General features: G+C 44.0%; 1 protein-coding gene and 1 long non-coding RNA gene across 7 annotated transcripts; both read right to left on the reverse strand.

The window, feature by feature from the left end:
- Positions 1 to 10,724: 10,724 nt before the first annotated feature.
- LOC122693842 lies at positions 10,725 to 69,504 on the reverse strand. Of its 6 annotated transcripts, none has more exons than XR_006341034.1 (7): positions 69,465 to 69,504; positions 49,443 to 49,550; positions 42,559 to 42,625; positions 38,415 to 38,457; positions 20,595 to 20,772; positions 20,130 to 20,257; positions 10,725 to 11,187 (listed from the first exon to the last, which is right to left on the reverse strand). It is a non-coding gene; the product is annotated as an uncharacterized LOC122693842 (long non-coding RNA). The 6 variants fall into 6 exon arrangements; XR_006341033.1 differs by having other exon boundaries at positions 10,725 to 11,412; XR_006341030.1 differs by lacking the exon at positions 10,725 to 11,187 and adding an exon at positions 59,010 to 59,066 and having other exon boundaries at positions 15,110 to 20,257; positions 69,465 to 69,497.
- Positions 69,505 to 90,917: 21,413 nt separating this feature from the next.
- LOC122693844 (plasminogen activator inhibitor 1 RNA-binding protein-like) lies at positions 90,918 to 92,505 on the reverse strand. Its single transcript, XM_043901736.1, has one exon. The coding sequence runs from the start codon at positions 92,420 to 92,422 to the stop codon at positions 91,262 to 91,264; it is 1,161 nt and encodes a 386-aa protein (XP_043757671.1). The 5' UTR covers positions 92,423 to 92,505; the 3' UTR covers positions 90,918 to 91,261.
- Between the last annotated feature and the right edge of the window lie 51,674 nt (positions 92,506 to 144,179).

The following is a 144,179-nucleotide window of genomic DNA, read 5'->3' on the forward strand; positions in this document are numbered from 1 at the left end:
CATTGCATTTAGGGCTCCCGTAAATCCAGAGGAATTCCATTCTGGGATTCTTACTTACACTAGAAAAAATCTTATTTCTACATAAAATCTTATTCACAGGTTCTTAATGCACATGTCTTTTGGGAGGCACTATTCACCTCAGCAGAGACATCACTTTGCCAACAAAGATCTGTCTAGTCAAGGCTATGGTTTTTCCATTAGTTCTGTATGGATGTGAGAGTTGGACCATAAAGAAGGCTGAGCACTAAAGAACTGATGCTTTCAAATTGTGGTGCTAGAGAAGATTCTTGAAAGTCCCTTGGACAGCAAGGAGATAAAACCTGTCAATCATAAAGGGAATCAACCCTGAATATTCACTGGAAGGCCTGATGCTAAAGCTGAAGCTCCAATACTTTGGCCACCTGATGCGAAGAGCTGACTCATTGGAAAAGACCCTGATGCTAGGAAAGATCGAAGGCAAAAGGAGAAGGGGTTGGTAAAAGATAAGATGGTTAGATAGCATCACTGACTCAGTGAACATGAATCTGAGCAAACTCTGGGCCATAGTAAAGAACAGGAAAGCCTGGCCAGCTACACTCCATGACGTTGCAAAGAGCAGTCATGACTTAGTGACTAAACAATAACATTCACCCCCACTACAACCACATCCTCTGCATCCTTGGGTATGTTCCTTACCCAACGCTGAGCCTTAGCAGTGACCTCATTTGGAACTCGTGGTCACTCATAGAAGCTCAATTCGGAAAATAAGATAATGCACATAACACTCTCTGCACCAAGCCTAGCATGCTCAGTGCACACACATGAAAGGGCGGGGCTGTTATCCGCAGTAGCAGGAATGATATCAGTGTCGCTGTCTCTCAGCCAGGAGCTCTGACATACGGAGGGTGGGGCAGTGCAACCTCAAACATCTGGACAACAAGACCATGGTGCTTTCCAGCTCGGGCTGTTTGGCATCCTGTAGACCCCAGAAGCAGATGACAGAATGTCAAGATGATTGACTACCCTCTTCCCTTTCCCCCAGACACTGGCGGGTTGACTGAGCCTAAACGTCATGGATGTTTTCCACTGAAGACACACACGCTTGTTTTCCCAGTCAGATGCCAGTGGTTCCCATGGGCCGTAGGATTCAGCGGCTGTCCCAGAATGGTGTCAGATCATACACAGTCTAGAGGTCCATCAAAGTCTATTACTCAGATGGAATGAGTGAGAAGTGTCACAAACTTCAGAGGTCACACAGTACTGTGGGTTCGAATCTCAGCAGAGCTACCTGGGAGCTGAGTGATATTGAACAAATTATTTTCTGCCTTTGAGCCTCACCTTCCTCACCCTTCAACTGGAATCAGTCCCAAAGTGATTCTGATGATTAACTAAAATCACATGTATAATTTCTATACACTGCAAGAGCCCATTAAAGCTTGCCATTTTTTACTGTTATCATTATTCATAATAAATCATAAAGTGTATTAGTTCAGATGACTCACATGAAAGGATCATTGATTCAGTATCACCCCGACAATGTTTTGCTTGGCAAGTGAATTCGATGATTCCAGATCACTCATTCTTGGAAAATACAGGCTCAGATCCTAATCCCTTCTCTTTCCACTTAAGTGACTTCCTGTCTTTGGAGTCTTGGTTACTGCTTTTACAGAAGGGCAATGTTCTTTATGAATAACAATGTTCTTGTTATGAAACAGGGTTACTCTGGAGGTGCAAACAAAAGCCTAGGTGCTTATTTGTTGAGTCAGAAATTATTTATTGAGTCTTGACAATGTTTCAGGCTATGGAAAGGCACGGGCGATATGACGGTGAACAAGACACAAATTGTTCTTGCTTTCAAGAAGCTTAGTAGAAGAGAGTATGAGTAATCATGAAATGTACAAATGTAACAGCATCTTATTCTCATTGATCATTATTATGCCTTTCCCTCTCACAGTTGATACATGTTGGTGGAATAAATTTAGCAAAGTTTACTCAAATTTGTCAATTTTGGGATGTCAGTCCTTGTGTTCCACAGGATGATGTGGTAGGTTGATACATTCTTCTGCATCCTAGACCTCTTTGCCCACCATCTCTCATCCAATGGCAGTGTTTGTGGGGCATTTTACAGATGCTATAAAATAGTTTTTGAACCCAGAACTTTTGCTTTGTAGGGTTTCTGGCTTTCAAAAATCTAATCCCTCTGAATGGCACACTTAGAAAATGGTTAAAATAGTTAAATGTTGAGGCATGTACCAGAATTTCATTTATTTTTATGGCTGAATAATACTCCATTATGTGTATATACCACATTTTCTTTATCCAATCAACTTTTGATGGACACTTAGGTTATCACCACCTTTTGACTACTTCAAATAATGCCTCAGTGGACATTAGTTCATAAGTATCTGTTGGAGTCTCTATTTTCAGTTCTTCTGGCTGTGGGATGGTGCGGAAGTACCCAGTCATATGCTAATTCTATATTTAGCTTTTTGAGGAACTGGAAAGCTGTTTTCCATAGCACCTGCACTAGTTTGTATTGCCACCAGCAATGTGCAAGGGTTCCAATTTCTCCACATCCTCTCTAACACTTGTTATTCTCCTGGTATTTGTTTTTTTGGCAAGATTATAACCATTCTGGTAGGTGTGAAGTGGTATCTCATTGTGGTTTTGATTTGCTTTCCCCTTGGGCCACAGCTACTGAACCAGCACACTCTACAGCCCACAGGCTGCAACAAGAGCAGCTCAGGCATTGTAACTAGAGAGTAGCCCCTGCTCACCACAACTAGAGAAAGCCTGCATAGTGACAAAACCCAGCACAGCCAAAAACAAACAAATAATAGAAATGCATGAAAACTAAATAAGAATTCTCTCAATCTTGGGGTTGTGCAGACAAGAAGATGAGAATTAGTATCTGAGAGTGAGCTTCTCCTTTAATTTTTCACCCTAGGTGCCTCTTGTCTCTTCCTCAGTGGAGCCCAGGCAGGTGGCAAGTCCCCTGCAGGGACCCGAAGCTGAGAAGTCTAACTGGGCTGCCTTGACTAATGGGCCCAAGATAAGAGTCTGATGAAGCTGAGCCTGGGGAGTGCCAACGCCCTCTCATGGTCTCAGGAGTGGAATGGAAGTAACTAAGGAAGGTGGCAGGGCTCAGGTAAGCCCTGAAAATGGAACTATGCAGAAGTGATTTTTAGGGGCTGGTCCAGAAGACAAGCACCGAGAACACGGGCTAGGGTGGAGAATGGCAATGGGGCTGAGGAGCCAGCGTGGCCCCACAACCAGATCTTGGCCCAAAGAACCTGCAGATCCTAGCCATCATCCAAGAGAACTATAGGGGTGCAGAGGATCCATGTAGCCTAAGAAAACCCTGAATTGACTAAAATTGGCCTCAGCGAACTGACAAAGCTCTTGTGATCCAGTGGGATCTACATTAAGTTCCACTGTAGACAAAGAAAGAACCACTGTGGTGTGAGATTCACACCATTACCAAAGATGATCTCCATATGTGAACAGAACACAGGAAGGTGATATGTTTTACCTCAATTTCATCTCATATTCCATGTCACTCATCTCCCCAGGAAGAGAGAACTGCTTTCCAGCCTATGTTTCCATTTCAGGGCAACCCTAGGCAAGCAAAACAGTGATGAAGAGGCAGAAGTCTCTACAGTGGTGGTTTCTCCCTGGGGATGATTTTTATCAGATTGGGGGGGACATTTGACAATGTCTGAAGATGGCTTTTGGTTGTCAGAACTGGGGATGGGGCACTTCTGGCATCTAGGGGTAGGGACCAGGGACGCTGCAAAGCATCCTGTAAGATGCAGGGCAGCCCTCTGTGATGAAATCCATCCCCAGTGTCAATAGTGGAGAGGTGGAGCAGCCCTGGTGTACTGTGATGTATGTCACGCTGCCTATGCAGACAGAATGTAACACCTCATCACGCTTTTCCTGCAGCACATCATCAGCTTGCAGAAAGAGGACCAGGCTGTGAGAAGTTAGGCTCGATGTCTCTGACTAGCTAGAAGCCTTGGGTAGACCCCTCCAACACCAAGAGAGATTCACTTCCACGTTGTAAAATGTGCATTGTGAGTCCTGTCCTGCCTTCCTCTCAGAGGTGGAAATGAAAACTGCAAACTGCAAAATTCCAAAAAGCATCTTTATAATAGATAGCAATGGTGAGAATGAGCTAGCTGTTGAAAAAAACTGGAAAATTCTCCAAATTCTTCCAAACACTCCAGCAGGAGTCTAAATCCCAGCCCAGACTGACTTTCTTCCAGATGTTTATGTACTTCAAGAAGTGTAACACCAGCCGCTATAACAAATAGCACCAAATGTTAGTGACTCAACACCATAGCAGTTTATATCTTGTTGACGCAATAATCCAACTTGATTGGGTAGCTCTCCTAGATGACTTTTCATGAGTAAGAACTCAGAGCCTCAAGAGCCCATTTGCCTTCCTTTTTTCCATTCTTTCTTTACATTTTCCATCTCAAGATTCATGAAGACCTTGCTTCTACTTTCACAGATGGTGAGAGAGAGTATGGAGGTTCATCGGGGAAATTTTCTTGGGGGGCAGACCTAGAGGTGGCAGGCATCACTTCCTCCTGTTTTCCACTGGCCAGACCTGAAGTCACATGAACCCAATTGACCAAACAGGAGGCTGGGAAATGTATTCAAACTACATCTCTGCTGAGGACAAAAGGACAATGGATTTGGTGAGCACAGAGTACCTTCTGCCTTAGCATCTTCCTTTTTTCCTCCCCACCAACACAATATATCAAAAGTGAAAGTGAAGTCGCTTAGTCGTGTCTGACTCTTTGTGACCCCATGGACTGTAGCCCACCAGGCTCCTCCATCCATGGGATTCTCCAGGCAAGAATACTGCAGTGGATTGCCATTTCCTTCTCCAGGGGATCTTCCCCACCTAGGGATCGAACCCAGGTCTCCCGCATTGCAGGCAGATGCTTTAACCTCTGAGCCACCAGGGAAGCCCAACAAACATATGCAAATTCAGTCTGGATAGGGTTCTGAATCATGGAGATGTGGGAGTTTATCTTCCATAAGCAACATATACTCCTTTTGAGGATGTTACACCCCCGCCCCCCAAGTCTGAGTATAAAGAGCATCAAGCCTGGATCTTGCTTTGCCTGAGTGCAATCCTCTTCTTTCATTCAGCAAGGGTATGTAGTCCATGCTGTGTGCCAGAACCAATGCTAGATGCTGTGAACACAACGGTGAGCAGGCAAGGGGAAAACAATCCTGTCTTTATGGCACTTGCCACCAAAAAAAAAAAAATCCTGTCTTTATGGCACTTGCAGTTCCCAGGTGATGCAGTGGTAAAAAATCTATACGCCAATGCAGGAAACGCAGGTTCAGTCCCTGGGTGGGGAAGATCTCCTGGAGAAGGGAATGGCAACCCACTCCAGTATTCTTGTCTGGAAAATCCCATGGACAGACGAGTCTCGTGGGCCACAGTCCATGGGGTTGCAAAGAGCTGGGCATGACTGAGTGACTGAGCACTCAGGCACGCATGGCATGGCACCTGCATCCTAATTGGGGGGGACAGTGAACAAGCAATCAGTGGACTGTTCTTAAATGCATTCAGTAGATATCAGCCTGCCTTTGTTTTAAGAGGGTTTGGACCAAGTATCCTTGCCTAAACCAACTGAGCAGGGCCAGTCGGATTTTTCTCTTGGGAATTTGAAGTGGGAATTAAGAAATGCTAAAATGTTGACAGTTCTGGAGGCCAGAAATCCAATGTCAAGGTGTCAATGGGCTCGGTTTCCTCTGAGGACTCTCCATTAGCATGCCCAGCACCATTCTCCTGTTGTGTCTTCAAATGGTCATCTCCTCACACACATGTATCTCTGGGGTCCTTTTCTCTTCTTGGAAGGACACCAGTCAAACTGGACTAGGGCCCTATCTTAAGAGTCTTAACTTAATTACTTCTTTCAAGGTCTTATTCCCAAATATTGTGACATTCTGAGGTATTGGGGGCTGGGACTTCGATATCTGATTTTGAGGAGAGGGGACACATTTCAGTCCATAATATCTGGCCAGGGCCAGATTTTTTGTCCTCCCGTTCTGTAAGAACACTTTTTTCATTACACCAAGTCTTTGCTTTTTTTTTAGATTTTTTTTTTTATGGGTACCATTTTTAAAGTCTTTATTGAATTTGTTACAATATTGCTTCTATTTTATGGGTTTTTTTTTGTTTGTTTTTTGTTTTTTTTTGCCCTGAGGCATGTGGGACCTTAGCTCTCCAACCAAGGATTGAACTTGTACCCTTGCTTTGGAAGGCGAAGTCCTAACCACTGGGCCACCAGGGAAGTCCCAGGTCTTCGTATTTGGTTCCTCTCTGCTCCTTTCAGTTGCAAAATCCCTGCCTGTTTCTACCTCTGCCTGTCTTGTACTCATCATTCATTTATTCTACCACAAACATGCCTGGTCATATACTTTGGGACACACCCAGGGACACAACAATGAACAGAGAACTTGGTTGATGTTCTCAAAGAGTTGGTGCTGCAAGCTTCTGTCAACTGCAATCTCAGAATTTCCAGTAAGAATTAATTTTGATGGCTTAGGCATATATGGTCTTAGACCATATCATCTGCTAACTTGGTCTCCCCAGAAAGTGTTTCTCTTGACTTAGGAACAGATACCATGGCACTGGGCAAGTCTATGGTTTGTTCACCGAGTAAGAATCACATACACATAGAGTTTGGAAAGGTGCAATTTCACAAAGACAGATTTCAGTTTGCTATGTACAGTCGTGGGGTTGCAAAGAGACAGACACTACTGAATGACTGAGCATGCACACTATGCTCATATTAAATTAATGAGCCTTGTGCTGCCTAACCTTTACCCTAACATGCATTATTACTTCTATATTAGGAGGCCGGTCTAACTATAAAATCACAGATCTCAAACAGACAAATCAGAGGCATGATGAAATAGTCAACTTCCCCAGCAACAAAATGAAAACAAAGCAATGACTTATCATGTTTCACCTAGCAAAGTAGCAATTTTTGTTTCTTTGTTTTTAACGAATTAAAATATCCAGTTTGGGGCCGGAGTTTGGGAAAATGGACCACATGATAAGCTGTGATGGAAGGAGAATATTGCTCAACCTTTAATTTACCCGATGAATCCAGCTTTGCAAGAGCTTCAAAGCGGCAAATTTACTGCAAGGAATTTTCTTAAAGATAGAACACAAAAGTTCAACTATGAAGATGTCTATTGCCTTAACATTTGCCTCTGATTTGTTTGTAAAAATGGGAAAAGCCAAATGTCTAATTCAATCCTAACTACTGAGTACATTTTGGTATCTCCAGAAAGTGGAATGTTCAACCGTCACTGACTGATGCTGTAAAGGGCTCTTTAATGACATGGAATATGTTCAGATGCATATTTGAGTGAGGAAATGAGATCATACTGCATGATAGAGAGTATGATCCCATTCTGGGGGATAAAAATGAACGCATAGAAAAAACATGCAAAGAATGGACACTAAAATAGAAACAGTGATTATTGTCAGGTGGCAGGCATATAATTGGTTTTCGTTTTATTCTTTTGTACTTCAGTGAGATAATGTATCATGCTTAGCACCGTCTGACATGGAAAAAAATCACTAAATAGATGATTACTTTTGATATTATTATTCATACGATGACTTGAGTAAATATCAACTTCTCAGGTTTGCTGTTAGATGTGAGCAAGATTGGAAAGCACCTGGTACACAGTTGGCCTTCAATAGATTTTTTTTTTTCTGGGAGAGAGGGTTTTGTACCACAGTTCAGTTCAGTTCAGTCACTCAGTCGTGTCTGACTCTTTGCGACCCCGTGAATCGCAGCACACCAAGCCTCCCTGTCCATCACCAACTCCCAGAGTTTACCCAAACTCATGTCCATTGAGTCAGTGATGCCAACCATCTTAGCCTCTGTCATCCCCTTCTCCTCCTGCCCTCAATCTTTCTGAGCATCAAGGTCTTTTCAAATGAGTCAGCTCTTTGCATCAGGTGGCCAAAGTATTGGAGTTTCAGCTTCAACATCAGTCCTTCCAATGAACACCCAGGATTGATCTCCTTTAGGATGGACTGGTTGGATCTCCTTGCAGTCCAAGGGACTCTCAGAGTCTTCTCCAACACCACAGTTCAAAAGCATCAATTCTTTGATGCTCAGCTTTCTTTATAGTCCAACTCTCCCATCCATACATGACCACTGGAAAAACCATAGCCTTAACTAGATGGACCTTGTTTCCCTAATAGCTCAGTTGGTAAAGAATCTGCCTGTAATGCAGGAGACCCCAGTTTGTACCACAGGAGTTGAGAATAAGGATTCTTTAGGCAGGTGGACTTAGATTCAAATCCCCCTCTTTGGCCCTTTTTAAAGCTGATCAAAAATGTAGGTGAATTAATTATGTCTTCTGAGCCTCAGTTTCTCCATTTGAAGACAGACAGTTTCTCCATTTGAAGACAGTTTCTCCATCTATAGCCCAGGGGTCCCCCCAACCTCCGGGATCTAATGCCTGATGATCTGAGGTGCAGCTGATGTAATAATACTAGCAATCAAGTGTACAATAGATGTAATGTGCTTGAACCATCCTGAAACCATCCCTCCACCCCCACATCTATGGAAAAACTGTCTTCCATGAGACTGGTCCCTGGTGCCCAAAACCAGCCCCTGGCCCTGGAGACCACTGCTATAGACTAAGATTATTGTGAGCCTGAAAGATTATGGACAAACATCATGTAGTCCACAGGCAGTTTAGTCTCTGACTTCTACCATATCGTGTGAAATAATAAGCATTCGATCTGTCAAACCAAAAAGTGCAATTTTAAACATAAGAAATACATAGATCTTGAAGCACTAGACCTTTTGCCTACATCTTGTTGGTTTTCAGTACAGTGAAAATGCATTTGGCAAAGAGCTAGGACATCACCAGTTTCAGGAAAGGAAAAGAGTGTCGAAAGAGCTTATGAGAGCCAAGAGGTGATTTCGGGAGAGAGAAAGAAGGGAAGAAACTCTTGTGACCTGAAAGGAGTCTAGCTCGAAGCTTCTCCTCCACCCCGACCCCACAAGGCTTCCTTTAAGGTAGATAGGAAAGGTGTTGGACACACAAGTCTCACCAAGTTTACTAGAATCATCTGCTTTCGATATTGCACAAATTCCCTGTGAGCTCCAAAACAAGGTCAGCTCAATTAGCAAGCTACCTTCATTTGACTTGTAAAGAAGTGATTTGCAAGCAAAATGCACAGATAAAGATATATTGGTAAGATGGGCATCATATATTATGTGTACACATACATGTGTATCTCCAAACTATCATCATTCCTTTTTCCCCTACTTAATTGGTTTATCTTTCAGCTTTATAGGGATATAAATGGCATATAACATTGTGTAAGTTTAAAGTATACAATGTGATGATTTCATAAACATATATATTGCAAAGTGATTACCACAATATTAGTTAACACATCCATTATCTCAAATAGTTAAAATGCTTTTTTAAAATCTTTTTTTAACTTGTTACTTTGTAGAGTATAGCTGATTAACAGTGTTGTGATAGTTTCAGGTGGATAGCAAAGGGACTCAGCTATGCATACACAGGTATCCATTCTCCCCCAAACTCCCCTCGCATCCAGGCTGCCATATAACACTAAGCCAAGTTCCCTGTGCTATACAGTAGGACCTTGTTGGTTAGTCATTTTACTTTTTTAACATAGCAGGGTGTATAAGTTGATCCCAAACTCCCTAACTATCCCTTCCTACCATCCTTCCCCCAGAAACCATAAGTTCATTCTTTAAGTCTGTGAGTCTGTTAAAACGCTTTTTTAAAAAAAAAATGAGACCTTTTAAGATCTACTCTCTTGTTGAGTCGCTCAGTTGTGTCCAACATTTTTGCGACCTCATGGGCTGTAGCCTGCAGGCTTCTCTGTCCATGGGATTTCCCAGGCAAGAATACCAGAGTGGGTTGTCATTTCCTTCTCCAGGGGATCTTCGTGACTCGGGGATCAAATCCGAATCTCCTAAAGTAGCAGGCAGATACTTTACCACTGAGCCACCAGGGAAGCCCTTCTGCTCCGCACTGGGAGCACAGTCTTAGCCACTGGACAACCAGGCTAGTCCCTACGACTCCTCTCCTGCCGTGGGGTAAATGTGGGCTGATACCACCAGTGTGCTCCAGAGTAGGCGCACGACCTAGTCCCAGCCAATCAAAGTATTCCCTCCTCCTGGTTAGTGATTGGCTCAGGAATGAGCATGTGACTCTAATTAGACCAATGGGCGTCATTCCTGGGAAGGATTACTCTTGCTACTCTCTTAGCAACTTTCACAGTTACCAGGTTGTATGTTAGATTCCTCAGAACTTATTCATTTAGTAACTGTAAGTTTTTATCTTTTGACAACCTTTACCCATTCCCTGCCTTATCCCCCTGTCCCTGGCAACCACCAATCTATTCCCTTTTTCTAAGAGTCAGGATTTTTTAAATTCCAGGTATAAATGCCATCTTCAGTATCTGTCTTTCTCTGTCTGATTTATTTCACTTAGCATAATACCCTTAAGTTTCATCCATGTTGTACCAAATGTCCTTCTTTTTATGGCTGAATATTTCATTACACATAATTATATTAATTATATATAATAATATGTTATATATAATAATTAGCAACATGTCACATTCCAGCACATTTATATACATATGTATATAAACAATATACATGTGTATACACTCTGTAATGTAACATAGATACTATATAAAGTATTTTTTCTTTTCTTTTCTTTATCCATTTATCTGCTGGCAGACATAGGTTGTTTCTACATCATAGACACTGTGAATAATGCTGTAGCTCCTACACTAACCCTAAAGCTTGGGGAAGTGAAAAGGTAGAGACCCACAGCAGCTGACTTTGACCCAGACGAACCCAGGAGAATGCCAGAGGAGGGCAGACTTCCCAAAATGAGGACATTTATTATTTAAACATTGATTGTTCTGTTTAAGTCGCAGAGATGGAAAAGGCTTTCCATTTGTAAAAGTCATTTTTTAATGGCAGATCAAAGTTGGCCGACATTTTGCTGGACCATGAGTGCTTAGGGATGCCAAAGAGGTGTGTGTCCAGCCTGCCAGAGTAGGATTGCTAAGAACAGCGCTGAACCCCACTTACCCATCTGGCCAGGAGATATAACATGCTTCATCAGCTCCTTGTTTCAGTCAGGGTCCTGCCAGGAAAATAAAAACCGTTCTAGATCTTTAGCATGGAGAGAATTTAATACAGAGAATGAATTACCGAGGTAACAGAAGAGTGCAGAAGCCAAACCGTCCATGGCAAAGCGACCGACCAGCAACAGAATGAGATGCTAGCATCCCGAGGCTGGAGGCACAACTGAAAGAGTCAGTGCTGGCTGGCAGGAACTCAGTACGTGGCAAGGGCTGCTCTGCGAGAACTGGAACCAAGAAGAGACACTTGGTCAAAGTACGTCACAGGGCTCAAACTCAAGGGAAAGAGACACAGACTCCACCTCTTGACTTGTGGAGTGGTATTCACATATAAGGAAAGAAGGAATTGATAGTGTCCATCTTTAGGGACTGTACCACAATAGGCATTTTGGATTTTTATGCTGTCTTGATGAACTGACATTTTTGATCCTTTTATCATCAGCTCCAGGTGGCTCAGATGGTAAAGTATCTGCCTGCAATGCAGGAGACCTGGTTTGCTCCCGGGGTTAGGAAGATCCCCTGGAGAATGGCATGGCAACCCACTCCAGTATTCTTGCCTGGAGAATCCCATGGACAGAGAAGCCTGGTGGGCTATAGGTAATGGGATCACAAAGAGTAGGACATGACTGAGCGACTAACACTTTTCTTTACTAGGTACTCCCCATGTCTTGAATTCTACCTCACCTGATATTAATATAGCCACCCTAGCTTTTTCATGGTACATGCATGGTATATCTTTTCCACCTTTTTAATCTATCTGTGACTACATTTATGGTATATCCCTTATAACACAATATAGTTGGTTCTTGATTTTTCAGCCAATCAAATGTTCTCTGTCTTATAATCAGAGCATTTAATTCATTTATCTTCAATACAAATATTCATAGCTGGATTTGTCTACGATCTTGGTTCTTTTTTTTTTTTCTATTTATCCTAGCTCTTTATCCCCTTTTTTCCTATATTCTTTTGTACTAACTGAATATTTTTAGCACAGCATTTTAATTTCTTCTATTGTATTTTTAGCACATGCGTTGAAGATTATAATATGCTTCCCTAACACAGTGTAATCTGAATTAATATTTTACTTATCACCATATAACCTGAATTAATTTTATACCACTCATTTTATACAATACACTTGAATTTATCTCTGCTGTCCTTTACACTATTGGTATTATTTATTTTACTTATATAAAGTTTATAAGCCCCACAACATATTACTTTACAACTTATTAGTATGTTTTGCTGTAATCAATTGTCTCCTAAAGAAATTAAGAAATATATATTTTTAAAGTCGTTTGTATTTACCCATATATTTACCATGTCTGGCATGCTTAATTCTTTTGTGTTGATCTAATTTTCTGTCTAAAGAACTTCCTTTACCATTTCTTGCAGACAGGGTTGCTGGTGATGAATTCTTTCAATTTGTTTATCTTTATCTTTACTTTGAAAAATTCTGTGCAGCAAAGTGATTGACTTTGATCTTCTCATATGTATTTACTTACTTTTACCTGAAGGTACTGCCCAAAAAATATAAAAGGGAGGATGAGAAAGCTGGCAAAATCAAGGAGAGAAGAATTCAGGTGGCATAAATGTCTACTAATGAATCCATTTGTATCTGACACATACAATCAAATCTCTGACTCCCTATTGGGGTAATCCTAGCTTACATTTACCTCTTTGCTGGGTTCCTATCTCAAAACAGGGTTATAAAATTCAATAGGGCAAATTTGATGTTTAGAGTCATCAGAAGCCACCGCCTGCTTTCTCATTGGTCCTGCATAAGCCCTTTTTATGGTCATATTTTTCCTCACAATGTACAAAATCAGGGTGAAGTCCCCACAGTCTTAATCCTGAACAACTTTCCTTGAGTAACAAGCCAGGGTTTGCTGTTAAGCTCTAAGCCTCCTAACCTGTTACTTGTTTTCTTGTCTTGATCCTCCTTGACCTTTTTCTTAGGTTCCCTTCCTTATACCAATTCAGTCTTCCTCTGTCAGTGTCCTGTCAAGAAACTCTATTAATCTCCCAGTGGAACGCTGCCTTTTGGTATAGCGTTAACCAACACATTCTAATCACAGCATAAACTCTCAGACAGTAGGTTTCCATTTCTCTCTACCCCCTTTCCACTTTGTCTCAGATCTATAAGTAAGATACAGCTCATTTCCTTCAGTGAGGCAAGAGAATACTCTGATTAAAACCATGGGTTTCAGAGTTAGAGCTGGATTTAAATCTTGGCTCTGAAATTTTTGTAGATGAGTGATCTTGTCTAATAAACCTCACTTCTCTCAGCCTCAGCTCTGAATCTGAAAGGTGGGGAAATAAACTCTTATGAGGATTAAATGAGATATGAAATATAAAACATCTTAGTCAGGACAAAGTCAATGTTGTCAATCTTTAAAAACTCTTCCTGGGACTTCCCTGGTGATCCAGTGGCTCAGACTCCGTGCTGACAATGCAGGGGGCATAGGTTTGATCCCTGGTCAGGGAAGTAAGATCCCACATGCTGCACTGTGTGGCCTAATGATAATAATAGTAATAAAGTAACTAAAAAACAACCCTTCTCCTTCCTTTTGCATCTTCAGTGTGAGAATAACAATGTTGGGAAGGTCAAGTACACACTGCCATATTCAAAATGGATAACCAACAAGGACCTGTTGTATAGCACATAGAACTCTACTCAATGTTATGTACCAGCCTGGATGGGAGTGGGGTTTGGGGGGAGAATGGATACGTGTATATGTATGGCTGAATCCCTTTGTTGTTGACCTGAAACTACCACAACATTGTTAACTGGCTATACTGCAATATCAAAAAAAAAAAAAAGAAAAGTTTAAAGTTTGAAAGAAAATAAAATCCAAAGTCTTAAAATAAAGCAATGTTAGCTGCACCTTTTGCTTAGTTAGATTTTGGGGATTTTTCATCACTATTGAGAAAATCTAGACATGGTATCTCTGTTAGTTCATCCACTGTCCAAACAAATGGCTTATTACTGAATTTCTCTCATTTAAGTTTCTTAAGACCTCACTCCCTCCCCTTAGGTCTCTAATTCCAGTTGGTAGGAGTCAAAATGAACCACAAAAAGAACAGAATCCTTTTCCAGGATTGCTCAATAAAATCCGGTTATACCCAAGGCCCCGGGCAGTGTCACTGATGCAGCAGACATGAAACATATCTTCTTCGAGGGGAGGATGATTTACAGGAATTCTCTGGATCTTTCTGGTTGCTTTCATGAAATGGCTCCCTTAATCCACTATCCTCTAGATGAATTGCCAACATTTCCAAAACCACCTCCCATAAATTATCTATATGGTAGAGAGTTAGCATTCATCAGGGATAAGATTCATGCCAGACATTGGACAAAGTCCCTCAGGTAGATTATCTCTCTTTGACTCTTCAGTCCTATAAGGTTTGTCCTTAGCTTCATTTTACAGATGAGAAAACTGATATTCAGAAAATGTAGATTATTTGCCCAAGGTCAACTGTTAGTAAGTAGGTGGGTCGAACCAGATTCAAACCCAGTTCTGTTTGTTTCAACCCAACTCTGCTGTCTCCTTGCAGAAACCTTCAACTTCCAAATCCTTGTTGCATCAGGAACAAATCTATCATGTTGTAATATTTTTATGTTTTAAGTGTTAGTTTTCCTAGCATCTTCCCCCATCCTACCCACTACATTCATTCTATTATAAAACATTCAATACCTGCAGCCTTTGAAAGGAGAAAAGAACCTGAAAGCTCCAGTGGAATGAAAATGCTAAGGCTTCTTCAAACTTAAGTAGCATTAGAAGCAATTACATTTGTGCAAATGTAGAAAAGCCTGTTGCTATTTCTGATCACCCCACACCCCAAGGCAGTAAACTAGGAGGAAAGCTGTTAACCATTTCAGATCACAGAGTTCTAGCAGCAAAGACCCAGTGCTTTATTTTTCCACCCTCTACTGCCAGTATAATAGGATGGTACCTCCTTTTTTTTTTTTTTTTGAAGTGAAACCAGTATCTGCTTACTCAAATAAATTAATGTTTTTATTTTTCCTGAGAATAGTTCTACATGGCAATTCTGGTGCACGTCTATATGACTCATCTGTTGGAAACAAGACACACTCATAAAACATAACCTTAAATCTTTGCATTTAGTGATAGTTTTTATACCTTTTCCTTTATTTTTCTTTCATAATGTCATCTATGGACCTAAACACAAACATAGTATTGTTTTTCCAAACACGAGTGTACGTCTAAAAGGAGAATCAAAGAGGATGATGAAAAATGAGGCAAAGCCAAATGTATTTAAAAATGTATGAAGATATAAATAATGTCACTTGAAATGTGCAAAGATGTAAGACTTGCAAAGACATGGACTGTTAAGTCTGAGGGAGAGAGGAAAAAAATTCTGCCCAGTTGAGTTCAGAACAGGAACAGTTGCTCTTAGTTATCTATTGTTGTGTTACAAACCACTCCAAAATGGAGGAGCTTTAAAAGGACAGTTTATTTTTGCTGACAGCTCTGCCATCTGGGCTGGGCTCAGCTGTGCAGTTCTTCTGCTCCATGTCTGCTCCAGTCTGCTGCGGCTGGAATGTCTAAGACAGATGTGAAAACTTGAACAACTGGGGCTTTGGCAGGAATGGGTAGAATAGCTGGGGTCTATGTAGCCATCATGCTCTCTCCCCACATGGCCTTTCTTTTGAGGTCCTCAGGCTTTCTCACAGCATGGTGAGCTTGAGATCACTGGACTTCAGAAAGGTAGAAGCTGCCTGGACTCAGAAGCCCCAGGACTCCATTTTTTCTGTTCTATCCATCAAGCTAAGTCAAAAAGGCCAATAGAGGTTGAAGGGGAGGAAAAAACACCCCACCTTTGGAGGAGATGACCAACCCATAGAGACAGGGAGGATTCATTCAATAGTGATCATTGTTGGAGACATTCTACCACTTAGGAGCTAGCAGGCTGCTTGATAACAACTCTGTCAAATACAAGTTAAGATTAGTGGAATATGCTATAGCAATGAAAATGAATAAATTGTAGCTACATGCAAATGCACCAGCAAATCTTCCAAACCTCACCACCCTACCAAAAAAAAAAAAAAATGCATAACCTATGATTCATTTTATGAATTTTAAAAGCAAGCATAGTAAACTACGTTGTTCAATGATGCATATATAGGTGGCAAAACTGTGAAGAAAAGCAAGAGAAAAATATCATAAAAGATAGATTCATGGTCAATTCTAGATAGACTGTAGGTAGTTATAATCAGGACGTGACATTGGAGGCTTCTGGGTGCTAGCAATAGTTTTTTTCCTTGCCCTGGGTGATGGTCATATGCGTATTTGATTTCATTGTTAAATTGATCATGTATGCATATTTTCTGTGTGTATGTTATACTTCTAAATTTTTTTAAAAAAGCAAAAAGTCAAATTTTGGCTAAAACATAAATTTGTCAGATGTACATTTGCTGTGTGCAGCTCAAAATTCTGACTAGCATAGAGTGTGATAAAACAGAGAAATGAGTGTGGACCTGCATCTCTGCTTAAAACCTCAGGTTCACTCATGAGAATGACAGCTGATGATTTTGGAAGTGGTGATATGTCCCAGGTTATCATTAGGTGCTTTTTGTTGCTGTTGTGTTCATTCATTCATCTGTTCTTTATTTTTAAAACTTTTTATTTTGTATTAGGGTATAGCTGGTAAAAAATGTTGTGATAGTTTCAGGAGAACAGTGAAGGTACTCAGCCATTCCTATACAACTATCCATTCTCCCTCAATCCCCTCTCCTGTCCAGGCTGCCTCATAACATTGAGTAGAGTTCCCTGTGCTATACAGTAGGTCCTTGTTGGTTATCCACTTTAAATATAGCAGTGTGTACACGTCCATCCCAAACTCCCTAACTATCCCTTCCCCTTGGACTAGGTGCTTTAATACACTATTGTACATAAGCCAGAGAAAACCCCAAGTGGGTATGATGTCCATTTTCCAGAGAAATACAATGGCTGGTTAAGTGCAGCTCCAAGATCACACAACATCTGAGCCCAGTCTGTTTGACTTTGAACTTCCTCCACAGAAAAGCCCTTGGCACGGGGATCCTGAACATCAACAGGTTTACCCATCTCCTGGGCTCTGGCTGCTCAGATCCAGAATGGGCAGAACCCAGGTCACCACCAGCACAAAAGCGTCATTGTCCAGGCCTCGTTCTCACTGGGGAAGTGCCCATCGCAACCACTGGGGGACTTGGATAGGTGTCAGGCCCTGATGGAAGGCTCTTGGCTTGGCTGCTGGCTGTTGACAGGCTGAGTGGCTGCCTTGGCTGTGCCAGGCTGTAATAAAGCTGCCCGGCACCCCAGATCTGCCGACCATGGGAGTGCAAGGGCAGTGGAGACTGCCTCCAAATCCCAGGAATCCCAGGGTGTTTATTCTGAGGCCAGCCTCCCATCACCCACTGCACTGGACGCCGCTGCTGTCTGCAAGGGCCGAGTCTGGACAGAATCCTGATTAAATAATAGTGTAATAAGGAGCAGGTCTCTGTTTGGAGTTTTGCAGATTAGGCCATTTCAAAGGGACAAGAGGGAAGTTTTAGGACCCTTATTGGGGTCTATTATACCACGACCTACTAAAATGTACTGGAGAAAAACCTCTTGTTGAAAAAGAAAGGGGAGGAGGTTCTGCAATGTTTCTTTTGAGAAATTATTTAGCCTTATAATGGTACTTATTTTTTCTGGGTACTAGAAAAACAGAATACTATGTTGTCATTAGTAACTTTGGGGGGTGGGGAACAAAGGGGGATGTTCTCAGTAATGACAATGCTTACATTGTCAAAACTCTTTCAAATCCATTACTGTCTTCCAACTGCTCTGCAAGGGAAGTGGGTCAGATATCATTATATTAAATTAAAAGATGAAACTAGGCATTAAAGGGGATCTTTTCTAGCATTCATGTTTAAAAAGTAAGTTATTTTTTCCTTGCTTCACATTCAAAATTGAGGAAGAACTTTTTAGGGAATCATGATTATGGTAAAACTAACTTGTATACCACTGATACTAACATTAAGATGATGAAGATAGAGAACGGGAAAGGGACAGGGAGAGAGAGAGAAAGAGGAGAAGGAGGAGGAGGAGGAGAAGGTTGGGGGGAGAGTGAGGATAAATAACTGTGTGTCTTAAGCATCAACTATCCCATGGACAGAGGAGCCTGGCAGCCTACAGTCCATGGGGTTGCAAGAGTTCGACATGACTTATCAACTAAACCACCACCAACAACAACATGCATGATTTATTATTCAAGGCTCTTTCTTACCTACTCTTCTTTGGAGGAGTTGCCCTCCACAGTTCCAGAAGGGAATGCCATATCATATATTGGCATATGCTGGCAAGGTGATTATATATTGGACACCCAGCCCAGGTTGAGTCAGTCTAACTTCTCTGTCCTAGGAATTTGGAATTGGGGACTCAGAGATAACTGACTTGGCTCTGCTGAAACTTGAAAGCTAAGACTAGGACTGCCACACTGGGGGAGACTGTTAAAAGCAAAGAATAGCCCTCTACAAAGAGAGAAAAGAAAGTAAGAGTTGTGATTGGAGATGTCCTGAGTACCCAGAGGAAAGGATAATGGAAATCAGGCCTTTGTGAGTCCAAATTATATTACTATGTGCAATTTGAGGGCTTCCTAGATCCTTCTCTTTTCTCTTCAGTTAATTTCAACGGTTTCTACTTCTTGTAACCAAATGATCATGGTATCACCCCGAGCCTTTCACCACCTTATCCAAGTTTTACTAGTTGATGGAAAAAGTACCTGAAGCACAGACTGGGCAAACTATTTGCTCAGCCACATCATCAGTACTGCAAAACTGAGGCAAGAATCAAGGTCCCCTACAGCCTGAAATCTTTTCCTTACTAAAGGTGTAGCTGAGGAAATCCACAGGCATTTGTGCTCATATCCTTATTATTTGGCCACTCTATTCAGAACTCCTTTGGTTGCCAAAAAAAAAAAAAAAAAAAAATCCTATTCAGGGTCATGTGCAAATTTTTTAAGGAACATTTTCTCATATAAACTAAGAAACCTATTAGTTCCAGCCATGATTGCATCCATAGGAATAAGCCATGTTGGCTGAATCTATTTGTCTCCCTCTCAGCTCTACTTCCTGCTAGCTGGCTTCATTCTGAAATAGACTGTCTTCACTGTGAGACAGATGGCTGCATATAAGCTCCAGGTTTCTATCTTTCCAATTTATCAATTCAGGCTGGACCAAGAAAGAGACTTTGCTCATTCTTCCAGCACTCCTCCCAGGAATGACTCTCACTGGTCTAATCTGAGTCACATGTCCATTCCTGAGCCTATCACTAACCAAGAGGAGGGCATGCTTTGATTGGCTGGGACTAGGTCATGCCCCTACTGGAGAATACAGTGGTGGTAGTCAGCCCACATTTACCATACAACAGGAGAGGGGTGATAGGGACTACCCTGGTTGTCCAGTGGCTAAGACTCTGCACTCCCACTGCAGGGGACCCAGGTTCAATCCCTAATCAGGGAATTAGATCCCACATGCTGCAACTAAAGATTCTGCATGCCACAAGGAAGGCCGGGAGCAGACAAATAAATAGATATTTAAAAAGAGAGAGAGAGAGATGATAAGAGAAAAAATGCTGGGTCTTGTTATGCAAAGAAAGGAGAATGGATAGTGAGTGGATCAAAATGATAGACATCTAATACCTATGTGTTCAATTAGTCCTGTGGTGGACCTATCATTATACAACATTATCTGAAATTGTCCTTTGGATCAGTTGGGTTTGGAGGGGGATTTTAGGAATTAGGCAATGGTAGATGTTTTGATGTTTTGAAATAGGTTAGCTCATAGTTGTCATTTTACAGCTAAGAAGTGAAGAGACCTGCCCCAGGCACACATCTGTTGGGAAAGAGGCAGGCTTGTCCCTGATACCCAGGCTGGGACACCAACTTGGCCTCATACCCTGGCGTCTTCCTTCCCGGGGCCGCTTTGGCTCACCCAGCAGCAAAGCATCTGGCAGTTTCAAGATTTCTCACCATTTCCCAGCACGACTTCTGGCAGTGCCTTGACCAAAAAGGATATTCCAGACACTATAACGAGATGATATCAGAAATCTAAATGCAAAACAGGCATTCTCATGTTCCCATTAGTCAATGTGACTGCATGTTACAAATCACTGTTTTCACATTTCACTGTTACCAACTAGTTCTCTTTAAAAAAAAAAAAACGTGCGAAGAAGGGAAGGGACAGATGTAGTATCAATGAAACCGTTCTTTTGGATGTTAGAGGAAGAGAAATCACCTGGATGTGTCATCAAATGAAATCTTGAAATTTTTTCTAAAGACCTTTGGAAAAAATCAACTATTATTTGCTTTTGATGGTTGAATCTTAGATGAGACAAAGATCTAGGGACAGAAAACCACGTACATTTAGTAACATTGGCAGGAACCGGGCAGTGGGTCCACCTTTTCTGACAAGAAATAGTTGGTGTATTTTTCCAGTTTCTACCTCTCCCTTCTTCATCATTACTCAGCTGAGTCTTAGTAGTCACGAATCATTACACATGTACTCTCAAAATCCAGAGACATTCATCATGGTGATATCCCTGTACAAAGAGGTAAAACAAAACATTGTATATGTATGACTGAGCCCCTTTGCTGTCCATCTGAAGCTACCACAACATGGTTAACTGACTATACTTCAATTTGAAATAAAAAGTTTTTTAAAAAAATAAAAGTAAAAAGGTCATATAAAAAAATTAAACATTGTCTCAAATTGTTGCATGTTTTATGAAAAAATGATAGAGCGCATAATTTCACTATGAAATACAGTGAAGAATGTTTTTTCTAAGTTGAATAGGCAGACCTATAGTCTTTTATCACTCACTGTATTTGAGGAAGGTAAGTTCATGATCCAGTGATGACGTTCTCAAGGCTGAGGTGAGAAAACTGAGGCTCAGGGACTTCGCGAGACTTGATCAAGATTGTACAGTAAGCTAGTGTCGGCCACGAATGGGGACCTGGGGTTATCAACCCTGGGTGCCAAGAGCTTCATTATCTGGCAGTATGGGCCCTCATCCGGGAGATTTCCTATCAGATCAAAATTAATGGCACCCTTTGTAATGAACATTCTGTAACCTCCCTTTACTAGGCTGGGATGAAAATGATAGATTATAAAAACTACGTATATAATTTAGAGATAACATAACCTACCTACACACATAATTCATACATGCACAGACATAGCTGCAGTATAAATGAGAAATAGGACACCGAGGATGAATGACAAATAATCCCGGATGTAGAATTGCCGTGAATGCAGCAGCTACTGTTGCTGATTGCTGAGTGTGTGGTGCAGGCAACTCAAATCCTATTAATGGCATTTCCATCTTGTCCTGAACGCAGCCAAGTTCAGATTTTCCTTGGATTACATGGTAGTGGCAAGTTTGGAAAATGCATGATACATCGAAATGGAGGAAAAAAAAGATATGCGATTATATTTATAAAACAGAGTTAGGTTCTGGGCTCAGATAATTATGCACGTGTTTTCACCTATGAAAATGTCTAGTGGTGGATTTGAAAGTTCTGTGAGATACAGGGTAATCTTTTATAGGGTTCTGTTTATTGCAGAACATCTCAAATCCCTGACCCTTGCCCATTAAATGCCAGTAGTGTACCCCACAATCACTGAGACAGTTAAAGAATGCCCCCACAAATTTCCGACACTCTACTTAATTGGTAACATTACTATCATTGGAGACCACTGTTGCAAGCCTTTCTCAGCTTCATTCTGGACCACTTGGTTGGATCTATACAGCTGGAGGGCCTTCCCAGGTGGCACAGCAGTAAAGAGCCCACCTGCCAATGCAGGAGACTCAGGTTCAATCCCTGGGTCAGGAAGATCCCCTGGAGAAGGAAATGGTAACCCCCTCCAGTATTCTTGCCTGGGAAATCCCATAGACAGAGGAGCCTGGCAGGCTACAGTCCATGGGGTCGCAAAAGAATCAGACATGACTTGGCGACTAAACCACCACCACCATACAGCTGGAGAGATGCCCCAAAGGATCATGAGATATTTTGAATCACTGGAAGCTATACCTAATGACCCCAGTTCCTGGGGATTTGCCCAATCTGTTCAAATAAGGAGCATCCTTCAGAGATTACTTGGGAATGGATTCAGAGGAAATTCTGGGACGACCTGAGAATAATATTCCAAATGCCCACATATGTACTCTCAAGCAAAAGGAAACCTCCCAATGGAAACCAGTAAGAATGGGTGGGAATTGGGGGCCAGCCCTCAAAACCTTTAGCATGATGAGAAAGATGATTCTAGAGGAATGCCAGGTCCCCAGAAACAGGTAAAATAGAGCAGAAGTCCTGTGCAACCAGAAGACAGCCAGGAAGCTGGGCCAGAGGCTATTGTTATGCAAATGAATGCACAGAAAAACCCCAAGCTCCAAGTATTCCCTTGAACAGTGGCTTAAGAGAGCCCTCAAAGATGTTTTTACCACATGTGCAAGAAATTAAAATTAGGCTTAAACTCATCTGAAGAGCCACTTTGACATTGCCATATGGTGGGAGCAGAGCTGCGTTTTGGATTTAGCAAACATCTTAAACTATTTTTCAAATGATTTAGGTTCAGCAAGACCCAAAATGTATTTTTTTTCCTTCCAGTACCTTTCCCCCTCATTTTAAACCCTAGGGTATTTTGAAGAAAATTCAAGCCACATGGTTTTGTTTCATTTACACTTAACTCATCAACATATTGTTTTGCAGGAGTCATTTGATGTCCAAAAGGACTTTGTAAAATATATGCTAAATGTATGTGTACACACACACACTTAACAATACTCTCCCGAGGAATAAGGAACTACGTTTTGCCAAGAATTAACTGTCTGTAAACACCAAAGAAACAAAGTCAGATGAATCCCTTCAAGTTCTCAACCTGGCAAGAGAAAGTTCCCCCTTCCAGCTAAAGGCGAACACCAAATGTTTGTGTGGCAAAACAGCCAAGTCCCCGGAAGCCGGGGAGAGTGCATGCTCTGACTCTTTGCGACCCCATGGACTGAAGCCCACCAGGCTCCTCTGTCCATGGGATTCTCCAGGCAAGAATACTGCAGGGTTTGCCATTCCTTCCTCCAGGGGATCTTCCCAACCCAGGGATGGAACCTGTGTCTCCTGCACTGCAGGTGGATTCTTTACCTTCTGAGCCATCAGGAAGTCCATAACTATAGGACCAGAACAAAAAGATGTAGGGAGACTCCTTGAGCATGGGAAGCCAGAGGCCAGCAGAATGTGGATGGTCTCAGCTTTGCAAAGAAGTGTTATGAAGGATTTAGATCTGTGCCTTTATGGAAATCTATCCTGTCCATGCTGGTGGGTTGCTTTGAGATAGATGGACGGATGGATAGATAGACAGGAAGAAAGAAAGAATAGGTAGAGAAAATAGACAGAGAGAGAAATACATATAGGAAAGTGAAAGTCACTCAGTCGTGTCTGACTCTTTGCGACCCCATGGACTGTAGCCCACCAGGCTCTGTCTATGGGATTCTCAAAACAAGAATACTGGATTGGGTTGCCATGCCCTTCTCCAGGGGATCTTCCCAACCTAGGGACTGAACTCAGGTTTCTGGCATTGCAGGCAGATTCTTTACCATTTGAGCTATCTGGGAATGCATATGCATATATATTTATGTGTGATATATATATTTATATATATTCACCATCATCATTACTGTCATTATCTAGGAGGGAAAAAAATCCTTCAAAATATTAACAAACAAATCTTACAAGTTACATCAATATAGAAAGTAGATAAATCAGTATTTTTCTCAGACTAAATTTATAGCATTCAAAGGTTACTATATATCAAACATAAAATGAGACACTGGGAAAACGAGACTGTTGTGATGAGCCTATACAGTGAAATCAGTTATTAGCTCTGACATTCGGAGTCCTGTACAAATTCATTCAACTTCTTACTGTATAGTTCTTAGTTATCACAAAGTTATCAACACATTATGGATTAAGAGATATTGGGCTTCCCAGGTGGTGTTAGTGGTAAAGTGCCAATGCAGGCAATTTAAGAGATGCAGGTTCGACACCCATTCCAGTGTTCTTGCCTGGTGAATCCCATGGACAAAAGAACCTGCTGGGCTACGGTCCATAGGGCTGCAGAGAGGACATGACTAAAGCAACTTAACACTGTGTGTGTACACAGTAACTGCAAATGGTAACATTAAAAAAAAAGAATAGAATCTCAGGATGTCCTTTGGTCAACCTAATCTAGAAGAGTGAAAGGATAGCCAGAAATTCATGCTTTAGGATTGTATCCCTAAAATGCTTAATAAGTATTTCTTGTATAATACATACAAGTTAGCTAAGAAGTAACTTAATTTACTTCTAGAGCAGTGAGCACCCATAATAAAATGCTGCCCCAATGTAATGTGGTCCACATCCAATTTTTATTGCAACCCAATGTCTTAAGGCAAATCCTAGCCACAAAGATATCTCTACCCTCATGACAAAAACCAAACCAAACCAAACAGAACTCAAATGAATTAATATTACCACTGATTCATAAGGATGTGTTTCATAGAAGTAGCAGAAAAGTGGATCAATGGCAGCATAAGCAATTAAGATATTTGATTATCTCATGTGTTATTAATAAAGGCAAAAACAAGAAAGATCACATGATTGTTGTCTTTAAAAGAAGCACCATATATGCTTTCTACATTGTGAATGAGTTTACGTTTATCTTGCTCACATGAAACCTTCCTCTAAAGTGTGGATGGATTTGATTTGACAAGAAGATGACCAGGTATTATGACAGAGAGACAGAAAGGCAAGAAAACATTATCCTAACTGCCAACATGCCCCATGATCTGGCATTTGCAATTTAAATCTCACTTCCCATGCCACTCCACTCACCTGAATCAGAGGCTTCACTCTCTGGACCACCACCAACAGAGAGGATTCAACTGCACCAACTAGGCTCCAGGTCTTTGCCTGGGCTGTTCTGTGTGTTGACTCTCTTGCAGATCCTGAAATCCAGTCCATCTTTCTGTTTACTAAAAACTGGCTCAAAGGCCTAATTCTCATGAAGCTTTCCCCAATCCTCCACACTAGAATTAATCACTCTTTGAGTCTCTCTTCATAACTCCACCATAATTACTATTACTCTTATTAATCATTGCCTTGGGTGATTTGATGACTTGTGCCAAAACCTGTGCGGGGAACTTCACAAACATTATGTCATTTAATACCCACAACAACCCACTGAAATCATTTCTTCTTCCTCCTCCCTGTTCTTCTCCTTCTTTCTCCTCCTCTCCCTCCTCTTTCCCTTCTTCTTTCTCTTCTTTTTCCTCTTCTCCTCTTTCTCTTCCTCTCCTTCCCCCTCCCCTTTCTCTTCCTTTTCTCCAACATCATCAGCATCATTTTCTCTCCCATCTCCTCTTTCTTCTCCTTCTCCTTCCCATTCTTGTTTATCATTATTATTCTCATTTTGTAAGCAAGAAAACAGAGGTTCAGAGAAGCTTAGCAACTAATTTAAGCTTGCACATCAAGCTAAGTGAATGAATCAGGCTTTGAATCCTAGTTGGACTTGAACTGCCTCTGTCAACTACTGCTGACCATTCTACTCTATAGCACCTCCACACTTCATGCTTTAGCCATGCTTCACAGCTAACCATACACCTGCCACCTCCCTGCTGGCCTATCAGATATTTATGGGCAGTGATCTTTGTACTCTTCATCTTTAAGTCTTAGTAAATATTAACACTTATTTTAAAAACTAGTTTTAAAGAGGAAAATCATTCCTGTGGCTAAACACACACACACACAGGGTAAAAAGGGAAATAGAGTGAAAAGTCTTTCCTCCCTGACGACCCCCTCCCCCATGCACCTGGTTCCCCTCTGCTCTAACCCAATTAGTTATATTGATTTCTTATTCATCCTTCTAGAAATAGTTCATGCACATACAAGAAAGTATGTAAATACACCTCTTTCCTCCTTTTTATTTTTCAAATTTTATTATTATTATGCCACACCACAAGGCTTGTGGGATTTTAATTCCCTGATAGAACCCAAGCCCTTGGCAGTGGGACTGCGGAGTCGTAACCACTGGACCACCATGGAATTCCTTCTTTCCTCTTTTTTAAAATGTAAATTGCAGTATGCTGTAAATAGGGCTTCCCAGGTGGCTCAGTGGTAAAGAATTTGCCTGCCAATGCAGGAGACGCAGGTTCAATCCCCTGGAGATCCCCTGGAAGATCCCCTGGAGAAGGAAATGGCAACCCACTCTAGGATTCTCGCTTGGGAAATCCCATGGACAGAGGAACTTGGTGGGCTACAGTCCATGAGGTTGTGAAAGAGCTGGACACGACTTAACGACTGAACAACGACAGTGTAAATATCATCCTGTGCTTTCTTGTTAACTAGTTATTCTTGCTGTTATTATTAGTTATTTTTCATCTTGCTGACTAGGCTATCTAAAAAGAAAAAAAAAACTTGTTAACTGTTCCTTCTATACTGAGCATAAATATTTACTGAGGTCTGATTCAGTTTGGAGGGAAAAGAAGAACCCTTTCTTCTAGTATTTTGGTGTGTTCATTACTGTCCTCCCAGTTAGACAGGAGCCCCTCTGGGCAGCCCTGGGATCTAGTTCACAGTCCTTTCTACCCTCTACCCAATTTGGAAAGCCTCGTGTTTGTTAGTCTGGCCTAAACCCCAGAGGGAGGGACTGAAGGTCCAGGCTCCAACATTCTGAATGTGGCCAGAAGCACTAACTCATGATGTTTATACATTTCAGCAGGTAGGTCCGGGTAGCGTGCAGTGGATTTGGAAATCTGAAACTATACAGAGGCTCTTGGTCAATACACAGTGGCTACCCAGCTTCCATATGGAACTCTAATGTACCCTTTCTTTAATCTTGTAAGTTCTCTCTGGTTTTATCTTTGATTGGCAGTCTCACTTCTACTTTCTGTTCCTGTTGTGAGAAAGCCAGAGGGTCTCTGAGCAAATTGGTAGCTTTCTCTCCCTTCCATCAGATGGTCCCATCAACACCACTTAAGTTGAGGAAAGAGGCAAATGATGTGGCATCATTTTTTGCTTCTGGTAGAATACGCCTTCGTCCTGTTCCCATAGTGGCTTTTCCAAATCCTTAGAATGTAATGAGGTTGATAGCAAGGGAGGGGCAGGGGGCAGCTGAAGTACACAGGTTTCCAGCAACCAGAGAATAGTTTCCTTATACTTCTCTCCTTTCACCAAACTTCTTCTCTGAGTCTCCTCCAATTTTTATACCTTATGCCCCTGTTCTACCACCCAAGATGCCTGGCATGGGACTGGCAGTCTCTGACTCAGAGTTCATTTTTTACACTCTTTCTACCTCCCGAGTCTAGCCTATTGCCCACACTAAAAACTGATTTTACCATCAGCCGCCTACTCGAGGTTACATTTTCCGGTGCAATTTCCTTGAAATAATCCCTCTCTCCCCCAAGCAATCCTCACGACTGGAGTTTACACCTCTTCTTTTCCCACCCCTGCCCCCTGGATCCCTCTCCACATAATTCCCCATTTCCCCTCCCCACGATGACCCTACTTTTCCAATGAAGATTTGCAATCTGTAAGTGTTTGGGAGAGCTGATGTCTAAGCTAACAGCTTCTGTTAAGTAGGTTTTAAGGGCCCAGACATTTTTATATGAATTTAGATGCCTGGAACACCCAGCCACGAAGGGTTTTATGTACTGTTGGCATAGACCTCTTTGCCAACTAAACTTCAAGACGTTTATAGGTTTGGTAGAGTTACGCGGCCAGTCTTGGAAGGCTTTCTTGCAGTTATGTAATCACTGGAAGAAAAAAGAACGGTGTGGGGTGTGTGTGTTTCCTGCCTCCTTGCTTTTCCTCTTTAAGAAAAAAAAAAAAAAATCTTAATACAAAGGAATGTGTGAAAGGCCCAAATGTAAAAGCTTCAGGGCCTTTGGATGATGACTGAGGAGTGAAAGGCCAGGATGTGTTCAGCGCAATTGTCTACATTCAAGCTCTGACAAGATGGAACAAGTCTTAAGGCTTCCCGGGGATTCTGGCAGAACAGCCTGCTAGATCATTCTCTCTTCTCGACTGTTTTAGAACATGCATCCCCATGTGTATTAATGAATTAATTCTGTAATGACTTTTTCAAGAGCTGCCTTTCCTGGAAAAACAAAAGCTTCATGAGGCTAAGATGCTTGCTGTTGTTCTTTGTTGCTGTTTAGTTGCTAAGTCATGTCCGACTCTTTTGAGACCCCATGGACTATAGCCTGCCAGGTTACTCTGTCCATGGGATTTCCCAGGCAAGAAAACTGGAGTGGGTTGTCATTTCCTTCTCCAGAGGTTCTTCCCGACCCAGGGATCAAACCCTAGACTCTTGAATTGGCAGGCAGATTCTTTACCGCTGAGCCACCTGGGAAGCTTGATCTCATGTTTAATCACTATACAGGCAGACCTCAGAGATACTGTGGGTTTGGTTCCAGAACATCACAATAAAGTGAGTCCCACAAAGTTTTTGGTTTCCTAGTGCACATAAAAATTATGTTTACACTACACTGTAGCCTATTAAGTGTGCGATAGAATTATGTCTGAAGAAAACGTTTCCATACCTTAATTAAAAACCCTTTATGGCTAAAAAATGCTAATCATCACTTGAGCCTTTACCAAGTCATAATCATTTTGCAACAGTAACACCAAAAGTCGCTGATGGCAGATCACCGTGACAAATATAATATGAATGAAAAAGCTTGAATATTGTGAGAATTACCAAAATGTGACATGAAGACAGGAAGTGAGCAAAGGCAGTTGGAAAAATGGTGCCGACAGACTTGCTCAACACAGGTTTGCTACAAACCTTTCATTTACTAAAAAAACGCACTCTCTTCAAAACGCTGTAAATCAAGGTGTGCCTGTATAGCAGTCCAGTAGAGTATCTGACATGCAGTAGGAGTCCCCCAAAATATCTGTTTGATGAGTGAACACATTTGCGTCCATAATTACATTCCTGGGATCCAGCATGCTTGGCATATAGGAGAAGCCAATAGATATTGTGAAATAAATGAGTGACTGAAGCCTTTTTTTCAGGTCAAGCTGTTTTGTCTTTTGAAGGATTCTGTACTGTGTCCTGAGCATTGTGATTGCCACATTATGGAATTTCTGAACTCTGTTATTATCCATTGAACTATCCTATTAATTATAAAGCTCACATTTGCACAGTGGTTGATAGCTACAAAGAATTTTCACAATTTAAGAAGTGTATTTTATTTAATTCCCACAGTGACACCATAGAGTAGGTTTTATTGTCATCTCATTTTTATGGGTCAGAAAACAACTGTTCTGAAAGTTAAAGGGAACTATCAAAAACTCAAAAGGGCACATAGAGTGCTAAGCATTAGGCTGGATGTTTGACCTTTGAAGTATGGGATTTTTCATTTATAGCAGTTTGGTTAGCCTGCTGCTATTCCAGGTTAACCAAAAGATCTCTGAGGCTCATCAGAATACAGGCTTATTTCTTGCCCATTTAAGTGACCAACTTCTCCCAGGTTTCCCAAAAGCTATCAGTTCTCAGAAATAAAAATCTTTGCACTCATAACTCCTTGAAGTTCAGGCCAACCAGGATGTTGGCCACCCTGTTCACTCAATAATAATGCAAACTGGGGCAGTTTCCCACCATTTTTAGGTATGCCTTCTGGAACATATGGCTTCTGAGATCCTAACAGGAGAAGAAAGGACTATGGAACCACATGGAATATTTTTATGGGCTAGGTGTGCAAATAGCGTATATGATTTCTACTCACTTTCCATTGGCTAAAACTCAGTCATGTGACTACAGTCTAGCTGCAAGGGAATCTGGGACATGTAGTTTTCCTGTGTGTATAGGAAGTGTTTCCACTTTACCATATGCTGTTATGTCTCTCATTTGGCATTTTCTACAAGGTTCATATGGTCTCTAGCAATCTGGGGAAGGTGGAGAAGGAAATGGCAACCCACTCCAGTTTTCTTGCCTAGAGAATCCCGTGGACAGAGGAGCCTGGTGGGCTGCTGTCCATGGGGTTGCACAGAGTCAGGCATAACTGAAGTGACTTAGCGTGCATGCATGCAGTCTGGGGAAGCACAAACTGTATGTTTTAAAATATAACTTTTTATTGTATTTTGTGCTCTCTAATAATTAAGCAATTCATGTTATTATGTGAAACACAGAAAATACAGCTAAAGAAAGAGAATGAAAACAAAATCACCCCAAATGTCATCATTGCCATAGTATAATATTAACATTTTTGAATATCATTTTTATACTTTTTTCTATGTATGTGACCATACTTTTTCCCCCAAAAGTATCATAACATGTTTACATTTTATATTGTTTCTTCACCATCTATAAGATTTTCCGGATTATCTTTTCATAGCTATATACATAATTTTTAATGGCAGAAAAGTATTTTATTTTATAGATGGACCATAATTTATCAAGATAATCTCATTTTTAGGGACACTTTAGTTAAGTGGAAAAGCTCTGGAGCCAGGATCTCTGGATCCAAATGCTGGCTCTAATACCATTGTTACACTTGAGTAAAAGAAACCCATACTCTGACAAATTTATATGACTTACATGTGAAATCTAAAGAATAATACAAATGAATCTATATACAAAACAAAAGCAGACTTGTAGACATAGAAAGCAAATTTGTGATTACCAAAGGGGAGCGGGAGGGAGGGACACTCCTAGGAGTATGGGATTAACAGGTGCAAACTAATACACAAAAATAGACAAGCAACAAAGATTAACTGTACAGCACGGGGAATTAAACTCAATATCTTGTAATAACCTATAATGGAAAATAATCTGAAATATATATATATATATACACACACACACATATATATATATAACAATAATTTATAAGTGTATTAGTCACTCAGTCAAGCCTGACTCTTTGTGAGCCCGTGGACTGTAGCCCACCAGGCTCCTCTGTCCATGGAATTCTCCAGGCAAGAAAACTGGAGTGGTAGCCTTTCCCTTTTCCAGGGGATCTTCTCAACCCAGGTAGTGAACTCGGTCTCCTGAATTGCAAGCAGACTCTTTACCATCTGAGCTACCTACCGACTAAACAATAATTCAGTGAGCAGCTTTTTAACTGAATATCTGTTCAAATCCATAATTATTTCTTTAGGGCCAAAAAGAAAAAAACCCCACATTTGCTAGGCAGGAAATTTTAGGGTCAAAGAGGGTGCACATTTGAAAGTCTTTTGATATGTTAATGAGCTGCTTCTAGAATTAAATTGGTTGAACGTATTATTCATTAGTTATAATTCCCTGACCATTGAGGGTTTGGACACTAAATTACCTAGGTTGTTAGTGACATTTCGAACTTAAAACTCTTAGCGGGAGAAAATAAGTCCATGAATGAAAAGCTGGATTAACCTATACAGCAACTAATTAATAGCAGTCTGCTGGCCCGGGAAATCAAAAAGCATATAATGAAGGCAAAGGGAAAGCCCAGAAGTTCTTTAGTTGACTGTGGACTGTGTTCAGTAAAGAGAACATTCTTTAGATCGCTTCCTGTTCTTGGAAAAGGCTTTGGCTGCAAGGTTTTATTCTACTCTCCCCTACCCCCTTCCCAGCTTTCCTCATCTGCCTTCCCACACAGGGGTTTTCATCCTGTGTGTAGAGGAATTCTGCATTCACTTTGCTCATCTTTCCCTTGAGAAATCACTACGCTTCTGTGACTTACCGTCAGCCCCCGGCAGCTGGAGGTTCAGAGAGGTGGCCTTGGCAGGTGGAGCTTTGGGGCAGGTGTTATTTCCTTTTGGAAATGAGCTCTGGGAAGGTGACAGAAGCCCATGGAGTGGCGTTTGGGGTTTAGTTTTACTCCAGAAACCCCAGGAGGACAATATATCTCATGCATTTTCATCTGACTTTTGGAATGGCTCATTTCCACCTGTACCAAGTGTGGGAAATAAGGAACACGTGAATAGAGCTATGCTGTTTGCCCAGGTCTGATCCATTCCTTCTCCAACAAACTAATCTGCATGAGCTGCCTCAATGGGCCCCTTGCCCTCTGGCTTCCATTTGGGTTGAGCCAGCGGGAGGCTCCAGCCGGAGAGGCGGAGGGAGCGGGGGAAGGAGGGCGACGTGTCTAACCCTATGACTTCCTCCTCCTTTGCAGGGGCAGGTTTGCAGGGTTGCTTTTCTTCTCATAGCTCTCCTGCAGCTTTAGCTCTCACCGAGTTTTGAGAACCTTGCACGTGCAAGTTGAGTAGATAGCATCTTCCTGATTTTCCAGAGGGTTCTGCATCATTGCCAGTTCATTTTTCTGAACATTGTCCACAGGGTTATGAAGAAACACTCCCCTTCAGGGTGTGGTGAGTCCTGCCAAGGCTCTGTTTGAGGCAGAAACTGTGGATTCCAGGAAGGGACCAACCTGGTCCCTTTTTGCAGCACAGTCAAGGGATAAGAGAATTTAATGGTTAAGAGACTGGGCTCTGGAATCCAAGAGGTTAAAGTCCTGCTTCTATTACATTCCAGTTGTGTGGCCTTGTACATGTATCTTCATCTCACTGATCCTCAGTTTCCTCATCACTAAAATAGGCACAATAATAATACATACCTCCTTGGGTTGCTTTCATGAACCAATGAGATGGTGCCTCTTAAGTATCTGGCATTTTATTGCTGTTGCTACTTGTTCCATTGATCTATTACTACATAACTAACCACTTCCCTGGTGGTCCAATGTGGTTAAGACTCTGTGCTTTCAATGCAGGGGGCCAGGGTTTGTTTGATCCATGGTCAGGGAACTAGATCCCATGTCACAACTAAGACCCAGTACCATCAAATAAATAAATAAATATTAAAAGTAAGTCAGATTGTTTCAAAGTTTTATCCTTCTAATTGTCTTTCTGGTCAACCTGTCCCTATTTTGAGTCAATGCTTAGCACAAACTCAGGTGTGATTCAGGGGCCCCATGTATAACAAAGATACCCCTATAATTAAGGAACTTCCAAAGATTTAGAGTCTCCAAACCAGGGACAAAGGTCAATAAAATTATTATACAACACACGCATTATTTCATATAATGTACAAATTTCTATAAGAAATATCATTTTGTGTACTTAAAATCAAGGCATTATGAATATATTAAAATATACAGGATGTGAGCCTGAGCTTTCTTGAGCCCATGTTTTAATTTTTTTCTTACTATCCTCCAATGCCTGCCTTTAATGAGAAAGCTACCTTGCCCAATTAAATGCCTCAACATTCCCCATCTCCAAAGGAGAGTCTTAATTGTTCCATGCTAGGTGAATAGTAAAGTTTATTTTAGAGAGAATTTGATTTAGTCTTTCTCTCTTTTTTTTTTTTGCAAAGGATTCTGGGCATTAACAGATCTGAGTTCTTGTCCCGATTCTGCCCATTAAGTACAGTTTGATGAATGGCTTTATCTCTCCAGGCTCAGTTTCCCCAGAAAAACAGAGACTGGATTCGCTGTCTCAGAGAATCTTATAAGCTCTAAAAGTTTCAGAACTCACTGTTACAAGACTCTCCAAAGTGGAGGTATCATTTACAGTTGGGATGACCTAAGATAATAAATAATACCTTCCAACAGGGGAAGCACACATCTAGACATTCCCTCTTTTCTTCATCTTTGCACAAATGTTTTTGAGTACTTGTATGTGCCAGGGAATCCATTAGATGTTGGGGATATAGCAAAAGAAAGGCAGGTATGGAGCTCACCCTCACGGAATTAAAGAGTGCTGGAGCCAAACATTCAACCAACCATGCAAAATGTGACAGACAAAGTGTGGTGTTTGGGGCACACAACAGGAGACCTAACTTCATCCAGAATTGGGGATGGCTTTCAAGAAGAAGTGGTGTTTAAACTGAGACCTAAAGGATTTGAAAACCTTAGCAGGTTTCTTTTAAAAAGAAGGTCAGTCACTTGTGTTCCAGGATATTTCAGGCATAGAAAGGAATCTCCATGAAGGCCAAAGGTTGGCATATCAAAGTTTTTGCTATAATAGACGGAATAAGTGCCCAGCCTATAGTTGGCCCTTGGATTTTCTGATTGAATGAGTGACTACATGAACATATATTAATTCCTTAATTAAAATGTAACCTTAATTACAGTGCCAGGCCAATGAATGCTTTTAAAATCCTACAACCCAACACTGGGAACACTTCAGTTTTTCAATAAATTTCACTTAACAAATAGATATCGGTATCTATAAAAGCTAGTGGAGGGAGGAGGCACAGCTTGAAACTGATACTCACTGAACACTTCCTATGTCCCTAGCATTGTTCTAATTTCTAATACGATAACTCATTAAGTTCTGATAATCAACATCTATAAAATGCCCAGGCACAGGGAAGCTCAGTAACTTCTCAATGTTCACAAAGTTATGAAATGCTAAAGCTAGGATTTAAATGCTGGCAGTATGCTCTTGGCTATGACATCATGCTGATCATGTTGGAAAAGAAGACAAGTGAGATCTCATTCTTCAGCTCAGAAGAATACCACATCCTCAGATATTCTTACTCTAAAGACCACCTGGACCAGATGCATTGAGCCAGACGGTAAAGAAAAATACCAGCTAACATTTTAAAAATGTGCTTATGTACCGGATATTAAGGAAAGGAAATGATTAGTTTGCATAATTTCACTTCATTCCCAAATTAACCCTAGATATATGGGTTATTATTATAAATCCCACTGAAATTGAGGTTCAGAGAGGGTGAGTAACTTGTCCATGCCCACCCAGCAGAAGGGGCAAGGTCTAACTAGTCCATGTGAGTATAAGATTCTAGTCACTCAACCATTGTTAATGCTAAAGCCACTGTAGACACAACCCTAAAAGGGACACCATTGGAAACACAGCAGTGTGGCTCAGCGTTTCATATATTTTTGAGGACTGATGCTCACAGGAGATCTTTGGCTGGGTCCAGACACAGCCTGGAGCCACAAAGGTGTCTGCCTCCGCCGATAAGTTCCTCCCAGCTCTTGTACAGACAGCCAAATGCCTCACACCCTCCCCTGGCTCCTGGAGGAATCACTTTCACACTCGAGGGAGGTGGAGACGGTTCTTATCTTGACACTTCAAAGAAAACCTTCCCCCTTGACATCTTCCTGCCCTAAACAGCGCTGATGTGGAAGCCGGGTGATGAAGGGTTTGCCTCCTTCCTTTGATCCTAGGGCAAGCTGGGTGACTCCTGCTCTTCCAGGCCTGAGGAATGCTGGGCCCCACTGACTTTGCTTTTTGTTTCCTCTAATATTTACAGCTTCCAGGGGCTCCTTTGCTTATTCAGTTTTGGCTAAAGAAAACAGCCAGGACTTAAGGACCAGATTTCAAAAACGAAGAGAAGTGTGTATCCAGTGGTAGAGTATGGACTGGTTTCACCAGTGGGATAGTTCGCATGTTGCTCAATGCTTCTTAATACCTACGTTTCCATTCTGCTTCTGCTCTAGCCAATGCTTTGTAATGTGGGTATCATGCACCCCCGTGATAATCTATTGACAGCTATGAAGTCTCTTTCAGAAAAACTTGTAGGCAAACAGAGACGTGTGTGAATGTGATTTCAAAGGGCTCCCAAGCTCCCTGACACACTCCATCGCTGGCTACCTTGGTGGGGTGGGGGTGGGGCAGGTCTATGGATTCAAGTTAAGAACTTTTATTATTTATTTATTTATTTTTAAGATTTTTTTTTTTGACCTGGACAATTTTCAAAGTCTTTACTCAACTTGTTACAATATTACTTCTTCTTTTTTTTTTTTTTTAATGTTTTGGTTTTTTGGCCCTCAGGCACATGGGGTGTTAGCTCCCAGACCAGGGATTGAACCTGTACCCACTGCACTGGAAGGCTGAAGTCCCATACTGGATCACCAGGGAAATCCCTAGTTAAGAACTTAAAGAAACAAAATCAAACGCCACTGCCACTGTGAACAGGGCGGTGGCTGAGTAGCCTATCCTGGAGTTAGGCAAATCTGAGTTGAAATCCACGCCGTGACCAGTTCTTCCAACCTCAGTCAAATTATCTAATCACTTTGACCCTCGGTTTCTCTGTCAGTAACTTCTGGCCCACATCTTGAATAGTTGTGAGGATTACAGGAGTATGGTGGAGAAGGGGGCAGCAGAGAATGAGACGGTTAGATGGCATCACCAACTCAATGAACATGAATCTGAGCAAACTCCAGGAGATAGTGAAGGACAAGGGAGCCGGGCATGCTGCAGTCCATGGGGTCACAGAGAATCAGACGTGACTTAGCGACTGAACAACAATAATTAACATTCACAAAATTCATCAAGTGAAACCCATATTCAAGGATTGTTTCCCTTGATTTCTTGGAATGAGATGATAACACAGATATAAAGGAATTCCTTTAAATTTCAAAGGAGAGAGAGAGACAAGGACTTGAATATTCATTGAGCCAATATATGTACCTGACCTCAACTCAGCACATCTAAACAGCTCAAAAGAAGGTTACAAAGAGAAGACACTGCTGAAAGAAAAAGTGGTCCATAGAAGGAAGACACTTTGATTCCCAGAATGCCCCTAGCATCCACCCATTCCCCAGTGGATTGATGGTGTTTTGAATGACAAGCCCTATTGCAGACCCTGGAGAAACCAGGATGGTTTCTTTAAGGCCAGGCTTTCCTTAAGGCCAAGACAGAGTCCCAAGACAGAGTCTTGGCCTTAAGGAACTGCCAGGATAAGGAGAAGACCAACAACCATCAAAGTCAACATCGTGCCCCGCTCTTTACGTGCATCCGTTCACTCAACAAATATGTACCGAACACCTCTTACAGGTTGGGTGCTGATGTCAACCCTTCTCTTTCCCTGGCTTCCTTGATGGAGTCCTTTTATCTTTGGCATGAACACATGAGGGACGATAAAGATGAAACCAGACAGAGAGGCATAGAAAAGCCAGCCAGGTGAGGGGGAGAGAGGGAGCTGTCAGCCAACAAAATTTAGAGGACTCTTGTCCAGCCAGTTCCATGAAGACGCAGTTTCACCGTCTGCATCATTAGCAGACAGTTGCATGGGGTTGTGGGCTAATTTATGACCTGGAGATTGCTGCCTATGGCATAATTCACTCAGGGAAGTAAGGCCTAGGTCAATATATGTTTAAGTAAAAAGGTTCTGGAAATCTCCCAGGGTTCAAGCTGGGAAAGAAGCCTCCGATTGCCAAGAAAGAAGCATAGGTGGAAAGGACAGCAGGCAGGCAGGCAGGGAGGGAGGTGAGAAGCACTGAGGCTCAGTAAATACAACCATTTTATGCCCAACTGCTAGTTCTGTAGCCATGTCAAAAACTAGAGAAGCTGAGGAAATGAACTTGGACTTCATCTGCCTCCTTCCTTTTGTTTAATCTATTTAATGCACTAATCTATTCAACATGTTTCAACATAATAGATTTAATATACTTATGACATTGATTGTGTCTCTAAGAGAAGAGACAATGTCACGCGTGCATGCTGCATAGTTGTTTCAGTCGTGTCCGACTCCGTGACCCCGTGGACTGTAGCCCTCCAGGCTCCTCTGTCCATGGGGTTCTCCAGGCAAGAATACTGGAGTGGACTGCCATGCCCTCCTCCAAGGGATCTTTTCGACTCAGGGACTGAACTCGAGTCTCTTATGTTTTCTGCATTGGCAGGCGGCTTCTTTACCACTAGCGCCACCTGGGACACCCCAAAAATGTCATATATATAGATATATGCAAATATATGTATATACATCCTTATCTATCTATCTACAAACAGATACACAGTACATTGATAGGATAAACAGTATGACAGAGATTTTGTATTTACTATTTTGTTTGACATTCTTTTTATTTTAAATTCATTTTTAATTGTAGTGTAACTGCCTGACAATGTTGTATTAGTCTCTGCGGTACAACAGTGTGAATCAGCCGTATGTACACATCTAGCCCCTCCTTCTCGAGCGCCCCTCCAACCTATTTCTCCAGCATGCCACCCCTCTAAGGCATCACACAGTGCCAGGTTGGGCTCCCTGTGGTACACAGCAGCTTCCCACTGGCCATTTTTCACACATGGTAGTGTATGTATGTCTCTCAATTTGTCTCCCCCTCTCCTTCCCACACTGTGTCCACAAGTCCATTCTCTAATCTGTGTCTATTCCTGCCATGCAAATAGATTCATAAGTACCATTTTTCTAGATTCCATATATATGCATTCATATACGATATTTGTTTTTATCCTTCTGACTTACCTCACTCTTGACAGATACTTTAATGGCTAGTTTTCCATGGGATCTGAAAAAGTTACAATATCTATTTACATGTATACACTACTTATGGCAATTAAAGCAGTTATGCATTGCATGGTGGCTCAGATGGTAAAGAATCTGACTGCAATGCAGGAGACCCAGGTTCGATCCCTGGGTCAGTAAGATCCCCTGGAATAGGAAACAGCAACCCACTCCAGTATTCTTACCTGGAGAATTTCATGGACAGAGGAGTCTGGTGGGCTATAGTCCATGGGGTTGCAAAAAGTCGGACACAACTGAGCAACTAACATTTCTCTTCCCAGGAAAAGACCCTGACACTGGGAAAGATTGAAGGCAGGAGAAGGGGACGACAGAGGACGAGATGGTTGGATGGCATCACTGACTCAATGGACATCAGTTTGAGTAAGCTCTGGGAGTTGGTGATGGACAGGGAAGCCTGGCGTGCCATAGTCCATGGGGTCACAAAGAGTCAGACACGACTGAACAACTGAACTGAATTGATAGATGAGGAAACTGAGGCTCAGAGAGGGGATTTTTTCACTTACATCCCTTGCCTCTTCATTTTTCCACATGAAATATGGGTTTAACACTGTCTGCCCTCATGTATATTGCAGCTCCTTTCAGATTCATAGTCTCATCTTCTCTAAAATGAGAGTTTGAATGGTGCTAAGAGGTGAGAAAGTACAACCAGGCTCTAGACTTGGTTGAGAAGTAAGTGATTTTTGCAAGGAGCTATACAATGCAAGAAAACATTTGACTCTGGGGCACTGCCAGACAGTTATCTATTGGGGGGGGGGGGGGGCGGTGGTTAAGCTGGTATAACGGCAGCAAAAAGTTATCATGTGTCTACTGCTATCCAGAACCAGAAAGCAGTCCTTTTAACTCCCAGCCTGGAGACCTATTTTTCAAAGGTTAAGTGGAGAGGTTGGGGAGATAAGGAGGAAGTGTGCAGGTACTATTACCCCACTTGACAGGACAATATATCGATGTAGAAAAGTTTCAACATTTTGAATTTGCAAGCTGGCACACCCTCCAGACCTGGCTACTTATCTGCATCCCTTGGAATTTAAACACCTACAGATCTTCTTTCCATCTATCTTATCTACATGAATCTTAATGTCCTTATAATTTTGGGTGGTTCTGGTTTCACATTTTTCATGCTCTGTATCTGGGTTCTTTTTCCAGGAGTTTCTGGAATTAGGCTCCAACATAACGCCTATCAACCAAAGTCAATGTTTATGTTATAAATACCCTTCCTCCTTTAATTATAACCTATTGTCCTGGTAAATTTTGGAAAACTGAACTTCAGCATGGCTGAGCTACTGTGAGAGGATGTTGCAGACTTCGTGTTCACGACAAGAAAAAATTCAGAGCCACAAATGAAATCCTAACTGCCTTAGCTCTATAAAGGAAGCCTGGAAGACGGGCCAACATTTATCCAGATCCAAAACTGGAGACACAAATCTGGCACAGTGCTAGGATTGAATGATGTAACACGTAAAAATACAAGATGCTGGGTAAATTTAAATGCAGAGAAATGAGGACAAATATTAGTATATCTCTTGTAATATTGCAGATATACCTGCATTAAATAAATTACTTTTTTATTTATCTAAAATTCAAATTTAGCTGGATATTCTGTAGTTTCTCTGGCATTCCCAGTTGGATCCAAAGCTTGAACATTGGTGTGAATTTAGAAGAAATTATAAAAGAATGGTAAATTATAGAAGATGGGTGGGCCCAGCCCAAATATTTCATGTTGAAATGTCTGTGGCTATCTTGAATATGAAAATAACCAACACTGTTTGAGTAATTCTAGGCATGAGTCTCTAAGATAAGCACATTACATTCAGGCACTCGGCAGCTGACCACAACTCCATGAGATGGGAACTAACAGTGCCCCCATTTTACAGAATGGAAGACTGAGGTCTAGATAGCTTACAACCAATAAGTGGATTTTTACTAAAGCAAGAGCATTTAGGGATCCAGAGGCCCAGACCCCTTGGTATGTCTTATAGATCACAGAGGCACAGAGACTGAAGTTCACTTGCCCCTGGTCCTGCAGCAGTCTTCGACAGAACCAAGGTTCTGATCCTGTCTGTGTGCATTACCAGTTCTCTCTTAATTCCTTCCAAATCCATACCAGCTTTGATCCAACTCAAGTTCCATTCAGCCAGCTTTAGAGAAATTGAATTTTCTTAATAGGTTTTCCTAGACAAATCGCTTGAGAGCCAGGAAAACTCCAGGAGAGAATCAGGGAGATGTTAGGAGTCCTCCATTCTACTTCTGGCTCTGCACAAACAGGTTGTGCAGACTTGGGACAATTGCTTGCTCTCTCAGAGGCTCAGTGTAGGGTCTGGCAAACAAAGGGGGTCCTACCCAGGGACCCACAAAGTCCCTTCTGCAGTGGCAGGCTGCAATTCTAAGATGCCCAATCTCCCACAAGCTTCTGCACTGGAGCCCAGCCCTCTCACGCCCAGCATCTTAGGCTGATACAATAGACAGCAGACAAATCCCATTACAGACCACTCTGCGAGTCTCCACTTTGTCACTGACTGTTATGTGACCTTAAATAGGCATTCTCTCCTAATCTCCCTGGGCCTGGCCTCTCCTATTAGCAGCTGGAGACAAGGATATTTACCTGTAATAAAGCTCTTTGAGCTCCTCAGATAAAGAGCTTTGCATTAACAAAGCTCAAATCGGATTTTTTTTTTTTTAAATGGACCAGCACACTGGCTTTGTTTTGTGTTTTTGTGTTTCTTTCCCCCTTATACTCTACAGAAGTGCAAAGTCGTGTTTGTCCTCCAAATTGTCTCCAGTTTAATTCATCTGTTTGCTTCTGAGTTTGAATAGGTTTTTTTTCCTAGACTTCATGTTCCCAAACTTTCTCGGTTCATAGTATCTTGGTAATTTTTTCATTATGCCCTTCACAATTGTGTTTATGAAGTCATTCACTTCAAAAAAAGTTAAGTATTTATGCCCTAACAAGTTAATATCATTTGAAAAAAAATAACACTCATGAATTTAAAGAAAAAAAGTATTATTTCATGCTTAAGTAAACCCAATTACTTACTAATGGGATATGTATGCTTGTTGCACCCTACATGATTTCTCAAACCTTGGAATCAGATTGATTACTGTCAATTTCATCTTCCACATTGATTATTTGTGAGGTACCTGTTTGTTTGGTTTTGTCTTTTAACATGGTCAGTCTCAGAAACCCAGCTTCTCAAAGACATGGAATTGTTGAAATTAATATAGTGAGTGAGACAAGAAGGGGTAAGCTCATCCTCCACTCTATCACCAGGCACACCTACTTTTAAAAAATATTGCCAAAGAAAGTTCTTCACATACAAAAGAAATGACAACAGAAAGAAACTTGGAGAATCAGCAGTAAAGAAATAGCAATAGAAATGGTAAAAATCTGGGCATATGTAATAGATTATTCTCCTCTTGGTTTTCAAAACTGTGTTCAATGATTGAAACATGATCTACTGTGGTCCTCAACATACATATTAGTAATATTTACAAAAACTATATTATAAAGGGAAAAAGGTAAAGGGACATAACTGGTAAGATTTCCAGGTTGTGTTTACTGGAAGTCATAAACTGTTGATACTAGAATACATATATATACATACATATATATACACATATATTATATAAATGCTGAATACATAATATATAATATAATATATTCACTTAAAACATGAGTATGATATAACATATTAATATATTTCACAAGTATACTATCAATATTATTAATATACAACATATTCAAGGTTGTAACATATTCTATGAATATTGAATATTACATATATAAAAATTCATAGAGCAAACACTAAAAATTAACACAAAGAGATACAAACAAATACTATAGATAAAGTAGAATACAAAAACATGTTCAAGTCCTTCAGAGAGATAAGAAAGGAAAAACACAGGAGTCAAAGATGAAACTAAGCACTCAGTGAATATCATTTGAGTGAACGAATAAATGAATGATCCCAGGTTTTGGTTTATCAGGAGATTGTTTGCTCTTAAATAAGGAAGGTGTTTTATATGCTACATTATTAACCACACTCATATAACATCTTCTATCTAACAAGGTGCTTTTACCATCACTTACATTTCTATGTGGATATGACGCCAACTTCGGATGTATTCATCATCAACACATCTTCTGGATAAAAGAACTGAAACAAAAGAAGACATATAAGGACAAGATTTTGAAACATCTAAGTGAGAGATTCTGGAACTTATTCTAGCAAGACACTTCATTTTAACATAAAGTACAGCGTATTTTAAATATTTACATCTAATGCATGAAAATATTTATACAAATAAGCAACATAAAACAATCATGCTATATACAAAATAACCAATCCTTATGTACAGCAAATGTTTAGAAAAGTCATCCTTGTTTTAAGGTTATATGGAATTATATGAGGTGTATCTATGTGAGTCTACTTTGAACCTCATTTGAAGATAATGTCAAAAGCCCCAATTTGAGACCTCTGTTTTTCTAACTGAAGTATAATTACATCCAATAAGATGAACATATTTTAGGTTTATAGCTTGATGAGTTCTGACAAATGTATACATACATGTAACTAACATCCCAATCAAAATGTAGTCATTACCATTACCCTACAAAGTTTCTTCACAAATCTTTTCCGTCTATCCACTCACTCCCTGCTTCCAAAAAGCAACTACTATTCTGGTTTCTATCCCCATAGACTGGTTTGCCTGATCTCGAACTTCATACAAAACTTCAGTACAAAAGTACTCTTTTGTGCTGATTTCTTATATACTGTGCTCAATACATAATATAGTGTAAATAGTACATATATAGAAGGGCTTCCCTGGTGGTTCAGAAGAATCCACCTGCAACCCAGTTTCCATCCTTGGGTCAGGAAGAGCCCCTGGAGAAGGGAATGGCTACCCACTTCAGTATTCTTGCCTGGGAAGTCTTATGGACAGGAGGAGCCTAGTGGGCTATAGTCCATGGGGCCGCAAAGAGTCAAACAGAACTGTGCTACTAAGCACAACTCTTTTGAGTCTTCCCTGGTGGGTCAAATGGTAAAGAATATGCCTGCAATGCAGCAGATCCAGGTTCAGTTCCTGGTTCTAGAATGGTCCTTGGGTTGAGAAGATCTCCTGGAGAAGGGAATGGCAACCCACTCCAGTACTCTTGCCTGGAGAATCCCATAAACAGAGGAGCCTGGTGGGCTACAGTCCATAGGGTCACAAAGAGTTGGACACAACTGAAGTGACAGCACACACTCACTGTTTTCACGTTTATGAATTTCTGGGATATGAGTCAACATGGACTTAATTTAAAATAATGTGAAATAAATTATAGGATAGGTGGTGTACACATGATGGGTTGTTGTTTGGGAAATGTTAAATTCTAGTGTGGTAGTTAAGAGTGCAGAGGACATGGTCACAGTTCCCTGGGTCCCTGAGTCTCGCCCATTCACTGGATGAATGGGTAGTAAACTAAAGCCTCAATTTTCTCATTTGTAAAATGGATATGATTTTACTAATCCTCAATGGACTGCGGTGTGAATAAAGCAATATTTAAAAAATTTAACTCAATGCTTGGCACAGACCAGTGACTCGATATGTGGCAGATCTTATTAGTTTCATGATGGTTAAGAGGTTAAATTATTAAGATTTTCTTTTTAGCCTTAGGGCTAGAACCATTTGTAGAACAACTACAGACAAATTTCTTGGCTACCTCTTCTTGCTTTCCTTTAGGATGAGCTCCTAGCACCTTCAACTGGAAAATTAGAGCAGCAGTGGTTGCTCCAATACTTCTCAGGGGTATAGAAATTCCCATTTCCTCGATTATAGGCTTTAGGTTTACACTCAAGCTGTGAATTAAGAAGATATTTGGGCATAATGTACTTTTCTAGTGTTTTACTGTGTAGGTCAAACTTCTCACTCTGGCTGGAAGCTGGAAATCCAGTCTCTATTCTCCTTTACATCAGAAGATTCTCTCTCAGCCTTTCTCTTGTGCACATGCTCACCCCTACTGTTTCAAATCTGAGTCTTGCCATTTGGAATACTGTAGAAGCCTGTCTCGATCTTAATTTTGCCCTCTGATCTTCCCCACTACAATGGTATGGACTGGGTCCACATGCAAAGCTCATTGGTTCCTTCCTCTACTGAGCCTCATTTTAGGGTCCCAGAAAGAGTCACACCCTCATGTGGTACCCAGAACCTGTCTGGAGCTGTCTTTCTGGGCTCATCTCCCATCACTCTGCCCTGAGAATTTCAAACTCCATTTCACTCTCCATCAGTACTGAGCTACGTAGAGCTCCTTTTACATTTTACTTCTTTGCTTTGTCTCCTTACATATGCTGCTTCCCCTGCATAGGAGCCTTTCCTCCTTGTCTGCTTGGCAAAGTCCACTTCATCTATCACAACTCTTTTCAGGTGTAACTTCTGCAAAGCTTCCCCCCTACTCTCTCTCTCCTTCATTGCTGACTGCTTCTGTTAATATTTCTATGGGTCCAGCTATTTCAGCATTTGGAGTGTCTGCCTCTCCACTGATATTAATAAAAACTAACATTGAGCAGTTACCAAGGATTAGGAACTGCTCTAACCACTTTATAATTTTGCCTTATTTATTCCTCACAATATCGATCTGGATTGAATTGCTATTACTATCACCCCCATTTCACAGATGAGAAAACTGAGTGAAGCCACTTCTCTAGGGCTTCATGACTGGATAAATATAATAAATACTGGACACCCACCCTTACAGATGGAATCAAGATGACTGGAATGTTGGGAAGCCTTTCGACTTGTTTTCTTTCCCTTCTGCTTCTTTTTTGGTATGATTGGAGGAAAGACAGCTGCATGTCTGGACAAACCACGTATGGCTCTTAATTCAAATTTCACATTCAGTCTTCCTGTGTCCTGAGGTCAGAGGCTAAAATGAGAGTTCTTGATCTCAGCTTTTCTAGCTATAAGCCGGTAGGATTACTAGATTTAGCAAATAAAAAAATAGGATGCCCAGTTAAATTTGAATTTTAGATAAGCAACAAATACCTTTTTAGTATAAGTGCTTGTGTACATGCTAAGTAGCTTCAGTTGTGTCCAACTCTTTGCGGCCCTATGGACTATAACCCGCCAGACTCCTCTGTCCATGTGATTCTTCAAGCAAGAATACTGGAGCGGGTTACCATTCCCTCCTCCAGGGGATCTTCCTGACAAAGGGATCGAACCGGTGTCTCTTATGTCTCCTGCATTGGCAAGTGGGTTCTCTACCACTAGCACTACCTGGGAATCCCCTTTAGTGTAGGTATGTCTCCAATATTGCATGAAACATACTAAAATTATTCATCATTTGTCTGAAACACAAATTTAACTGGATGTGTTATAATTTATCTTGTACCCCTAAACTTGAGATAACATTACCTCCTTGGCTGGGGGGTCCCAGTAGTCACTAGGGGGAGGGAACCTAGTCTCATTCTGTACCCGCTTTTTGCCAAGTATCTGGCATTGAATTCTACATTCATGAATTTAATCCTCCTAATAACCTTGGGTGGGTGGGTTGGTAGCTATTAGTTGCTCTATTTTATAGATGTATTTTCTAAGTAAGAGTTATCATTTACTGGCTTCTTATAATGTCAATAGGGCTTCCCTTGTAGCTCAGCTGGTAAAAAATCCGCCTGCAATATGGGAGACCTGGGTTTGATCCCTGAGTTGGGAAGACCCCCTGGAGGAAGGAAAGGCAACCCACTCCAGTATTCTGGCCTGGAGAATTCCATGGATTGTATAGTCCATGGGGTCACAAAGAGTCGGACACAACTGAGTGACTTTCACTTTCACTTATATATCAATGAGACAGATTAAAATGGATATAAATTCTTTGACATTCCTTCCATTGAGAGGTGGGGGCTTATGTCTATTCCCCTTGAATCCGGAGAGAGTAGTGGTATGTTACTGCTTTGACCAACAGATTATGGTTCAAAGGACACTTCCACTTTTCGTCTCTTGGAACATTCATTTTGGGGCAAACCAACTACCCTGGTAAGGAGTCCAGTGACTCTACACCACCGTGTTGTGAGGAAGCCCAAGCCAAATGCTGAGGATCTGGAGGATGAGATGCCATATGGAGAAGGTGAAGTGCATGGGAGTATTAAAAGGCATCTTGAAAATGGATCCCTAGCTAATTCCATGCGGATCATAGGTGAACCACCCAGCTGAACCTTTCCCAAATTCTTGCCTATAATATCATGTGCAAAATGAGGTGTCTGCTTTAAACCACTGAATTCTGGAGTTGTTCATCAGGTACCAATAAACAATAGGACTGAACCCAAGACCACTGAATGAGTTCTGGACATACCATTTATTAGCTCCGTGACCTTGGTCTCTATTTCCTTGTCTGTAACATGGGGATACTTTCCAGTCTGTAAAAGAAGCAGTTGAGGCTCTGCAAAGCTTAGTAACTTTCTGGAGGTCACAGAGCTAGCAAGAAGATCTGGACAAGTCCTCATGTACCCAACTTCAAAGCTTGGCTAATATGTCTCCATTTCTTCCTCCTTCACACTAGCTTTGAAATCTATGCCTCAGTTTCCCCATCTGTAAAACAGGGATGCTAATAATACCTCTTTACAAAGTGTATTAAAAAAAAAAAGTCAAGTGCTTAGCTTAGGGTCTGGCACATAGTAAGCAGCCAGTAAACATTCACAGCTATTATTATTTTATTATCTCCTCTGCCAAGGCTGACAGCAAACATCTATTCTGTGCCTGCCTGCTTCCTCCAGGTCTCTAACTTGTGTGAAGTCTCATCAGAGGGCATCTTTAACTGAACAATCCAGAGTGCTACCTCTTAATATTTAATGAATTCCTGAGACTCTCGGAAAGCAATGTGAGAAATATCCTGTAAAAATCTATTCATGTTAATAAAATACCACCCAACAGGTTGGCCATTACCAAGCAATTCAAATTTTCAAGCAGGTCAAATAATTCCTTGCAATAATTTGTGCGGCTCCCTTCCCCACCCACCTTTCTTCATTTTGGGGGGAGCGTGTATTATTTCCATGGTGAAGGTGCTGGACCTTGGGCTGTCCTCCCTCCCGATTCCAACCAGTGGTTTCAGACACTAACGAGGTGTTAGTGTTCCCTGCTCATCCATCACAGATGTGTGAACTTTGAGCTCCAAATAATAGCTGAGAAATTCAAAGTTGGCTGCCAAAAAACAGACCTTTCCAAAAGGAACTCTCTTACCTTTTCTGGCCTTTTTTTTTTTTTTAAATATGTATTTATATGGCTGTGTTGAGTCTTAGTTGTGGCACGTCAGCTTACTTGCCCTACAGCATTGGGATCTTAGCTCTGGACCAGGGATCGAACTTGCATCCCTTGCATTGGAAGGCTGATTCTTAACCACTGGACCACCAGGAAAGTCCCTTTTCTGGACTTCTTAAGGTTGACAGAGGCAGGACAGGAGGAAACAAAGTACTGTTCCCTGATGAGAGGAGAGAAGAAATTTCATGTTTTCCCTGGTGGTTAATACATGCCAGGACCCACAGTAGGTATCATCACATGCATCCCTTATAATATCTTCAGAATAAGACAGAATGGCTTTATGGACTCATTTGCCAAATGGAAAAATAGAGGTTCAGCGAAGTGAAGCTCCTTACCCTAAGGTCACACAGCTAAGCAAGGGTAATGTCAAAACTGGAACCTGGGTTTTTAAGATCCTGAGGCCTCCGACGGTCATTAACTAGAGGTGCTTTTCAGAATCTTCTGGGGAGCATTTTTGACATTTGCATTTTCAAGCCTTTTCTCTCTCTCCTCTCTCTCTTCTCTATCTCCCTGACTTCCCCTCTCCTCTCCTCTTTCCTCTGACATGTCACTTTTGGTCACTTTGCATGAATCCAAGTTCTGCTATGTGCCCATGTTACACAGAGGTAAGGGCCTTTGGGCTTCCCTGCTGGCTCAGGCGGTAAAAAATCCGCCTGCAATGCAGGAGACCTGGGTTCGATCCCTGGGTTGGGAAGATCCCCTGGAGGAGGGAAAGGCCACCTACTCCAGTATACTGGCCTGGAGAATTCCATGGACAGAGGAGCCTGGCGGGCTCTAGTCCATGAGGTCGCAAAGAGTCGGACACGACTGACCTACTTTTACTTTCAAGGTCCTTTGGTCAAAAACTACATAAGTCAATTTCAGCTAGCTAAGGAAAAATAAAAGACATTTGTTAGGATGACATGGAGGTATCTCAGGATGTCAGCATACTGGACAATAAAGATGCAGAAAGGAAGGGAAAAAGGCAGCTCTGGGGTCTGCACTGGGGGAGGTTCATGGACCTTTACCCCACCATGCTGCCACTGTCATGCCTTGCCTCTCACTAGTTATTAGTTTCCAGGAAAGACTCTTATTGGTGACTGTCCCTGGACCCGATGAGCAAGGTCATGTGATGTGTACCTAGGTGTACCTGGAAGGAAGGCAAGATGTTTCCTCCAAGGAGAGAATCACCAAGAGGCTAGCATTCACTTCAAAAGGTGCCCACAGGCATATACCGGGCTGCTGGGATGGAAGTGAAAGTCTGCCTTCAGGTTCATGAGTATCTGGCATAAAGGCAGCCACAAGGTTGGGTCTTAAGCATCTGTGGTCACTGTTCATTCATTCAAGCAAAAGCATATGTAGTCTCCAAAATGCAAGCTCCTTCAAGTCCATGAATATGACTCTGACTCAAGACTGTGACTGCTGGGCCTGACTTAGAGCCTGGAGTATAGCTGGTACTTGTATTAGTTAAAGCATGCTAGGTTCTTCTGGATTTATACCATTTAATTTATACCATTTAAGCATACCACTTAACAGCTGTATCTTTTCTTTTTCTTTTTTACCCATGAATCATGTGGAATCTTAGTTCTCCAACCAGGGATCAAACCTGTGCCCCCTGGACTGGGAATGTGGAGTCTTAACTGCTGGACCACAAGGGAAGTCCCTAACCTGTGTGTCTTAAATTAACAAATATTCATTTCTCACACATACTTCCTGTCCATTGCAGTCACTCATTGGTCCATACTGTCACTCAGGAATCCATGCAGTCACTCAGGGATCCAAGTTGAAGGAAGTTCACCATGTGGAGTTCTTTGGTTTCTGCAGCAGGACAAAATAAACTATATAGTATTATCTAGGGAACTTTCCTTGCAGTAACATATGTTACCTCTGTTAGTATTTCTTTGGTCACAACTAATCACATGACTCTTCCTAATTGCAAAGAGGCTGGGAAGTATAGATGCCTACAGGCACACCAGTGATAAAAGAAGTATCTGTCACAGTAATCAATTAGTATTTTCTCAACACCAATAAAAGGCTAAAAATAGCTGACATTTTTGAGCCTTTACTATGCCCCACACATTGGGCATAATGCATGACTTATCAACTGTCTCCTTTAATTCTCACACCAACCCGAGGAGTTAGTGTGGCTATGGTTCCTATTTTACAGATGAACAACTGGAGACATAGAGAACTAGGTCAATTACCCAAGTTTACACAGACAGAAGTAGAGGAAAGAGGCTTCAAACCCAGGCCATCAGACCCCAGAGCCTGCTCTCAATAGCAAGTTACCCATTTTAATGACTAGGCAGGCACACTGGCTATTCACAATACTCGGAGGCAGAATGTTGCAGGTATGAAAGAGGCCAGGGAAGCAAGGGTGAAGAAGAATGGGGCTGGCTTTTCCCCAAGGAGAATGGTCAAGGAATGAATTGGATGGGTGGTGAGTCAAGGTCTTTGAGCTGGATCTTTGGTCTTACAGGAGGAACTCACCAAGCAGATAAATGAGAGAAGTTTATCTAGTGTGAGAATGGTGACTCCACCTGGTCAAGGATTTGCCATGTTCACTGCTGCATCCCCAGTGCCTAGACAGTGTCGGGCTAATACAGAGACAGGACTCTGGCAATACAGAATCTCAACTTAGTACACGCTCATCAAACACTTGCTCTCGGTGAGCCATGAATGGAATGAAATACAGCGTAAGCTCTTCTGACCAGGTTGCAACTGTCAGGAAGAGAAGGGGGAGCTCGAGCCATGGCTAAGCAGGGTGCAAGAAGCTGTCTTTCTAGAAGAGGTGTGGGGGCTTCCCTGGGGGTTCAGTGGTTAAGACTCCACACTCCCAATGCAGGGGGCCTGGGTTCTATCCCTGGTCAGGGAACTAGGTCCCACATGCCTCAACTGAGAGTTTGCATGCTGCAACTAAAGATCCCACATGCCACGACTAAAAACATCCCGCATGCTGCGACTGGGGTCTGATGCAGCTAAACAAACAAACATAATTTTTTAAAAGCCTCTGGAAGGGGTGCAATTTACAAGAATGGCAATCTCAGATTCCTGGGCAGGTGTCTTTCTGAGCTCGAAGAAAGCAAGTCAGACAGGTCCCAGGGGTATCCTGCTCTGAAGGCGCAGGGTTTGGGAAGCACCCAGATGTTTCTGATCATGACTGAGCTGGGGATCTGCCCCGTCAGTGTCCCTCCTGTTTGGGAGACAAGAACAGATGAACGGAATGCGGAGGATGGATGTGAGCAAATGTCATGCTTGTAAAGCAACTGCTGGAGGGTCACTGAGATGGGAGACTGGAACTTTATCTCAGTTAAAACCCCACTGAGTTTTTCCCAGATTAGAAAGGAGGCTTTCTTTTCTTTAGAGGCTTGTTTTGCTAACGTTTGCCTTCTCGGCTGGTGACATTCTATAATAATGGTAATAAAAAAGGGAGTGGTGGTGGCTATCTCCTAACCTCTTTTTTAATAAAGGAATTTTTATGACATCATTTTAAAATATGATCTGGTCATTGGGTCACTGGACTTTGAGAGTCTTCCCAGGAAAATTAGTTGTTCTCATGTTGGTGTCTTGATACACAGTCCTCTTTTGGCAGGTCTCTTATGGGTAATGTAACAGATTAAAAAATGTGGTTTTAATTACACATTTAACAAATTAAAAGCCCACACATGCCATCTTCTGAGCCTGATTTCTCAGACTCAAACCTTTTGGACCTGTGGTCCTTGATGATCTTTCAACTGGGCCATACCCAACAGCCCATGAGCTGGACACTAAACTTCTGTTTAAGCTGTTCTTTTTTTTTTTTTTATGTCTGAAAGCTTCCTCTATCTTTATATATATCGCCTGGCAAAATCATTACCAATCTTCCATGTGTGACTCAGCTACCATCTCCTCTGAGCAGATGCTTAACTAAAGGTGAGGTGACAGAATCAAGAACCTTGAAGCCAAGCTCCTTCTGTCACCCCACATCGCAGAAGAGTAAGAGAGAGAGAAAAGCAGAAATTTGACGGCGGTTTTCTCATGATGTCACCTAACAGTATGGAACCCCATGTGCCAGGCACTGTGGATGAGGTTAGTTGGCATGGAGTGACCAGACAGCCTGGAGACTTGGGATATCTTGTACTCAATGTCCCAGGGCAGTTATTTATTGTGCCACCTTTCCCTCTCAAAATTTTCCTGGTTTACCAGAAAAACTGCAGGTTCCCCTGATTTTTCAACAATAGCTTTGTGAGGCAGATGCTATTACTAGTCCCATGTTACAAGAGAGAGGAAACTAGGGCTCAGAGAAGTGACGTGACTAGCCTAATGTCACATGGCTAGGAAGGGCTAGAACCCAAACTGGAATCTTGACAGGATCAATCCCTATCATGGAAGGTAGAACACTCTTCATCTCCAACAATTAAAGAAGAGGTGGTGACTGTCATTAGAAACCTGGGAAACATCTGGACACCCTGAATGGCTCTATAGAAGTCAAGGTTGGATTTGATCCTTTTATCTATTCATTTAATATGTGGTTATTGGGCATGAGTGTGTGTCAGCACACAGGTGCAGAGTAGTGAGTCTGCACATACACACACACACACACACACACACACACACACCCTCTCTGCCCTTAGCAAGTGTGAATTCTGGAGGGGAAAATAGGTAAGTGACAACACTGATTACCCTACCAGAGCTTTCTCATATACTCCCATTTAACTTTTAAAAAGAGGCTGAGGGACTTCCCTGGTGGTCTAATGGTTAAAACTTCACTTCCAATGATGTGGGTTCGATGCCTGGTCTGGGAGCTAAGATCCCACATGCCTCATGTCCAAAAATCCAGAACATAAACAATATCACAACAAATCCAGTAAAGACCTTAATAATGGTCCACATCAAAAATAAATCTTAAAAAAAATTAAAAAAAAACATACAACAAAAAAAACCAAAGGCCGAAACTGGCCTCTTTCCAGACAAATCCATAATATTTGGGAGCTTACAGAATAATTTTTTTTCAGAATATTTTTTTAATAAAAAGTGTTGAAAACAGTAAACATCACAAAATTTCACACTTAAAAAATCACTCACTTTTTTTATTTCCCTCAAAAAATTTTTTTTTCGGTGGCTGTGCTAAAACACAACCAGGTTCTTCCATGGCAAGAACTGGTTGAACACAGTAGCAATCCTTTAAATGAGAATTATACTCTAGAGCTTAGCAGAAGCCCCATCTGGGTCACAAGAATCTTTATGTCACCTTCCTGGTACCTAAAGGCATTTTAATTTACAATTTCTGTTTACATGTAGCTTCTTCCCTAAGTTTTCTTGTGGACTTTATTCCACTTAGGTTTTAAATATACTTGTTTAATGAATTTCCTGTTTATTCTTAATCTGTTGAATTCTAGGTATTTCTTTATATATATCTATATATATATAGCTCTGTTTTTAAATACCTCTGGATTCTAGGTATTTCTTTTTTTTTTCATGGCTCTGGTATTTTTTTAAAAAAAACCTCTGTTTATGCTGCTACACCATATATGATGCCCAAGGCAGACATCACTAATCAATCAGGACCCTCCTGCCCAATGAGCCCGAAGAGGCTCCAGTGGTCACTGCTTTCCCCACACAGCTCCAGGCAGCCACTACTAATCAATCAGGAATGGCATATACAATGAAACCCATTTATTTTTACTATCTTTGTATCTACTCAAATGTCTTAAAGGCTGAGATGTACACTGGATTCTTCTTTACTTATCCCCTGTCCCTCAAGGCAGGTCTAAGGCTGAGACTTTCCTAGTGCAGCAGGGGAATTAACTGTTCCGTGGGAGGCCAAGTCTGAGCCCATCTGTCTGCCCACAGGGCTCTCCTTATCGGGCTTTGGAAAAGGGGCCAAGACTCCTGAAGGGAGGAGAGAAAGAAGAAAACAGCTTCAGTTAAGTGTCCCTTTCTCCTTTTCTTCTCTCTCCTCTTGCAAAAAGAAAAGAACAATATCAGCCAGCTGAAAGCTCATTAATGCACTTGACCTTCCGAAAGAAAATTAATTCCAACTTCACACCTACCGGCTGTGTTGCTCAGCTTTGTCAAAACGTTGGCATCATTAGAGAGGAGATGACATGGCTGGAGGGCACAGAGAGTCTGCCACCTCCCCACGCTGGGCTGAGTGAGTAGGAGCTGGCAGGAAGCACGCGGAGGCGCCGGCCCTGTCAGCTTTTCACTGTGGATTAAGCTCTCTGCTGTTGGCTCTGGAAATTGTTATCACTGTCGAGCTGCCCCAATGATTCTTACCAGGCTCCCTGACAGCACAGGCCCACAGAGGAGCAGCCTTGAGGGCCTTCTGTTGGAGGGAAGGCAGATTGTGTGTGTGTGTGTGGGGGGGGGTGATTGTAGGAAAATGTGTGTCTGCATGTATCAGTGTCAGTGTGTATGAACATGGGTATGTGTGTGTGCACATGAGAATATGGGCATCTGTGTGTGTGTGTGTGAATGTGCATGCATGTGCATGTACGTGTACAACTACACTCAAGTGGGGACCTAAAAGGGCGTGCTTGGGTATCTGTGCCTGTGTGTGTACATTCGTTGTTGTTTAGTCGCTAAGTCGTGTCCAACTCTTTTGTGATTCCACAGACTGTAGCCCGCCAGGCTTCTCTGTCCATGGAATTTCTCAGGCACAAATACTGGAGTGGGTTGCCATTACCTTCTCCTGGGGATCTTCCCGACCCGGGGATCAAACCCACATCTCTTCCACCTCCTGCAGTGGCAGGCGGATTCTTTACCAGTGAGCCACCTGGGAAACTTGCATGTACATTTAGGTGGATACAAACATCATCCTATGCATTGTGAGTACATGTGCCTTGCCAAATGCATACATACATACGCATAAGGGGACACATGTGCAAACATGTTCAGAATGTGTGTGCTCATGTATATGTATGTGAACAAAGCATAGGGAATGGGTGTAAGCTTAAGGGTGCAACTGTGAACATGTGTGGACACGTCCACATTCACATGTACAGGAGACTGTTATCAGTGCTACAAGATCACCTACAAGTGCCAAGGCAGGTCCGAGTATGAGCAAGTCACAGACACCAAATCCCTCTCTCCTTTTTCAATGACGCTATTTGATATTGAAAAAAGTTAAGGGAATTATGGTGACAAATTCCAGAACTTCTTAGATTTTCAGACTCACTTTGATTTTAAATGATTATTTTGAAGTTCATGAGAGCTGGACAGAACATGATCTTTACATTGTTTGGAGCCTAATCTGGCCCCACTGAACACATGGGCTGTGAAACATTGTACATGAAAGTGTGTATGTATGTGTCTGTGTGTGTGTGCATGCAAATCCTCATTTGTGTGAGTATTCATATAAGAAGTAACTGTTGCCTGTGTAGGTGGTTCTCCATGCATGTTCTTGTTCAAGTTTCAGTTGAATTTATATATGAATTGGAAATATATGCAGTGTTTCATCTGCATCAGGTACCATTTCAGGTGCAGGAGAGAGAGAGAGACGTAAAACCCTGTTTGTGTCCTTGAGAAGTTTCCTCTTATTTTCCAATTGTAAATATTTACCAGTAGATCCTCAAGGCTCTAGGTGGAGTTGGATTCTGAGGACATGTCCAGGCTCATCAAGAAGCCAGTATTGATTAGTGATGTCTGCCACAGATGTGGGATGTGAGGTTTGTTGCAAGTATGTCATTTATTTGCCAGAGAATCAGAATATCACACCTAATATGGCTCTTTGTAATCCTGGGTTTAATGTCTTCATTTTATACCTGGGTAAGCCATGGCAGAAAAGGAGAGGGAGTTTAAGCAGCGCTGAGTTTATAGTGAAAGAAGCGAGGAGCCTAGGTGGCAGAATTTAAGGAGCACTCACTCTCAGGTCTGTGCAAATGCTCCCCTCACCTGCCTGACCCTGAGAGTGAGTGCCTTCGTAAACTGTGTGCCCTAGATGTCTCATTTGTTTCGCCTTAATCCCAGCCCTGGCTCAAAGTCACATTAAAAGAATCACCACATGCTCTATTTGGAGACAAAGTTCAGTGACTCGATTTATAAGCACTTGTCTGACTGAAAGTAGCAGAAATCAACTGAAGCTTAAGTAAAATGGGAATGGGGTGTCTCAAAGAACCCAAGGGCAGAGGTTTAAGTAGGGTGAAGAAAGGTCTAGAACTGGGACCCTGGACAGAATTTGACCTCTGTTTCTCACACTAGCGTCCATTATTCTTTCTGGGCTGAGTGGCTTTCCCTGCTCCACCAGTTACCAATTCTGTGATCTGGGAAATTTTCTTGCTTTCTTCATCTATATAATGAGACTACTATTCATCACTTCCTTACCTCCTTACCTGATAGGATTGTAAGGTGTAATATATGTAAATCATCCAAGTGGCTGACAGAGTAAGTGCTATCAGTCATCATCACCAACCTCATCACCACCACCATCACCACTGTCTTTTGTCTCTTCCTCCTCACCATCACCATCATCGTCATTGTTATTGTCATCACCATCATCATTACTAACACAATCATCAACATCACCATCTTTGCTCCATGGAAAAACACTTTGATTTGTCCACACTGGGCTAATTCTGACCCAGTTAATTATGGCCACATTATATATGGAACTTCTGGAGCCAGTCCCTGTAGAGTGTTGGCAGCTGGTGGTTAAAGGGAATGAACAAGGCAAATGCTCCCAAGTTCTGAGGTATTCTCTGGTCTGGTTTTGTTAGAACAGCACTGAGGACAGTAGGGGGTTCCCTGCTGTTCCACTTGGATCTGTTATTCAACTCTTCCCCTTACCTGCTGAAGAGCCCAACAATGGTTCAATCTGCTCTACAATCATTCCTGCCCAGCTGCAGGTTTTGAGGTTTAAGTCTACTAATTAGTCCATAATTGATTCTAATCTAGGGGATGCCACTGAGTCCACTGGATCCAGGGTAGGTAGGATTTTGTGATGCAGGGGTGAAGGGACAGTAGAACCAGGGAAGGTCTGAAGCTCTGGGTATTGCTGAATCTTGATGGTAGTGGGGGAGAGGAGAAATTCCAAGTAGAATGAGGACCCAGAAAAGGAAGATGGCAACAGAATGTGGAAGGGAGTCTTGAGTACAGTGGCTTTGTCTGATAGAAAAGAAGAAGAAAAAGAAGGAAGAGGAGGGGAAGAGGGGAAGAGGAAGGGAAGGAAAAAGAAGAAAAGGAAGAGGACGAATGAGAGGAGTGAACAAAAGAATCAGTAGCCGTAGCTGATGAGAAAAAAGTATAAAGCTGCTGCTGCTGCTGTTGATACATCAGTGAAACTGATAATGATGAACATGAAGATAAGATGTTTCTGAGCGACACTCAGCCTCGGGGAAGCCAAGTTCTAATTAACACAGACTTCTGGAAATGGCCTCTTTCCCCCTCATTATGCTCGGATCTGTAATGCACACCTGCCCTCTGCACCATCCCCCAGGTCCCCCTCACCCAAGAAGAAAAGAAAGAACCCTGAGGGCTCCCCTCGACAATTTCAGAGTTCTGGTTCAAAGGAGGGTGCTTGGGCTTAGAGAGCTCTACCCTGTGGTGGAAAGGGGGCTTTGAGGGCAGCTGGTAAATCATTTACCCAAGTGGCTGGACAGAGGAAATTGCTGATCCCATATCACCAACCCCTGGAGGTGGAGACGGGGCCCCCATAACACAGGCTTGTCCAGGGGTGGAAAACAGGGTAGTGGCCTTGCTTCCGATGCTGATATGAATAAATCTCATTTCTTTTCTCCAAGAAAGCCATGGAGACGGTAACTAAACTAACTTCCATGTATTGAGGGATCATCATTTACTGGGTGCTGTCTTCTGCTTTTACGTATCTTTCGATCTTCACATGAGCACTATGAGAATGTTTTTTATTCAATTGAAGCTTATGAAATTGCTGACATTCAAACATTGCTTAAGTATAAAACTGGCAATTTTATATGATTCAATCTATTATTATTGTTGCTACTGGAATCTCAGAGGGGTGAAATAACTTACCCAACGTTACCCAGCTCCAGTGTTAGGCTAAGCTCCTTACCCTGATCAGGAAATTCACATGTCCTGGATACTATTACCTCCCCAGCCTCCATTCTTAGTTGCTTCCCTCTCTCCCCTTCTTCGAGCCTCTGTTTCCTCACTTGTAACTGAGGCTGTGACAAAGAAACTGCCCTTTGCTAAGCATTTAGTAGGTTCCAGCACTGTGCTGAGTACACTACCCTTGTCACCTGATTTTCTGCTCCCAGCCCCGCTGTGGTTCAGGAACTGCTCAGCGCCAATGCATGCACAGGCCTGAGTTCTGAGTCTGCACATGGCAGAAGCCCAGCTAATGTTCACATTCTCACGACCCCTCTTTCGGGAGTCACAGCGTCAGAGCAGGAGGGCAGAGTACCTCCTGCGACCAGGAATTAGGCCACCTTCCTCCTGGCAGCCACTCCTCTTGGTCAAGTGAACACGTGCCAGGCACACAGAGGTCCCTCCTGTGGTTTCATTCCTGGGAAGTGAGAGGTGGGAGAGGAAGGCAAGTCTTCCAGATATCTTATCATGAAACACTGACACATTTCCTTTGCAGACGTGAATGACCCCTCACAGTGGGTGAGTTTGAGGAGATGTTATGCCAGATCCCCTTCCTACAGCACCTGTCTGGGAATGAAAGGAGGGGTCGGAAGGAAGCAGACACTTGTCTTGCACTTTTGGGTTATTCGGAGCACTTTGTTCTATTGTTGGTTCTTTGGTCAAGCCATTCATTTGCTAACTATACAAGTGAATGGTGTATCACTGTTCTAGGCGCATTCAGGAGCTTCTGATCTCACCACTTGCAGATTTGTGTGTGTGTTTGACTCTCTGAAGACTGTAGCTTGAGACAGTCCCCTGGCAGCCACTCTGCCAGCAGCTGGTCTAGTTCCCTGTATGTTGTAGGTGCTTCGACACTGATGGGTGAATTAGATTGTGTTACACTAAGGAAGGAATGGAATAATAACACCTAACAACGTAGGAGACACAAGTTTGATCCCTGGGTCAGGAAGATTGCTGGAGAAGGAAATGGCAACCCACTCTAGTATTCTTGCCTGAAAAATCCCATGGACAGAGGAGCCTGCTGAGTTACATTACACGGGGTGGCAAAGAGTAGGAGATGACTGAGCGACAGTGCACACACGAAAGGAAGGAATGACTACCCACTCCAGTATTCTTGCCTGGGACAGGGAAGCCTGGACATGGACAGAGGAGCCTGGTGGGCTACGGTCCGGGGGGTTACAAAGAGTCAGACACGACTGAGTGACTCACACGCACGCTAAGGAGAACGGTACTGACCTCTGTGTGTTCTCATCCAGGCACACTGTAGGCACATCGAAACATCCAGATGAATATCTGTCAGATGGAAGTGAATTGGAGCATAGATGTTCCCACTTCTTACCCAGTCTGGCTGGGGTTTGGGGAGAGGCGGGGTAGGGCCTGTTTTTATTTGCTGTCGCTTTGGTTTGATTTTCACCATATCGACTTCCCTGGAAGGGAAGGGGCCCCTCAGGTGAATGGCGAGGAACCCCAGATCAGGCCTGGCTTATATTCTCATAACTTTCTCATATTACCAGCTCTGGATACCACCGCACAGGCCACCTCATTGTGTAAAAAAGTCCCCCCAGATTCCTGCTGGACCGTGCGACCATCCTAACTTCCCCCAAAACAAATCCCCCAAGCATAACCGCCAGGCATTCCCTAAAGTGAGTGACCCTCAGGCACACAAGAGGTGCACCAGAAGCAAAAAATAATAGACTGCCTTCATTCCGCCTGAGGCCCGCGATGCAACGCCATAAAGCATATGATTTAGGATATTAAATGCCGTTGGTGATGAGAACGTCGTGTAAGATTTGCTTTGCGACGTCTTTCTTCTCAAAGTGTCATTAAAAATGATTTATAGGGGAGCCTGAATCTAAGAAACAACACGATTAGAACTGAGGGTTGGGGAGATCGGGTTTCCCAGGCAGTCTTGCCATGCTGTCCCAGGGAAGAAAAGCCTGCGAGTGGGACTGCAACCAAGTGTTTCCAAGTCGAGTGCACGCACGCAGAAGGAACACGGGCTCCCTGCTGAGGGGAAAACAATGAAGCCTTGTGGGACACTGTAAAGTGCTTGTTTCAAAAGGTGAGTTCCAGAGGGCCAACCTGGAGGAGGCTTCTTTGCAGAAGCCTGGGGAAGTGAGGTTTCACCCAAGACCACACTGGCCACTCTTCAACCTGGACTTGACATGCTACTGTCAGCTTTTTACATAATAAGAACGTAAAGGTCTCACGTGTCATTTATCTTTATTACGTGCCTGGCACTTGGCGCAGCAACCCTAGGAAATCAAACGCTATTGTTATCATTCCTGTTTCACAGATGAGAAAACCGAGGCCCAGAGAGGTCAAGTATCGCTCACAGTTCACAGCTGGTATGAGAGGGTTCTAACACAGGCAGCCACGCTCCAGAACCCAGACGCTTAACTCTTCATATCCACAGAGTTGTAACTTCTAATCTAAAGCTATGCCAAATACCCCTTTTGCTTCACTTTGTCCATATCTCTGTCTCCCCAAAAGTTGCCATTAAGTAAGCACCAACTATGGGCTGTTCCCCTGGGGGCTTGCTCTATGTTTTGCATGATCTTCATTACAATTCTGCCAAACTGGAGGTGCGCTTGACCCTATTCAACAAGAAACTTGAGGAGTAAAGTCCCACATTGAATAAGTAGCTAAGCAGGGAATAAAATCAAGGAAAAATCAATAAAACCAAAGGAAACTGGTTTGCCTGGAGGCTGTGTTATGCAAAATGTCACAGGGTGTCATTTTGGGGCCTGAGAGTTAGTATGCTTCTTATAGATCAGAGTCTTCTGATCTGTAAGAAATCTCTAAGAAATCATGGCAGGGTTTAGAAAAGTGGGTTCGGGGCTGGGAGACCCTCTGCAGCCTGTCTACTTTGAGCTCTGCATTGCCTCTGCCTGGTGGACCAGAAAGGTTGGGCTTCTCTGGCTGGGCTAGTTGTTTGAGGACAGCCTCCACTATCTCACAATTATGGTTTTATTGCTGTTGTTACTATGGTATGTTAGAGCGATTTTCCCTTATAGAAGTCCCCATAAATGTTTGCTGGATGAGCCAAATGAAGAGAGATTATGAAAGAAGGAAACATTTGAAGCAAGGAAAGAGAAAAAGAGGAGAAAAGCAATTCATCCAAAATTGCAAATCAGAGAAACGGCCACAGACTTGTTTTGTGTTATCCGTTTGGTGTTTGCATCAGTCAGGTTAAGTGCATGATTACTGTACCATGCAGTAACATAAGTTACTGCAGCAACAAATAGCCCCCACATTTTAGGAGCATAAATAACATTTACTTTTTGCTCTTCTAACATGTTCACTGTGTTTCTGCCAGTGGTGGGGTCAGTGGTGGTTCCTTTGCTGGTTTATTACAGTAACTCAAGAACTGAGGCAGAGTTCTTATCACTTCAAGTGCTCCCATTGTAACTGAGGCAATGGGAAGAATCTGGAGGGGATGCTGCATTGGCTTTTATAGTTTCCACCTGGCAGTGATGGGACATTTCATTGGCCACAACGAGTCACATGACCATGCCCAACTTCAAGGTCACATCCATCTTGTTCCTGGGCAGGGCCACCTCCAGAAATATTTGACAAACGGCACCAGTGAGAACCACAGAGTTTATGCAGTTTTTGGCGGTGGTGGTGGAGTCGCTAAGCCGTGTCCAACTCTTGCAGCCCCCTGGACTGTAGCCTGCAGGCTCCTCTGTTAATGAATTCTCCAGGCAAGAATACTGGAGTGGGTCGTCATTTCCTTCTCTAGGGGTGATCTTCCCAACCCAGGGGTCAAACCCAGGTCTCCTGCATTGCAGGCAGTTTCTTTACCGATGGAGCTACAAGGGAAGCAGTGAAGGGCAAACACTTTGTAACCAGATCATTTCTATGAGTTCAGAGATCTAAGAACTGGGGAGTCTGGCAGCACTGACCCAAGCCGTGGTGGCCCTTAGAAGAGGCACACATGCTCCACGTTGCTGCTGGCCCCACCTGGCCCACTTCACTCATTTTGGTTAGGTGCCTGGCTCCTGGGAGCATTTGGCGTGCAGACGTCTGGTTTGGAAGGATGAAAAGCGCCGCTCTGAACTCACTCTGGCATTTCATTCCCATCACCAGATGCCCTTATGATCTATTCCCATCCCAGAGATAAATAACGCTAATACCCTGGAGGTGCCTTGCACAGTCCAGGGATAAGACTCACTGGCTGCAGTGCTCAGGCTTGTTGGCAACAGTGGGATTGCCTAAGCCTGTGAAGGACGTGTCCAGGGGATTCATGAAGTTGGGGGCGGGAGTGTGAGTCTGTAGGAGGAACTGCAGAGCCCACGCCTCTGGTGAGGGGATGTCCAGCTAGTGGGAGCTAAGGCAGGCAGCTGCTTCTCCTGGGAACCTCCTGTTTCCTTTGAGCTGCTGCTGCCCATACAACTCCTCTGGGTTCCCCGCAGCCCCATATGAAAGAGGTGTGAGAATCTTTCTGCGCAGTCAGCAGCTTGGGGTTGAGCCAAGCATTGTGTTCTCACCCAGTAGGGGCAGAGGGACTACAGTGGGAAGATGTAAGGTTGTACTCAGCAAGAGAGTACATCAGTCAGGGTGGTTGTTGTTGCTGCTGCTCAATCGTGTCTGACTCTTTGTGACCCCATGACCCGCAGTCTGCAGGCTTCCCTGTCCTTCACTATCTCCCAGAGCTTGCAAAACCTCATGTCCGTCAAGTTGGTGATGCCATCCAACCGTTTTGTCCTCTGTCATCCCCTTCTCCTCCTGCTTTCAGTCTTTCCCAGCATCAGGGTCTTTTCCTATGAGTCAGCTCTTCACATGAGGTGGCCAAAGTATTGGAGCTACACCTTCATCATCAGTCCTTCCACTGACTATTCACAATTGATTTCCTTTAGGATTGACTGGTTTGATCTCCTTGCAGTGCAAAGGACTCTCAAGAGTCTTCTCCAGCACCACAGTTCAAAAGCATCAATTCTTTGGCGTTCAGCCTTCTTTATGGTCCAACTCTCACATCCATACATGACTACTGGAAAAACCATAGCTTTGACTAGATGGAACTTTGTTGGCAAAGTAACGTCTCTGCTTTTTAATATGATGTCTAGGTTGGTCACTACTTTTCTTCCAAGGAGCAAGTGTTTTTCAATTTCATGGCTGCAGTCACCATCTGCAGTGATTTGTAGGTTAGATTATGTTGCCGTAACAACCAACCTCAGAATCTCAGTGACTGAAAACAACTAGAGATTATTCTCACACACTACTTTCACTCACTTGACATACGGATCTTGGATCAGCAGGACCCAAGCCACCTTGGCTCCATTTATGGTAGCCACTTATGGTAGGATAATGAATTACCCATCATCTTCAAAACTGTCAATCTCCCTCCTAAAGTCAGAGAGCTCTGGAGGGTGCCAAACAGTTAATCAAATCTCCTGTCCAGAAGTGACACATCTCTTCCCCCCTTCTTATGCCCCACTCAGGTACTGGGGGGCCAGGAAATGCAGAGATTCAGATACATTTGGTGAACAAATTTGTGAATGACCACCACATTGGGAGGAGAGGCTATTGCTTTAATAACTACTACTACTAAAAAGACAGTATTAGACAAGGTTTTAAGTGTCATCAACAATTCAATGCATCCATCATCAAGGCCACCAGGCCTCTGTACTTGAGGGTCCAACTGTGAAGAACACCATTCCCTCTCCTCTTTGATATGCTTCTTCTCATCATGCAGGCTAACTGCCATCACCTTGTAGAAGGCCTTCCTAATCACTCTGTCTCAACCGATTTCTCTTTGCAACCGCCCCCCACCCCACCCCCATCCCATGCATCACATTTGAAAATTCTTCTTTCTAATCCTCATCACTCTCTGGGTTATCTTTCAAAAAATTCATGTGTTTATATATATATATATATATATATGTATATGTACATATACATATATATATATATATAGTCTTTGTTCATTCTCTCTCACGAGAATGCAAACACCATCAAGGCAGAAATGGGTGGTGTTCATGGCTATATTCCCATCATCTTGGGTAATGGCTAGAACGTGGCAGGTGCTCAAAAAAGCCCTGTGAAATAAATTAGAAAAAAATACATGCCCCCTAAATATGCATGAATGAATGTAGGAACGACTGTGACTAATAGAACTCGTACTTTTCTACTCTTCTCATTCACCTCGCCAGGCAAGCATTAGGATCAGTCCCATTCTGCAGAGCACTGAAACTCAAAGAAGCAAAATGGTTTACACGAAACCTGAACCAGAAAATGGCAAAGTTTATATTTAAACCAGGGCTTGCTGAAGCTTCTGCCATTTCTGTTGGGCTGCCCTGGCCCTCAAAAGGCAGCTATTTGTGAAGCCTTCAGGGTTTTAGGCCTGGGGCCAACCGCCAAGGTGAGGGGATAAATTCTAACCCATGGTCTTTGTCTTCTTTTCAATAGAATTCCTCTCTACTTGCCTAAGGTTTCAGTGATTCCATTTTTTTAATATTTGCTATATGGATAGTAGAAGGTTGAAAGGTGGACCTCCGGAAAGATACATCCACATCCTAACCCTCTCACAACCCGTGAATGTGGCTTTATTTGGAAAAAAGGGTCTTTTTTCTTTTCTGGTAGAGAAAGAGAAAACTAGGAAAGGGCAAACATTCAGAAACTAAATGAAGAAAGGAAAAAGTGATCAACTGGAACAAATGTTGAGAGGTTTGATTAAGATGAGGCAATGAGAACTGACGACAGATCTGATAGGATGTGGATGTTGGTAGAGGGGGAAAAGGGTCTTTACCAATGTGAGTAGGGCTTCCCTGTAGCTCAGTTGGTAAAGAATCTGCCTGCAGTGCAGGAGACCTGGGTTCGATTCCTGGGTCTGGAAGATCCTCCGGAGAAGGAAAAGGCAACCCACTCCAATATTCTTGTCTGGAGAATCCCATGGATGGAAGAGCCGGGCAGGCTACAGTCCATGGGATCCTAAGAGTTGGACACAACTTAACGACTAAACCACCACCACCACCAATGTAAGTAGGTTCAAAATCTCAAGGTGTGGACTTTGCTGGTGGTGCAGTGGTTAAGATCCTGTACTTCCATTGCAAGGGAGTGGGTTCAATCCCTGGTTGGGCAACTAAGGTCCTGCACGCCATGTGGCATGGCCAAAAAATAAAATAAAATAATAAATGTTTTTCAAAAAAGTAAAAAAATTTAAAAAAATATCTCAAGGTGGACTCATCCTGGATTACCCAGGTGGACCCTAACCTCAAGGACAAGTGTCCTTATAAGAGAAGGATGAGAAGAGGATGAAGACACAGACACAGAGGAAGATGGAGGCAGAGGAAGCCATCCATGAGCCAAGGAAGCCAGCAGCCACCAGGAGCTGGAGGCGGCCAGCAAGCCTTCTCCTCTAGAGCCTTTGGAGGGAATCCAGCCCTGCTGACACCTTGAATTTGGACTTCTGGCCTCCAGACTAAGAGAGAATAAATTTCTATTAGTTTAAATTAGAGCCACCAAATTTGTGGTTATTTGTTACAGCAGTAACAGGAAATTAATACAGGTTCATATCTCAGACACGATAAAGTTGTATAATTTGGACACTGGATTGTATTCATTAGAAATATCAGAGCTCCGGTCCTTTGCCCATGTCCTCAGGTGCCCCTTGCCCCATGCTCACTCATGTTTTGTTGTCCTGTGCCTCCATCTAAGACCATGGCCAGGTAACCTCATAACAGACCTGGTACTGACTATGACAAAGCCCTTTGTAACCTTCCCTGACAGTTCACACATACTCCCTCCCAGGTATCTGTGCTCTGTTGGAGTCTAGCACTGGACCCACAGTATAAGACAGAAGCAAAGTGCAGAGAACTTAGTATACGGTGACTGTTTTGAATCCCAGCTCTGCTGTTTACTGAGTCTTGGTTTCCTTTTCTGTAAAATGAACTCAATCTTAACTTCATGGAGTTGAGATTAGGCTTCGGTGGGCAAGTGTATTTAAAGCTCTAAGCAGAGTACTGGCATTCAATGCATGCTTGCAATTATTGCTATTATGGGACCAATTTGAGAAATATAATTATTGGAGAGCTATGTGAACTCATCCGGCTCGACTGAGTTTAATAAACTCTGCTGAGATGCTGTGGGGATGCATGGCAAGGTAGGATGCTGCATGTGCTCCGGAAGAAATGACTGAGATGCTCATCATAAAGTAATTACACTGGGTTAAACGGTTTGGCTTAAGGAAGGGCAAGAGCCCTGCCAAAATGGCCAAAGAGACTGTCTAGTGGGAAAAATCTGGGTTAGAGTCCAGTTCAGTAAAAAGGAAAAGGCCACATCTTAGATTAAACTCCGTTAAGAAGCATATAGAGAGTAAAAGTACTTCCATATTTCTGTTCAACAAACCGGATGGCAAGAAATGTAAAATCAAGCTTATTAGGAGAAGACAGAAGAAACACATTTAAATGACTGTTTTCATCTATGCACAGCATGACATTGATGAAAATGCGAATTACAGTTGTTAAAAGGAGAATCTTTCACCAAGAGATGTCTTCGGTTACACGGTTCAACATTCTTCTTTTGGTCTAACACTAGAAGCAGGTCCATGTGACATGTCAGTGTCTCGATCAGTCTTTGAAAATTAACGGTCGAATCAAAGGCTGTCAGAAGGCCCTCTTCTCCTCTTGGCCTTTAAAAGAAATATATTAATTTGCACATCACGTCATTCCCTGGCATTCCAGCTGCCATCTACCATTCTCCCGTGGAAAAAGAATTCTCCAGAATGCTCACAAGTGTGAGCATCACTGTCATTTCTCGTTGGGTTTTGTTTGTTTCGGGCAGTACATGTCCAGACTGTGTGATATGGATTCAGTGCCTTCTCATTAATAAAGCCAGCCTTCAGCATGTGGCCGCTTCCATTCTCGCCATCCTCGGCACTATTCAAAGATGCTTTCCACTCCTCTGATTGGTTCACATCGACCCTCCAACCTCATTAACCTGAATCCCGTCTCTCTTCTCCCCAGGGGGAGGAGAAGCACGCCAGCCCTTCATCTTCCCCATTCCTCTTCCTCTCCACAGGCTGGGACAAACTCTCTGGAGAAATTCTCTTGTGTCAGGCATTGCAATCACCAGTTTCCTCAAGCAGAGTTCTGCCTGAGATGATGGGGGTGTGTTTTTCATTTGAAATGAGTCCACATCTGGGACTCACTTAACTTGATTTGGGAAGTCCTGTGTTTCTGATCCAAAAAAACAAAACAAAATTTTCTTTTGGTGAAAATAAGCCTGATTTTTTTTTTCCCTTTCGGTGTAGATTGATTTGTCTTCCTTTAGATTTAGCTTAGAAGGAAAGAAAGAAGAGAAGAAGAGAGAGAGAGAACAATGAACTCTGAATCGACTTGGCTTAAGGACTGCCTTTCCTTGCTGGCTGATGAGGCCTTACGTCTGTGGACTGATTGAATTATCCACTTCCATTGAAAGGGAGAAGGCAAGGATGGAATCCTCTTCCTGATTGCTGTCCCTTTGGGTTTCCTGCCCAGAAAAAAGTGGTGCAGGATGAAGGGAAGGCTATTAGAAACCACAAAGAAGAAAAATCAACTTGTGCATTGGCTAGCCTGAATTACCAGGGTATATATTCCGAACTTTATTCCATAGCAACTGCAGAGCCCTGGAGGATATCTGGATATCAAAAACATGCAATGAGCCCCACCCCCTAATGCATCTCTTTATTAAGATGTATAGATGATGCACCCAATATGAGAGAATCAAGTGTGAAAATCAAACGCATGTGGGGTATGTGAAATGACATACCGAGATGATGATTTAACATAATAACAAAATCATTTTCCCCCACGAGAATAACTGTAATTTAAAAAGTTAGCTAAACCCTCTACTTAAATTTTTATCTAATTTACAAAGAATGAGTGCTATGTATTTTTTCACTATAGTTTCTAATAGCTACATCCTCTACTTAAATTTTCATTTAAATTTCCAAAGAAATGGGGCTTCCCAGGTGTCTCAGTGGTAAAGAACCTGCCTGCCAATGCAGGAAACATGGGTCCTATGCCTGGGTTGAGAATATCCCACATGCCAGGGAGCAACTAAGCCTGTGTGCCACAACTATTAAGCTTGTGCCTGACAGACCGTGCTCTGTAACAAAGCAAGCCAGAGCAATGAGAGGCCTGCACATGGCAACTAGACAGCAACTGCTGCTTGCCACAGCTAGCGAAAAACCTGAGCCGCAATAAGACCTAGCACAGCCCCCAAATAAAGGAATTTTTAAAAAAAAATTTCCAAAAAAAGAGTGACACATGTTCTTTTAATGTAGTGGTTCAGCTGGTAAAGAATCTGCCTGCAATGCAGGAGACCTGGGTTCAATCCCTGGGATGGGAAGATCTCCTTGAGAAGGGAATAGCTACCAGCTCCAGTATTCTGGCCTGAAGAATTTCATGGACTCTATAGTTCACGGGGTCCCAAAGAGTCAGACAGGACTGAGCAACTTTCACAAAGCCCTTACTTAAAATTTCAATTTTCCAAAAATATGCCTAGTTTTTAAAGAAATTCGCCTAAAGTGGACATGTACCTATAACTCTCAGCAACTAACTTTCGATTAAAAAAAGCACACACACACAGAAATATCATACATGTGAGAAAAAGACAGACAGACACACAGACAGACACAAAGGCACACATACACATTTTAGGTATAATCTGCCAAAACCGTGCTTGTCAAACTTCCCACGACCCAAAAAATCACAGATAACTTTTGAGTATGATATTTATGTATTACTGTAGCACATGATAATTATTTACATTTTTTTATTAAGATTGTATAAGCACAGCAAAGGGGGGAAGTCTGGAAATACACTACAAGTTCTGGCATCAGCCAAATCTGTGTTCAAATCACTGTTGTATCAGTGACTACCTCTATTATCTAGAAAAAGTTAATCAATCTCATACAGATAATAACATCTACTTTATGGGCCTTTCCAAGGGTGAAATGAGCTAAGATACTTAACACAATAATTGCTGCTTGATACATTTTTAAAAATGATTATTTCAGAATCAGAATTATGATTAAACATTATGAAATAAAATCACGTATTTAAGCATTTAGTAGAATTCCTGGAACTCAACAAATATTCAATAATTTTTAAGGACCTGGCCAAAGAAATAATCAACCCAGACATTCTTGAGTATGTTTAATGGAAAACAAGGGTGACATCAGCAGAAGCCTATAATTAGGACAGGAAATAGCAGTCTTTAAGCTTCTTCACCAAGAGAACTGAATTTGACTTTTGTGGCAGAACCAAAAATTCAAACTGAGTTAAATCAGCTTTGGGAAGAAAATCAACCATATACCATGTCATAAAGACTCTCCAAACGCTTTTAGCTAACATTTGTTAAATGCTTAACGTATATCTGGCTGTGGTTCCAAGCTCTTGACTTGTATTAACTCAGTTAACTCTCACAAAAGCCCTATGACGCAGGTACTGTTATTAGCCAATTTTACTGGTGAGAATGCCAGAAAACACAAAAAAAGGTCAGTTACTTTTCTGAGACCACACTTAGCAACAGTGCTAGAACGGGCCCAGGAGCCTGAGTTTAAACATGACCTTTACTTCCTCTCACATATCTTCTCTATGACAGATTCCAGCCAAAGAAAGCCCTCTATCTAAAGATAAAAGACGCAAATACCGGTAAATCGGCATTCTAAGTAACTGAAAGGAAGAAAAAGAAATGAGAACTTACCTGGGAAGCCATTGTGGAAACGCTGGTTGGAAGCACCGGCGTAAGCATCTGTCAGAGTGGCCAACAGGAATGCTGCATACTGAATGGTGAACAAAAAGGTCCAATAGGAATGCTCCATACTGAATGGTAATCTAAAAAGTCCAATAGGAGTGCTGCATACTACCTGGGTCAAATCAAACCAATTGAATGATCTCTTGTAGAACTTTATTTGAAAATCCTTAGTGACTGAAAAGAAGGTTGCTTATTTGAGCTCAAATATCTGTTGTTAAAATGGCCTCCCTGGCTCAGTGGTAAAGAATCTGCCTGCAGTGTGGGTGGGGCTTGGGGGGGTGTTTCAATCCTTCGGTGGGGAAGATCTCCTCTAAAAGGAAATGGCAACCTGCTCCAATATTCTTTCCTGGGAAACGCTTCTGGAGTTTGTAATTTGAAAACTTTTTCAACTATGTAATTGAATTTTGACAAGTGCTTTTGAAAGAGAAGTCTAGGTTACCATAAGAGTGTACATATCTGGATGTGATATTCAAAATATTTAACAACCAGTATAGGCTACCAACAGCTTCCCTGGTGGCTGAGTGGTAAAGAATCTGCCTGCTAATGCAGAAGTGGTTTCAGATCCCTGGGTCAGGACGATCCCCTGGAGAAGGAAATAACCCATTTCAGTGTTCTTGCCTGGGAAATCCTATGGACTTAACAGAGGAGCCTGGAGGGCTACAGTCCGTGGGCGGGGGTCTCAAAAGAGTCAGACACCACTTAGCACACAACTTAGCAACTGAACAACAACAATATAGCCTACCAACAGTTATGACTGATACAGAGCGTAAATAACTCATATGCCGGGTCAGAGTAGGTCCCTTTCGGGTAGGACTAAGCTGGGCAGCAGAGGACGCAGGGAAGTCTCTTGAGAAAGTGAGTTTAATTTTTGTTTGTTTGTTTAGTCCCAAAGTTGTGTCTGACTCTTTGTAACCCCACAGACTACAGCCTACCAGGTTCCTCTGTCCATGGGATTCGTCAGGCAAGAATACTGGAGTGGGGTGCCATTCCCTTCTCCAGGGTAACTTCCCAACCCAGGGATGGAACCTGTGTCTCTGGCCAGTGATTCCTCCACTGCAGGTGGATTCTTTACCTCTGAGGCACCAGGGAAGCCTTTTATTTTGATGTAATTGTAAAGTCACATATGGTTGGAAGAAATAAGACAGAAAAAGCCTGTGTACACGTCACCTGGTTTTCCTCAATGGTGACATCGCTCAAAACTACAGTACAGATCACCACCAGGGAGCTTAAATAGTTTTGAAAATATTAACCTGAGTTTTGAGTAAGTTCTGCATGATCACAGAATGGAAGTTAGAGTTTACAAAACGGGGGGAAAGTGAGTCTTCTTTCCTCTGTGTCGTCACACACACATTTCTTTCTGGAGTCATATATTGTTACAGCGGCTTGCATGTCCACTCTAAAAATTTGATAAATTGGAAAACATTATAATCTTGCCTGTGTGTGTATTTTCCCGTTGTACAGCATACTATATCTATATCTACATTTGTGCACCATGCTTATTTTGTGTAATATCTTGGTTGAGGACCAACGTCACCTCATGGCTCATGAGGCTTTCCCATCTCCTGTGACAAACTCCCATGGCTGCACATCGACTCCTTACTGCATAGACCTGCCTGATGGAGCAAAGCTAGTTTCCTCCCAGGGTCTGGAGAAGTCACCATGGGACCTCCTGATGTTCTCAAAATCCTACATTCATTCTCCAGTCCCTCTTCAGGACTTTGCCCAGCCCCTGCAGGTCTTCTTGAACAGCCAAGGCAAGGCAAAAAAGGAGGGATAGGAGATAGCTATTCTTGATTTTTTTTTTTTTTTTGCTCCAATTTGCAAGAGACAGCAAGATGGAAAAATGTGCCTCTGATTATGACCCCTCTGTGCTTCCTAAAAGCTTCTTTCTGAACTTTTAAGTCTCCTCAAATTTCAAGTCCTCTCTTTTTCTTTCCTCTGTTCGTTTTTCCTCTATTTAAACTAATCTAAAAAGCTATAAAAAGCCTCCGACACTATAAATTCCCCTGTAAACCTTGGTTTTATAGGTTTAATTGCCCCTTTTTACAACACTGTGTGCCTGGGTCCTGAAACACTTCAGTTTTGCAAGACAAGTTCAAATTCATAGCAAGAGTCTGGGCCACCCCATGATGGGGTTTTGAACTCTGGGAGCCCACGAGGCACCTGGTTCTGGCCTTGGCTGAACAGTTTCTTTGCAGGCAGCTCCAAGTTGCCCCCATTACCCAAAGGAGGCTTGTTCTTAAGTGAGAAAGTTGCCCCCTCCATAGAGAATGCCAGGTCCTCTAAAGTCCCCTGAGGGCCCAGAGTTGGTTCTCGTTGGAGAGAACTCTTATAAAAGCAACATCAATAAACAGAATATTTACTATAGCCACACAAGCAATCACTATTAATCGAGTGCTAGTAACTGTGCAAATGTCTTTTATGAGGGTAACCCTCACTACAGCTCTGGAGGTTGGAACCACCATTACTGCATGTATTACATAAGAAGACATCTAGGATCAGAGATGGAAGTTATTTGCCTGAGCTCACACCACAGGCAATGAGAAATTGCCGTTCTTGTACAGTCTCTAAGTCCTGTCTGACTCTTTGTGTCCCCATGGACTATAGCACACCAGGTTCCTCTGTCTTCCACTATCTCCTGGAGTTTGCTCAATTTCACGTCCATGGAAGAGGGAGACACTGATTTTAAAACAAAATTTAAGGGACACCAAAAACCTGATAAGCAAATAATAGTTTAATGTGATATTTTAACAAAATGAAACTGACAAACTATGTCCTGTAGACTGCCCGCCAGATTTTGTAAATAAAGTTTTATTGAACCAGGGCCAGGATTATGGTGAGTCAAATAAGGCTGAGTTGTACATGAGTAGGGTTGGATCTGGTCTTTACTTAAACTTTTGAAATTTTTTCATTGTGGGTCCTTGGCATTCATTTTGATTTTTGAAATACTGCATTAAAATATTATTTATCTCCATGATGGCTTTTTTTTGACATTAGCTTAAATTTCACACCCAAGGTGAGTGCCTTGCTTGCCTTACTCTAGTCCCAGCCCTGTTACACAGAAGCACTGATCCCAGCGTGGCAGTCTGTTTATCCAGGTAACTTTCAAGATTATTAGGTGTTGTGGCCAGGATGTCACAGCTTCCCTCTAGTGTAGTCACTGCTGCTTTGAGCAGTGGCACTAAGTTGGAGCAAGTGTTCCCTGTAGACTTCGTCTGCTCAGGCCAGAGAGGGCCAGTCTCCAGAATCAAACTGCCTCGGGAATACCCAGAGGCCTTCAATGTCAACCGCCCTAATTTTCCCTTGTAACGCTGTGTACTCATCAATACCTTCAATCCTGAAGGGGGAGGTGAGAAGACCTTCAAAATAAACTTTCCCATCTCTTACACTGGCAGGGTCCACATTTTAGATCTGTTTGTGTTTTTCCCCTCTGTCATTTATTATATTCCACATAGGAGCCAGGAGCCCTGGATTTCAGTTCTAGAGTGGCTGTTGATTTCTCCTGGCCTCATCTGTCAGCTCCCCTTGTTCAGCCCATGCAGGTCCTGTTCTGGGCCCTCATACCTTGTGCCCCTTCCTGCCCCTCAGTCTTTACATAGACCATTCCCTTGACCTTGAATGCCTCCACTCCATCACCTGGCTCCCTCCCTTGGACACTTCTGTTCACGCATCTTCCCCTCAGAAAGGCCTTTCTGAAAGGCTCCCCACTGTACCCCACACAGAGTCCCCCTGGCCCCTTCAACTTCTTCTTTGCTGCCCTGTGCATCCTGATACAAATTTACTTCATTCTTTATTATGGTTGATCTAATCTTTGCATTTCCTACTGGCCAGTAAGCTCCAAGGGGGCAGGTCCAGGGTCAGATTTGTTTATCACCTCCTTGCCACTGCCCATCACCGACCTGGAGCCCAGCTGGAACTCAATAAACATTTGTTAACTGAACAAGTGACTCTATGACCTGTGATAGTGCTCTTAGCCTCCCTGAGCTATAGGATCCCACATATAGAATGAGTGTCATTTGATTTCAAAGGGTCTCTAACATTCAACTGCAAGTCTGTGATACCATCAGGGACCTAGTTAGGGAGGACACAGTACATTGGAGTCTGTCCAAGGCCTAGGGCTCCCAGGGTTCGTGTGAGATGAGATGCATTCTTACTGACCACTGAGCCAGGGAAATGGAGACCGGTCTGGTCTTTTCATCTCAGTTAAGAGATCGGAATCTCCGACAATACCAGAGATTATCCACCCTCCCTGATTAGTCTGCCTCAGACTTGAGGGCCAAGAAAACAGCTTGAATATTATCCAAATCCATGGAGCTTCCCTGGGAGTCACTTTCCAACTCAGAGCTTCATTCTGCTTTGGGAAAGAGGATGATATCATTGTTAGGAATTAAAGGCATCAAATGATAAGCACTGACATACATGAATGGCTGGAAATTAACTCTGTTCACGTTTAACAATATTTCAATATGGAGTCACCTAGACTGGTAGGCTGAAGGCTCACAAACACTTATGAGCAAAGCTAGTTTGTGAGGGGTAGGACATAGGACTCTGGCAACACTGGGTGAAAGGCTTTGATGTTGGGCCTGGGTCCCCCAAGACTCTCTTCCTGCCCTGTCTGTATTTCAGTGGGAAAGAACAAACATACAGGGACTTCCGTGGTGGTCAGGCGGCTAAAGACTCTGAGCTCCCAATGCAGGGGGCCCAGGTTCAATCCCTGGTCGGGGAACTAGATCTCACATGCTGCAACTAAGACCCAATGCAACCAAATAAATAAATAAATATTAAAAAACAAACATACACCCCCAAACACTCTGGTTTAGTGTGTAAGGAGGCAAATGGCTACTGGGGATCCAAGTCTCACTCAGGCCTTCTTAAAGACTTTGGTTAGGACTTTTTTTACCTTCTCCTGACCTCCCACCTGGCACCATTTGTGAAGTGCTTTGGAAGGTCTATGGGCTTCCCTGATAGCTCAGTTGGTAAAGAATCCACTTGCAGTGCAGGAGACCCCAGTTAGATTTTGGGTCAGGAAGATCCCCCTGGAAAAGGCATAGGCTACCCACTCCAGTATTCTTGGGCTTCCCTTGTGGCTCAGCTGGTAAAGAATCCACCCGCAATGCGGGAGACTTGGGTTTGATCCCTGGGTTGGGAAGATCCCTTGGAGAAGGGAAAGACTACCCATTCCAGTATTCTGGCCTAGAGAATTCCATGGAGTGTATAGTCCATGGGGTTGCAAAGACATGGACATGACTGAGTGACTTTCACTTTGGGAGGTCTATGGGAGAAATTCTATAGTATTTCTCTGTAAGCTTAACCAAGATGCTAATTCTTATTTTACCTTTAGAGCTGAGGTATCATTCTAATCAGACGCCAAGACTTGTTCTCTTGCCAGAATACAGACCTGGGATATCTCTTTTTTTAATTTATTTTTTAATTGGAGTATCATCGCTTTACAATGTTGTGTTAGTTTCTGCTGAACAGGATTGTGAATCAGCTGGATGTGTACATATATACTCTTTCTCTTGAACCTCCTTTCTACTCTCCCTGCCCACCCTTCCCAGGTCATCACAGAGTGAGGATACTTTTTAAATACCATTTGGGAGTTCCCCATTGCCTCCTCTACAGAAGAAGGCCAACATGGCTTTCATGCTAGGGTCCTGTGACTCACAAGTGGGTAAAAGTAGGCAGCCTTGGGTTGAATTCTGGTTGTGCTGCTTATTGACCCACAACCAGTTCCTTATGTCTCAGAGTCTGTTTCTTCAACTACCTGGCAAGCATGATGATGACAACTGCACCTGCATCCCAACGTCTGCTGCGAGAGTTAGGACAGTTGCTGGGTGTTGGGACCTGGCCCCTGATTAACACATATCAGCCCTTATAATTGCTATTTTCCACTGTCTGTTTCTTATTTTCATGCTCTGCTACTATTTTCTTCCTTTCCTTCCCGAGACCCCCACGCCCATCCCATATGCCTATATCCCCGAAGACTCCATTCTACACAAGAGCCGAAACCTCCCCGCAGAGTGCATCTTCTTATTCTGTAAACCCTTCCTGACGTCTCAAAACCCAGGTCTGAGACTGCAGTGAGGAATAAGCAACATGGCACTTGTTCAAGCACCTGGCGTGTATTAGGAGCTTAATAAATGGTTTGCTGAAACTGCTGCCTCTGAATTAAATGCCTTAAGAGAAATCTGTAGCTATAAAAGGTTGTATTTCCTGTGTCTTCCCACAGCATAAACCTCAATTTTGGAAATTCTGCAGTTAAAGATTTGTTTCTTTGGGAGGAGCAAATACAGGATTAAACACAAAGGCTGGTTTATGTTCAATTCCTAAAGTTGCAAAGTACGTCAAGCTGTCTTTTGTCATTTGCACCCTCGTTAGTTTCTCCATTTCTCTTTAGAAGGAGCTGAGGTTCAACTTTTAAACTGTGGAATGTGGGGAAGGGGGAGGTAGGGCAATAGAGAATTGAGAAGTTGGTGAGGTGAGAGGGAGAGAAATCAGGAGGCTATAAAAATGTGCTGAAACATGAGGTAGGAAACCTTAAGAACAAATTTTCCCATTTCATAATATGGCGAAAATTTAACTCATGTGTTTGTTGAATGAATAACCGATTGCTTTCAAACTTATGTCTGTACTTTCAGATCAGCTTCCAACCTGGTGGTTAGACTTTTTTTTTCCTGTGATTATGTCAACCTGGGCTCCTAAGTTTACTGTAAGTTTGTTTTAATTCCATTTAAATTTCCCCATCTAATATAAGCCCCCGAGAGCAAGGGAAAAAGTATGTCCTGTTCACTGTCATGAACTCAGCCTGTCACACAGTGACTGTCATGTATATAATTCAACTCAATATTTGCTGAATTCAACATTCAACTCATTATGCCACCAACGTATGTTGGAGTTCTCCTCTTTAAAACTCGGGTTTTCTCCTGTATGCAACCTTTGTACCAGCTCTTCCAAATCAGCTCACCTTACCTATTGCATCTCAAGTCTAGCATCTGCTGGCTTGAAAGTGAACGATGCTTCTCAGCATATGTTTTCTGCCATGTCTTCAAAAACTTCTGCTTGCTTTTACAACTATCTTTCTTGTTCTACAAAGAATTTCATGAGTCGGGGCTCCTTCATTATTTGACGTTTGATCTGACTTGTTCCATGAGTTTATAGTTGATGGGGGCTTTGCATCTCATTTTTCTCCTCTCAGGAACAAGAATAGAGAGAGTAATGGAAGGCCCTGTTTAAACAGGTTTTTTTTTTCTCCTGTTGCCCAGATCTTAGTAGGATCCACATTCCCACTCATCAACCCCCTCCCTTTTTTCCTTTTTTGGTACTTTGGGTGAGTTCTTTTCCAGCAAAGCTCTGAACACCTGACCAGGTAAGGATCTGGCAGGATGAGGTGGAAATTTGGCCAGGCTGTGAGTGGGGAACCGAGCTGCTACTACTTTAGAATTTGTTCATTCAGTGAACATTTATGGAACATCCACTGCCGGCCAGGACCTGGATTGCATTCTGGGGACAATGTATGAGGGAACTGGTTGCAATCCCTGCCCTCCAAGAGCTTACTGTCTGTGGGAGAAGTCAGAGAGTTAAACAAGCAATGAGATGTACTTCCCAGGTGGTCCAGTGGCTAAGATTTTGTGCTCTCAACGCAGGGGGCCAGGGTTCGATCCCTGGTCAGGGAACTAGATTCCACATGCTGCAACTAAGACCTGGCACAGCCAAATAACTAAATTTGGGGAAAAAAAAGAAAGAAGTTATGGTAATATATCATGATGAATGGGCTGGCTCAGGATCTTAGAGATCTCCTAATATACTGAGTGCCCACTGGGCACCAGGAATTGTATTCAGAACTTTGTGTATGTCTGTCTGTATGTATGTAGTTGATTTATAATGAACAGTATGTTTTACAGTTTCTCTGACTTAAGTTTTCTCATTTGTCAAATGAGGGTCCCTATGGGGCTTATGTCATAAAGTTGTTCCCAGAAATGAAAGAGTTTTCACTGTAAAGCACTTAGAATAGAGCCTGGCACATTAGTGCAGCTAGCTCACCTAATTTGTTGACACACAGTCCCATTTGACAGATGCAGAAACTGAGGCTCAGAGCACTTAAACTGCTAGCCTTGAGTCCCTAGGGCATCTGAGAATACAGGAGCAATCTGGGAGATTTCCATGACCCAACTTTACATGATACAAGCCTGAGGGGATTCTCTGGGCTCACAATTTGTGTCCCAAGATCTAATTTCCTCAGATCAGACTTGTGGAAAACTACTACAGAACTCACGCTTCAGGGACTGTGGAAAAAGTCAAATCTAGTCCAAGGGGGAAAAAGTAACTAAACACAAGCTAATTTCAACACCAGCTAGGTTTTCTTTTTCTTCTCCCCTCCTTCTCCTGAGCTCTCTTAACTTTGAAAAACCAGAAAACCCATTTACTAAGAATAGATTTGCTTCTATGATTTCTGGATAGAAGGTAGGTAGGAAATAGGAGAGAAATAAGTGATTCAGAGTCCCTGAACACAGTCACTTTTGGCCTGTGGTCTGCAGAGGATTTAACAGCTGTGAGAGAGACCGCAGACTCCAGCCAAACCTGAATCCTGCTTGCAGTTTGGCGAGACCGCAAGTGCAATTTATCTGAAAACACAGCAAGAATCCTCCTCTTCCTCCTGCCAACTGGGACCCCAGCAATGGAAATGTTGAGCACTGACCTGATCTTAACTGCACTTCCAATCATGCTCACCTTGCCACGAAAAGCAAACAAACAGGAAAATAAAAAGTCCGATGCCTTCAGTTCCCCGATGACCCTTTCAGCTCTCCAACCGAACAAAATAACGAAACCCAACAAACTCAACTCTCTTACAGAAGCTCTGATTCCAAATAATGAAATAGGAGGGGCAAGAATAAATACCCATCTTAGGAGAGGGGCTGTTATTAGTCAAAATATTACATCCATATGGTAGAATATTGAGCTCCTCCTGAACTGATCTTTAAAAAATGCTTCTGGTGTAATGTGAAGTTGTAAATAAAAAATTGTCAGAAACTTGGGTGAGGTCAACCACATAAAGAAAATAAATACAGATGGGGAAAAGCGACCAGAAGGAATTATTCTGAATCATCCCTCCAGAACATTTGTCTTTGGGTGGGATGAGTCTTGGTGATGGCATTATTTATCACCAATTTGATGAACTTCACTGCCCGGCTCTTCTCCTAGCAAAAATATGCTGGGAGTAAATCCCTACAATCATAGAATCATTCCAATTCTTAACAGCATCTCAGTAATGATCGCTGACCTCTGGGAGTGGTCCAGGTAAGAAAGAAGTTCCTGTGAATGCTCCCCTTTCATCTTTACCTGGAATGACATATCTGATGCAAATTCGCGTGAGTTATGTTATCGTAATTGTATTTCCCAAAATACAGTTTACAGCTATGAATTCTGGGGGATGTTCCCTCCAAAAGAATAATCCAATTGGGAATCTGTCAATCACTGGACTGCCTGTGTTTTCCAATCTTGAAGGCTCACTCATCAGGCACTGTGGTGATTAAGGCTCTGAGAAGTCCTGCATTAAAGCTTATTTACTTTGGTTTTGGTTTTTTATTTTTCTTAATATTTATTTATTTATGTGGCTGCATCCAGTCTTAGTCGCAGCACACTGGATCTTCGATCTTAGCTGCAGACTGAGGGATCTTTAGTTGCAGCATTCAGACTCTTGAGTTATGGCATGTGGGATCTAGTTCCCTGCCCAGGGATGGAACCTCGGGTTCCCTGTATTGGGAACTTGGAGTCTTAGCCACTGGATCTGCAGGGAAGTCCCTTATTTACTTTGTTGAGACCAAATTTTCACAAATTCTTTGATCACACATTCTTTCATACCCTATCATCCCTATTGATCCTTTCCTGGGACTAGAGTTCCAGTGAATGACAATGGGAAATAAACTGTGTTAGACTGCAAAAGCGATCACAATCTTTCTCTTTTCCCAGTATCCATGCTCTTTGTAGTGTGACTGTGGCATTTCCCGGCAAGCACTGGAGAGTATTTCCCCATCTTTGAATCTAGGCTGGCCTGGTGATTTGCTTTGAACAGTAAAGTATAACAGAAGCTGACAAGGTGGCAATTCTTGACCAAAGCTTCAGGAGGCCTTGCATGCCTTCATTTCCCTTGGAAAGCCACCACCACCACGAGAGTGAGCCTGAGCTATCTACCGGAGGGTAAAGGACCACATGCAGGACTGGCAAGGAAGTCCCAGCAAAGTCCCCTGGACCAGCCATCATCCCGCCAACCCAGAAGCTGACTCACACATTTGTGAGTCCCCCACAGACCAGACGGAGGTGGCACAGTAGTAAAGAATCTGCCTGCCAATGCAGGAGACACAAGAGACGCAGGTTCGATCCATGGGTCGGAAATAAGGAAGTTGCTACCCACTCTGATATTCTTACCTGGAAAATTTCCTGGACAGAGGAGCCGGGGGGCTACAGTCCAGAGTCAAACACGACTGAGTGCGCGTACACACACACACACACACACACACACACACACACACACACACACAGGCTGGAAGAACTACCCAGCTGAACTCAGCTCAAAAGTTGAGGGTGGGAGGAATTGACAGCAGCACTGAAACATATACATTACAATATGTAAAATAGATAGCTAATGGGAAGTTGCTGTATTAAACAGGGAACTCAACCGGGTGCTCTGTGACAACCTAGAGGGGTAGATGGGGTGGGGGGGGGCGTGGGAAAGATGTTCAAGAGGGAGGGGATAGATGTATACCTATGGCTGATTCACCTTGTATGGCAGAAACCAACACGACATTGTAAAGCAATTATCCTCCAATTAAAAATAATTTTTTTTTTAAATAAAAAGAAAAGTTGACCAGAAGAATCATAGACTAAGTAAACACTGGTTTCGGTGGTCACTGAGTCTGGGAGTAGTTTGTCATGCAGCAAAAGCTGACCTATACATACTCTATAATGGGGATCACCTTGGATTAAGGAAAGTAGATTTTTCTGAAAGTAAATAACATGCAACTTTTAGGACTTTGTTATAATAGAACCTAATTCTGTTACACACGTGTGTGTCAACCAGTCTGTGATAGAGAGTCTACTCTGTTTTTTTTTTTTTTTTTGAGAGTCTACTCTTAAGGACACATAGGTGGGGTTTGGGCCACATTTATGCTTTTTCCAGGAGAAAAAAAAAAACCCTGTTTCCTATGTATGCCTGCCCACAGGGCTCCCTTCCTAATCCTCATCTCAATCAACAGTCTTCTTTTTTACATTCAGCTTCATAAGTTCCTGCAAGTCAATTCTCTGTCTTCCCAGATGGCAAATTCACACTGCTTCACCAGGGTAGCTTCATAGAATGGGGAAAGGAGCAGAAGAGGATAAAACTGAGGATTTGCCAAGGGCAGGGCCTGAGGCTGGAGCCAGGGGTGGGAAAGGAGGCTGTCCAGAGCTGTGGGAAGCTGGAGTGAATAAGACAGAGGCAGCCAGTTGCTGAGAGATCTGTAAGGAAAGTTATGTGAACAGGCAAAGAAACTCCCGAATGAACTGGTGGTTGATGGAGTCAGTCTCACACACAGCCCTGCCATCTTGTAAAACGCCTTTTATTTGTCCTTTTTTTTTTTTTTTTTGTGAGAGCCCTGGGAAGCGATCATTAAAGGAACAGACCCAAGGCAGTCTGCGTAGATCTGGGGAGCCTGTGCCCGCCCCTGCCTGGCCTTCTTCCAGCCCCCACCCCCTACTTTTACAAGGGCCAACTGGGTTGCAAGGTTAAAGCCAGAGGGGACCAACTGGTGTTGTGGGGCTTTTTTTACAAAGTGCAAAGGATCAAAGTAATTAGCAAAGGGCGAGAGACCAGGCCTGTTAGAGAAAGAAGCCAGCCACCCAGCGCCTCCCAGCAGCAAGGCTCAGCCTTTCCCAGGGCTGCCGTTAAAGCCTCCATGTAGTGCAGGGGAATGACACATTGCAGACGTTCTGGGTGCTGGAAGGGACTCCTTTGGAACCAAATAGAAATTGAACCCAGAAGGATCCAACTCTGAGCCAGGAGAGCGTTGTGGGGGTCGGGGAATATCTCCAGGTAGTCTGAAAGGAAGATGTGAGCCTTGAGTGAAAAGTTCTTGAGGATTCTCTCTGAGACATTCCGTTGCTTCTTTCCTGTTTCAGATGGAAACTCGCATGGCCAGGGCGAGACTGGCTATGTGAGCACTTTCAAAGCTTATCAGCTGTGATCATGGCAGGGCAAGACTTATCGAGCAAGGTTTCATTCACAGAATTATTTTAAGTGGCCCATAGACAGGATTATAAATTATATAGACTCAGCAGACAGCTCCCTCCTTCCCTCCCTCCCTGCCTCCCTCTGTTCCTTCTTCCTTCCCTTCCTCCCTCTCTGATTCTACCAAGAAGAAAGTCTCTGTTTGGTGCTAGTATTCCGGGGTAAGCAAAATAATGACCCCCCAAAGACATCCATGGTGGCAGAGAATGAGATGGTTAGGGAGCATCACTGACTCAAGGGACATGAATTTGAGTAAACTCTGGGAGACAGTGGAGGACAGGGGAGCCTGGAGTGCTGCAGTCCATGGGGTCACAAAGAGTGGGACACGAATGAGTGACTGAACATCAACAACAAAGATGTTCAGGCCTGTGAATATGTTACTTTTCCTGGTAAAAGGGACTTTGCAGGTATGATAAAGGTTAAGTCCTTTGCAATGGGGAGATTGTTCTGGATTTTCCAGGTGGGACCAATCTAATTCCATGAGTCATTACAATCCAAGAACTTGCCTTGGCTGTTGAGAACCAGAAAGACGGCAGCATGATAAGGATCCAGGGGTCATGAAAATTAGGAGGACATGTGTGAGGACCAAACAGAGGCTTCCTGCAGGTAACAGTGGTCCCCAGCTGACAACCAGCAAACAGATGTAGATCTCAGTCCTATAGCCAGGTGGAACTGAAGGGGCAAGGAAGTGATTCTCCCCAGAGACTCCAGGAAAGAACAGAGTCTGGCCCCACCCACCACTTGTGACCAGCAGATCTGTAATATAAAATTATTTTAATGAACATACACCCATTTTTCCCAAATAAAAAAGAGAGTGAGAGCCAGTATGAGTGAGAAAGGTCCTCCCACTCAAAGCTCCAGGAACCTTTAAATTGTAATTCCCAGCTAGGATTTTATTTTTTTTTAACAGAGCCACGTGGCTTATGGGATCTTAGTTCCCTAACCAGAGACTGAACCTGTACCTCCAGTAGTGGAAGCACAGAGTCTTAACCACTGGACTGCCAGGGAAGTACCCCCAGCTAGGATTTTGTACCATTGTAAGGTGTTCATTGTTTTTATTTCTAGACTTCATTTTGGTTCGTGGTAATGGTTTTATATTTATGGTACTGGTTTCAATTTTCCTGTTTTGGGGTGAATTTAAGTTAAGAAAAATAAATCACGTTTAAAAAATATTAGTAAATAACAATGCAGATTTTATGAACTGACTTGTTTAGTCGCTCAGCCATGCCCGACTCTTTTGTGACCCCATGGATTGTAGCCCACCAGGCTCTTCTGTCTGTGTGACTTACCAGGCAAGAGTACTGAAATGGGTTCCCCTTTCCTTCTCAAGGGGATCTTCCTGGCCCAAGGATTGAACCCATATCTCTTCTGTCTCCTGCACTGACAGGCAGATTCTTTACCAACGAGTCTCCATGAATTGACTAGTGGTATTTAAATATCTGAAAATTGGGAAATACCAGTTCAGAATTTTCTGAAGAGCCCCTTGGGAGTTCAGAAAACTGACAGGTAATTCTGCATGTGATTTGCATATATTTGCATCATTATATTGACCCACACAAGGGCCAGTGAGAGGCAGGGCAAGATGGCCTCCATATTCTTTCAGAGACTATGCTCAGTGATCACTTATCTCAGCTGGCCCTTGGTACTGGGACCAGAAGGAATAAAGTGTCCCAAGCAGCCAACCAGGTAAGGCTTTGTAGCATGCGTTAACAGCCTGACTTTGGGACCAGTCAGCACTGGCTTTGAATCTTGGCTCTGCCCCTTAACATTGTATGACTTGGGCCAAATACCTTGACCTCTGAACTTAATCTCCCTGTCTATAAGAAAGAACCAGTGAGAAAGCTCTCAAGAGATGAAGTAAGGATTTAAGATGGTACTATTTTTAAAGAGCCCAGGTCATAATGTATAGTAAGCAATATCATCCATTGTTATTATTATTCTTAGCTGCCCTGCCAGTGGCCAGCCCGTTCGCTCATTGCTTGTGATCCCGGCCTCTGGCTTCCCTGAGGGGTGTTCTGGGCAAGGCTGGGCAGACAGTCTCCAGGCACGCCAGGCTTGGGCTGGTCTCTGTCACCCTGACATGCAGAGAAAAGCAGAAGGAAGCAATCCTGCAGGGCCCCGTGAGGCTGGGTGGCCAAGGCTGCCTGCAGACTCTCTTTCCCCTTCACACAGAAGCTCTGGCCCTTTTCAAGGACAAAAGTTGAAGAGAGAACATGCTCTGTCTGGGAACAGGGCGATGCGAGGCTTCTCAGCCCTGACCAGGGAGATGGCATGGAAGAGCAATTTTGCTTGGGAGTGACTGGTGGGGCAGGGGGGGTGGGGAGAAGAGGGCACAGAAATAAAGGATCTCTTTCCATCTCTGCTGCTTTATTTTCACAGAAATAAAAGATCTCTTTCCATCTCTACTCTATTAAAAAAGTGTGGCTTTGGGGATCAAAGAAGCTTAGTTTGGAATACTGCTTCTGCTAGCTGTGTGGCTTTGGATAAGTGACTTCCCCTCTCTGATCATAGCTACAGCAAATGCTGATTAAACCCTGACTTTGTGGCAGGCTCTATTCTAACTGCTTCACAAATGTTGAATAATTTAACCTTCACAAGAAGCCAGGCAGGTATGATTATTATCTCCATTTTCCAGGTATAAAAAGGCACAGAGAGGTTCTGTAACTGGACCAAACTCACAGAGTTTATACATCGCAGAGCCAGGATTCAATTCAAAATAGTTTGGGTCCAGAGTCTATACTTTGCTAGTCTTGGCAATTTTACTATTTTCAAGACTCTTATGTGTCTGATAGCCTACTTAAATATTTAAAGGTTAGGCTTCCCTTGTGGCTCAGAGGGTAAAGAATCCGCCTGTAATGCGGGAGACCAGGGTTCGATTCCTGGGTCGGGAAGATCCCCTGGAGGAGGGCATGGCAACCCCCTCCAGTATTCTTGCCTGGAGAGTCCCCATGGACAGAGGAGCCTGGCGGGCCATGGTCCACGGGGTTGAGAAGAGTCGGACAGGACTGCGCACAGTAGACACATGTGCTTTCCGAACCTGATTTTCAGATTCCAAATACAGTCAACGGACTCTGAGCTCACACAGATGTGCTCACTGTGGGGCAGGACTCGCTAGTCCTGGCTTCACCGAGGGCTCTTCTATCTCCCTCCCTCCTTCCCTCGTTTTTTCCTTCCTTTCTTCTCTCCCTTTTCTCCTCTCCTCCTCTGTTCATGCAAGCAGCACACACTTATTCACTACCTGCTGCATACCAGAGACTGTGCCTACGTTAATGTTATGTTCCTACTGTTTCCTTCTCTCCCTGTCCCACGCGCAGGTCATTGACTTGCTTCCAGCTACCCCCTCACCCCTACCCCTGTGATTAGCAGGCCAAGCGCTTCCTACACCAAAACTCCAAGCCGGAGCAAGTGCTGGCAGAGTTCCACCAGTCACTGGTGACCCTATCAGCAAGCCATGGCCCTGCTGAGAGCAGGGTCCTCAGCCGAATTAGGGACAGGAAAAGCCGCTGCTCAACAGAGACCGTGGTCAGAGCCACACTCTTCCCTGCCCGCCGCCAGACTTCTGGGGTCTTGGCTCAAAGGGCCGACCCCACCCAGGCAAGGCTCCTGGGCTTACATGCTTGGCTTACATGAGCCAAGGAGGAGGCTGCAGGAGGAGGGTGACTGAGCCCCAGACAGGGGGTGCGGGGTGGGGGGTGGTAGAACTGTTTTCAGGGCAGATTTCGTCAATAAACCTCTGAGAGGGAGAAGAGCATTTGGGGTTGCCAATGGAGGGCAGTGGCTATAAACCCAGGATGGTCTGTAGATGGATCAGGGTCCTCAGGACACAGTGGTGATGTCACCCTTGCCACCACCCGCCCCCCACCCCCATCTCCCAGTCCTCCATCCCCTCCCCCTCCCATGTGAGCCTTGCTCTGCTCTTTCCCATCTGAGACTATGACTTTGTGCTTCCAGGCCCTTCTTTTAAAAAGAAAAACAATCAGTGAACTTTAGGGCCATTTGGACAGTGTGCTGATTGAACTGCATGCAGCTCAGCTACTTAACTCAGTTGGGAGACTTTGGGCTTGTTTCATTCCTCTGACCTCAGTTTTTGCATCTGTAAAATGGGCGTGCTGACCGCTTTCCATTCACTACTAAGTGTCTTTGCTCCATTTTTTGGCCTCTCCAGGCTACTCTGAATTCTTATCTTCCTTTAATCTGGTTTCCCCACACCACCTCATCCTCACATATGCTGACATTTTTCAGGTCTTAATACATCTCTTTCTCATTCCTTTTTAAAATCATTTCCTTCTCTCATGACAACCTGTGAGCTATCTTTTGGTGCTTGTGCTCCTGTTTTTGAGCTGCTCTGCTTCCTATGTTCTCCTCCTTCCCACTGCCATCAATACAGCACCACCCCCCTACCCCACCACCTCACCCCCATCTTCTTATCTGAGCCAAAGTTGTTCTTTCCACCCGAAATGCTGCCTTTTTCTAATTGCTGCCCTCCTGAATTCAAAATCTTTTTTGGCCTTCAAGGCCCTGGTAAAATGATTTTTCTTTCAAGAAATTTCCTTTGTTTCTGTCCCCTCTGTGGTTCTGTGGCATTTCTGAACACCTATTGGTAATAATCACGGCAATGGCCACCCCCCTAGGAAGAACAGTGGCATGTGTTTACAGCATAATGAGTGCCCAGGGAAATGAGTCACTCATTTCACTGGTGAAGGAAAATGAACTTAGTGTTCTCAGAGAAGAGGAGGCCCAGAGGACATGGAGGAAGAGGATGAGATATATCGGTAGTTTGAAGGCTTGAAGGCTTTAGGTTAGACTCAGAAAAGAACTTTCAGGGAAGGCAAAGGAACAGTAATTTTTTTTTTTTTTTTTTGCAGAAGGAAATGTCCTGCGTTTCCCCAGAGCTCTCTGAGCAGTTTTATACATTTTCAATAGGCATCATTTGAAGTCTATTTGGAGACCAGGGGGTGGATGGTACAGGGAACAGTGACCCCTCGATGCCCTTGTCCACTCCAGGATCCTTCTGAGACTGGAGGCGAAGGCAGACAGCTCTCCTGCCTGTTCCTTTCCACTATTTTTCTTTGCAGCTGTCTCTGCATTTCAGAGTTCACAGCTCTGCCAGGGACTCTATTTTGGGATTTGTGGGAACAGGCTGGTTTCGGCAAATAGGAAGCTTTAGAAATCTCAGCAAGCTCGCTCCCTTGGGCCTCCCAGCCTGCTCCGAGGGCAGGAGAGAGAGGCAAAGAAGCTGTCTCAGGCTCCAGTGTCCCAGACATGTGCAGACAGGAGAACAGGATGCCCTTTTCCAGAAAACTCGGGCAGCTGGGGGGCAATCCGCATCATCGCTGAAATCAGCTTGTTTCCTGGCTGGCTGCCCTGAGGGCAAGGTGAGGCCTTTCTCTGCTGGGGCCGAGTCCCCGCAACCCTGCAGAGACTGACCCGGGCTTCTGTGAAAATTGACACCAAATTCCCATCGCATCCTTGGTCCCTTTGCACTTGGAGAGAACTAGCAGGTGGCAGCTGAAGGGAGCTCAGCTCAGACGCTCAGAGCACGGGGGCCAACGGCCTTAGGGTCGTGTGGCTGTCTGTCCACAAGTAGGTGGGCATATGGGTTTGTGGGTCTGTGGGTCCATGTGAATATTTGAAGATTTGTATATGCAGTGGTGCATCGTTGGGTGTTCACAGGGGTGTGCTGTAAATGTGTGGATTTGAGTTTTCATCGAAATGGGCATGAATCTACTGATTTGTGTATTTACATATTTGTTTTCACCATATTAACTATCTTTAAACATTTAATCCACTGGGTTTGCATGAGTAATATTTCACTGTATGGACAAACCATGGATCATTTAACCCATCGCCCACTGGCAAATGTTTAGATCTTTATGGTTCATTGCAGACAAAACTATAACATGCATTCTTTTCATCAAAGTCGTATGCACATTTCTCTGCATAAAAGAAGAGGAGGAGTAAAGAGCTCAAAAGGTATTCACATTTTGTTGACTTTCACCTGCCAGTTTTTGTTTTCACACAGTAGGTGCTCAATAAATGATTGATGAATGAACAAACTGGTAGTTGAGCATCAGTCCAGCTCTAAAATGATGGACATCCTCACACTCAGAATCTACCACCTCTTTCTAGCTGTTGAAATCTCAAATGAAGGGGATTTTTCTGGCAGTCCAGTGGTTAAGACTTCACCTTCCAATGCAGGGGGTGTGGGTGCAATCCCTGGTCAGGGAACTAAGATCCCACATGCCACAGGGTGTGGCCAAAATAAATAAATACACACAATATTAGAAGTCAGCTATACTTCAAGTAAAAAATTTTTTTAAATCTCAAATGTAGTTGTGAGGCTTAGGCAAGGAGGCAGAGAATGGAATACCCCACTGAGGACCACTTTCTACTGATGTGGAGGAGAGGGTTAGTCTCTGAGGGTGAGTTCCCTCCCCAGGCACCTGCCCCTTAGTGGCTGTATCAGAGCAGGAAGAAGAGGAAGGGGGACTCCAGGTGTGACATCCCAGATCTTGCTGCTATCCATCAAAGGCTTCCTAATGAACTAATAGCCCTAATGTGTGAACATTGATTTCTGGGGTGACGCCAAAGCTGAGATGATTTACATCCAGCGTCCCATCGTTGATGCACCATTGATCTCCATGGGCACTAAAATATTTATTAGAGAATATTTATTAGGAAGGGCAAGCCTGGAAGGGTCCTGGGTGGAGGAAGAGAACAAGTGACCCATGGGTGAGAGATTCAGGAAGCAAAGGAGAAAATCCCAAGAAGAAGATGGTTGGGGGGGTGGTGCCCATGGACCGTCTAGCTATATGCTTCCCTGGTTGCTCAGCGGTAAAGAATCCACCTGCCAATGCAGGAGACATGGGTTTGATCCCTGAGTTGGGAAGATCCCCTGGAGAAGGAAATGGCTACCCACTCCAGTATTCTTGCCTGGGAAATCCCATGGACAGAGAAGCCTGGTGGGCTATAGTCTATGGAGTTACAAAAGAGTCAGACACAACTTTGCGGCTAAACAACAACAAACAGGGACCTACTAGAGCCCGGAAGCCACACTGGGCGCCAGGCCAGAGGAAGGGGTCAATCTGAGCTTTGAGCCCCCAGTTCTTGGAGTTGGCACCAAATGGCACCTACTCGGAGATACTTTCATGGACCATCCCATCTAAAACAGCCCCAATCTCTGTATCGTATCACACAACTGGCTCCCTCCTTTTGGTTTATTGAGTTTTGACTGATAAGACAATACAATCCACCATTCAATTTTAAGTGCACTGAGATGTGAGTTGACTCCTCACACACCCCACATGATATACCTCTATGTGCACTGGCACTTGAGTCCACATTTCCACACAACTCAGCTTTGGGTGCCCAAACACACCTCCATAGCAGACACATCACCTACTGAGCACACACTAATGTAGAAACCCACCTCCACAGGTCATGGAGCATGGCAGGAAAACAGAGCTCATCTACCTGGATATTTATCCAAACACACATTCCCACATGTTTGTGCAATCGTCCACATTTTCATGACATACATTTATACACATTTTGGATTGACCAAAAAATTTGGTTAGCTTTTTCCATTACAGCGTATGGAAAAACCTGAACGAAGTTTTTGGCCAACACAATATTTTTCCAGGCTTCCCATGTGGCTCACTGGTAAAGAATTCGCCTGCCAACACAGGAGCTGCAGGATGCGCAGATTTGATCCTTGGGTCGGGAAGATCCCCTGGATGAGGAAATGGCAACCCACTCCAGTATTCCTGTCCAAGGAAAATTCCATGGACAGAGAAGCCTGGCAGGTGACAGTTCATGGGGTCACAAAGAGTCTGACAAGACTGAGCGACTGAACATGAACGCATGCACACAATATTTTCCATTTATACATATATGTTCATGTGTCCTCATATATAAAATATTCTTACATGTTCTCTCTTGTACAATATTTATATGTAAACATTCACATGCCCCAGTTAGACATGCAGACATACACATATGTATCCACACCATGCACTTCACACGCATCTACACTCAGACACACATGCATGCAGGTCCCATGCAGGCATGCATATATGTCATATGCAGGAAAATGTACATTCAGATATAGGCTCTGTGTACAGAGTCAAGTATAGAAAACACATGTTTCTGCCAACTTGGACCCCGATACACAGAAACTCACACACATGTATGCACCCCATGGCATATGTACTTACATATCTAAACATGCCTTACATATGTGTATCACCAGGCATATCCAGGCATGTGAGAAACATGTCACATGTATATACTCATATGAAATGTGCACATATTTGATCCAAACATCCAAACAGAAGTTATGTGTGCCCCTTTCTACTATATGACCTTGAATTCTGAAATTCTTCAGTTTGGTTTGCCCTACCCAGCATCTTTCTGGACTTAATTTTCTCCTGACACACTGTCCTTGTTAAACTTTTATTTCCTACTTAGAAAATCCTAGCAAAATGTCCGCTCATGACACACTTCATTTTTTTGAAGACATTTGTTCATCTTTGGAGACACACGGAGGGCCCAGTTATATCTGCTAGTGATCCTAAGGGGCCCAAACCAGGTGAAATCTGGAGGTTTCATTCAGCAACCTCCAATGAGAGAGATAAATGTTAATTTATTTGCAAGCAAAATCACACCTCCCTTCAGGACTATTTGTCCCTGAGTCAGAAATTCTCTCTCCCTCTCTGCCCTTACACTGCACATTATTCATAACTGCTTTAAAGCCCAGTTCCTTTGCCCTGTTTTAGAGTCTTCTGGAGACTTCAAGCTCCCAGAGAGCAGGAAAAAATGTCTAAATTGCTCTGTTTTCCCCATGGCTAGGCTACCTGTAGGTTTTCAATAAAAGTAAATGGACAGGACCACTCTTTTGATGCTGCGACAATGAGCCCAGGTGGGTGACAACATATCAATCAATCTGTAATCAAGCAGACTGATCAGCATCTTCCAGGAGACTGCAAGCTACGTATTTCATGGACTCTAAGATATACCCTTGACCATAGAGATGCCATTATTTCATCTTCCGCTAAGGAAATGGAAACAAAGCTGTCATTCAACTTTGACACGTGCATCCATAATTGCTTAGCATTCTTATTTTTTTTTTTTTAACTGGTACACACTGTTCACACCTATATTTCAAGTTTGGAAATGCATATTTGCAAGCAGCAATACAAAAGTATTCATGAAGAATGCATAATCTCTGAAAATTATGAAAACATCCCTGCTACCAATACATTTCTAAATACAAAACTGACTACCATATTGTTACTTCTGTGTAGCAGGAGAAGTTCATTTTCAAAACAGATAAAATTCAGTCTTTAGGTGTGAATGGTATGAATGACAGTCTTTTTTTTTTTGTTTTTTGTTTTTTTTAAATTTCTTAGTCGTTTGGGATCCTTAAGCATGCAAGCCTCAAAGAGGAGGGTCCACAAAGGAACCAGGGCTGTCTTATGGCATCCAGTTAAGCCAGAGCTGGGAATGCCTCTGGGTCATCCACATCAGGAGCAGAAGCACTTGACTTGTCAGTCCTGATGCCACGGTTTGGACGTCCACCACGCCCACGGCCACCTCGTCCTCCCCTGCCACCACGTCCTGGGCGGCCAAGGTCTCCAAAATTGATCTCCAGCTGAGATGTAATATCATTTGCTGGCTTCCGGAAATGGTGATCCATAACTGAGTCTTCAGCATGAGCCTCTTCACTTTTTGACTTATGAAGAACAAATCCCTTCTTCCACTGCCCATCAGCACCTTCATTTGGTTTTCGGATATTAAATTCTACTTTTGCCCGGTCCTTATTTTGAATAGCCTTCCACTCATCCAAAGTCATTTCTTTTGGACCCTCTTCCTTTACTTCTTCAACTTCATTCTCCTTATTTTCAGTGTCCGCAACTGGATGTTCTTCACCTTCAGGTGTTTCCTCAGTCACATTTGATTGTTCCAAGTCAGTTAATTCATCTTTGACAGTTCCCCAGTTGTGAGATCCGCTCCCTCCACGTTTGTCCTCATGCTTCAGGCCAGATCTATCACTTCCACTATGCCTATCAAATTCACGTTTGCCACGAGAATCAAAGCCATCTCCCCGGCCCATTCCTCGTCCACGACCTCCTCGACCTCTTCCAAGACCACCACGGCCTCGGATAGGCCGGTCAATAATCGGTCTATCGACGGAAAATTCTCCTCCTTCACCCTTTTCTTCAAGTGGCTTTTCAAATCTTCTTTCACGAGGTGGTCGCCTTTCTGGTCTCCTATCAATTATCTTCCCTTCACCCTGAAGTTGCTGATCAGGTCTTCTTCCAACACGTCTTATTCCTTCTTTCTTAAGCGCCACAGGCGGCTGCGTCTCCTCCTTCTTGTCAACCACGCCGACGCTGGGGGGCAACGGATTCTTGCGGTCTTTCTGGGACTCTTTACGCAGCTGTTTGCCCGCCGCATTAGAGTTGGTCTGAGCTGCGGCCTGAGCTGCGCTCTTGGCCCCAGGGCCCCCAACGCCGCCCCCGCCGGCTTCTTTTTTCTTGTTCTCTGCTGCCTTCAACACCTCGAAGGGGTCCGATTCGTCGTCAAATAACTGGTCAAATCGGTTGGTGACCACGCAGCCGAAGCCTTCCTGTAGGTGCCCAGGCATGATGGTGGCTCGGCGGCGCGTTCCTCCACGGATTGCAGCGGGCCGCGCCGAGCCAAGAGCGCCTGCTTCAGCTCTTCCCACAAGATCGCATTCTTATTTTATACTCATTGAAAGAGCCCCTTTACACTTGCTTTGACATGTATTTTCATCACATATCACTCTCGTGCAACCTGAAAAAAGGGAAACTAAGCAAAACAAATTGGTTAAGGCTTTCCTAAAACTTCTCCAGTTCTGAGTCTTTCAGATCACTCTTCAAAACAGAGCTGTTGGCACTTCCATGGCAGTCAGAGGTTAAGACTCCATGCTTCCAACGTAGGGAGCAGGGTTAGATCCCTGGTTGAGGAACTAAGAGCTCACATGCAACAGAACATGGCCAAAAAATTTAAAAAAAAATTAAGTGTACATTTCAATAATTAAAAAGCAGAGTTGTTTACATCCTGATTTTTCATAGGATTCTATCCTTGATGGGCACATTCAGGGCATGGAGGTTGCAGCATGTCTTAAGAAGTGCTTGTCCATTATTTTTAGTATTTTCTTCCAAGATTCTGACACCCATTCTGCAAGTTTAGATGCTAGTACTTTCTTAATCTTACCAGAATGAGCCAAAGGAAAAGTCTCAGGCCACAACCAGGGCACACAATGGGTTTGAATTGCCTATTTTCCTGCAGATCTACCTCTATAGACAGGATGGGGACTTTCTTACCTGCTGTCTTTGGCACATCATAGCTACTCAAACCAGAAAGCATGCCAAGGACAAAGTAAAGGATGAGGTGGAATGTTTTTGATCTCTCTCAGATATTCTGAGAGGTTCCCTGGACTGCTGGGCACCTTCTCTTACCCACAAGACTGTGAAGGCTACAAGAATGAAGCTGGCATCATTTCAGACTCTTCTGGGCCAGTGCTTGGCTCAAAAAAGCAGATGGAGAGGAAAACAAAGGTATCCTTGAATAGTGGTCAGAGATTGAAGACAAAAGGAGAAGTGGGTGACAGAGAATGAGACGGTTAGATAGCATCATTGACTCATGGATATGAATTTGAGCAAACTCTGGGAGATAGTGGAAGACAGAGGAACCTGGTGTGCTGTAGTCCATGCAGTCACAAAGAGTAGGATGTGACTTATCAACTGACAACAACAACCCAGGTTCTGCTTAGCTTCAGATGCTCCTCTCGTTTTCCAGCACCTGTCTGCGGACAGGCTACTGCATCTCAGTTTCTTTGTCTGTTGGAGGAATGTACTCATGTTCACTTCACAGGCTTGTCCTGAGGGTCAGTGTGGTCAGCTTTGCTTTTATTTCCTTATCATCTACTTTAAGCCAGGGACAAGGGATACAGGGATGAACAAAAAGATGGAGTGTGTCCCAACATAGGATAGCAACAAGGGCAAGGTCCCAACCTTGGTGGGTAACAGAATCTCCTGGGGAGATTAGGCAAAATGCTGGTACTGGGATGACCCCCAGCCTTCAGCAATTGGCAGGGACTTTTTTTTTAAGGGTTCAGGTGATCCTGCACTGCATCAGGGTTTAGGATCATGATGAGTAGCTAGTGCATACAAATGCTTTTTAAAAAAACACAGTGTCATTCTTACCTTTTGCCTCACCAATATCCACCCCTTATATTCCCCAGCACCCCCCACCCCTACCAAATTCCTGCACCCATAATAAGTTAGTGAAAAACAGATTTAGCACAAGATCATGTTAATTAGAAGAGCTAAGATTTGAAAGCAGGCCTGTCTGGCTCTCTCATCTCTTTGCTTTCCCTTGCCCACTTCCCCAGTGAAATATTGCAAGCAAATGAAATGATGCAGAAAAACAGAAGAGCACCATGGATCCAATACCCAGACTTTTAAAGTTCACCATTCATTCAGTCAACAAAGATTTATTAGATACCTTTTATGTACATGTTGAGAACAGAGTCATGGACCAGAGAGCTGGACCATAAAGAAGGCTGAGTGCCAAAGAATTGATGCTTTCAAATTGTGGTGCTGGAGAAGGCTCTTGAGAGTCCCTTGGACAGCAAGGAGATCAGACCAGTCAAGCCTAAAGGAAATCAACCTTGAATATTCACTGGAAGGACTGATGCTGAAGCCGAAGCTCCAATACTTTGTCCACCTGATGTGAAAAGCCAACTCATTGGAAAAGAGCCAGATGCTGGGAAAGATTGAGAGCAGGAGGAGAAGGGGACGGCAGAGGATGAGATGGTTGCATGGCATTATTGATTCAATGGACATGAGTTTGAGCAAGCTCTGGGAGATGGTGAAGGACAGGGAAGCCTGGTGTGCTGGAGCGCATGGGGTCGCAAGGCATCGGATACAACTGAGCTACTGAACACAAGTGGACCAGATAGTGCTGGTTTCATGGAACTTCCATTTTTGCCATATTTGCTTTACAATTTCCCCCCTAAGAATGACATCATTACTCACAAAATATATGGTCCCCATGTAGCTCTTGCTTTTCTCATGTCTCTCCCTCCCAGTCAGGACATGAACACTGCCCTGATTTTTGCCATTATGTATCCACATGTTTGGAAAGATATACCCATTTGAATGCAGTTGCAAAGAATAGCAAGCAGAGATAAGAAAGCCTTCCTCAGAGATCAATGCAAAGAAATAGAGCAAAACAATAGAATGGGAAAGACTTGAGATCTTTTCAAGAAAATCAGAGATACCAAGGGAACATTTCATGCAAAGATGGGCTCAATAAAGGACAGAAATGGTAGGGACCTAACAGAAGCAGGAGATATTAAGAAGAGGTGGCAAGAATACACAGAAGAACTGTACAAAAAGGATCTTCATGACCCAGATAATCACAGTGGTGTGATCACTCACCTAGAGCCAGATATCCTGGAGTGTGAAGTCAAGTGGGCCTTAGGAAGCATCACTATGAACAAAGCTAGTGGAAGTGAAGGAATTCCAGTTGAGCTATTTCAAATCCTGAAAGATGATGCTGTGAAAGTGTTGCACGCAGTACACCAGCAAATTTGGAAAACTCAGCGGTGGCCACAGGACTGGAAAAGGTCAGTTTTCATTCCAGTCCCAAAGAAAGGCAATGTCAAAGAATGCTCAAACTACCGCACAATTGCTCTCATCTCACACGCTAGTAAAGTAATGCTCAAAATTCTCCAAGCCAGGCTTCAGCAATACGTGAACCATGAACTTCCAGATGTTCAAGCTGGTTTTAGAGAAGGCAGAGGAACAAGAGATCAAATTGCCAACATCCACTGCATCATCAAAAAAGCAAGAAAGTTCCAGAAAAACATCTATTTCTGCTTTATTGACTACGCCAAAGCCTTCGATTGTGTGGATCACAATAAACGGTGGAAAATTCTGAAAGAGATGGGAATACCACACCACCTGACCTGCCTCTTGAGGAACCTGTATGCAGGTCAGGAAGCAACAGTTAGAATTGGACATGGAACAACAGACTAGTTCCAAATAGGAAAAGGTGTATGTCAAGGCTGTATATTGTCACCCTGCTTATTTAACTTATATGCAGAGTACATCATGAGGAACGTTGGGCTGGAAGAAGCACAAACTGGAATCAAGATTGCCGGGAGAAATATCAATAACCTCAGATATGCAGATCACACCACCCTTATGGCAGAAAAGAAGAACTAAAGGGCCTCTTGATGAAAGTGAAAGAGGAGAGTGAAAAAGTTGGCCTAAAGCTCAACTTACAGAAAACTAAGATCATGGTATCTGGTCCCATCACTTCGAAATAGATGGGAAACAGTAGAAACAGTGGCTGACTTTATTTTTCTGGGCTCCAAAATCACTGCAGATGGTGATTGCAGCCATGAAATTAAGAGACACTTACTCCTTGGAAGGAAAGTTATGACCAACCTAGACAGCATATTAAAAAGCAGAGACATTACTTTGCCAACAAAGGTCCGTCTAGTCAAGGCTATGGTTTTTCCTGTGGTCATGTATGGATGTGAGAGTTGGATTATAAAGAAAGCTGAGCACCTAAGAACTGATGCTTTTAAACTGTGGTGTTGGAGAAGACTCTTGAGTCCCTTAGACTGCAAGGAGATCCAACCAGTCCATCCTAAAGATCAGTCCTGAGTGTTCATTGGAAGGACTGATGTTGAAGCTGAAACTCCAATACTTTGGCCACCTGATGCAAAGATCTGACTCATTTGAAAAGACCCTGATGCTGGGAAAGATTGAGGGCAGGAGGAGAAGGGGACGACAGAGGACGAGATGGTTGGATGGCATCACCGACTTGATGGACATGGGTTTGGGTGGATTCTGAGAGTTGGTGATGGACAGGGAGGCCTGGAGTGCTGCGGTTCATAGGGTCGCAGAGAGTCGGACACAATTGAGCGACTGAACTGAACTGAACTGATTCACATTTTTTTCTTCTTTTATTCATCAACATTGTACAGCATTGCTTTGTATGTTTTGGAACTTTTCATACATACATACAGTTCGTAACATGAAAAACCCAGATGAATGTTTTGGCTGACTCAGTACAATATTCTACTTGAGCTTTGTGTGATAATTCTAAACTGAGTTGAAACCAGGTTACTCTCCCAGTAGCAGAGACAGAGACTATTACACAACCACATTTGTTTTCAACCCCTGCCAAACAGATGAATATGGGGAAAAAAATCTCTCCTTCTGGTTGTAACTGACACTACCTTGATTATTAGTGAGGATGGACATGGTTGGTTCTACTTATTGGCTATCTGGATTTCCTTTTGCTGTGAGATGCCTGTTCCTCTCCTCGTTCCATATTTAAAAATCAGTTTATTTATCGTTAGGTCTGAGTTCCTCATCGCGACACCCAAACAGCTTCTCCAACGGAGAAAAACAAATGCACTTGATAAAGGGAGCCAGAGGCATTGCCCTTCTTACTCCAAGGGCTGAGAAAGCAGCCCTTATTGACTGGCTCCTATCACTCATCTGATTAAAGGTACCACTTACTTCCAAACGCTTAGAGCCGGGTCCGGGAGCCATTCATAAAACTCATATTGAACGATCAGCTTTCACAAAGTTTGCCTTAATGTTTTTGCATGCTATTGATCTGTGGGGGAACTATAAAAATTGACACCAGAATAAACTTTGAAAGACGGCTCTCACTCAGCTGAACGGGGATCAATGCCCATCGACCAGGGCAATGAGAGAGGGGAAGAAACGGCCCCTTCTCCATTAGCTGGTCCCCGTTTGACCAGCAAAACTCTTCTGGGTCATTCTTGGCCCGTGCTTAGGGACTCAAAGGCTATTGGTATTTGGGATAAGTGCTGAGATAGAAGAGAATGCTTTGTCCTGGAATGGGGGACTCCTACACACTCGGTTATCAGCACCTGAGAAATCTGATTTTTCTTTAGAAGTCTCTTTTCCCTCAGGATGTTAATGATGCGCGGAGAAGCCTTGGAGTAGAAGGAGCGGGGTGAGCAGTAATTGAGCACTTATGATGCCCTGAGTCTGGTGGATCCTTTGCAAACACTTGGAAGGCAGTGTTGGGTTGACTCCACTTCCAAGTGGCTGATGACAGGCAAGTGACTCAACCTTCCTGAACTTCCATCTCCTCCTATAAAATGAAGGGCATCGTAGCACCTGCCTTTGAAGACGATCTTCTGCTTTCAAGCCTGGTGGCTAAAGCAGAGTATGAACCTGGTGTGAAATGTTCCCTACCACCTCCATCAGTCCTAACAGCAACCCCGCCATTTGAACAGCATCATCCCCGTGTTGGTGGCTTCCCCGTGGCTCAGTCTGCCTGCAAAGCGGGAGACCCAGGTTCGATTCCTGGGTTGGGAAGATCCCCCGGAGAAGGGCATGCCAACCTACTCCATCATTCTTGCCTAGAGAATCCCATGGACACAGGGAGCCTGGAGGGCTGCAATCCATAGGTTTGCAAAGAGTCGGACACAACTGAGCTACTAACACTTCCACCACCCCAAGTTGAAGAAGTAGACACTGACGCTCAGAGAGGTTAAGTGATTTTCCCAAGGTCACACAGCTAGTAAGTGACAGGATTTGAACTTGGGGCTCTCTGACTCCCAAGTCTATGCTCTTTTCCTGAGAGTACACTGTGTAATTATTAATCTAGGGGATGGGGTGGGAATGAGACAGCTTGCCAATCAAGCACACGGTAGCTCTCTTGGCATGCTGTGGGTGATGTGAGGTCTCCTCTGCCATCATTACCCTCCTTCTGGCATTCTGTCACCCTGGGATGCTGGTAGTTAGATAACCCTGGGAGCATCTCCTCCATGGGGGCTCAGATACAGGATGCAGCATTTGCAAACCCTTGGAAGTAGATTCAGAGTAACTGGGCATTGCTAGGCTGCCATGTGGGAAGGAGGCATGGAGAGATGAAGGAGTCCTGTCCACCGATTTGTTCCAAGAGTACTTATTGGAGAATTCCCCGGCAGTTCAGTGTCTAGGACTCAGTGCTTTCACTACCATGGCCCCGAGTCCAACCCCTGGTTGGGGAACTGTAAGATCCTGCAAGTCATGGCCAAAAAAAGTACTTCCTGGGGTCCTACCATGTGTCAACCACTGGGCTAGGGGCCAAGGAAATCAGATTGAACATTGCTGATATGAAAAGAGATACAGACATTTGGTTATGACCCAGAGTAAATAACAAACTCTGCCTGATGACCATGCAGAGGGAAGGAATATGGACACATAGGAGAGGGCTTCCCAACCTGGACCTGGGGTTCCATGGAAACCTTCCCAGAGCAAAGAATGTCTCCTCTGAACTAGAATGAATCAAAGAATATCTTAAAATGCAGACTCTCAGGCATTTCTTCTAAAGATTCTATTTCAGTACATGAGGTTGGGGTGAATGACTACTCTGTCCCCAGACACAGAGAGCCAGGTTCGGCAATCTCTAGGCTAGATGAGGTTTTGTTTGTTTTGTGTGTGTGTGTGTGTGTGTGTTTTATTTGTTTCTTTTTTTAGATTGTTTTGGGGATGTGGACCATTTTTAAAGTTTTTATTGAGTTTGTTACAGTATTGCTTCTGTTTTATGTTTTGGCCATGAGGCATGTGAGATCTTAGTTCCCTGACCAGGGATTGAACTAGCAATGGCAGGCAAAGTCTTAACCACTGGAACACCAGGAATGTCCCTAGGCTAGATGACATCTTAACAGAGTCTTTCTCAACCATGGTTGCACGTTAAAACCACTAAAGCTTTGAGGAAATTCTAAAGGCTGGGCCCTTCTCCAGATCAAGTGAACCAGAATCAGTGGCAGGAGGGGACCTGGGCATTAGCATTATTAAAGGTTCCCTAGTTGATTCTGATTCAAAGAGAAGGTTTGGAACCACTGCTTTAAGAGGAAGGTGCAATGTTTGGACAAGTAAGTGAGGGAAAGGTCAGGCTGCCCTGAATTTTCTTCAGGTAAGAAGGTTAATAGCATATATTAGGCATAGTGCATACCAGCCTCTTTTCAACCTGCCAGCTAGTTCACTTAATCTTGATATCTGAGCATCCATATTCATTCTTGTTGCCTAAATGAGGCCATTGAGACTCAGAGAGGTTGAGTTACAGTTTCAAGTCACATAGCAGAGACTCATCTCGCCCAGCACACCCAACAGGTGGGTATGGCCAGAGAGGCTAGAAGAACATGATGGAGAAAAAAATATTTCTGGGGAACTGGTCAAGTATGGCATGACTGTGTTACTCTGGAAACAGGGGGCATCCTGGAGAAGACAGGTGGGGGCCAGGAGGGAGCTTTCTGGGTGCTACTGGAGTCCACATGAGCTGAAACACCCTACAGTCAGAGAGGTATTTATTACCTATCTCTCACACCAGTAAATTTATGACTGCTTCTAGTTCTAAGACTTCAAAGTACAGCACAAAACCAGCAATGACTGCCTCCCTTCACCCTTCTTTTTGTCTATCTACCTATCATCTCCTTTTCTTTTGCATCCATGAGGTTTGCTTTCTTCAAATACCTCTGTTTGGTGAAAACAAGTTCATCACCAGGAGATAAAACTCCCCTCAGGCTGGTTGTCACTTACTGGAGAGCATCAGAAGCCAAAAGTTCCTCCCCCTGCACATTATAAATAACCACCCCCCTCCCCTTCCACAAATCACTCCAGATTTTTGGAGTAAATAGTAATTGCTCTGTTCTCCCCCATGGGCAGAGCTGAGGGTGTATGTGTGTGCATGTGTGTGTTTCATCCCATTTTGGTTGGAGCCTTGTAAAAACACCTTCCACTCCACCCTCTACTTCGAAACACTTTTTGAAAGGGATTATCGCTCTCTGCCCCTGGAGTCAGGGGCTCAGAAAGGCACTCACTGTAGATCTGAGATTTACTGTGGCTCCAGGGTGCTAAGAGACACCCAGCTCAGTTCAGGACTGGAAGAATATTCTTCCATTGCTTTGTTTTGGGGACAGAAATTTTGACACCCTGGATAGTCTTTGTTCTACCCATCACCACTCCCCTGGGTCTGGCCCAGGTTATTCTTCCTCAAGATGCTCCTACTAGCCTCCTGACTGCTTCCTTTCCTCTTGCTTCATGTCCCTCCTCCCTCTAATCCATCTTCCATCCCAGACACCCCTGGAATGAGCTTTCTGGGCCTCTGATCTGATCATCATCAAATACTCATCATTATTTCCAGTTCCTGCCTTGGAACATGCCAGCATCATCTTGTCTTTGGTTTCCCCCTCTAAGCCAGAGAGAGGGATTTAGATACAGGTAGTTTATTTGAGAGATGCTAGCAGGAAAGTGAAGTGAAGGAGTTAGAACAGTGGGCCAGAGAAGGGTGTGCATGCGTCTCTTCAGTCATGTCAGGCTGGAGAAGGTAGGAGAGGTCATAGAGAGTGTGCTTAAAAGCTAGAAATAACGGAACACTGTAAAGCAAAGACATTGCTGCTGTTGTTTAGTCGCTCAATTGTATCTGATTCTTTGCGACCCCATGAACTGCAACCCACCAGGCTCCTCTGTCCATGATATTATTTCAGGCAAGAATGCTGGCACGGGTTGCCATTTTCTTTTCCAGGGGATCTTCCTGACCCAGGTATCGAAACTGCATCTCCAGCACTGGCAGGCAGATTCTTTACCACTGCGCCACCTGGGAAGTCCATTAAAAAAAAAAAAAAAAGCAACTACACTCCAGTCAAAATTTTTTATAAAACTGGTTCCTCCTGAGGGTACCTGGGGCTCAGTCTGCTAGGGTGCTTAGGAAATTTACATAGAATAAGCCTCATGCTATAGAATTTTCCCACTGGAGGAAACAAAGACTGGAGCATTTATCTACCAGTAAGATCCTCTGGAGAAGGGCATGAAAACCCACTCCAGTTTTCCTGCCTGGAGAATCCCATGGATAGAGGAGCCTGGTGAGCTATACAGTCCATAGGTTCACAAAAGAGTTGGACACGACTGAGTGACTCATACACATACATATTTATCCCATCCTCTATTTGTTTAGAGTTGCCTCCAAGTCGCCTTCTCTGCTGTCCTGGGCTGTGCCTATGCATGGCTGGGCAAGCCTTTTACAGCTTTGGAAAATGCAAGGCAGAGACGAGGCGATGCATAGTAGACATGGGGTGCTGACGTGAGACTCCTGGGATGTGGGCTAGGGCGTGACAAGCATCTGTCACACCTCCCTTCACTTTCGGGATAAAGTCCAAACTCCTTAACATGATTCAGAGCATCTCCAGAGGGTGACCCTGCCTTTCATTTCAAGCCTCATTTCCTTCTCTGTCCCTCTGCCCCCCAAACATCCCTCAAACATCTTCCATTCCAGCCGCATTGGACTCTTGTTACACCTGCAGATGGATCTAGATATTTCAAGTCTCCAGGTCTTTGAAATTAAAAGATGTTTTCTCCTTGGAAGAAAAGCTATGACAAACCTAGACAGCATAATATAAGGCAGCGACATCACTTACTTTACTCTATGAGACAGACTCTAGGTCCTTCCACATCAATACAAATGAACCAGTTTCATTCTGTTTCATGGCTGAATACTATTCCACTGTATACATGTACCAGGTCTTCTTTATCCATTCTTCTGTCTTTGGACACTTAGGTCGTTCCCATGTCCTGGCTATTGCATAAAGTATGGCAGTGAATGCTGAGGTACATGCGTCCTTTTGAGTTATGGTTTGCTCAGGGTACATGCCTAGGAGTGAGATTTCTGGGTCACATGGTAATTCTGTTTTTAGTTTTCTTAAGGAACCTTCACTATACAGCAGAAGCTAACACAACATTGTAAAGCAGTTATAATTCAATAAAAAAATTAAAATAGGAAATAATACTTTCAAAAATAGTCTACAATTGCCTTTGTCTAGCAAGAAGAAGCTAAGAATGGTCTACAGTCCTTTCCCCAACGGCTTGGGTCTTCATGGCCCAAGACACAGGTGGATCTCTAGTCAAGAGCAGGGTGTTAAGGGGCCAAGGATTTGGCCCATTAATAAAAAGAGAGGGGATGTGGAGCCCTATACCAAGCTCACAGGTGTAAAGCCTTGCACTGAGGCCACAGATGTGGAGCTCTGTACCAAGGTCATCTCTGGAACTGACTGAGCCCCATAGCAACTGTTGCCATGAGCACCTCCCATCGGATTTAAACCGGCCAGCTCCCTGACCCCATATTAGGTAAAAAATACCCACTCTTTTACTCACCCTACAGCATCTTAACCAATCACCTAATGCCAACCTTCCAACAGGAATTTTCTTTTACTTGAGGCTGTAAAAATTGACTACTAGCCCACAAAATGTGTCGGCTCTCCCTTGAGCCGGCCCACTGTTCTAACAACAGGAGTAGAGTCTCCCATTCAAAAAACTCTGTTCTCCTCTCAAAAGACGAGTCTACTACAATTATTTACATACCGAAATCTCTCTTAAAAGATATCCTTCAAGAAGGAAAAAAACCAGCTTCACTACTGAAAGCCACAGTTTCCCCATCTGGACCATGAGGATAAGCATGGTATCTCCCCCTGCAGTGTTGTGGTGAGGATGAAGCATTCAGCCCTGAACTGGCACATGTCATCACAGGATATGTGGGATGATGGTCCGGCTCACGAGACCTGCTTGCCACATTATGCTGTCCATCTCTCTGTGTGGCTTTGCCCACCCTCCCCAGTTACAAACGCCATGAAGGTAAGGCTCGTAACTAAGCCTCTAATCTGGGCACTGAGAATAAAGTGTTGGACCAGACAGAAGAGCTTCCGGCTTCCATGGGACCCACAAGCCAGTGAGACTTTGCATTCTAGCTTGAAGATATGGGTTGATGATCTGGAAAGGAAAATTGAGAAAGGCAAGTTTCTAACTTCCAACCTGATGCCTGCATCCTCTCCTAAAATAATCTCGCTGTGACACAAGGCTGGAGTCATCCTTTCTGAGTCAGTTCCCAAATCACTCATCATCTGCTTTCATCCTCAAGGCAACATTCGATGAATTCTTCAGGAATTAACAAAGAAATTGCAAGAGGCAGCTTTTGTGTCTCCGACTTGCCATGAGATGCTGAGAATACTGTAGGGTTTAAGAACTTAGATGTTGCCTGGCACTGGCACGGTTGACTCAGGCCCCTCATCAACTCTCAGTCCAGGAACTTGATCAGTGGGACAAAGAAGGGGAGCCTCAGGGAGAACAAGGAAGCTGGGGTTGCATCATGGTGACTCAGATCAGCCAGTGTCCACACTGGAACTGAGCTGCAAGCTCCGGAGGGGGTATGAGAAGAACTGGCCCTGAGGGCTTGGACTGGGTAGGCACGGAGGAATTTCACACGTAGTAGAGCCAACCCGGGTTCTGTTCTGCACGCCTAAGCGGCAGGGTAAACCCCTGAGTCATGGAGCTAATCTGAGCTCCTGCAACCTGGGTACCTCGGAGATGAGCAAAGTCCTGACTTCAGCACCATCAAAGAGGTTAGATGGCAAAGTCAACAGTTTCAATTAGGAGCAAAAGGGAGCACAGGGCTGAGTCACCCAGACCATTGCCTTCCTCCGGCCTGAGTCAGGCGTAAAGGATTAAGTGTGCTATTTTGGGGAGTTCCTAAGTGCTCCCTCGGAGAGCTTCCAGCAGAGGTGTGTGGGTTCCCATTAACTCCCTAACACACCTCTCCAACTACAATCCATTTATGTTTCATTTCCATTATTGGGCAACCAACCAGTGACTGTGTACTGAGCTCTGACTCTGGCGCGTTTTATATCAGTCACCTAGATTTATTTATTTTTCTCAAAAAGTGCTCTGCAGAACACTAATTTTCAAGCAAGTTTCGTAGGCAGCTGAGGGTGGAGATTTCTTTGCAGATTTTCCATTGGCAAAATACAAGAGATGCTGGGGCAAGACTCAGTTACTTTTTCCTTCTACTATAGTGCATTCAGGGCCTTTAGTATACCAATGCACACTGCAAATCTCCAACAAGGATTTTGATTATTGACATTTCTCAATTCATTTTGGCCATGGGACTGACTCACTTTGGTAAAATAAAGGAATTGTTTTTAGAAAAATGGCTTGGAAGTAAGGTTTCTTTGAATTGCCAATTTAGACTAATTCTTTCATAGTATGCATGCAGGAATTAAGCAGAGAGCTTGCTAAAAATGCAAATTCCCACTCCAGATGTCTTGGGTGAAATAGTTATGTAATATCTCAGATGAGTCTGATGTGGATGATCCATGGCACCCACTTTGAGAAATACTGCTTTAGAGACGGTCAGAGTTGGAAAGCATGTAAGTTTAACCCCTTATGTCATGGATGGGGAAACTGAAGCTCTGAGAAGAGATTTGTCACACGGTGACTTTGGTGTCGAATCAGTGACTGGCCTGAACTTCCAACTAAGGAAAAAAAAAATCCCCATCACCTAACGAGACTTGCAGTGCTTCATATGCATCAAAGATTTCTATAAATAATAACAATAGTAAAAAGAATTCGCCTGCCAGTGCAGAAGACATAAGAGACACAGGTTCAATCCTAGGGTCAGGAAGATCCCCTGGAGAAGGAATTTTTAACCCACTCCAGTATTCTTGCCTGGGAAATCCCATGGACAGAGGAGCCTGGCAGGCTGCAGTCCATGGGGTCATGAAGAGTCGGACATGGCAGAGCATGCATGCGTGTATACACAAGGGGTGGTTACTCATGGATAGATAAGTAGTGAGTAGATGAATAATGAATGTATGCCCCTTTTTCTAGTCCCTTGTACCTCTTTTGATGCAATTCAAGAGCATCAGATTTATTTTGCTCAGTTCCTCCTGTGATAGAGAAAGCGGAGGCCCAGAGAATTCAAGTAATTTGCTCAAGGTTACAGAGCTGGCTAATAGAATCTTCGCTGTCAGTCAGTCTTGTCTGATTCCAGATGCCAATCATGGTTCCGCAATTGCCATTCCACAGCCAACCTTGGGTTCTAGAGTCAGAGGTGGGTTTGCTCCTCAGCTCTCCTACTGTCTGTTCAAGTCACATGATCAAGTCGCATGACCTCTTGGAGCCGCAGGCATAACATGAAGATCAAAGGAACTTGCTTTGCCACTTTGCTGAAAGGATTACATGAGATAAAGTATGTAGACTTCTGGCATGGTGCCCAGCATGTGGTAAGCACTTTATAAATATTTGCTACTATCAATAATAATATTGATAAACATGAGTAGTATCTGAAAAGAGAAGACCAGTGCACATTGAGAAGGAAAATAAATTCCTTTTGTTGAATAACAAGACAAAAGTCATAGGTTCGAAAGGTTTGGCTTTCCTTGTGTGTCCAGTGGAGTCTCTAACTCAGAATGCCAGAATCCCAGGATTGGAATGGCCTTTGAAATGTACCTAATCCAATACCCAGCCCTCAATATAGATCTCCTGTGAGAAAGCCCAATGATCCTGTCTACTCCCAGTTTATTACCTCCACTGGCTATGAACTCACTATCTCCTGAGAAAACCTAGTCCTTTCTAGAAAAACAGCCTTGTTTCCCAACAGTTTTCCAAGTACCAGCTACTTCCAGAAGATGCTCCTCAAGAAAAGAGTTAAGCAATGTCATAAGCTCTATCCACCCTCTTCTTTAGAGGCATTCTTCAAGGCTCTGAGAAACTCTGCAGTTAGAAAAAAAGCAGTGGAGGAGGGGGTGGTCTTTGTTGAACTGAAGGCTCTCTCCAAAATCATTTGACCAAAACAAACAAGCAAAAAGTGCTATTGACAACCTTGCTGAGTTTTTGTTTCTTCCTGTGTGGTATCACTTTGGGACTTCTTCAATGGTATGAAGTTTTCTCATCTGGCTAGTAGTTCATGAATTATTATTTTTTGCAATCATGCCAATATGACCTTTCAGATTCATTTGAGTTCAGATAGTACTGTCATCCCTTTAGAAAAAAGGATATTATCCAACACACAGTGAGGTTGTCCTCTGTAAACTCAGGTACAATTTTACTGATTGTTTACAGCTGACATCTATTCGAACTGGCCTGCTTCTTTACCATACGGGTCATTAAACAGTTTGAATATGATTAGGGTTTAGACTTTTAAAAGTCTTTATTGAATTTGTTACAATATTGCTTCTGTTTTATGTTTTGATTTTTTCTGGCCCTGAAGTATGCTGGATCTTACTCCCCCGACCAGGGATTGAACCTGCCTCTTCTACATTGGAAGGCAAAGTCTTAACCACTGGACCACCAGGGAAGTCCCTTGAATATTGCTTTTGCTAACAACTCCTTATTCCTCAAGACTGTCCCCCCTCGAAACCTATCACCCTCCTCTCAGTGCCAAAAACCAGCTCCTAATGCTTCAGCCCATCTCTTCTCTAGGGGACCCTCTACTAAGCTCAGACCCTGTCCCAGCTTCAGCTCCCCACACTAGTCAGTGACTTCAGGGTCTCCCTGCTGACCCCAGAAAATGTGGCTGAAAAGAGGGTTTGCTGATAAGCCGCAAGCCTCTGCACAGTGCTGGGTGTTCCAGAATTGCTATTTGACCTTGAGATTCAAGCATGCAGAAGCACACACATACACACACAGAAAAACACCTCTCAGACGTCCCCAAGCAGCTCTCCCCCCATCACCCCATCCCCATTGCAGTGGGGGTCTCCCATCTCTCTAGGAGTCCAATGCACTGAGAGAATTTCCAGAGCCCTCTCTTGGGGAGGGGAGGAAGGTTAAAAGTGTACACAGAGCATTCTTTCTGGCTCCGCTCAGAAGCCGTCAGGGCAAAGGGAGTGGGGTTTCTGGTTTCAAAGGGAGCCCAAGCAAAGCTGCTTCTTTTAGTTGCTGCCCCTCTTAGGGAAATGAGAGCTTTTTCTTTTTCTTTTTTTTTCCTCCCTCCTTCTGCAAGTGGAGCCATAAATCATGAACGTTCCTTCGGTTCTGGGAATGGGGGTGGAATTAAGGTTGTTTGGTTCGTTGTGTCTGAGTGTGTGTCTTTCGGTGATCATCACCCTCCCGCTTCATAAACATCAGCTTGTTAGTTCTCATTCTCTAGAGGGTATACCGAAGGCATCGCGTTAAATATTTAGAACAGGAAACCACCTTACGTGCGGCTGGATGGGAAAAGCCATCTCAGGAGAGACGCTCAGGGGGCCCTTCGAGCTCCCTCCTGACCTCACAGATGAGAAGGTACCCTCCCTTTGGATACCCTGATATCACCTCCAGCTCTTCCTGCGGAAGAAAGGGAGGTTTGGCATGCTGGATGGTGAGGGTTTGGCTGGGAAACTGTTTCTCCTTGGAGCAAGGTTTTGTAGGCCAAGGATAATCGATAAAATACATTTTTAATAGCCTTTTTCTTGTGAGTAAGGTGGTTATGTGGCTCAGAGAAAGGAGAAAAACACGGTTGGAGGAAGAAGTCTGCCAAACCATCTGCCCTGGGGCAGGTGTTCATTTGGGCTGCAATGCAACTCCCCACTCATGCACCCTCCTGTGTGGAACCTTCTATGGCTCCCTACTTCCCAGGGAAGAAATGTCAAGTTGCCACCTAGGGAATAGGACACCTTTCAGAACTTGGCTCGAGTCGAATATTTTTCTCCTGTTTATCTTTCTTTCACCCACAGTTTTGATTTCATCCAAACCCTCATCTCTCTTTTATTGCCTGTGTATTTTCATGTTGGTCTTGCTGCTTGCTCTCTGTGCCTAGAATGATACTTGCTTCACCTCTCCTTTATATCCCCAGAAGGGTCCAGTCTGACTTATTGGTTAAGAATATTTTAATAAGTAGCAGTAACCAGTAAAGAAGATATATTGGCTCATGTAATTGGGAATGCAAGAAACAGATGGACTTCAAGTAAGGCTTGATCCAGCAGCTCAAATGGTGGCCCAGTTTCCCTCTACTGTGTGTCAGACCACGTGGCAACCCCCTTCGGACTGTTGTGAGTGTGTACATGCTAAGTCACTTCAGTCATGCCTGACTCTTTGCAACCCCATGGACTGTACCCCGACAGGCTTCTCTGTCCATGAGATTCTCCAGGCAAGAATACTGGACTGGACTGCCATGCCCTCCTCCAGGGGATATTCCTGACCCAGGGACTGAACCCGTATCTCTTAGGTCTCCTGCATTTGCAAGTGGGCTCTTGACCATTAGGCCACCTGGGAAGCCCCTGCTGTCTTTCCGACCTCCCTTAATTTAGAGGTCTAAAAGTAGAATAGAATGGCTATTCTAGAATAGAATAGGGAGTAAAATAGCTTTAGTAATTCTAGACCTCACATATTTACCCTGTACCATCCAGGAGAAAAGGGTCAAGTCGTTCCGTTTTATGTCCTCAAAATTGTATCGTGCGGATTTTCAAACACACAGAGAAGTTGAAGTAATTACACAAAGAACATCTGCATACCCGCCGCCTAGATGCTGCTGTTGACATTCTGCTCCCTTTGCTGCATCACACATCTGTCCATGCTGCCATACTTCTTGTCCTCTGCCCATGCACCTTATTTTTTGATCCCCTTCGATGTAAGTAGCATACATTGGTAGACTGCTCCCCTAAACCCATTCAGCTTTCATAGCCATAACTATAGTTCCTACCTACTTAATATAGATTTGATTTTGCATATGAAATCATTGCATATCACAGCTAGTTAGCAACTCCGAACATGGGATCTGATTTTTGGACCCAGTACCCACAGCCACCATCACACAGCCTCTGGATAGAGCCACGTAAGCATTTTCAGTAGAGGGCTGAGCTCAGAGGTGATGGATAGATTTATATAAAGTGGAGCCTAAATAAAAACTGAGGCATCCACACAGGCACCTGGACAGGACCAAGATGGCAAAAAACCCAGCCCACAGAGAACTGAAGATCCAACATGAGCAATCCAGTTTTTCCATCAACCCACTGGTCCAAGACCTGGACTTTCTCAATAAATCTTCGAAGATAGTTGAGCTTGTGACCAGAGCTGAGTCATAGGTCAGGGCTAACGAACTTCCTGAACATGCTGAAGAAAATGTGCTAAACTCCGGAGAATGTTCATCCCAGAAATATGAAAAAACCACAGTGAAAGATGTGAGGACCTAGTGTTAATCCTTGGGGGTGGAGTTCTTAGGCTTTTGTGTTTGACCGCATGATCAAACCTCACCAGTATCCCCAGGGTTTTTTTTTTTTTTGCATGTGTTTGGAAAATGCTCATTTCCTTCTATGTTGGCCCAGATATCTCACGGCATGAGGGACTTTTCTTGGAACTTCCGGGAGTTTAGACAGGGCTCCTATCAGAGATTGCTAAGCAATGAATGAGGTCACTTCATCTGCCATAATCTGCCTTCAATACACGATTAATTGGAAATTTAGTAGGATTCTAGTCAATGAATAAAGATCAGCTAATTGGGGGAAAAAAGCAATTAGCTAATTCTTGAATTAGTATTCTCTTTGCTTATCAGTTATGCATGCTAAGTTTTTTAGGGGGTTATATTTTCTGCTTCAGGATTAATAAATAATCCTGTGATAAATAAAACTGTATTTGAATTTCCAGTCATTTTTGCAGTGTGTGCAGAGAATAACTAGATAAAGACCCAACAAAACACTAAGACCCAAACCTTTGCAATCAACATGTACCTCATCACTTAAATGTGAGAGTGAGCATAAAGAAGAACATCAAGGAAAAATTTAATTTGTTGTCTTCCTAGCCTGGCCTTCATCATAGGATGTAATTAGCCTAATGGAGTTTGTGTCTCTTCATTAAATTACACAGGCATTTAAAAGATCTCTAAAACAATAGAAATATTCCAGGGAGTTAATTACTCTTGGAGTTATTCAGCCTTCCTCACACTGTTATGCAGAACACCGTAGATTCTCTCTGGGGTGAAGAAGACAAATGAAGGGACTACCCTGGTGGTCCAGTGGTTAAAAATCTGCCTTAAAATGCAGGGGATGGAGGTTCAATCCCTGGTTGGGGAACTAAGATCCCATATGCCTTGGAGCAACAAAGCCCACGTGGTTTGGAACTTCGAGACACAACTAGAGAGATCTTGTGACACAATGACGCATGACCTCACATGATGCAACTAAGACCCAACACAGCCAAATAAATATATATTTGAAAAAATAAGAAAAATGAACATTTTGATCACTATGGGAACTAGGACTTGGTCCTTTGAAACTTTCCTGGAACACTCTATTCAGAAGGTTCTCAGGAGAACTGTCTTGCTTCACACCCTTATTTCGGAGCGATGTCTGAAAACCACCAACATGTCGAAGTCATTAGATGTTATTGTCAACAAGAAGGAGCCCACATGATCCAAGCAGAAAGAAAACATCAGAGAGGTGTCAGTGGCTATCCATCATTTTTTCATTCCTTTCTTCTAAAGGTAGACTTTGAGATCTCACTGAGCCCCATGGACCCTGCAAGTCAAAGCTTCTCCTAGAAGTGGGAGAGGGCTCTGTCGTGCTTAAGAAACCAGGGCCATCTGATACCAAAACAGTTTGGGGTTCTGGAGGAACGCAGCCTGTTTACCATGAAAACTTCAGATGAGCTGTGAGGCATTCTTGAGTTGAATCAGGCAATAACTCTGTAAGTGTTTCCGGCACCTGCTTGTTTTTAAGCAGTTGGTTTGATCTACAAATCTAATCTGATGAGTCATTAATAGAAGTTTAAGAGATGTTCCCCAAACACAAATATCCTATAGCCAAATCAGTCTGGATTCCTGTACACTGTGTCTCCTTTCTGGACGTGCTCGATGAACATTAGGTTATGAAAGCTCCTATGCTGTGCTGTGCTTAGTCATTTAGTCATGTCTGACTCTTTGTGACCCCATAGACTGTAGCCCACCAGGCTCCTCTGTCTATGGAGATTCTCCAGGCAAGAATGAGGGAGTGGGTTGCCATGCCCTCCTCCAGATGAAAGCCCCTAAGAGCTCTCAAATGCATGTGGACACACACATACACACCCCCCACTGCAAACACAATCCTTTTTTCATTTTTTCCGGTTTTCCTGCCAGAGAATGCAGTTAAGTATGACACTCAGCTGAATAAACCAGCAATCAGTGAACTGATTAAACAAAAAAACACAGCAATTCAGGAATTTCCAAATACAGATTCTGTTGCATCAACTGATGCCCCATGGGGGTGTTTGCCTATGGCTATGGAACAGCGTGAATGTTGCTCCCTGCTTATGGGATGGTTGGCTTTTGCCTAGTTCACGCTTAATTCCTTTGGATCCCTTTGAAGAGCAGGGCAAAAATCTGGGACAATAAAATCCAAGATAAGTAGCAGGAGGAGATCCATCATCATGGGGGTGATGACAACATTGATTGAGTACTTACTACATGCCAGGCACTAGATATTTCCCATGTATTGAACCACTTATTTTTAAAAAAAAACAACTGATGAGCTGAATGGATATTATTATTAGCTCAGCTTTAGAGATGGGAAACTGAGTCACACAGAAATGAAAGCTACTTGTACAGGTCCCTCAGTAAGTGAGCAGAAAGCCTGGGGTCAAACCCAGAGGCTCTGGCTGGCCCCAGAGTGTATACTCTTAATTCCTTTCCATTCTGCCTCTGTAATAATAATATCATTATCTCTATTTTGCAGAAAATGGCATTGAGTTTGGGCGAGGTTTAGCCACTTGTCCAAAGTTGTGTAGCCAGCAGGGACTTCCCTGTTGGTCCACTGCTTAAAATTCTGTGCTCCCAACGTAGGAGGCCCAGGTTCAATCCCTTGTCAGGGTACCAAGATCCTACGTGCCTCAGCTAAGACTGGCACCCAAATAAACAAATGAATTTTTTATAAAAAGAAGAAACTTGAAGTCTAGAAAACTCTGGAGTCCACATTCTTCATTGAACTATGTAAATAAAATAAAATGATAGGCATCTTCATGAAAGCAGGTTCTGAGTCACTATAAGAAAAACCCTTCAAATAGTCCCAGTTGTCCAGCCACGGAAGGCTATATACTGATTAGACTTGCCCATGGCTTGGCAGTGTTCAGGCAGAGGAGGGGCAATTGTCTGCCAGGCTTGTTGCACTGGAGTCCCTTTTCCAGGAGGGGAAAACACGTGGATTCCGGGCTGGATGAAGCACAAGCTGGAATCAAGATTGCCGAGAGAAATATCAATAACCTCAGATACGCAGATGACACCACTCTTATGGCAGAAATCTAAGAGGAAATGAAGAGCCTCTTGATGAAAGTGAAAGAGAAGAGTGAAAAAGTTGGCTTAAAACTCAAAATTCAAAAAATGAAGACCTTGGCACCTGGTCCCATCACTTCATGGCAAATGGATGGGGAAATAGTGGAAACAGTGACAGACTGTATTTTCTTGGTCTCCAAAATCACTGCTGATGGTGACTGCAGCCATGAAATTAAAAGATTCTTGCTCCTTGGAAGAAAAGCTATGATCAACCTAGACAGCATATTAAAAAGCAGAGACATCACTTTGCCAACAAAGGCCAGTCTAGTCAAAGCTATGGTTTTTCCAGTAGTCACGTATGGATGTGAGAGTTGGACTGTAGAGAAAGCTGAACACCAAAGAATTGATGCTTTGGAACTGTGGTGTTGGAGAAGACTCTTGAGAGTCCCTTGGACTACAAGGAGATCCAACCAGTCCATCCTAAAGGAAATCAGTCCTGAATATTCATTGGAAGGACTGATGCTGAAGCTGAAAGGTCCAAAACTTTGTCCACTTGATGGGAAGAACTGACTCATTGGAAAAGACCCTAATGCTGAGAAAGACTGAAGGCAGGAGATGAAGGGGACGTCAGAGGATGAGATGGTTGGATGGCATCACTGACTCACTGGACATGAGTTTGCGTAGGCTCCGGGCATTGGTGATGGGCAGGGAGGCCTGGCATGCTGCAGTTCATGGGTCGCAAAGAGTCAGACACGACTGAGCAACTGAACTGAACTGAACTAAAGATGCTACAACTATGGGTGCATCTTTGTTAGCATGAAGAATGCTAAGGTTTCCAGTCACCAAAGGTTGGGAGTATAGTAGGAGATGGCACACATTTTTTAGATTCACAGACACTATTTTGGAATCATAAAATGTTTACCTTATCTATTTACTCATGTATGCATATAAGAACTAATATTTACTGAGCACCTACTGTGTGTCGAGCCTTGTGCTAAGCACTGGTAGAGATCTTATAAAGTTTACGGTCTGTGATGGAATCTGAATTTTATTTTATTTTGACCATTCCACGTGGCTTTCAAGATCTCAGTTTCTCCATCAGGGATTGAACCTGGGCCATGGCAGTGAAAGTATCGAATCCTAATCACTGGACCACTGGGGAGCTTCCTGGAGTCTGAATTTTAAAACAAAAAACAAATAAACAGCCATTGGCAAATGGCATGCAAGCTACAAAGGAAGAAACCAGAATCCAGTGATGGAGACTAGCAGGGTGAGGAGGAAGGCAACCTGCTGGAGATAGGGTGGTCAGGGTAAGATTCTTCAAAGAAGTGGCATTTAAGGCCTGAGTTATGTGAAGGGGACAGATACAGAAGAATCTGCTGGAAGACCATCCCTAAAGGTTGTGCAAACATCCCAAGAGGAATAGCTTATGCAAGAACACTGGTACAGGAAAAGCTTGCTCAAGTAGCTGACCAAAGATCAGCGAGGTAAAGAGGAATGCTCTTGTGTGAGGTGGTAAAGAGCTAGTTTGTACACCAGACAAAATAGTTAATTACAATTGCAATGGGGAGCCGTTTGAAGGGTTTAGAGAATGAGAGTAATGTTATCTGATTAGGGGACTTCCCTGGTGGCTCAGATGGTAAAGCATCTTTCTACAATGTGGGAGACCGGGTTCGAGCCCTGGGTTGGGAAGATCCCCTGGAGAAGGAAATGACAACCCACTCCAGTACTATTGCCTGGAAAATCCCATGGACAGAGGAGCCTGGTAGGCTACAGTCTATGGGGTTGCAAAGAATCGGACACAACTGAGCCACTTCACTTCACTGTGGATGCTGAATGGAGAATGGATTATTAGAAAGAGGCAAGACGATCAGGAAGGAAGATGTAGCTGTCACCCAAATGCAACACAGAGCAAAGTAACGGTGGCAGAAAGATAAAGACGTGGGAATTAAGTGACATATATGTTTATTACATACTGGATGTAGATCCAAGAGGAATTGGAGGTGGACTGGGGGAATCTGGGATAGATTGTTGGGGAGGAAAAAGAGCAAGAGATAGAGGGTAACTTCCAGGCTTCTGGCTGGATGAGGGTATTGTTCACTAGGGTATAAGATACCTCTCTGGTGTCTATAATGGTCTATAACCTCCAGTCCTTTTGACTCAATTGCCAAATTGTTGGCCCAGAGAGTGTTGAGAGGAGCAGCATCTATATATTTGTAGTAGCTGAATCTTTAAGAACACAAGCCAATAACGGTACACTGAACTCTTGGGAACAGCAAGAAGGCTTGTAACCATTGGGGTCCACCAACATCCCCATAGACGAAGCAACTTAACACACACACATACGCCTAAAACAGCAGGGCCTTGTCAATTACTGATGGTAAACCACACGCTGGATCTTGACCAATCCCAGGCTCCCACAAATGCCAACAATTAAAAGGTGTATCCTCAGCGGATGACCAACCACTCCGGAGACCCCTGTCTCCCTGGGGGTTGTCTAACAGCTTTCAAAAGTACGCCCCAGCTCTAAGCTCCCGAAAACCTGGCCCAGGCCCTAGGAAGTGCTTCAATAATGGATGATCACCAATGAACAGCCAGTGATTTGCTGGAAATTATGAGCGATGAATAATTGAGAGGGAGGGAGCCTGACCAATGGTACCCTTGCCTCCTGCTGATTCTCCTTAATGCATTTCCTTGAGGCAACTCCCTGCAGTGTAGGGTGCAGACAGCAACGTGCCCTTCCGAAGATGCTGACCCATAGCTCGGCGAGTTATAAATATATGGGCCTCTCCACTTTTACAACGGGGTAACAATAGGCAGCAGTTCAGCACAGATGTGGCTTGGCTATCCCTGTTCAACCCACTTGGACCCCACTTGCTATGGGTGATGCACAGTCATCCCCAAAAGGCAGCCAGCCTCTGAGATGCTGAGACAGACTGCAAGTTGACAACCCCATTGAGTTTAGGGAGAAAAGAGAGGGATCGAGTCATGCATGAAAAGGAACTGAAGGACATTTTGAGATTCATTCGATTGCCCAGGTCATGAAGAACTCAAGCTACATTTTTGTCATCAAGCCTCAATCCCATCTCTTCCTCCTTGGCCCCCATGAGTCCATTCGGCCAATATCCACATGGTTCCCACCACTTCTTAAAATCCCTGCTGCTCCTATCTGGAGCAAGCCACCATCATCTCTGTTTTATTGCAATAGCTTCAAACAGTGCTTACGCGCTAGTGCAGTTTTAATAGAATAGTCAGAGAAGGTCTGTTCATGCATTAGTCACACCATATCTCTTGTCTGCACAAAGCCCTCCAATGGTTTTCATCAGAGTCAAAGTCAAAGACCTTCCTCATCCAGGTGCCCTATTAGTGCTCTAACCTCAAATCCTGATACCCTCTCCATCACCCGCTCTGTTCCCACCATGCCAGGCTCCCTGCAATTCTTTGCCAAAATCAGACACTTGCCTCTGGGCCACTGTGCTTACTGTTCCTTCTTCCTGAAAGGCTCTTCCTCCAGATATCGATGTGGCTTTCTACATCACTTTTGTTTTCTGTTTTTTGTTTCAATATCACCTTCTCTGAGGGAACTTTTCTGGCCACTATATCTAACACGGAATTCTTATCTGCCCACAGACATGCAGGACCTAGGTCGTTCCCTTTCTTTTTAATTAATTAATTGATTAATCAGTTATTTAACTGAGTATAATTGCTGTATAATGTTGTGTTAGTTTATGCTGTACAATGAAGTGTATCAGCCATATGTATGTGTATATCCTCCCCGCCTCGTGAGCCCCCCTCCCCCCCACCCCTCTAGGTCATCACGGAGCACCAAGCCGAGGTCCCTGTGCCCTACAGCAGCTTACAACTAGCTCTCTACTTTACACATGATAGTGTATATACGTCAATGCTACCCTCGCAACTTACCCATTCTTGCAATGTCTTTTTTAAAATCTTTGTATTCTTGTATCTCACATATAGTTTCTGATGAATTTTTTTTTATCAAATGCATTTATTTATTTTAGTGCAAAGGCTCAGATCGAATAGGAAACAACTTGATTTTAGAATTCCATAGTGACCGAGGCAGGAGGCTTTGGGGACAGACTGTACATTATCCTTTAGAAAGTAATAATAATAAAATTGCTTGGAGACCTTGCTACTTGCCAGGAACTGTGTCGAGTGTTTTACATGCATTATCTTCTTTGATTCTTACAACAAAGCTATTCTGATGTCAAAGTCCATACTCTGAACTGTGGAGCTAAAATTCCTAGGACAGTCAGATCAGAATAAGTTATGCTGTGGCAGCCAGAGAGAGAGAGAGAATGTGAGTTTTAATATCTGCATTTCTACAGTCATTTCTAAATACAGAGAGAGACAGAGTAAGAAGGGGAGAAGGGGAGGGTGGGGAGGAAGTTTAAATGCCAAAGCTAAAGAAAGAAAAGACATAAATGTGGGAGACTCAAAAGGCAAGAAGAACTGAGTGTTCCCAGCTCAATGTGACATTTCAGACGTTCCTTTGGTGGCAATTATGTCGAATACAGCCTAACCTGGGCATTGATTTCCGGACCTAAACTTTATCAAGGCTAATAGAATAAGATCAGACTGTTTCTCGGGTGTTATGAACTTGACTTGAAAGTCAGGGAGTGACGTGGGAACTTCAGACATGCTGCGAGTTCAGTGGAGGAAATCTTATGAGGAGGAGGGGCTACTGTGAATCCTAAAATGACCTAAGAATATTTGGTTTGTGTCCATGTAAACCTTTTTTGAAGGATTTTTGAATCCCAAGGGATGAGGGAGCTGCTGGGATGTGGGAACCTTGTTCTGACACCCTCATTTGAAGCAGAGCAGACCACTTTGATATGCCTTCTGTGTTGATGATTTTCATAGCATCCTTTACAGAGGACAAATTCTGCCACTAGGATAAAGGGTTTGAAACCACGTCTTCATTAATAAGAGGTTGTGACTGAGGGTCAGAGAGGAGAGATGTGTAAGACATCTGTCTCTCCCTCGAGACGCATGGTCCACCCTTCTTTATTCAGCTTTCTGTCCTGAGAAAAATCTTTTGGAAACCACATCAGTGACTGCCTGTATCAGTTTCTCTCTAGACTTGGCCAGTGGGAGCTCTAGCAGGTCAGAGAGAGTTGGATGGAGAAAGGAGAGAACGGTGGGTATATTTGGTCCCCTGCTCCTTTCTCGAGGGTTCACTGCAGACCTCTGATCCCTCCACCAAAGCTTACAGATCCGGCAGGGTGACTCTCACTCGGCACAGCACTCTGACTCCCAGTTGAGTGCCTGCTCCCTTATTTTAACCCTTCAGGCCTGAGCATGGGGTTGTCCCCCAGTGGGGACTCCACCCTGTCCTCTGCTGTGTTCCCTACATTCCGCCCACATCTGTACAAACAAGCTCTTCATTAGATTCTCCTAAATTATCCTGCCTTGCGTGCACTCATTGCATTTTACCAAGACCCTGCCGGATGTCTTGTGACTTGCCCAAGCTCACAGGAGGGCCTCCGACTAGAATTCTGGTCCCTCAGCTCTCATAGGTAAGTGGCTCTTTTGTCCAGCCCCAGCAGATACTGCCTCTCTTTCCTGGGGAAGGAGGCTGGGGGTCTCTGACATCAGCCAGGCTAGAGAGAGAATTGAGAGAATCCCACGGGTCATGCCAAGATGACACCGTATTCACTTTGAGCCAACTCAGAAGAGAAGAATGAGAAATTCAAGTGTTCAGGACCCAAGAAGACCTCGGCTTCCCAAAAGTCAACACACAAAATATCAGCTCATGTGTATAGAATGGATACTGGGCATTGTATAGACATGAACTAGTCAGATTTTCTGAAGAATCCTGCAAAGATTTCAATCACTTCAAGTAGAAGGCAAGGTTGATTATAACATCCTGCATCCAGAGATTTTTAAATGAGCATTTCAACAGCTAATAAAATAGGTATTGTTTCCATCTTGCTAATGAGGAGTTGCTTCCTCCTGTTCCTCATTAATTTTAGTATAGTCATCTGTATTATAACCCTCATTGGTATTATTTTTATATTCAGACTGTGCATCACAGTCTCATAGAAACACCCCCCACCGCCCCGCCTCAGGAAGGACAGGTGTCTCCAAGATGCCAGCTCCATGCAAGGGCAAGTCCAGCCTGACTCATTCTCATTAAGTAGCCGCCTGTCTGAGTGTGGCTCCTGGCAGATACTCAGTAATCAAGGCTCTCTATAGGATGAAGGGATGAAGCGGGGGAAGGAAGGAAGGAAGGAAGGGTTGAATGAATTTGCATGATCCTTTGGGATGCCAAGGCAGCTACAGCATTCTTAGTCTAGCCTTCTGAATCGAGACTCCTCGTGTGTAAAAGGAGAATGACATCCGCAAAGTGCCTGACTCTGCCTGGCACAGAGGAGGTCCTCCATGAATACCAGTCCCCCATGCTTCTCTAGTGCTGCTTAAGAAAGCTGCTAGGGAGGCTTCCCTGGTGGCTCAGTGGTAAAGAAGCTGCCTGCCAATGAAGGAGACACAGGTTTCATCCCTGGTCCAGGAAGATCTCACACGCCATGGAGCAACTAAGCCTGTGGGCTACAACTACTGAGCCTGTGCCCTAGGGTCTGGGAGCCACAACTACTGAAGTCCATGTGTCCTAGAGCCTTGCTCTGCAACAAGAGAAGCCACCACAATGAGAAGCCCGAGCACTGCAACTGACGAATAGCCTCAGCTCTCCCCCACCAGAGAAAGCCCAAGCACAGCTATGAAGACCCAGTGCAGCCAAAAATAAATAAATAAATATTTTTTATTTTTTAAAGGAAGAACGTTGCCAGGGCTAACCGAGTGGGAGGAACAAGTTCATCGACTCCGGATGCTCCCTCCAGGGCCACTGCCTGTGAGCCCCGCAAACTCGGCCCCAGGTGGTGGTGGTTGGGAAGAGGGCAGGCACCGGGTGAAGTTTAAGGAGACTCCTGACCCTGACTGTCCTCCGCAGCCTGATTTATGGGGCAGTGCCGTCTCCTGGATGAGATGTAGACGCTGTGAATGAAAGAGCTGTAGAAAACCTTAATCCCCAAATGGCAGAAAGAGATACTCTCAGGTCCGGGATGTATTTGATCAAATACATCAGGTGGGGCATGATTTTCCCACAAGGAATCCACTCAGCTCTCAGGCCACTGCTGGCCTTTCTGAAGTAGGGATGAAATATTTCCCCACTTGGCCAACAAAATCTTTGGCTGGGTTTGCTCAAAAAAAAAAAAAAAAGAGTCTGGACTCAGGATATTACAGTCCTGTCATTGAACCAATGCCAGCAGAGACAGGTAAGAGGCCAGGGGAAAGGAGAAGTGAAGGAAGAACCCCCCTCAGGAAAAAAAAATACCTCATCCATCGGGTTTGGTGAAAGGGGGCTCGGACAGAGCTCTGAAGTGCTCAGCTTGCTAGAGACTAGGATTCTGCAACTTCAGGCTGGGAAAATGGGAGAGAAGTTGTGATTTGCCTCTTGCCTTATGTGAGGGTGGTGGCTGAGCCACCTAATGGCTTCTGGGGATGATGGGAACAGCTCTGTTGGCAGAACTGACTCTATTCCAAAGCTGTCAGAACTCTTCAACATCCAGGAAGGGATAGTGGGATTCCCATAAGCAGGAGGTGGCTGAGATTCTAGGCTTGGTCTGATGGAGCAGTGGCTGGGGGGGGGGGGCGGAGTTCTGACTTTCAGACCTGCTTCTGTTTATCCCCTCCCCTTAGACCAGCTTTTCTGCAAACCTTTACCTCTGGAGACATAATTCCTTGAAGTCCTCCCCTTGGTCTTCTGTGGGCACTTCTTAAACAGAAGGCAGGACGGCAAGGTAGTCTAGACCCAGGACAGATGGTGATGTCTTCTCAGCATCTAGACTGAATTTTTCTGCTGCACCAGACTTCTGAGCACTGGCACATAGTAGGTCTAGCTGTGCTGGTTTCCAACATGTTCCAAGGCTGCCAAGCTTGACTTATGCTGCTGTTAGGATGTCCGAACATCTCCTGCTTGGTAAACGTAAGTGCATCCTAACTAAGACTCAGTTGAAATGTCACCTCCACCGAGAAGCCGGGTATATTTACTTTCCCCACCCCCAGAGAATTTTATAGTTTAGTTGTACATAGACCATTTCTGTTGCCCTTATTCCCACTAAACCAGGGTGTTATGGGCTGAATTGTGTCTGCCCTGAAAATTCATATGTTGACATCTTCACGAGTCCTTCAGAACATGATGATATTTGGAGATAGGGTTTTTAAAGAGGTAATTGTGTTGAAATGAGGTCGTTAGGGTGGGCCTTCCTCCAATCTGGGGCTTCCCTGATAGCTCAGTTGGTAAAGAATCCACCTTCAATGCAGGAAACCCTGGTTCAATTCCTGGGTCAGGAAGATCCACCGGAGAAGGGATAGACTACCCACCCCAGTGTTCTTGGGCTTCCCTTGTGGCTCAGCTGGTAAAGAATGCACCTGCAATGTGGGAGACCTGGGTTTGATCCCTGGGTTGGGAAGATCCCCTGAAGAAGGGAAAGGCTACCTCCTCTAGTATTCTGGCCTAGAGAATTCCATGGACTACGTAGTCCATGGGGTTGCAAAGAGTCAGACATGACTGAGCAACTTTCACTTTACTTCAGTTTGACTGGTGTCCTCATAGGAAGAGGAAATGAAGACACAGACACACACAGAGGGAAGATGCTGAGAATACTTGGAAAGAAGATGGCCATCTACAAGCCAAGGAGAGAGGCTTCAGAAGAAACCAATCCTGCTGACACGTGGATCTCAGCCTTCCAGACTCCAGAATCATGAGAAAGTAACCTTCTGTGCTTTGGCAGCCTGAGAACAGACTGATTCATGGGGTTCAGCACACTTTTTATGGTCAAGGTCCAGATGGTAAATATTTTCAGCTTTGCCAGCCACAGGGTGTCGACTCTACTCTTCAACTCTGCCATTGTGTGAAGGCAGCTAGAGACCAGACAGTCAGAGTGGGCATGGCTGGATCCCAGTGAAGCCTCTTACAAAATAGGCAGTTGGTTGACTCTGGTCCCCAGGCAGCTGCTTGCTGACCCTTGTGTGAGATGAAAGTTCCCAGACCAGGGTTAATATCCGCTTTTGTTGTTGTTTAGTCGCTAAGTTGTGTCTGACTCTTCTGTGACCCCATGGACTGTAGTCCAGCAGGCTCCTCTGTCCATGGGATTTCCCAGGCAAGAATACTGGAGAGGGTTGCCATTTCCTTCTCCAGGGGATCTTCCCGACCCAGGGATTGAACCCACATCTCTTGCACTGCAGGCAGATTCCTTCCCACTGAGCCACCTGAAAGCCCAATATTCACTTTATTTTCATTCTATTCCTGAGGATGTAGCATAGGGGGCTGGGCACCCAGCAGGTGTTCAACTGATAGCTTTTTCATTAATTTAAAAAATGTATGTATTGAAACAAGTACAGAAGTTACCAACCCAGTACAAAGAGTTCTGTGTGCCCCTTACTTGGTCAGATTCACCCATTACATGTCATAGATCAGTTCAATGTACATCAATATATCTATAGATATTAAAACCAGGAAGCTTCTCTCTGCCTGTTTGCAACAATGTATTCCTGGGCATGTCACCAAAACTCCTCTGATCTTCAATTTCCTCTTCATTAAGATTATGCTAATCATGAACCTATCCATTGGGCAGCAAGAATTGAAATAGAAAATACATACCAAGAAGTTAGCATGACATTCAGGACAGCCTGGTAACAGCTCAATAAATGCGGATGAGGATGAGAAACATGATTGTGTCGCCTGTATTACTTTCCTGATATTTCAGAGAAACAACCATCCACTCTACTCTAAGTCATCAGCTCAAGACTTTTCCTGGGAAAACACTTTGCTTCGGGGGTGTCTCCACGACTCTCTGATGGCTGCAAGGAGCCATCAAACTCCTAAACATACCTGTGGCTCATTCATGTCGACATATGGCAAAAACCACCACAATATTATAAAGTAATTAGCTTCCAATTAAAATAAATAAAATAATAAAAAAATGAGACTTCATGCATGCATTGAGGGCTAAGTCCAACTCAGTGGCATTCCTTTCCCAAATGCAAATATTCACCACTTTTCTGTGACTTCCCTGGTGGTCCAGTGATTGAGAATCCACCTGCGGGGGTCGTGAGTTCCATTCCTGGTCCGGGAAGACTCTACATGCCACAGAGCATCACAACTACTGAGTCAGTGCTCCAGAGCCCAAGGGCCTCAACTACTGAACCCACATGCTGCAACTACTGAAGCCTGTGTGCCTAGAGACTGTGCTCTGCAACAGGAGAAGCAACTGCAATGAGATGCCCGGGCACTACAACCAGAGAGTAGTCCTTGCTCGCTGCGACGAGAGAAAGCCAGTGTGCAACAATGAGGACCCACCCGCAGCCAAAAGAAACCTTCTAGAAAATATATGTATTTATCATTTCTCAATCCTAGATCTGGTCACCTAGAAAGGCCTTGAGGAGGCCAGTGATAAAACTTGCAGAAGGGAGAAAGCCCCAAACCATAAGCTGGAGGAAAAAAAAAAAGAGTGAAAAGTGGCTAATTTCACAAAGGTGGAGAAAATTACAAGTGGATCACAAGCAGAGCTCACACAAGTAGCTTGAACCAGTTGATTTGGCCTTCCCAAGTGGCACAGAGGTAAAGAATCAGCCTGCCAATGCAGGAGACGTAGGTTTCATCCCTGGGTCGGGAAGATCCCAAGGAGCAGGAAATGACAACCTACTCCAGTATTCTTGCCTGGAAAATTCCATAAACAGAGGAACCTGGCAAGGGCTAGGCATCCATGGGGTCGCAATAAGTCGGGCAAGACTGAACAAATGAGCACACATAGTTGATTTACAATGTTGTTAAGTCCTGTATATATATATATATATATATACATACACATCAATGCTATTGTCCCAATTCATCCCACCTTCTTCCCCTGCTGTGTCTACAAGCCTGTTCTCTACCACAAAGCATGTTTAAAAGCCAGGTTGGGGGTTGGGGGAGGTGGCTCACTAGGTGTGCGATCAGCTAGAGCACAATTCTCTGATTGGCTGATGGTGAGGTAACAGGGTGGTGTTACAGGAGTTGACATCTGTCCTTAGGCTCCAGGAGGCCTGGGGCTATGAGCTCATGGTCATCAGGTAGTTAATATCTTCCATTTGGTGGTGGGGCGGGGGTGTCACATCTGCAAAACAACTTAGGAAATTTGCATCAAATACTATTATCTAGGTACTTCAGAGAGGAGCTACAGCAGAGGACATGGGGGGAGGCCTGTGCCTGGAAGACCCAGTAGGGTTCTGCTTGGTTACATGCCCAGCACATCCAGGGTGTGAAGGCCAGGGATGGTGCTCAATGCCCTACAGTACACAGAAACCCCATCCCCCACCCCGACACACAACCAAGAACTACAGCCCCAAATGTCATCAGTGCCAGCTTTCAGAAACCCTCTTGTAGAAGTTTCAGTTTCCTCACCTAGAAATTGAGCTGTGATAGCTACTCCACAGTAAGACTAAATGAGCTGTAATACATGCAATGATAGACAGAAGGGCATGCCAGATTGTCAAGCGCTCGAGATAAATATTATTCCGATGTTTAGTCAAAGATTAAAAAACCTAAAACCCTTCTGAGCGGGAAATGGGGAGGCCCTCGCTGCAGTCTGAGGTTGGGACAGGAGCTCCCAGAAGAAAGAGCTTTTGGGGTTATTGTCTGTCTTCCAGCTCATCCTCCCCGCCAGCCACCCTGTCCCTCCCCCATCCCTCTTAGTCAAGCTCGGAGACTGGATGCAAAAGCCATTATTAAAAAATGAACATGAGTTGTTTTTTCCCCTTTTTGATCAAATAATCCACTTTGCTGCCTCAGACAAATCATTATTCATGTGGAACCTGCCCACGCCGCCCCTGGGGAGGAAGGCCAAATTGATTTAACATCTAATTCAGTTTGTACCTTCTGCTAACCCCAGTGGTATGCTAACTTCACCCTTGGAGGACAGGGAGGAAGGAGGGGTGGGAGGGAATGGCGGGGCAGAGAGAGAGAGACATGAGGAAATCAGCCCAGGCGCAGAGCGAAGACCGGCGCTCTGCAAAACGGAGACGGAGACACAGTGTGTCTTTAGGACAACACCCACCCTCCCCGTCTTGCGCTCTCTCACCCTTGGAGACAGTTTCGCTCCTTCTTTGAGCTCATCAGAATGATAGCAATGCCGTCAAAAGGACAGTGGAGCCTAGTCTGTGCTGAGCAGAATCCCTGATGACATCCTGGACAAGAGACATCCTGACGTCCATTTTCCAGCCGGGGGCAGTGGAAGTTCAGAGAGGTTGAAGGGACGTGCATAGAAAGTTCTAGAACCAGAATGCAAAGTCATTTTGGGTCTGCATTCCAAAGCCATCACTACCATATCAATAGGCTCCCAGATGTAGGAAGATGCTTAGAAGAGTTCTATAGCTTTTTCCCATAAAGGTCGCCCGAGTGATAGTCTTGACACATTTTGTGTGTGTGTGTTGCCCGTGTGTGCTGGTGGAAGGATCAGCTGACCCGGGTTATCACCCCCAACTGGATGTCCTGCTCCTCTCTGTTAAGCCTGTCCAGGCTTCTCTGGTGGCTCAATGGTAAAGAATCTGTCTGCCAGTGCAGGAGACCTGGATTTGACCCCTGGGTCAGGAAGATCCCCTGGAGAAGGAAATGGCAGCCCACTCCAGTATCCTTGCCTGGAGAATCCTATGGACAGAGAGAGGAGCCTGGTGGTCTACAGTCCGCGGGGTCGCAAAGAGTCAGACACGGATCAGCAACAGACTTTCACTTCATTAAGCCTGTCCATCCATTCTCTCCCTGGGCTTCAGGGTGGAGGTGGGGGAGGTACAAACAGATGGGAAGGGGTCCCCTAGGATCCCAGGCAGGGCTCTCTGGCCGCACCGTCAAGGCTGGGGGTGTAACTGGGATGGGCACCCTGCCTGCTGTGTCCCCCCTCTATGTAGTGGCACAGCTAGGATGTTACTCCGAGCCAGTAAGTGGCAGGTTCAGGATTCAACCCCAGGTCTGTCTGGCTCCAAGCTGGGGTGTTCTTTCTATTGGGTGGCAGGGTACCCCTTCCCCAGTACTTTGTGCTCTTTCCTGCCCCCCATCAAAACTTCCTCTTAGAAAGTGGTGCTGCCCTTGGGTGGGGGGGCAGGCTTCTGAGAGAAACAGACGGAGAGGAGAGGGGTGTGCAGCAGGCAGAAGAGCGGTGTCTATGCTCTAGGTCAAGTGTAAAGGGGAGGTGAGAGAGGAAGTGGGGGGATTGAGACAGAGAAGAGGGAGAGGGAGGGAGAGAGAGAGAAGAGGGGAGGGGAGGATGAGAGAGGAGGTTGCATAAGGACTTGGAGAGAAGGGCTCATATGAGGTGTTCAGGCATCAGAGTGAGTCAGGGCATGGTTGCCCCTGGCTCTGACCAGCCCAGCAGAGCTCTGATGCCGAGGGTCTAAAGCTGAGACAGCACCACTTGGCCCCTGGGGGAGCTGGCAGCTCTGGGAGAACCCAGAAACAGCACTGACTTAGCACTGGCGATTTTACAGTGGACTCGGACATCCTGACCCTGTGAGACCCGCCCTCCAGGACTCACAGGCAGCCCTTCCCTGGCAGGTCATCGTAATGCGAAAATGGATTATTCTTCACAAGCTTGCATGAGGCATCCTCTGGGGATTCTGGACAGAGATGCTAAACATGGAGACCCTGAGCGGTGCAGGTGGGAACTCAGAGATGGTGGCATTTGAGAATCTGATTTAGTGGAAGTAATTTTACTAAGCACTTGTTACCGGCCAAGCGTCAGCATCCCCACCCCCACCCCCATACACACCCCCGTCTAGATGTTATATCTTCTTTCTTTTAATGTTTTATTTGATATTGGGGTATAGTCATTTAACAAACAGTGTTGTGATAGTTTAAGATGAACGGGGAAGGGACTCAGCCACACATATGCACGTATCCCTTCTCCCCCAAATTCCCTCCCATCTAGGATGCCACATAACATTGAGCAGAGTTCCCTGTGCTGTATGTAGGACCCTGTTGGTTATCCATTTTAAATATAGCAGCCCGTACATGTCCATCCCAATCTCCCTAACTATCCCTTTCCCCCATCCTTCCTCCTTATCTCCCCAACCATAAGTTCGTTCTCCAAGTCTTTGAGTCTCTTTCTCTTGTGTATTAGTAAGTTCATCTGTATCATTTCTTTTTAGATTCCATAGATAAGGTATGTCATACAATATTTCTCCTCCTCTGTCTGAGTTCCTCCACTCAGTATGACACTCTGGGTCCATCCATGTTAAGCTTGTTGCATCTTATGCACTTCATCCTCACGAGACGGGTGGTATGAGCACCCCTATTTTACAGGAGAAGAAATGGAGGTTCAGCTTATATCATCTGGTAGGCGCAGAGCTGGGATTTGACCCCCTTGCAGGCTCGTTGTCCTAGGGGCTCTGGCTTCAGTGCTCCTCTGCCTGGCTGTGTCCACAGCCTCATGAGGCTTTTAGGCCCTGGGCATTGCATCTGTGCTTCACAATCTAAAGGCCTGGAGGAACTGCACCAAGGTGGCCATGACATCCTGGAGGGTCCAAGTTCTCTGCACGGACACACGTAGAAGGGTGTGTGTGCGTTTCTGTACACGCGGTCACATGTGGGTCTGCGTCTGTGCGCATGTCTGTGTGCATGTCTGTGCGCGTTTCTGTGTCTGTATGTCTACGTATGTTTTTACGTGTATGCGAGTGCTTTTTGTTCCTGAGTTTGTGTATTTGTATGTGTGTTGGCATGTATATGGGTGTTTGTGTGTATATGGGGATTTGTGTGTGTATGTGTTTTTGTATATCTATACACATTTCTCTGTGCGCCCGTTTATCTCTTTCTGTATGCTTTTACGTTTGTGTTTCTTTGAGTATTTGTGTTGGTGGGATGGTGTGCATTTATGTGGCTGTTTGTGTGTATTTGCGCTTTGTGTTTTCTTTTTGGTTTGTGTTTCTGTGTTTATTTGTCTGTGTGCGTGTGTGTGTTCCTGGCTGTGTTTCCGCACAGGGTGAGTGTGTGTGTGTGTTGTCTGTTTAGCACTTTGAGGCTGGAGGACTCCTGAGTCTCTTCCTAGCATGGGAAGGGACAGCATCTCGGAAGGCAGAGGTGATGACTCATGGAGGGAGCCACTGCGCAGCCCCGTCCTCACTGGGAGCGGCCTCTGGCCCTGACATCCGGTCGTGGTCCCTGGCTGTGGGTGTGGACCGCCGGCCTCCTTTCCCCCACCCTCGCCTCTCCGCAGCCCCTCCCTGTGGCTTAGCCCCGCCAGGGACCATGTCCCTCCTCCTGGGTAATGCTGGCAGCCCTGCTATCATCTCTCCTCTGCCCAGAGCTGCCTGTATCCTCAGGCTGCATCCACGGCCCCAGGGACAACCACTGCTCCGCAGCCTGTGCAGACGGGCCTGTGACATGCACGACCTGCCCCTGCAGCGAGGATCGCCCCCGCTCCGAGCTTCCCACCCCTGCCCAGGTGCCCAGCCTGCGTCTTCCTTCCATTGAATAGTTCCGACAGGAGAATCACACTGCAGGCCCAGAGATCTAGTGACACAGGGGACCAGGAGGGGGCTGGGACATAGCATAAGGAACGTGTCCCTTGGGCTCTGGGTGACAGAGCCCCCAGCAGCAGCCTAAGCTTGTAGCAAAGCTCGCCGACTCTGCCGTGGACGTCACCGGTCGATGCAGGCAGCAGATGGGCCCCCTGACCCCTGACACGGCTGGGAGCACTGGATCCGAGGAAGGGATGGAGTGGAGCTGACAGAACCAACTCTCTGAGCTGGGGGGCATTTTGCAAAGAAACTGAGAACCGCCTGCAGTGAGCTCTTTCTGCATCTGCCTCTCTATCCACAGGACTGGGAAGTCCCCAGCTACGTCCAAATGAGAAATGAGGCTGCCCTCTCGGCGCGTGGTGGCTGGCTGACTAGAGCTGGAGAGAGTGGTGTCTGGGTGAAAATAGGCAATGATATCCCAGTGCCAGCCTGCGTGCCCATCCGGGGGCTCTAGCCAGAGTCAGAGTCCCAGGATATCTGTGCTGCCTGGATGTGGGTTCATTCCAAAGTAGATCCGAGACAGAGAATTGGGGTCAAGTCGTTTATTTGGGAGGCAAGCCCCAAGAAGCAGTGACGGGAGAGGGAGGAAAAGGCAGGGAAGCAGAAAAACAACAGAAAGGGTATCACAGGACAGGTGAGCCCAGGAGACCCCAGGTAAGACTGCAGAGCGTGGCCAGCCAGGGGTGAAGGGCTGCAGTATTCATCCAGTGATCCTGGGCACTTCTAGGGGAGCTGAGAAAGTGTCAGTGAAAAGCAGAGAAAGGCAGACATTTGAGGTAAGAAAACATCACACAAAGGGAATGGCCCCTGAAGCTGCAGGTGGCCCTGCCATGGGCCAAGGGCACCCCATGGAAGGACGCTGATGGCATCTGCTGTGTGGTGAACAGTGCCCCCATTAGCGGATCCTCCTTCATTTGTTTTCCTGTCTTCCATCCTCTGAGACCCTCACTGTGCGCTCATCCTCTCTCATGCTCTTTCCTGTGATGGGAGCATCTGACTCGTAGCTCAGGGAGAATTTCCCACCCTTCCCTTCACTCCCTGCAGGCTTCTCTAGACTAGGATTTCTGAACTGGACTCCTGTTGGCATTTGAGGTTAGATGATTCTTTGTGTGTGTGTCGGGGGTGGGGGTGGGGTTGCGTCCTGGGCACTGTAGGATGTCGAGCAGCATCTCTGACCCTTACCCCCTTGGTGCCTGGACTGTTGACTTAGAACATAGTCACAGCCTAGAAGTTGGGAGCTATGTTTTATTTGGTAGGAATTTTTAGGATTTTAAGCCAGGGAAATGGCATCTCAAGTGACCCTGAGAGAACTGCTCTGAGGAGGCGAGGGGAGGAGCCAGGTTATACAGAAGTTTTTCGACAAAGGGCAGGTAGTCTGAACATCAAAAGTGAGGTAGGTTTAGTCACTCACTTGTGTCTGACTCTTTCCGACCCCAACGACTGTAGCCCACCAGACTCCTCTGTCCATGGAATTTCCCAGGCAAGAATACTGGAGTGGGTTATCACTTCCTGCTCCAGGGAAGCACAACTCATAATACAGTGCTATCCAAGAAGATGAAAATGGATATTAAGAAACAGCTAGCCACCCGTGCTATAGTGCATAGGATGTATCGTATGTGCTAACTTAATCCTCCCCAAAGCCCTAAAATGTGAATTATTCCCATTATATAGATAAGTAAGTAGGTCCCAGAAGCACTGAAGCTGATACACTGATTATCAATAGTTTTCAGCCTCTTTTCTCAAAGTCTCTACTAGCTCTAGGTAATGTGCTTGACTTGTTGGGGATTAATTTTTCCATCTCTTTGGAGATTCAAAAACAACATGTAGGCAGGAACTCCCTCGTGGTCCACCTGTGGTTAAGACTCCAGGAAGCATGAGTTTGATCCCTGGTCAGGGAACTAAGATCCCACACGCCATGCAGCGGGGCCAAAGAAAGGAAACTAAAATAAATTAAGTATTTAAAAAAAAACCCAAACAAACAGAATGTAGGCAAGATAGCCTGCCCCTCCTGACTGACCTTGTTCTTTCTCCAGAGCACTCCTGGCTTTGTAAGAACTCCAAGTTCTGTTTATTTTGCAATTACCATGGGTTAAGGGTCCCTCTGACATTTTCGCAGGGGGAGGGAGTGGGCACGAGTCCTCACCCCTTCCTCGGATTTTTTGATTGTCGTTTCCTCCACCTTTGAAAGAAAATTGCATAATGGTTGTCACTTAGGCACCTTCCCAAAGTACTTAAACTACATTAATGCAAAAGGGCCATGTGAGGAAATAGCCTCAGATTTTACCTGCCAAGTTACAAAGCATAAAAGGGGACTCAATGTTCTCTTTATTGAGCTCCCCTTCACAGAACAGTGGCACATGGGCATATGCATTGAGGTTATTACCCATTCTCCGAGACCCGAGGCCAATGCAAACAGTGTCAAAGTCATTGATGAGATTTGGCCCCATTAGGCTCATGTAAACAGTTTTAATGAGTCTTCAAAGCCTCTGTTAAAAATATATGTGTGTGTGTGTGCACGCGTGCGCACATGCATATGTGTGTGTGTGTGTGCGCAAGCATTATGGGTGTGTATTTCATGAGAATTTGAGCAATTGAAAGCGACTAATCACACTCACTTTACCACCTTCCCCTCTTCCCATGGAGCTGCTCTCGGGCCAGGAGTGGTCCAAAAGGAAATGTTTTGGTCTAAACTAGAGGTGGAGGGTGACAGAGTCAGGGATGTCACTTGTTGAGTGACAAGTCAACATCTGTCTGTGAGGACTAGCGTGTCTTCAGATTTCTTTGGTAAAACGTCCCCATCATTTTGCACTAGGGAACTACCCTTCCCTGCTCTCAATCTGTATGGTTTGGACAGATAGATTCCTTTTCCTTGGTCAGGTGGTTGGTTTAGTTGCTAAGTTGGGTTTGACTCTGTGACCCCATGGACTGTAGCCTGCCAGGCTTCTCTGTCCTTGGTATTTCCCAGGCAAGAATACTGAAGTGGGTTGCCATGCCCTCCTCCAGGGGATCTTCCCAACCCAGAGATCGAAGCCGGGTCTCCTGAATTGCAGGCAGATTCTTTACTGACTGAGCCACCAGGGAAGCTCCTTTCCTTTGAGTTGGCTAATTGACATCACCCATTTCTCTGGTTATGGTGCTTGATTCCAGGAAGGACATATGATCCAAATCAGTTCAGTAAGATTTAGTCCCAGAACTTTGGCTACAACTATAGGGCTAGCAAGATCAAACCAGTCAATCCTAAAGGAAATCAACTGATTGGAAGGACTAAGGCTGAAGTTGAAGCTCCACTACTTTGGCCAACTGATGCAAAGAGCCAACTCTTTGGAAAAGAACCTTATGCGGGGAAAGATTGAGGGCAGGAGGAGAAGGGGATGAGATGGCTGGATGGCATCACCGACTCAATGGACATGAGTTTGCACAAACTCTGGGAGATGGCGAAGGACAGGGTAAGCCTGGTGTGCTTCAGTCCACGGGGTCACAAAGAGTCGGACGTGACTGAGTGACTGAAGAACAGAGCGAGAGAGTCTTGCTAGTGTCTCGTGGTGTCTTCTGTAGTCCTGTAGTGCTTGCTGACACCTCTTACTTCAGAGATTGGAGACCCTCCCCTGAGGGTTTTTCTCTGATGCCATCAGCCCTTGCATGGGGCAGAGGTGCTGTGGAGGTAATGCCCCTGGGAACAGTCCTCAGACAATCATGAGTAGGGATTAGAGAATCTGTACCCCAACTCCCTTCACCCTGAAATGGGACATGTGCTCTGTTCTATGCTGAGAGGGGTGTGGATTGAATCATCTCACAGAGGTCCAAGTGCAACTGACCATCAATTGCCCATAGTGATAACCCGCTCCCTGTCATACCTTCCTTCCCTTCCCTTCTCCCTTCTCCATCCATCCTCCGACCCGAGTTTTCTGAGGTCACTTCCCAAATTAATCACCTACACTTGAATTCTTATCTCAGTGTTTCTGAGGAAACCCAGCCTAAGAGAGAGACCCACCCATGTTGCCAGGAGAGGGCAAGGACCTGCCTCAGAATTAAGTCAACAGAGAAGACATAAAGCAGAAGAAGAGAGAGAATGAGATACATATTCTTCATGGCATCATATTGGGCATCTGGATCCAGCCACTCCTGAAGGTTGCATTACCCTCAGATTTGCTCTAGGACAAAACATGTTAGTGCAGGATTCCACGGTCTTTTTTGTGACTCTTTGTATTTCCTTTCAGTGTTTTCCTGCATGTCCCCAAATATCCATTCTGTCCTTGCATCAGCTCACATGGTCCAACGATAGGAATGCATTCCAAGGGCTACTGGAGCTTGCCTTATCTGAGAGAGCATTTGAGCCACCAGGGTGGCAGACAGTTCAAATCCTTCACTGCAATTTCAGGCAAATAACCTTCTGGCAGCTTCCTTTTCACTGTTGTGCTCTTGTCTGCCAGCCAATCTCAGGCCTGGCCATCCCTCAGGAGATGTTAACTCATCTCCCTCATCTGCTTGACTGACTGTCACCTTGACACATCACTGAACTGGTGATGCAGCCCTTAATTAGTACATGGCTCTAGGCCTTGCATCTTGCTACCTCTTCTTCCATTTGCCCTCTCTGCACCTCTCTCTCTCCCCCCTTCTCTTTTCATCTCCAAACAGGAAACCCCACCTGCTGTTTCAGGACGACTAAGCTGTTTCTTTGACTCTCCACTCCTCCGTTTACTGTCTTCTTCCGAAGCCATGTGGTCAGAGCCATTGGCACTCAGCATGGACCAGGTCCAAGCAGAGCATCTTCTAACACTACCCCACTGCGCCTTCCACCCAAAGCCCTGAGAAGGTGACCAGGATGCCCAGGATGCAGACAAGGACACAAACTCAGAAGAGTTACTCTTACTGATTTCAGCCCCAGATCAGGGCTGCTTCCAGCCCCTCCTCTGTGGCTTGCTCACTGTGTGAATTACGTTACCTTTTCATTTTGTAGGCTACTTGTTTTCCTCAACAGAAAGAGGCGTTTACTTTAACCAGCCAGTACATCAACATGTATTCATGGAGCACTGTTAGAGAATCTTAAGAAGGACTTCCCTGGTGGTCCAGTGATTAAAAATCTGCCTGCCAGTGCAGGGGGCATGGGTTTGATCCCTGGTCTGGGAAGATCCCACATGCCACTGGGCAACTAAGCCCTTGAGCCACAACCACTGAAGCCTAGGCACTCTAGAGCCCGTGCTCTGCAACAAGAGAAGCCACTGCAATGAGAAACCCATGCAGCAAAACTAGAGAGTAGCCCCCATTCGCTGCAACTAGAGAAAGCCCATGCATAGCAACGAAGACCCAGTGCAGCCAAATAAATAAATACAATTTAAAAAAAAAAAAAAAAGAAACTTAAGAGCCCTATGACTCTAGGAGTCAAGTGGGAGATGAAGTTTCCTACTATAAGTGATTCAGGCATACCTGGAGAGAGACATGTGAGGTGCCATCACAACTGAGATAGGTCCCCGAATAGGGCATGACCAGTGACTGGATGGCATGCTAATTCTGCAATAACTCTCCCAGCTCAAGAAAAAGAAGCTGCTAATAAACACATTCCACTCTTCATTTCCCCTAAGAAACTTCCTACTGGAAACTATTGCCAAGCTTTTTCCATTTGGAAAATATTGACGCATCTTCCAGGAGACATTGAAGACTGAGTGCTCACAGATGGCAACCCCATCATTTCTTTGCTGAGATGAGCATGGATTTGTACTAAACATAATTGAACGGGGAGGACTTTTTTGTGGGCAGAGGGTGGGGGCAAGTCATATTTGAGTTAAGGAGCCATTCTTGGGTTACATCCTTTCCTGAAAGGAATAAGTGGTTAAGGGTTGCACTCAGCCATCTGACCCTGGCCCTTCTGCTCCCACTTAGCACTGCCACCTTAGACTCTGCTGCTTCCAGAAGTTCAAAGCCCTCCTCCATGACATTGGCTGAATGCAATAATTCCCTCAGTTGAACCGTAATACCAGATGCCAAGTGTATAATATGGACAAAAAGGAGGAGGAAAAAAAAAACAAAGAACATACCATTTGGCTGTTGCAGGACTCTGGGGAACTGGAAGCCCATGCTTTGTAGCACTCAACTTCCATTCATGAACCTTTGTGGGTTGTGTGTGTGTGTGTGTGTGTGTGTGTGTGTGTGTGTTTAAGTTATCCCTGACTGAGATTGGAAAATGAAGACCTTTCTTTCCTTTCCACATTGAGACAATGGTATTACTGGCCCTGTATGGACGGTGTAACTCAGAGGAATCGAGTTTCCTGATGTCTTGTAGCCTCAGCAGCCTCTTTAGAAAAAGGGGGGTGGATCAAATTTATTTTAAAGGTCTGTGGTAAAGACCAATGAGAAGATGTGTGTCAAAAGTTTAGTCCAGGGAACTTCCCTGGCAGTCCAGTGGTTAAGACTCCAAGCTCCCAATGCAGGGGACCCGTGGTTCGATCCCTGGTCAGGAAACTAAGATCCCACATGCTGCAACTAAGAGATCCCACATGTGGCAATGGAGATCCTGTGTGCAGCAACTAAGATCCGCTGCAGTCAAATAAGTAAATATATAAATAAATTTAAAAAAATGTTTAGTGCAGAGCCTGCATACAGTGGGGCTCAGTAAGAGTTGGGTGCTGTATGTTTGATATGCATTAACTATCAGAGTAGCAAGGAACAGCAGCCGTGAGTGCTCAGCTGTGTCTGACTGTGACCCCATGGTCTGTAGCCCACCAGGCGCCTCTGTCCATGGGATTCTCCAGGCAAGAATACCTGGATTCTCCAGGTTGCCACGCCATCTTCCAGGGAATCTCCCCAACCCAGGGATCGAAACTGCGTCTCCTGCACTGGCAGGCGGGTTCTTTACCACCGTGCCCCTGGGACCACTTGGGAGGCCCCGTGAGAGTAGCAAACATCAATAACCAGTGCAGGGATGCCACGTTCTGGGCCATGGCACATGTGGGCACTGGAATTGAGTGAAGATGCCCAAAGATGAAACTTTCACAGGTAATGCATTTTCAGATGAGAGAACAAAGCCTCAGAAAGGGGCTATCTTACCTTTGCACAATGCTTTCTTACCTAAGTCACACAGATTCGTGTTTGAACTACACCTTGGCCTTTTAGGATCTAGATATCCTCAAGTAACCTGTTATCTGGGTTCCAGGTTTTTCAACCCTAAAATGGGGATAACTATCCATCCTATTTTGCCATATTGTGTCTTTATCTTAACCTGGTCCCTTATAGAACCAAGCAGAGGGACTTTTCTTGTGGTGCAGTGATTAAGACTTTGACTTCCAAATCAGGGGGTGCAGGTTCAATCGCTAGTTGGGTGAGATAGGATTTCACATGCTTCTTTGCCCAAAAACCCAAATATAAAACAGAAGTAATATTGTAATAAATTCAATAAAGACTTTAAAAATGGCGTGCATCAAAAAAATCTTAAAAAAAAAAGATCCAAGCAGAACACTGACTGACACAGTCATTATTATTACTATAAAATCCATATTGTAACAATAGAATTATTAGCATCAATAATGATAGCAATGTTCACTTGGGTATAAGTAGCACTGATGCAATTTGATGAAAGATTCCAGAATAAGAAATATGTAAAAGATCACTACAAACTCTGCATTCATCCACTCACAAAATATTTATTTTCCTACCACATCCTGGACACTATTCCAGGAACTGGGGACACAGCAGTAAATATGACTGATAAGGTTCCTGGCCCCATGGAACTTAGTGAGGGGGGCAGATTTGCAGAATGAGACAATAAACAGAAAAACCGCTAGACATGTAAATATGGAAACTAGAAGGTAATGATCAGCTGTACCAAGTGAAACTGCACAGGGTAAAGAAAAAGGGTGATGGAGACATAGATGGAGGTGGGACTTCATTAAGTCGTGGTCAGGAGAAGTCTTTCTGATGAGATGACATTTGAGCAGAGGCTTATAGGAAGTGTTCTTTGGCCACCTGATGTGAAGAGCTGACTCACTGGAAAAGACCCTGATGCTGGGAAATATTGAGGGTAAGAGGAGAAGGGGGTGACAGAGGATGAGATGGTTGGATGGCATCACCGACTCAATGGACATGAGTTTGAGCAAGCTCCGCGAGATAGTGAAGGATGGGGAACCTGGCGTGCTGCAGTTCATGGGGCCACAGAGAGTCAGACACAACTGAGCGACTGAACAACAGGACATACTGGAGTGACTGTGTGGATATCTTGGGGGAAGAGCATTCCTGGCAGAGGGAATGGCCAGTGCAAAGGTCCTGAGGCTGCTGGGGAGGGGTTGGGGAGGACAGAAAGCTAGTGGAGCTGAGGAGGTCCAGGGAAGAGTCCTCACACAGCACAGTACGTGCTCACAATAGGTGCACTCATCACCCTTATAAGGGCCAGTCTCAGAGTCCTGCTTGGTAGCACTGTCTGTCGGAGACATTGTGCTTGGGGAAGGGCGGGGTCACAGTTCTCAATGTTACATGACTTGGGAGTTCCAGCTAGTGGGCCTTCCAGCCCTCCTGGAGGTCACACCCTTAGCATTTGATAGAAATGTTTCTGGCAAGACATAAAGCACGAGAACCCTGGCCACATGGCCTGGCTGCAAGGTATATTAGGCAGAGCTTTGGAAAGGCTTCCTGCCCACGGTTTTCCTGGGACTCGATGCCAACGATCCCCAGGGTTCCCTCACTGGGTTGTATCATTTGTGATGTTCGGGGCCGGAGTGCCCACATTAACAGCCTTCTGCTGCCCAGATGTTTGGAGGACACAGGAAAACAGAGGGGTCAGCAGCTTGGGTGGCTTTGCTGGACTATGGCCCTTCCATCTGCAAAGCCAGCAAAGGCCACGGCCAGAACCAGAGTAACTGCTTCCACCATGAGTGCTGCCAACTCACTGCCTTCCGGAAGCTGGGAATTCCCTAAGACCAAAGGTCTGAGATGTGCAGAAGAGGATGATCAGATGGAATGTGTCCTGACCTCGTGTTCATCCTCATTTGTTGGATGCTCCAAGGGGCTTGGGTCCAGATTTACAGGAAAATGCTCACAATACCCCTGGGCAGCTGGGCGGCTGCCTCCCTGTTAAGTTGTGCGCGGTTAGGGACGGTGGCGCTAATGCTAAAAGAACCCACCTGCCAGTGCAGAAGACATAAGAGATGCAGGTTCAATCCCTGGGTTGGAAAGATTCCCCTGGAGAAGGCAATGGCAACAACCTCCAGTATTCTTGCCTGGAAAATGCCATGGACAGAGGAGCCTAGCGAGCTAGGTCCATGGGGTTGCAAAGAGTTGGACATGACTGAAGTGACTTGGCATGCACATACAAGGATGTCTTCACAGGGTGATGGAACCAAACTGCTGACCACTGTGCTGAGTCCTTTACAGGAAGGATTCCCTTGAATGTTCACAAGAGGACTATGAAAGGGGAGGGAGACTATTGTCACAATGCCTCCTCCCTGCAGAGGTTAAGTAATGACCTGTAAGTCACATATCTCTTAAAGACAGTCAGGACTTGAATTTAAGTGGTCTGAATCCAGAGTGCACCACCCTTAATTTTTTTTTCATTTTTTAAAAAAAATCTATTTGGCTGAATCTTAGTAAAGGCATGAGGGATCTAGTTCTCTGACCAGGGATCTAACCCAGACCCCTTGCATTGGGAGTACAGATGAGTCTTAGCCACTGGACCACCAGGGAAGTCCCCATCACCCTTATATAAACCACCACTGCTCATTTGTACCTCTCTGCCTCAGGGGTCCATGTATTTCATGTAAAGAACCAAATAATAAATATTTTGGCTTTGTATGGAGGGATGTGAGAATTGGACCATAAAGAAGGCTGAGCATCAAAGAATTGATGCTTTCGAACTCTGGTGCTGGTAAAGACACTTGAGAGTTCCTTGGACAGCAAGGACATCAAACCTGTGAATCCTAAAGGAAATCAAACTTGCATATTCAATGGAAGGACTGAGGCTGAAGCTAAAACTCCAACATTTCAGCCACCTGATGTGAAGAGCCAACTCACTGGAAAATACCCTGATGCTGGAAAAGATTGAGGGCAGGAGAAGGGGGTGACAGGATGAGATGGTTGGATGGCATCACCAACTCAATGGACGTGAGTCTGAGCAAACTCCGGGAGATGGTGAAGAACAGGGAAGCTTGGTGTGCTGCAGTCCATGGGGTCGCAAACGGTCAGACACGAGTAAGCAGCTGAACACCACCACCAGCTAGGTACTATCTGTCACAGCTGCTCAACTCTGATCTGGTAGTGCAGAAGCAGCCTTAGACAATATGTAGCTGGATGTGTGTAGCTGCATTGCAATAGAACTTTATTTACAAATATAGGAAGAATGCTGGATTTGGCCCATGGGCCATACATTCCTAACTCCATATAGATGGTCATTCAGTGCAACCTGTATAGAGCTTATCATGGCACCCTTCACTGGTTCCAGGCATGACTCAGTGTCTCAGCTGAATCATCTAGGACCCAGATTCATTTCACATTTTGCTCATCCCTCCTTAGTCTTACTGGCTTTCCATGATTATACTTGCTACGTCATGGTCACAGGGCTTCCCTGATAGCTCAGTTGGTAAAGAATCTGCGTGCAGTGCAGGAGACCTGGGTTCGATCCCTGGGTTGGGAAGACCCACTGGAGAAGGGATAGGCTACCCATTCCAGTATTCTTTCCTAGAGAATTCCATGGAGGAGTCTGATGGGCTACAGTGGACTACAGTCCATGGGGTCACAGAGAGTCGGACATGACTGAGCAATTAACACAACATCCGCTAGACTCACAATGATCAGTTTTAGGAACAATTGGGAGGGGAAAGTCCAGCCTGCAGAAGATTTACAAATACCTTAGAACTTGTGTTAAGCCTCTGAGGTATGAGGCGTGGTGAGAGCCGGGAGCTGAGACCGCAGTTAGGAGGCTGTCAGTCACTCTTAACACCCAACTTCAGAGGGGCAGGTGTCAGCCCCAGAGCAGGGGCAGGAGGGGAGCCTGGGGAGGAGACAGGTGTGAAAGGGAAGGAGGATTTAGCAAATAGGTCCGGCCTCCTCACAGGCTCAGGCAGTGAGATTCCTGTGGTTTCAAAGCACTGGGATGTTCTCACATTGAAACCACAGAGGACGATAGGCTTTTCAGAGTTGGCCCCCAGAATTACTTGGGGACTTGATCTGCCAGACTCTGAATTGCCATGAAACCCACATCCAAATAGGTCTTCAGGTGCAAGAAAATGCATGTGGAGAAATCAGAAGTGCTCATGAGCTAAATTAAGTCTGTGTTGCTCACACCTTCCTGGTGATGAGACAGGAACATGAGGCCCCTTTCAAGGTATGGGAGGCCTGAAGTAAGAAATTTGTTCTCTGTTTAGATAAAGGTGTTTTGAGATCTGGGGATGAAAAATATGTATATAGAAGAAACGTGAGTTAGATACTTGCATGCATTTAGTCAAGAACTGTTTATTGGAAGCCTATTATGTGCCAAGAACTATTCTAGTTGTTAGTGATTCAGCAGTGAAAAAATTAGGTAAGGGACTTCCCTCGTGGTCTAGTGGCTAAGACTCCAAGCTCCCAATGAAGGGGACCTGGGTTCAATCCCTGGTCAGTGAACTAAGATTCTGGAATGCCACAACTAAAGATCCCATGTGCTGCAACAAAGATCGAAGACTTGGCACAGCTAAATAAATAAATAAAACCAAATAGATATTCTTTAAAAAAATAATAGAAACCTCATTCCTTGTGACGCTTACTTTCTGGTGGAGGAGAGACAGCAAATTTAATAAATAAGACAGCTTCATTACTATTAAGCCATTTCACTTCTCTTAATCTATTTCCCACTTATAAAATCATTTCCTATGACTCACTGTGTATTGGGGGCCATGCTGTGATGGTTCATTTTATGTGTCAATCTGACTGAGCCACCATGCCAAGATATTGGATCAAATATTATTCTGGATGTTTCTGTGAGGCTAATTTTGAGATGAAATTAACATTTTAATCAGTATACTCAGAGGAAAGCAGATTGCTCTCAATAATGTGGGTGGGCCTCATCTAATCAGTTGATGGTCTGCCAGCAGATAACCTTTGAACTTGACTGTAATATCAGCTCTTCCCCACACCTCCAGACTGCCAATCCACCCTGCAGATATTGAACTCATCAGCCTCCATTATCCAGTGAGCCAATTCCTAAAAATAAATCTCACTCTAGACATATACACATCCTGTTGGGTTCTGCTTGTCTTGGGAACCCCAGCCAGATATTGTGCAAAGGACTTTCTTCCCATTTGATTCTCTCACAACCTTATGAAGTAAGTCTTTATTTTCATCCCCACTTTACAAATGAGCACAATGGGGCTCCTTGAGATTGAGTCTATAGCCAAGGCTAGATAGTGGGTAAGAAGCAAAGTCAGGATTTGGAACATGGGTTGTGTGAACTCAGTGACCACACCCAAAATCCACCAAACCCACTCAGTCCCAGCAGCCACACCACGTGGTGTCATGCTTGAAAGCGGAGAGTCTTCCGTTTTGCCGGTGATAATGTTCCATACCTTTTCTGGGCAACAAACGAGTAGTGTGGTTTGAATTTACATTTATGACAAGATTATAAGGGGGCTGCCTTGATTTAAAAAAACAAAAACAAAAACCTTTGCCTGACCCTCTGGGAACAATCTCTAATTCAAAGAGTCATGCTGAACAGAAATTTAATGAGGCAAAAAATGCTCTCCTCTATTTTACAGAAAAAAATCCTGCAGTGAGCTTCTACTAAAGGTAAGCACTGGGACGTTCTTCATATAATTTCATGGTGAAAGGTGTAGCCCTAGCAATTGTCTGGTGCTAGTGGTAAAGAATCCGCCTACCAATACAGGAGACGCAAGTTCAATCCCTGGGTTGGGAAGATCCTCTAGAGAAGGAAATGGCAACCCACTTCAGTATTCTTGCCTGGAAAATCTCATGCAGAGGAGTCTGGTGCACTACAGTCCATGGGATCACAAAAGTATTGGATACAACTGAGTACAGACCTACATTGCGATTGTCATGCGTGGGTTCAAACCCTAGCTTCCTAACTAACTGGCTGTGTGATTCTAGGAAACTTCCTTAACCACTCTGAGCTTTGGTTTCCTGGCAGTAACTCTAAAAATAAATATTCACCTGTCAAGAGGCCTGAAGAGGCTTAAATATAGCAGCACATGTAAAGTACAGTTCTGGCAAAGTGTAAATGTTTAAGGAACATCAGTTCTTGTTTTGGGGGTAGCAAGGATGGATCCATATTTTATAGACTGTGAGCTTATATAATGTTTGTGTATATGTTTTGGGAGGGAGATGTTATTTAAAGAAAATAACCAAAAGAACTAGGAAGGCTAGGGGGTCAGAGTAATTGAAGGGCCCTGGAGCCTAAGGTCTGTAGTCTAGCCTTTTGTTGTAGCAGCAACATTTCCCCTTCCCCATCTCCAGGTTACCACAGAAATAAATGGCTTATAATAGTGCTCCTTTAATTTCCAAATCCCACTTGGTTATTTTCCTGACACTGTGATATCTCCGGGGATTAGGCCAGGAGTCTTGCAATGACGTGACTCTCAGAAAACAAAATTGCTGTAAGCACCTCCTCTGAAATGATGTGTTTGGCCTCTTCCTTCTGGGTCCCCAGAATGAACAGCGCCTGTGATCTCCTTGCTCCACCCCCAGGGTTTTCCCCTCTCAGGAAATAGGCTTTTAAAAAATTAATTCTTGAAGGGACAGGGTTGGGCTGGGGGCTGGGGGCTGTGACTGGGATTAGATATTTTTTTTTAAGAGCTGGTTTCAATTTTGTAACAGTGTTCTCTTGGGCAACCAAGGTGTGTCCTTCTTTACTTGATTCTCAACAGGGAGTGAGGCAGAGATAAAAATAGAAAAAAAAAAAAAATGGAAGAATACTTTCCACCCCTGGTGCAAATCATGATTTATTGTTACATGTGATAATTTCCACTTTTTGCAGTTGTCCTTCCTACCTTCTTAAATGATCTTTGCCGCAGTTCTGTCACATTAACTAGGTTGGGGTTGATCCTGTGTTACAGATGGGGAGACTGAAGTTCATAAGACTTGGGGGCTTGCAGGTTCCACAGAATGAGAAGTGGAGCAGAATCCACATCTCTTAATACCTTGCCTTATGTATTTTCCATCAAGTCACAGAGATCCTTGGGATGGCTGGGTATTTTTAGTTCCATTTTACAGATGAGAAAACTGAGCCCCAGAAAAGTGAAATGCCTTGTTTAAGATCACTTCAGCTATCATTACCATCACCATCATCATTATCTTCACCATCATCATTCATTGAGTTACAATAACAATAGCGATGACAACAACAAAAATAATAATAGCCATGGGCCCTGTGTTACTCGGGCTTCCCTGGTGGCTCAGATGGTAAAGAATCTGCTGCAAAGCAGGAGACCGAGGTTCAGTCCTTTGGTTGGGAAGATCCCTTGGAGAAGGGAATGGCTACCCACTTGAATTATTGCCTGGAGAATCCCATGGATAGAGGAGACTAGCATATGGTCACAAAGAGTTGTACATGACTGAAGCAATTTAGCACACACACACACATATGGATTTGGAGGGAATTCAATTCAGCCTATAACATGTTCCAAAGAAATGCCATACTATGATCCTATCATAATAACAATATCACCCCCTTTCATTTGCCATAAATAGAGGCACCGCATGGAGGGTGTTCAGTATTTGTTGAATACAAGATAGAATGATAGTACAAGAAGCATAACTAAGACAAAATGATTTTATAACATTCTAAGTAGTTGCTTGTTAAAGACTCTGAGCCTGAAGTTCCTCTTTAGTTCTCAGTATCCCTACTGAGCTCACAAGTTCTAGAGGGGTGTTAAAGATATATTAGTAACTGAGAATTTCTGCTCTACTCTATGAGAAGGACTAGAGAGAATGATAAGGTGAATAATTCTCTTTATGTGCTTCAACATTATTTTATTACCTCCTAAAATATTGTCCCATTCCACTGATGGTCTGTGTTCTATGCTTGAGGAAACACTACCCACAGGACAAAGTCAGAACTGTCAGGAACACAGGATCTTCCTAATTTCACTCCCTGCCCATCCCCTGCATGTTTTCCCACCTCCTATACTGCAGCTGACTCAAGCATGACAAATTGGCCATGCTTCTCCCATCTTTTCATACTTCCCTCTACCTCTACTAGGGACATCTGCCTCCCTCTACCAGCCTGCTAAACTCTTCTTCATCCTTCAATACCCACCCAAAGATGCCCCTAGAGGATACATAAGTTGTAGAGCAGAAGCAACCATTTGGAGTACAATTTCACCTTAAAGGGAAAAAATACAAACATTTCTAGAAGTCATACATACACATGTATTAAAAAGAGATGGGGATATAGTGATTTATTTCCTTTTCTGCTGATCTGTGTTTTCTGACATTTTTGATAGCCAACATGTATTTCTTCTGTAATCCTGATAAAAAGTTACTTTTGATGTTTTAAAAGAGTAAGTGTCTTCATATTTTCTTTTGGGAACTCTTCTTGAATAGCATCTTGCCCCACAAGATACACACACACACACACACACACACACACACACACACTCATACAAACATGTCCCAGGTGGGCAAAGAATATCACATTTTGCTAACTTTGCATTTTGCACATAACTCTGTTATTTCATTAATCACATTGTTTTGAAATTATCTAAATTATCTATTTACAAATCTCCTTCCCATCCCAGTCTGTGAGGCAGTATCCTTTACATGCTAAGACTATGGATTCTGGGGTCACAATTCCTGGGGCTGAATTCTGGACCCACCATGTCACC

Source organism: Cervus elaphus, chromosome 5 (genome assembly GCF_910594005.1).
Source record: "Cervus elaphus chromosome 5, mCerEla1.1, whole genome shotgun sequence".
NCBI lineage: Eukaryota > Metazoa > Chordata > Mammalia > Artiodactyla > Cervidae > Cervus > Cervus elaphus.

Bases quoted from the DNA above. Each gene is read 5' to 3' on its own strand.
- LOC122693844 (XM_043901736.1), bottom strand. From the start codon at position 92,422: ATGCCTGGGCACCTACAGGAAGGCTTCGGCTGCGTGGTCACCAACCGA.